This window comes from Pantherophis guttatus, chromosome 2 (genome assembly GCF_059756535.1).
Source record: "Pantherophis guttatus breed Tessera chromosome 2, ASM5975653v1, whole genome shotgun sequence".
NCBI classification, from domain to species: Eukaryota; Metazoa; Chordata; class Lepidosauria; order Squamata; family Colubridae; genus Pantherophis; species Pantherophis guttatus.
In genome coordinates, this window is record NC_142064.1 from 95,088,162 (window position 1) to 95,232,340 (window position 144,179).

General features: G+C 39.2%; 1 protein-coding gene and 1 long non-coding RNA gene across 5 annotated transcripts; one reads left to right on the forward strand and one right to left on the reverse strand.

Moving 5' to 3' along the window:
* The first annotated feature begins 6,508 nt into the window (after positions 1 to 6,508).
* Positions 6,509 to 68,785, forward strand: PCGF3 (polycomb group ring finger 3). 4 transcript variants are annotated; one of them, XM_034410733.3, is made up of 11 exons: positions 6,802 to 7,127; positions 10,021 to 10,142; positions 42,516 to 42,558; positions 51,178 to 51,295; positions 55,362 to 55,458; positions 55,741 to 55,796; positions 57,070 to 57,180; positions 59,118 to 59,206; positions 62,520 to 62,657; positions 65,447 to 65,527; positions 65,984 to 68,785. In XM_034410733.3, exons 4-11 carry the CDS (start codon positions 51,187 to 51,189, stop codon positions 66,029 to 66,031), a joined length of 729 nt encoding a protein of 242 aa, XP_034266624.1. In that variant the 5' UTR covers positions 6,802 to 7,127; positions 10,021 to 10,142; positions 42,516 to 42,558; positions 51,178 to 51,186; the 3' UTR covers positions 66,032 to 68,785. The 4 variants fall into 4 exon arrangements, with proteins under 4 accessions (XP_060546351.1, XP_034266624.1, XP_087742550.1 ...); XM_087886424.1 differs by lacking the exon at positions 10,021 to 10,142 and adding an exon at positions 7,739 to 7,946 and having other exon boundaries at positions 6,858 to 7,127; XM_060690368.2 differs by lacking the exon at positions 10,021 to 10,142 and having other exon boundaries at positions 6,509 to 7,127.
* LOC117661669 (uncharacterized) lies at positions 40,103 to 47,358 on the reverse strand. Its single transcript, XR_004590090.3, has 3 exons — positions 47,272 to 47,358; positions 43,300 to 43,427; positions 40,103 to 40,267 (listed from the first exon to the last, which is right to left on the reverse strand). It is a non-coding gene; the product is annotated as an uncharacterized LOC117661669 (long non-coding RNA).
* Positions 68,786 to 144,179: the final 75,394 nt, after the last annotated feature.

Genomic DNA, 144,179 nt, shown 5'->3' on the forward strand with positions numbered 1-144,179 from the left:
TTAAACTGATAACTGAGTGATTGGCCCAAAATCAATCAGCGAGCTTCAGTGGCTAAAAGTCTTTATTTTTGGTAGGAAGGGTGGGGAAACTTGGCCTGAAACTGGGATGATTACTCTTAACCAGCTAATAAGTAATGACACTTTAAAACATTAGAAGTTTTTAAAAAGACTATAATTTACTTAATAAGGCTATGTGGGAATACATATAACTAAAACACTTGCTATTTTAATTATTTGGCCCCAATGTCCACCTAACCTCTGAAATTTGTAAGTTATTGACTGTATGGGAAAAGGTTTTCATCAAAAGTAAATGGGCAATTTATTATAAGCTTAAATTAAAATATTTCCCAAGATAAATTTGGAAAATATACTGGAAACGGGGGAATGGAGAATTGGAAGAGTCACATTAATTGATGGTTTCAGACTTTGAAGAAATATAGAAGTGTTTTATATAATTTAAAAGCTTGGTTAGCTCAGCTAAACATTATTTGGGGGAATTTATTGGATCCCACAAAGAATGTTTTCAAAAAGATTGGCAGTCATCCATTCTATGCTGCAGATGTACTCAATCTGAAAAAAATCTTAATGCATATTTTATGGACATGTCCACTGATAATTCCTTGTTGGTTAGTTCTTGGAAAGAATTAAGATTCCAAGATGTTAATGCATTGTTAAACAATATCCCCAAATCTGGAATCCCTTTATTATGAATATCAGGCCTGGAATGGGGAGAAAAATAATTGATTACACACTCCTAGAATTATACTTGGGTTCCTGATTCAAAAAGTTGGCTTCAGGAAATTTGTCAGCTCTTAGTTTTGAATTAAACTTTACTTTGAAGAAGTGCCAGGACCAGCCAATATTCATTGTTTAAAATATGAATGGTCACTATCTTTCCAGTAAGATAAAACTAAAAACTTGAAACTATAGAATGTTACATTGAAAATTGAATAATGGTATTTTAATTATTTTTCCCCTTTCCATTTTATTTATTTTTATAATTTGTTTTTCTCTATGTTTTGTTTTACTGTTTCTCAGCTTTTTAAGTTTAGAATATCTTGCTGGGTGGGAATTAGTCCACAAGTCTTAAAGATGCTAAGGTTGGCTTGCATCACATTGAGTGAATCATCACATCACATTGAGTGAAGAGGAATTGTCTTGGGCTGCATATAAAATATATAACCTAATTAATGTACATGAATCACATAATAGTGTTACAGATTTACAATCATGTGGGGCTGCATTAGTAGCTACCCAGGGCTGTATGAGGCCCATGGGCCATGGCTTGGACACGCTTGGTCTACATCTACATTTCTTAAAAAAAAAAAGGACAACCAACAGGAAGTGGATGGACTGAATTAGAGCAGCATTCGGTGCCTCAATGGAAGTGCTGAAAGGCCAGGTTGAGGACAGAACATCATGTCTACATGGTTGCTAAGAATTAACACCTACTTGATGGCAAATAACCAATATTTGTTGTTAATTAATACATAATATCTTTTAAGAAAATGTAACTATAATGCTTTTTAATTTTTTTTAAAAAAATGTTCTAGGTGATACTCTCTAGTTCATATTTGGACCCATAAGCCATTGTGTTCCTTACTGGAGATGGCAAAAGGGTTCCCAACCTTTTGGGCCAGAGAACATGCTTAGAATTTTGAGAGCATGATATGGAGAGTGTTATAAAATTGTTCTAGAATGTGTGTGTCCAGTCACAAAACAATAATTCAATAGAAAATATATGTGAGTTTAATTCCCAGCATTCCTTCCATCTTCCTTAGACGTTTTCTAGTAAATTGGCTTACTTTTGTGTTCTTTTTTTCCTGGAGGAAATAAGAGTTTATCTTAATGTTCTGTTTGATAAGTTACTTTTCTACTCTTTTTCTTTTTAATTAAAAGGATTTAAAAAGAAAAATTGGATGGCTTAGGAAACATAGGAGGCATCAAGGAAAGTATTCATTCCTAGATGTGTTAACACCTTGATTATATTATCATTATTATTACTACTGATTGGTAAAATTTCACCATAACATGTTGCAGTCATGAACTTCATTTATGTGCTACGTGAAAGAGGAGCCCAGTTTTAACTTGACTCTCTAAACATTCAGCTTTGCTAGATAACTGGGCTAAAGTAAAATGAAAAAATTACTGTCTACATCCCACATTGATTTGCCATCAAGACCATGTTGAAGCGACCACATATTCTCCATGACAACATCCCACATCTAGTTTTCTATGCCTGTGTCTTGTTTCCCCTTAGAAAAAACATGGCAATTTTGTTAAAATGAAACCTCCCCAGAATCAGGGAGATGGATTAGAAGGAAGAAGATTGGAAAGAATCTCACTTAGGTCAGCTTTGGGAAAGGAAAACATTACTTCATGTAAACTTTTATTAAACATTCAAAGCACTTTTCAGCCAGGTGTTGCAACAACTCACAATTGTATCATTCTGGGTTGTTTTTTTACTACTGACCAGACAACTGATACTCTCTCCTGTGCTTATTTAATAGGTTGGACAATTTGCTAAAACTAATTCGAGTCTGCCATTTTTCAGAAAAAAACCCCCATAATGTGGTTTTCATTATGTGGTTTTCATTCTGTGGTTCTTAACTTCTAAAATGAGTTTAATATAGCTTACAAAAGCAAAGGCCAAATCTCAGTTCAGTCAATGAAATCATCACTTGGTACTCTTAGGCCTTGGGCTCCTCCTGAATGTTAAATGTGGCCCTCAGCCTCTGAAAGCTTGCTTAGTACTTGATATAAAGTAGTAGCCTGTAGAGTGCAACACATTTGTTTTGTCTCGCATTGCTGTTTCCACCCATATAATCAAATCATTGTCTCTGCCCTTTTGCCAAATAGGCCCATCAGGTGGTAGCCCATAAGTCTCATTGTTCCTGTTCAAAATTCTTTATATTTGATTTCATGATACTAACACTCCAGAGGCGGTATTCAGCAGGTTCTGACCAGTTCTGGAGAACCGATAGCGGAAATTTTGAGTAGTTTGGAGAACCAGTAGTTTGGAGAACTTCTGACTGGCTCTGCCCCCTTCTATTCTCTGCCTCCCGAGTCCCAGCTGATCAGGAGGAAATGGGGATTTTGCAGTAACCTTCCTGTGGAGTGGGGCAGGAATGGAGATTTTACAGTATCCTTCCCCTGCTACGCCCACCAAGCCACACCCACAGAACCAATAGTAAAAAATTTTGAATCCCACCTCTCCCTTTTGAAGTGTGAAAGATCTACTCTTTAACAGCCCAGGTATAGAGAGTAGACATTGTCCTGGACCCAGCAGAACCAGAGGTTCCTACAAAGGGGAGGAAAAGAGAGGCCCATCAACTTCGTATTGACTCAAGTTGCAAAATCACTTATTTATCAAGACAATAGACTGTGAAGCTCCTAAAAAAGATACACGCAAAGCTGATTTTCAGTTATTTCAGTATGCCTTAGTCCAAAATGTGGGATGGATCCTCTATGATGTTTGTAAGGGTATGAAAGAAAAAGTGAAGAAGTCACATAGAAATGCTCATGTCTCAAAAACCTTTCCCTATGTAGTGATGTGTGTGCATGCTTCATGCCAGATGTTGTGCAAATATGGGTATGGACAGTGATGGGATTCAGCTAGTTCGCACCAGTTTGGGAGAACCGGTTGTTAACTTTCTGAACAGTTTGGTGAACTGGTTGTTGGAAGAAATCATCAGGGCAGAGAACCGGTTGTTAAATTATTTGAATCCCACCACTGGGTATGGATAACTATTTGCTTTGCTCCATGTATCCAGGCTAATCCTGCAAGATAAAAATGATCATGAGCATTTGATGAGTAGGAAGGAGGAGGATGTACCAGCTGTACAACAAAGTTCATTTTTTTGGAGGGTGGGAGGAAATAGTATGCTCTACCACACCCAGTTGAACATGAAGGGTTGCTTTGGGGTGTTTGCAGGGGTGAAATCCAGCAAGTTCTGGAGAACCGGTAACGGAAATTTTGAGCAGTTTGGAGAACCGGTAAATACCACCTCTGGCTGGCCCCAGAGTGGGGTGGGAATGGAGATTTTGCAATATCCTTCTTCCAGGAGTGGGGAGGGAATGGGGGATTTTGCAGTATCCTTCCCCTGGAGTGGGGTGGGAATGGAGATTTTGCAGTATCCTTCCCCTGCCACGACTACCAAGCCACACCACGCCCAAGCCACGCCCACAGAACCGGTAGTTAAAAAAAATGGATTTCGCCACTGGGTGTTTGTTACAGCTGTTCAGTGTTTTAAATATGCTGCCAAATAGCTGCATCCAAGTGAGCAGGATTGTGAACATAGCACCTATGTACAACTCTCTAAAGCAGCTCTACTTCTTCCTAGGATCACACGTCAGCTACATATGGCTTAAAAGAGTTGAGAAAGGTATTATTTTTGTACCCATATTCTGAAGCATCTTGCTGAAATCAGTTCCAAGGACTGCACAGGTCTAGTTTATGTGTAATATTCCATTATGATGTTCCTATGAGGTATTTAAACAAAGTTCTTTCATATGGCTATTGCTTTCATTTCCCAAAAATACCATACCTATATTTGCCCTCACGATAGCTGACCTAGAATTGTTGAGAATCCCCCATGAGCCAAATGGTTGGTCCTTCTAACCTACCCAATTAGATAAAAATAGTACCCAACTGGTAGTGCCTGTCCTTCTCTGCACTGTGATTTGTGTTTGGGAATTTCTAAAAATTACAGTTGTTACTCTGTGGGAAGGTGAAAAAGCAAAATGGAACCATCCTTCTGCTCAGTTCCAGAGACGGATGAGATACAAGCTCTCAAGCAGCTGTAGTATTTTGAATGAAAATCAGATTTGCAGTGTTTTCTGATACATCAAGGATGAACTTGAAATAAATCAGTTCAGCTGACCAGCAGAGATGAACATAGGGACACAGCCACTCTAACAATGCTACCAGTGTTTCAAGAGAAGTATTCGCAGAAGTTGTCAGCGGTGGGTTTTAGTTCTTGGAAGTGTTCTGAAATAAACTATTTTCTGCAGTGTGCTTTTCTCTGCATTATGAATTTTATTCCTAATTTACCATATCTGTTGTCCTTTGTAAATTCCAACATGAACCAGAGATATAGTCCCATGCTGTAGTGTAGACTTTTAATAGTTGAGTTGTAATTTGTACGATTCCCATACAGATGTTGGTGTCCCAAGACCCAATGATGGTTACATTATAATCCATAGACCACCACCACTTTGGAACCATTGGACTTTTGAGGAAACGTTGCAGATGCTCTCACCAAAGATTATTGTGAAGTTACAAAGCATTCATTTATTAAGAAGCAAGCTGATGAAAATACTCGCTGCATCTCTCCTCTCAGAGGTTTATTACTTACCTGCCCATCCACAAATGCCTCTAGAGACAATGCAGGTCTTAGAGGCTTTAAAAATCAAGATAACACCAGAATTAGTGTTTTTGCTTTAAAAGCTTACCAATTTCCTTTTTTCCCCTTTAAAAAAAAAAGTAAATTAAAAAAGTTCTTAAAAGAGTCAGACTTTTAAAGAGTCAGAGTTGCAGTGACCCCGACAGGCAGAAAAGGAGATATCTATTAGGATACTATTAGAAATTCAAGCCATATTCTAGGTTCTCCATGATAATGATAGGAGGGTTACCCAAGCGGCCAAGAATAATTTTAATTTCTCTACCTTGTGAAATTGTGATAGGGGAATTTCTTGAACCGGAGCCCTGACTGTTACTAAACCATTAGCAGGACCACGCTGATCATCATTTTAACTATTCTGTTCTGTATCTTTATCCCTTGGGGTGTTTCTCTGGGCTAGTCCAGGTTTCTCTGTCAGCACACCAGATTTTATTTAGTGTTACAATTAGCTTTGCATTAGCTGCTGCGTGAACCATCCACGCGAGTCTTACCCAAGAATACCTAGTACTTTTGGGACAGTGCCCCTATCTACAGCGTGGCACAAACTTATATGAACTCGGACTGCCACCTTATTTAGCACTCGGAGGGGGTGATAACCAATTGCACTTACCCTACATGGTGTGCAGTATCTCCCTCCCCCCGCATTTGTAAAAACCCACCAAAACTTCAAACTTTCAATTTATCAAATCTTTTAATTGTGATTACACGAGCCTGAGCTGGATAGATAGCTTGGTCACGCATTTCTTAAAAGATTATTGATTCCGCCGCACCCACCCCCTCTCCTCCTCGAGGCTATAAGGTGTTTCATTCAACAAGGCGGTGCTGCAAGTTTGGATTCACACGCTGCTGCAAGGCGACCTGTTTTGTTTTTTTGGGGTTGCCGCCGCCGTTTTAATAAGCGCAAAGCCAAGTGCGGCGGTAGCAGCAGCAGCAGGAGCGGTCAAGGGCGAGGAAGTACTCAGGGCGCCCGCCACACACCGAGCCACCTGTAGGATTGCACCCGACCGCCATCCCACATACCCCGAGTGAGGGGCGAGGAGAAAGCCACGACCCGGGCCAGAAGTAGCAACCCGTTGTCATGGGAACGGAAGGTGTGGAACGCGCACGAGGTGAGAGGGGCAGGGGTGTGTGGGGGGGTGTTTCTTCCTCCCCGTTTCCTTCGGCGGACGCTGCTGGGGGCCGCCGTTGCTCTTCCCACTTCTGGCGAGCCCCCCCTCCCCGCCGTCAGTCCTCCCGCTCGCGCTCTGCCGTTCCACCTCCCGCCAACCCCCCCTCCCCTCCGTTCTGCTTTGGGGCCGCCGCCGAGGTCTGAAGGACTTGGCCGCTGCTGAGCAGACCCAGCCGCGTTGGTAATAGTGGTGGTGGTGGTGGTGGAGTGGGGGGGGGCGGCGCGCTCGGATTGGCCCAAGCGCGCATGCTCTGGGCGCCCCCGCTCGGGCGCGTTCGGCTCGGTTCGGCTATTTCCGCCTCTTTGTTGTACTAACTCCCGACCGGAATAATTTTTTTCCCCTTCTAACCTTCTCCTGGTTCTCGTTTTCGTTTGGTTTTTTTTTTTTTAAATCCCCCCCACCCCCGGTCTCTTCGAGAGTCTTAAAGGGGAGCGGGCTCCCTCCCTCGTCATCCACCCGCGTGGCCGGCGCCGTCCTCGTTGCTGCTGCTGCTGCTGCCGCCGCCGCTGCTGCTTCTTCCTCCTCCTCCTCCTCTTCCTCCTCCTCCCCCAGCCAGGTCAGTGTCTTTCTCCTTTGGGCTGCCTCCTTGCTTCTCTGCCCCCCCCTTCCCTGCCTTCCTCCTCCTCCTCCTCTTCTCCCCCAGATCTACCACGGAGGCCCCACAGGGGCGGGTTCCCTCCCGCGGTTGGGCCAAAGGAGTTGGTGGGTGGTGGAGGTCTTTGCGAGAGGAGCCCCCCACCTCCTGGGTGGCGGCAGTGGGCGCCTGCCCCCCCCTCCTTGATCGAGAGGAGGGGCTGGTGTGTGTGTGTGGGGGGGGGAAGTCTTGGGCCAGACCCCCTTCCCTCTTCCTCCTCCTCTGCCTTTGAGCCTGGGGCGGGGTGGGGTGGGGGGAAATCCTAATTTGGGGAGGTGGATTTCAAGGGCACCTCTCTTAACTTTCTGGGACTGCAGCAAATACTTCCAGGGGGCGGGGTGGTCATTTCTCTGATTCAGAGTTGGAGACTTTTTGCTTTCTCCTTTTGGGTAACTACACTGCTCTCCCTCCCCCAGTCAACCATAGCTATCCTAATGTATTTTTAAAATCCTGTCCCGGGACTCCTCTTCCTCTCTCTTCCCTCCTCCTCCCCCCCCTCTTTCAACATTGAAGTATTGGCTTCTTCCTTGCAGGAGATGTGTGTGTCCCCCTGAAAAAGAAACTCGTCCTGATTTGGGAAAAAAAACCCCCCACTACACTTAATTTTGTCTTCTTTCTCACCCCACCTTTCCGCCCCCAAATTATGGCGAGAAATAGTCTTGCTTGCTTTTGCATAGTGACTAAGGGCTTGTTCACCATCAGTGCCGTACTTGTGTAGCAGTGCCCATTGCCGCTCAACTGGTAAGCTTGCCCTACAAGTTTAGCTGTGTTTAAGAAAAAAAAAAGAAAAAAAGTGTGATTGGTTGTGTTTTATCAGGCAGGACAAAAGCTCTGCTGTGGCACAGTTTAAGGTTGTGGCACAGTTGTTGGAAGTCTTGAGTTAATTTGCAGAACTCTTGACTCAATAGCAGCAGTAACTATCTTTGTAGTTCGCCTCTATGTGCCAGTGTGTGGACTTTAAAAATGTTCATGGCCTCAAATGTTTGTCTACGTGAATGCACTTGGTTTTGCTTCTGGGGAATGGCTGTACTGGAAATGGTAGATATATGTATTGGGTAATTCAGTAGTAATATGATTTTCTTTTAAATAATATGTTCTGAGTTTTAGAGGTGTGCTTCTTGTCATAAGGTATGATTGCTGAAGAAAGACACTTTTGTGGCTTCAAACTGAGTTCCTCCTGATTATGTTAAAATCAGTTGGTTGGCATTTAAGTTTTGTGTTGCTATGGTAATGTAATGGTTAGAATGGGGTAGTAAATACATAATCTTCCTAACCAATTTATGAGTTGCTGTAAATTTCAAGCACTCTGGAAAAAAAACCCTTAAGACTGTCTATACTGTAATAATCTAGTTTCAAAAATTTTACTATGTTTAACAAATATAATCCTGCATGGAAAAGTATAATGTGAAACTAGTAAGAATTGGGTTTATTCATTTATAGGTGTGCTTAATTTCATACAGCATTGCAACTTATTCTTGAAGACATTTTATACAATACATATGTACACACACACTGCATCCTCCTCCTCCCCCTTTTCTGAATTTGCATAATCTGATTATAATTGTAGTATTTATTAAAATGCTAACATTCTCATCCAGGTTTTCTACTATCCTTATTTAGAAACTTTGCTCCAAACTCTGGTGTCCTGTTTGACTAAGATGTTTGTAGTGTTGAAGGTCTTACTAATAAACAAGACATTTTTTTTACAAAAAGCCTGTTTATATAGTGGCTAAGGCATCAGGCTAGAAACTGGGAGACCACGAGTTTTAGTCCTGCCATAGATACAAAGCCAGCTGGGTGACCTTGGGACAATCACTTTTTCTCAGCCTTGGGAAGAAGACAGTGGCAAATTACTTCTGTAAAACCTTGCCAAGAAAACTGCAGGGACTTGTCCCAGGCAGTCTTCAAAAATTGGACACAATTGAACAGAAGGAAAGTGGGGAAGGGAATCTTGCTGTTCAAAAAAAGGCCAATTTAAATGTCCCAGCTGCTTTGTTTAATTGAAGCTTCTATATTAGATTTTTTTAAAAATGTATTTTATACCCCATAATGCATGGACCTGTTGCATGTGTGTGATTTGTGCACTGCATATATACTTTAGAAACCTAGACCTGAAAAGTATAGTTTGCTGGAATTTGTCAGATACATTGTTTAAATGAAGTTAATGAATATTGTGGTGATGGTGGAAATGACTTAATTTTAAACTTCTTTTCCATTTCTTTATCAACTTTACTGTTAAGGAAGTTCCAAGGATTCCTGGGCATGTTTTAGGGTGCATGGAAAGTTAATGGGGCACAAAAGGCTGTTGGTCCCCATAGCCCTGTGCAAACCTAAGACTACTTCTTTGAATATTCAAATAACAATTGTGCTTTCCAGTCGGAGGTAGGGAGTAATGTGATCCATTTGTACTGGTGCTCTGATTGAACAATTTCTAGTAAGCATGTGGAAACCTATGGTCTAATCTGTATGGTGTATTATCTAGCTGTGTATACTTTTTAATATAAAAGTTTTCTGTTCAGATTAAAAATAGCCTAATTTTATTATTTAAGTCTTCTAGGGAAATATTTCTATCCAACCACATTCCTGTCTTTGCAGTTCTAGGCTAACCCTTTCCCATTATCTTAGGCATTTTAAGTATTTCAGTATTCTCAAGACTTTTATGAGTATTTTTTTTTTCATTTCTTGGCATGTGGAATTAACTTTTGTACCCTGCTAGTGGCTTAGGTTTTGTCTTTGCATTTTAGATAGGCTGTGTTTGATTTTGTTATTTTGCTATTATAATCATGGATTATTGATATTGTATCTCAAATTGCAGAGTCTAGAGAATTCTGTATTACAGGGCATGTAATACATCTGATAGAGAACTACATACAATGTGAAAAACCTTCAGTATAATAGTATTATAACGCATGGGTTAACTTCATCAGATACGTGAAGGTAAGCAAAGTGAGCTGCTATGGAAGCTTCAAGTTCTTGTTTGTATAAAGTTTTTATCTTCCAAGTAAATTAAATTATGAGTTTTGGTGCCTTTATTACTCATCCTTGAACATTGGGTTGTCATCTCCAACGTTATGACAATGTGAAACATTCTGCAGTGTTTCTCCAAAAACACGACCCACCTTAAAAAGAAGCCCTATCATGTTTTTGAGCACATGCAATCAAATTAAGCCACACCCACAAAATTAGCCCTAATTAAGATCCCGCCCACCCCAGAGTGCAGGGGGTAGGGTGAGGCACACAGGTAAAAAATAAGCTGGGGGGGATGGGGGGTGGAGCTGCCCTACTTACCAGGCGTCGCATATTCCGACACCTACCTTGCCTTCTGCGGCCGCTTCTGTGGCCACTTGCCGTCACTCGCATGCATCGCCCCAGCCTCCGTTTTGTGTTCAGATGCCTGCCGGAAGGCATCTGCAGCTGATAACAGAGCTCTGTTATCACCTGCAGATGCCTTCCGGCAGGCATCTGAAGGGAAAACGGAGGCTGGGGTGATGCGTGCGAGGGGTGGCAAGCAGCCACAGAAGAAGTGGGCCAGGAGCGGACTCCTGCTGGGTGGGGCTGTCAGTGCCATTGCCGCGAGGTGAGTCAATAATTAGAACCCTCCAAAAAGAAGGCCTAGTCATTTTTTCCGGGGTCAAAAGAAAATAAGACCTGGCCTCCTTTTTCGAGAAATACGCTACATACTGTTTTGGTTCTGGTGTTCAGAACTGATACTGATGCAGCCATAGTGAAATACATGGTAGGTGAGGAAAGAAGGGAAGATCAGTCTTGTCATACTTCTTCTCAGTTGAACTCCTGGTACAGCCACTAATGGTTATATTTCAGAAACCAGCACTTATTCTGCTCTGTTTGATTCTGTGGTAGTCAAAAGGAAGGCAGTATGTAGAATAAATTCTTACTTCCCATTTAGTTTTGCCATAGTTCAATTTTCCTTGTATTTCATTTCTGAAAGGCATGTGCATGAAACTGCTCTATACAGGTAGTTATTAACCTTATGACTACAATGGAGCCCAAAATTTCCATTGCTAAGGAAAGCAGTTGTTAAGTGAGTTTTGTCCCATTTTATGACATTTTTGCCACAGCTGTTTAGTGAATCACTGCAGTTGTTAGGTAAATCATGCAGTCAGTAATCTGGCTTCCCCCCATGGACTTTGCTGTCAGTAGCCATCTGGAAAGGTTGCAAGTGGTGATCACGTGACCCCAGGTCTGTGCATCTGTTATAAATACATGCCAGTTGCCAAGTGCCTAAATTTTGATCACGTGACCAAGGGAATGCTGCAATGTTGTAAGTGTGTAAACTGGTCATAAGCCACTTTTTCAGTGCCATTGTAATTTGAAATGGTCACTGAACGAATGATAGTTAAGTGGAGAGTACCTATTCTATGATATCTTAAGGAAAAGTATATTAATGTAATCTTGATCATTTTGTCACATCCTCACACCTTGCTCCATAACTAACTTCTTTGCATAAACTAGCATGTGCTGGCTTAGTCAAGAAAATTTATTTAAATAACTAGTTGTTCTTCACTATGAAATTACTATTCCTATTGCCTGAAAAACATTTGGTTAAAGAATGCCCTAGCCTCCTTTTTTCTACTGTCAAGGAAAAAAAAGCCATATTTATTCCCTGTTTAAACCTTAAACTTTAAAACAAGGAGCACAGGTTCTCCAGTAGTTATGCAGTTAAGAAAAATGAGTCACTGTTTTCTCAGATGCTGCGAGTACAAACAGGTGTGTGTGTATGTGTGTGTGTGAGAGAGAGTAGCTTTAAAGTACAGTTGGAATTTAGGGCAAAACCTTTACTATCATCTTTTTCACAATGTTATTTTCCCTGCAAAATTATCTCCCTTTTATTCCCTCTTATCTAACACATGATCATCCTGTTCTGATGAACAATTTGTACAGTTGGTTAAAAAAAAAAAAGTGGTTAAACTTTTACTATATGATCTTGAGCTGCAAATAACAGTAGAGGCAACATATGAATGCGCACACATGAATAAGAGTCGGTTACACATTTTACAGAAGAAAATTGTGGAATGAGACGGGAAACCTGTGAAATTTGAAATTTCAAACTATAGCCAAATGACTTTATTTTTTTAAATGTTCCAGCAAAGGTTTTTAAGTGATTCTACGTGTCCGACATAAACTGCACACGGTAGGAACAGATTTACCGAGGATGTTGCTCCTACTCTATAATGATGGTCTTCTTTTTTTATGGAAAATTTGCAGAGGTAGAGAGACATAGGTTAGGAACAGCATTTACGTTTTGATGCAGGATTCTTCTTTATGGGTCTATATCAGAAGTGAAATGCTCCTGGTTTGGACCAGATCGCCCGATCTGGTAGCGATGGAGGCGGGTGGTCCGGAGAATCGGTAGCAAAAATCCCTGCCTCCCCCATTGTCCAGCTAAGCCGCGCAATCATCAGAGGCTTTTTTTTATTTTTAAAAGCATTTTTTCTATAACCTCTTCGGCTGAAGAGGTTATAGAAAAAATGCTTTTAAAAGTAAAAACAAAGCCTCTGCTGATCAGGCAAGTCAGCTGCGATCGTCAGAGGCTTAAAAAAAAAAGAAAAAGCCTCTGCCGATCTGCCAAGTCAGCTGGGATCGTCAGAGGCTTTAAAAGCATTTTTTAAACAACCTCTTCAGCCGAAGAGATTGTAGAAAAATGGTTTAAAAAAAAAAAAAAAGTTGGCCATGCCCACTCAGTCATATTAACCTCCCCTCCACCAAACCATGCCCACAGAACCGGTAGTAAAACAATTTACATTTCACCACTGGTCTATATGGGTGATGGCATTCAGACACGTCTTCCCAAATAGCCTTCTGAAGCACAACAGCTGGAAATTCTACAGAACTGCTTTTGAAATGTAGTCATCGTTCTAAAATTCCCTGTCTAGAGAAAGCTAGTTGAAGAAAGAAGCTATGCTGAACGTTTGATTCCTGACAACTAATTTTCTATGTGCTGGAGTTTTTCCTGGGAGCATTCAGACATATATTGGTGTCACCTCTAGCTTCAGTCCAGAAAAAGCAAATAAGTAGTCTTGAAAAATTTATGATGCTCTAGTTTGTAATAATTTCTTTCCCATTTTTTTTCCGACCAGTTGGGTCTGCTTTGGGAGTAAATTGTTATACTTTCTCTTACCCTCATTCTCTTCAAATAAGCTTAGGTGAAAAAAACCAGCATTATTTTCCCTTGCATTCAGAACCATTCCTCAGTCTATTGCAACTTTTTTTGTTTGTTCTTAACCCTGTCACAATATTATTTTATCTGTCACCACTTTGACAAGGAATTAGGCTGTTCTCACAAATATGCTGCGAACAAATAACTTTATTATCTCCTTAAATTTGACCTTCTGAATAAAAGTTGCTTTTAGTACTTAAGGTTAAGATCAACAGCCGCTTAAAATTGAATGGACTGCCCTCCCTCTCAAAACCCCCTCCACCCTAATAATTTTCTTGGAATTTCTCTACTTTTAAAAAACTTTAGAAGTGAAGGATCTCATTATGCAGCGTCAGTATACTGAATGCGTATCAGTACAGGTAGTCTTCGACTTACGACCACAATTGAGCCCCAAAATTTCTTTTTCTAAGTGAGACAGCTACTAAGTGAAATTTGCCCCATTTTACGACCTTTCTTGCCACAGTTGTTAAGTGAATCACTGCAGCTGTTAAATTATAACACAGTTGTTAAGTAAATCAGGCTTCCCCATTGACTTCGCTTGTCAGAAGTCACAAATGGAAGTCATGTGACTATGGGACACTGCAGCCATCATAAATATGAGTCAGGTGACCATGGGGATGCTACAACTGGCATAAGTATGAAAAAATGGTCATGTCTCTTTTTTCAGTGCTGTTGTAACTTTGAACTGTCAGTAAATGAACTGTTGCAATTCGAGGACTACCGGTACACTGCCCAGACCATCTAATTGGTGAGATGGGCAACTGGTTGTTGTCTTGTTAATGTGGCCTGTACAGTGGAGATTGAGAAACATTAGCCTGTATGGGATAGAATTGAACTTTGGTTGTGTTTGTTGGATGCCAGCCCAAATGTGCCAGGGCTGACCAATACTGTCCAAACACTTAACAGGAAATGCAGCATCTGGCATAAGTTTGATTAAATCTGATAATTTAGTCTATATTTCTCTAGCCTATTAAAATAGACCTTAAAAGCCTCAATTGGGCAAATGTATGAAGGTTAGTGGGTGGTGATGACTGCAGTCTGCAGTCAAGAGTTGAATCAAAGATTGTGATTCAACGTGTAAGAAGAGTAGATAGTAAAGACCACAAATCAACAAATGAAACGTAATGAAATGCCTTGTTGAGTAAACTTGATAACTTCCTGCAAGTAAATAAAAGTGTAGATTTAAATGTGAACAAATGGTCTAAAGAGTATGTCAGAAAGTATCATTTAGATTGTTACAGGTACATATGAAAGTTCAGAAGTTGGAGATGTTATACTTCAGTCACTGTTGATGATAGAAGAACTAGAGACGAGTTGTAGGAAAAATTAGGAAACATTCTGAATGATGGGGTGTAGGGAGGGAGAAAATCTGTTATATGGCACGAATGGATACTTGGAAACAAAATGTGAGAGTACAATAAAAGGTACTTGGTCATTCAGAGACCCAAGCTATGACTGATAAGTAATGACTTATATCTGTTTGTTTCAAATATGTGGCTTAAGCATGTGTCTGTATGTACACATGACAGAGGAATGACTATGCATATGAAAGCATGATTAATTGTTTATGATGAAAGACCTTTAAAATTGTTGAAGGGTACGAACATCGTGTGGCTTTGAATGTGGGTTAGTGGTAGCACTGAGAATGAATCTTGGAAAACAGCATATGACAGAAAATGAAAGGAGGGAAAGAAAGAAGCGTGAAAGTGAACATTTTCAGGAAGATAAATTATTAGTCCTTTAGGAAAAAACCACTCGAAGATTAATCTCCAAACAAAGTGGATGTAAGGAAAAGGACTGAAATCTTGGAGCAAAATGAAAAGAATCTGATTCAAGTGGGTCAAAATCAGATGGAGAAGGTACTCTGGTACCAAGACTTGAAGAACTTTAGGAACAAAAGCAGCCCTTGGAAGCTCATAGAGGGCAAGTGCAAGGTCTGAAGCTGTAGGGTAATGGGCCACGGCATGCTGGACCAGTTGAAGATTCTTAGTCATCTTCAAGGGTGCAACTCATGTTGTATACATGGTAACAGTTCAGATGGAGTATAAATTAGGGTTGCAAGGGCCTTTTTTTCCAGATTGGTCCACAACTAGTACACGAGGCAGAGTTGGGCAAAGATCTCCGTGGCCATGACTTTCACCTATCGACTGGTGTAGTAATGAATTCAAGAGGACCTCCAAGTTACTGTTCTGCTCTTGAGATATTTAGGAATCCAGGTGAACAAATAGCAGCTTTGTTTTTTTTGGCTTTTACTTCAACTTGTTTTGTCCCATCCAGATATTATATATAGAAAGAAAGGTAGTTTTAAGTAATGTAATCAATAGAGAGCAAGAAAGAGTTACGAATAAAAGAGGCAGAAAAAAAATGCAGAACAATTTAGATGTAAGCTTAAAGTTGTTTTGGAAGTTAATGAACAAGTAAGTATATTTGTGTAGAATGCCAGGTTAACTATGATAGGATATACAAATGCTGTTAGAAAGGTTATGGTAATTTAAGGTCTGTTGCAAGGGATGAATGAATGTCATAAAAGCAAAAACGATAGTTCACAAGTGCACTTTTTCCGCTGTTATATTTTTATTTATATGGCTGCCCAACTCACTGTAACTCTAGGTGGCTTACAACACTAAAATTTCATAAATTAAGAAACCATAACCCACCCACCCCCTTCCCCACCCCAGCAGCAGCAGATACACAGTCAGATTGGCCACTTAATCAGTCTATATCCCCCTGTGGTCCCTAGGCTTGCTGACCGAATAATCTCCTCAGGGCCTTCCAAATCAAATATCAATGTGGGGGCCAATCTTATCTCCAAGGGGATTGAATTTCAAATGGAGGGAGCCACCACAGAGAAGGCTCTTTTCCTTGGTCCCACTAGACCCGTGATGGTGAACCTATGGCACATGTGCCAGAGGTGGCACGCAGTGCCCTTTCTGATGGCACGTGAGCCGTCACCCCAGTTCAGCTCTGCTGCGCATGTGTGCATACCTCCCGGCAGCCAGCTGGTCTTCGGGTCTCTGCCACACATGCTCAAGGAGCAGGGCATGTGCTCAGGGGCCAGGGCTGGGGCACATGTTGTGGGTGTGTGTGCATCCACGGGGGGGGGGCAGGGAGCATGCAGGGATGCACATGAGTGTGTGTGTGTGCGCGGGGAGCGCTCGCACATTGCATTTTGGGAGTTTGGATGCGCATGCGCATTTGAGCACACTGATGTGCTTTGGGCATTCAGTCCGGAAAAGGTTAGCCATCACTGCGCTACACATACTTCCTTAATAGATGGGAACATACCTTGTCTTTCAGTTCTAATGGGCTGGGTAGATGTAACTAGAAAGAGGCAGTCCTTCAAATAGCCAGCAGGTGAGGTTATGTATATAAGTGCAATTATATGCAAGTAAGTGACCAGTGTGGAAGAAATAGTATTACCGATAGTTTGGTCACATAGAAAATGATTAAGAATTAAATTACACAACAAATATATGAAGAAACAGTGAATGATTTAATAGGAATGGGAAGAACAAGGAAGTCATAGTTGAATAATATTGATGAGATCCTCAAAAAGTCAGAAAAAAAAGTTTAAAGAAAAATGAAGCAGTGTATGTCCATGATAGAAGCAAAAATGATTTGGAAGAATAAAAAGATACGAAGAGTTATAGTGAATGGTGTAAAAAATTTAGCTGGTTTCTTTTTATTATTTTTTTAAGATTGTTAGTTCTTACTTTTTCAAGGTTGCTTAGAAGGCATAAGTATGTGTGATATATACACAGAAAGCTCTTCAGTTCTTACTGAATATTAAGGTTTGTTAAGTGTTTTGTTTAAATTAAGCTCTGATATTAAGTAGGTGATATCTGTAGATGCAAATTATCATCTGACATCCAGCAAAGTAAACCTGTTTTTGTGTCCCCAATATATTCTGAAATTATGAATCCCTTAGATGTGATTAGTTATGTGGGAAGTATTTTCAAAGAAAATACAATTTGTAACTATTGAGAATACTGTATTGCAGATCCTGAATTGTAGTGGGTGTTGGATTAACTGCTCTTCAAACTCCATTACAGTTTTTTAAAATTTAAATTTATGTTGGGAATGTGCAAAAATGGAAAATATGTTTAGTTCCAAACCTGAAAGAAACGCATTGTGTTTTGAGATTATACTGAATTGTTTTAAATTGGCTGTAGTTTGGCAGAAGTGAAACTATTTCAGCTAGAAAAAAATAGAGAACTTATCAAATGGGTAGGAGAAGCCTAATAATGCATATTGTCAGTCTCTCCCATCCTTCACCACATGGTCTGTGAGTCCTTTCTTTCCTACCTTTCCTTAGCCAATGCTTTTCACTGCCACAATTAATTAGGTTTTTCCTGCTTTCGTTTCCTAAAACACTTCACTTCATACATGTACATTTCTGTCTCCCTGAAACTAGCTTTTTAATGCACAGAACACTTAGCATGTCCCTAAATTTTGCGTGGAGTGTACAATAGGATCTGTAAGAAAAGATACTACAAAGTTAACTTAGATGCCCAAGAGTGGGTGTCGCCTTGTACCTTGTACCGGTTTGCACACCTAGAGCCAAAAATGAAGTGGAAATTGCTGCCAAGACTGTAAAATAAGCAGACATAATTTACATCATGTGATTCCTTGTATTGTCCAAAGACAGAAAGGATTCATAAGAAGCTAGCCTAAAGGCTTAACTGCAAATTTGTTTTGTAATATATTGTTGTAGAATGCTTACTATACTTAATATAGTCTTCATAGTAGTTTTTCTGCTCTTCTTCCTAAAAAACAGCAAAGCATTGTCACCTTGAAGATAAAATCTGGTCTGTCCCCTGTTTTGTTATGTTTTCATTGCTTTTTAAAGAAGCAGTAGCAGAAAGTGCCTCTTGACAGAGTCTTATTTGGCAATTCTGTTAAATCCAATTTCTATTCTAAAATTGAGTACTAAAGAAAAGCATTGGGTACTCTCTTTGTGTGTGTGTGTATGTGTGTGTGTTTGTGTGTTTTAAGCTTGGCCTTACAAATAGCCACACCTGGGATCAGGAACATTCTTTCTGAGTGAGTAAATTGTTAAATCTGCATGTACGTGCCATCCTGTAAATTGGGAAAAACCAGGTAATTAATAGCAGCGATATGTAAATCAGAACTAAAGCAAATAGCTTTCCTTCCTTGGAAAAGCTCACACAATTAAATATATAAGTTGCAAGATAAGATTTGGTACTGTTGAGATGAGTGTATTTAAAGAATGCTGCTTAGTTTGATCCATTATTCAAGTATGAATGGTACTTCTTGAATAACTTGCTGCTGATTGTTTTGGGGGTTATCAGAACAGTCTAGAACAGTAGTATAATACCCCACATGCATTATCATCCATATAATAATACTTGCTTATGTGCAGTGGTGGGTTTCAAATTTTTTTACTACCGATTCTCTGGGTGTGGCTTGGTGGGCATAGCATGGCTTGGTGGGCATGGCAGGGGAAGGATACTGTAAAATCTCCATTCCCACCCCACCCTAGGGGAAGGTTAATGCAAAATCCCCATTTCCTTCCGATCAGCTGGGACTCAGGAGGCAGAGAATAGATGGGGGCGGGGCCAGTCAGAGGTGGTATTTACCGGTTCTCCGAACTACTCAAAATTTCCGCTACCGGTTCTCCAGAACTGGTCAGAACCTGCTGAAACCCACCTCTGCTTATGTGCATACGTTCTAAAGCAGCTTTCAGTTGTCATGAACTTTTCTGACCAAAAAGGTGCTGTGTGTGCAAACAAACTGCTATCTGTTTCTGTGATAAAGCAGGATGCAAGTTAAACGATTACTTGGTAACAGTTTGACCTTAGTATCTCTTCCTAGCAAGTAACTGCATCCGAACTCTCTAATAATATGAATGTTTATTGCTCTTTGACCTGATGGGAGTGTGCCCCGTATTTTCTTAGTTATACATGGCTTGTTTAAATTTAATCCTAAAGAATATTCTGACCATTGTTTTTTTGGTGAGAGCGTCCGATTTAATTTTTTTTCTAAAAGGTAACAGCTAGAAAGGAGGAGTGATTTTTTATATATACAAGTAGTCCTCAATATACGACCATAATTGAGGCCAAAATTTCTGGTGAGGAGTAAGACAGTTGTTAAGAGAGTTTTGCTCCATTTTACGACTTTTCCACAGTTGCTAAGTGAATCACTGCAGTTACTAAGCTAGTAACATGGTTGTTAAGTGAATCTGGCTTCCACATTGACTTTGCTTGACAGAAGGTTGCAAAAAGTGATCACATGGCCCTGGGACATTGCAACTGTATAGATATTATATATGTCAGTATCAGTTCTGGTGTTTATTGCCTGTTATAGAAGCAGTATGATCAACCAATCGTTACAACTTTGTACACTTTACAACAATACAGATAGTCCTCAACTTACAACAGTTTGTTTAGTGACTGAAATTACAACAGCATTGAAAAAAGTGACCTGTGAACGTTTTTCACACTTATGGCTGTTAAAGCATTCCCATGGTCATGTGTTCATTCAGATGCTTGACAAATGACACATATTTATGAGGGTTGTAGTGTCCTGGGGTCATGTGATCACCTTTCGCAAGGAAAGTCAATGGGGAAGTCAGATTCACTTAACAACTGTGCAAGAAAGGCCATAAAACGGGGCAAAACTCACTTAACAAATGTCTTGCTTAGCAACAGAATTTTGGGCTCAATTGTACATCAAGGATTACCTGTATATGGTACTTGAGAGAAGAAATGATACAGGTTATATCTGACTCTTTATACATAGAACACAATAGGTGTGTCTGTAGAGGTTGACCTTTGGGTCAACCATGACCCAAAGGTGCTTTTTCAGGAGGCAACTGGACTTTCTGGTTTTTTCTTTTGGAGACATTTCACTTCTTATCGAAGAAGTTTCTTCAGCTCTGACAGGATAGTGGGGAATGGAAGGATTTATATTCCTTGCAGACAGCTGGTCATTGCATCCTTTTAGAGGGTCATTGAAGCACTTGGAAGTTTATCCGTGTCTTCGGGGTCACCTGAGTAGTGCTCCTGGTTCCTGTAGTCTACAATCTTTCCTCTGGAAATCCAGAGGAAATCCTCTGGAAATGTGGGAGTAGGAATGGATTTCCAGAGGAAAAATTGCAGACTACAGGAACCAGGAGCACTACTCAGGTGACCCTGAGGACACAAATAAACCTCCAAATGCTTCAATGACATTCTAAAAGGATGCAAATAGAAACTTTCACTAGTGGTTCTGAAATGGTGATAGCTCAAAGAATAGTCACGAGTCCTCCTATTGTAAATTGCACAGCTAGGAGGTACTTTGGAGGAACATATAATCTGTGTACTGAATTACACTCCAGATGGACATAGCAGAAAGAACTATTTTTTCTTTTGAAGTTTCACTTTTCATCAAGAAATTTCTTCAGCTCTGACAGGATAGTGGGGAATGGAAGGATTTATATTCCTTGCAGACAGCTGGTCATTTTGGTTAATTTTATGCCCGTATTTCATTTTGTATTATTTTTTATTGAACCATTTTCATTCAATTTGATAGAATAGAAAATGGTTTTTTTTTTCTTAAAGGAGGAAAGAAGTCTGATCAAAATTTTCACTGAATAGGTTATAGGAATTTCTCATTTATTTGTCTCTATATAACTACAAGGTTTGTAAGCCACCTCAATCAAAGCTGTCTAAGCAGCGTGCATTTCTCATGTTTGTAAATCATATTAAAACAGTTATAATCAACAATATAAATAAAATTCTCTGTTTCATTATACAATCATCTTTCTAATATCTGGAGTAGTCTAGCTTTTTTTGTTTCAATTGACCCTAGGGGAAGATATTGGGAAGAAAATCATCCCATGTGGTTTTTCAGATGAGGATGGAAGAAAAAAGCAGAGAAGGTGCAGAATAATGGAGAGAAATATAACAGAATTGAAGGAATGAAAAAAAAATCAGAAATCTCTTTTGCAGGTGCAATAAGCATTCAGGAAGCTCAACCAGCATTTCTGGCTCAGTATTAATTGAAATGTTCCTGAACTCCTTAACAGATTAGTATATTTTAAAATCAATTACCCATCATTAAATAAGCAACTCAAGTGTATATCATTCTAAGATTACTTTGAATGGAATTCATTCTTTTTGAGAGATTTAGGTTTTGGATAAACTTTTGATGTTTGCTTCACATTATTTTGGAGTGATTATTATCAAGGGGAAATGAGTTTTTAGAAATCAAGCTGCCTGGAGCAACTTCACTGAATGAGGGTAAAGTTAAATTGGGCTACTTTTTGTTTTACGAAAATATATTGCACTCTTGAGAATTCCAGATGTTCATTGATTCTCTCATAGTATCTTTCTAATAGAAAACCAGCATGCATTTTACTGGATGAAACCTAATTACCAAATGCTTTCAAGTTTTGTATTTCTTGTTTGAAAGAATGCACCAGAGGGTCCTTCAGTAATTATTCTCTTACCTATCTATTCTCTTCAAGTGGGGCTGTACACCCCATGGAGATCAGGCCCTAGCCTAGAAGTATCTCAAACAGCTGAAACATATTTCGGAATTATATGATTGAAGATGAAGAAGTGTCAAGGGGTGAAGATTTCTCTCAAACTGCATGTTGTTTTTCCCTATTGTGCAAACATTCACACTCCAGTGATAAGAGCGTGAGACTGTTGCATCAGTGGTTCAAGGATTCTAATACCTGTGTGGCTTGGCTTTTTATGGGGGAACTTTAGCTTTATTCATGAAAAAAAGTCATAATGTCTTTTCATTGAACTAAAATGCAGTCTGATTTTCGTATATTTCAGATTTTCATATATAACATTTAGATTCATTTTTAGTAAGTGGTGGATAACGTCGACTATTTTCAGGGGTCTTTTTCATTTGGAATTTTCTTGACCACTTTAAAGTGATTTCTGGACCCATATTTCCAGAGAGAGAGATTTATAAACATCTTGCTTTCCATTGTTATTTACTCTCAGATTTTCAAAGATTTTTCGCATGTACTCCGAATTTTCATTATGTTGACTGTGTGGGAGTAGCTTAAACATTTGGCATACAATTTGTATCCTCTATTTCTTTGGATAAAGATGCAAAAGCATTCAGTTAGATTGTTCTGGCAATCAAACTGAGCTATTTTGCACATCGCCATGTTTAACCAATATTTTGGAATCTGGGTAAATCAGAATGTGAACAGCTAAACTACATGAATCACACAGGGAGATTCCCCCCCCCCCCATCCTGATGGTGACACTTATCTACATTTTCTGGGTTTTGTATTGTTTCTGACAAATTTCATTATTTAAATTGTACTGCTTGATGTATTTCAGCGGAATATTTGTATGATGGTGTATCCTGCTTTGAGTTCTTTGGGACTGGAGCAGAATATAAGTTGGAGAAAATACATAAGTTTGCAAGCAAGCAAACAAATAAATCAATGACTTGGCAGTAATGTGGCATGCTAACAGTCATTCTGAACAATAGCACTTTGACTCCAAGTGTTTTTAGCACGTTGCTAATTAGGTGTGAAGTGATCAAAGGTTCTTAGCATCCCAGTAAGTGAATCACATTCTGCTTTTCTACTAATGTAGTTTATTTACCTTGATTGGTAGTCAGCTAACAGTACAGATTAATTTGGACTCATTAGTGGTGAAAAAAAGATTCATAGGAAGGAAAAAAAAAAGGCTACAAATTCACATTTGGAAGGTACTTTTTTCTTGTGCTATAGCAAAAATTAGCAAGCCTTTCTTCCCCATAGAAGAGGCACACACACATTCAGTATGTAATTGATTTAGAACAAAAATATCACAACACAGATAGGATTGTTGGAAATACAAACGGTGTGTCAAATTTCCTGCCCTGTCAATAATACATAGTTAGAGAAACACTGTGTTGGATAATTTTCTCTGTCATCCCATTATTATTGAATGATTTCAGAGAAACAAACAGCATGGTGTTATTGTGCATGAAAATACAGTATGATTCTGCCACCAGGGTGTAGATTTTCCCATAAATCTAATAATGGGAGAAATAACACACCCATTCCTTTTTTGCATCTTATATTAGAATTAGAGTGGACCAGTGTATGCTTATTCCTTATATACTTAGTTTCAGGTTCCAATCTCGGTATCTGGTTGTCTTATTGAGCAGGAAGAAGCCTGAACTGCTACTTTCCCATCTTGCTTACTTTTATTTAAGAAAAGGTAAAGAGTAAAACACTTGGAGTCAGAATTTAAATCTTAAGGACTAACACCAATAGCTTTTTAGAGATATAGAAAGATTACATAGGGATAAATTAATTCATGTTTAGTCAATTAACAATATGGATAGCCACCACAGTGCTCAGATTTTTGCTGACTTTTATGGAATTTCATTTCCCAACTCATTAATTAAATTAATTTACATATAATGGAGAAATTTTAGTTAGTTGCCTGGAGGTGATCCTTAGTTGTCATGAGATGAAAAATGTAGGCGTCGTTGAATCATATTTGACTCCAAATGTCTGTATAGAGAAATCCTTAGCAATAATACATAAGATATTTTCAATTTCCTAGTCTGGCATACAGCTTTGAGATTTCCTGATGGTCTCCTATCTATGTCCTAACCAAGTCGGCTCCAGTTCAGCTCATTTTTCAGTATGGTTAAGGTCAGCTTCCAACCCATTGTGATATAGAAGAGTCCATGTAATCACTAGGAATCAATCTTGAGCTTGAGTTGAAAAATGGAGGGATTGTCAAAATCAAATGCTTTCTGTTAAGAATAATGTATTTTAACTTGGTTCTATTTTTTAAAAACTGCATTCATCTTTGTGGGAATATTTGAGCTGCCATATTTCAGTGTCATAGAGGATTGAAGGTTTTAGTTTTCACCTCTGGAGATTGGGGTGTGGAGAATGGTTAAAGAATGAGAGCGGAGTGCTGAAGATTTGGTAGAGGTAACTATATTTAAAAAGTAACCTAGAACAGTATCCTCCTATTCTACAATTCCAAATACGTATGTCCCAAATTGTACAGAGTGGTATTTATGGGAATTGTAGCACAGCATATCAGGATGGTGCTACAAGAAAAGGAAGTAAATTTACACTTGATGTGTATCTCCTTACATCGAAATGTCAGTAGAGAATAAGGTGTTATGAATAGCCAGCTAGTATTCACCTCTCTGTAGCCTCCCTTGCTAGTTTAAATGTCAAATTGTGTCTGCTTTTATAGTTTCTCTCTGGCATGGACAGAGACATAATTAGGAGATTCCATCCACCTTTGCCTTTCTATATAGAGAAAAAGTTTGTTCTTTTAAAAGATCCAGGTGAAACTCCAGGGACTCAAAGCAAACCCTGAGCTGGGAAAGCAAACTGATGTAACATCTCTTTAGCAGCTCTGATAAATGGAATTACTCCAAGAAGCCAGGAGAGAAAGAAGCAGGACTTTACTTCAAGGTTTAAGATCTCTCTAAGAAATATGAAGAGAGCCAGTTTGGTGTATTTTTTTTTTTTAATTTTGATTTATATGCCGCCCTTCTCCGGAGACTCAGGGCAGCTTACAATGCGCTAAGCAATAGCCTTCATTCTTTTGTATATTTATACAAAGTCCGCTTATTGCCCCCACAACTGGGTCCTCAATTTACTTACCTTAGAAAGGATGGAAGGCTGAGTCAACCCTGAGCCTGGCGAGATTCGAACCTGCAGTAATTGCAGGCAGCTGTTCTTAATTTGTTAAAGCACCAGGCTAGAAACCAGGTGAATTCCAGTCCCACCTTAGGCAGAAAGCCAGCTGAATGACCTTGGGTCTGTAATACCTTGGGGGAGGCAATGGCAAGCCATTTCTGAAAAACCTTGCCAAGAAAACTGCAGCTACCAAGAGTCAAAAACTGATCAGAAAAGCAAAGAAAAAAAGAAGGAAAGAAGGAAAAAAGTAAGAAAGAAAAAGAGAAGAAGGAATAAGTAACTGCTTTAGCGAGACACTGTATTAAGTTTATTATTTCTTTTATCTCTGTGTTCTCTCCTACTCCTATTTCTTTGCACATTCTGCATAATTTCAGACTGTATTCAAGACATTACTTTTCTCTTTATTCATTTGCTGGAAGCTGATAGATAACTTGGAAGCCATCTCTCTCAAGATTGCTAATACTGGGCCAGCACTCTATATGCATGAATCTTTATAAACTGAGTTGCATCTATCTATCTATCTATCTATCTATCTATCTATCTATCTATCTATCTATCTTTGAGTTATTTTTTAAAAGTGTGATTTTTGTTTTGCAAGATTGATTTATCTCTTTTAACAAGGAGAAAGGCTGAAACTACTAATAATATGCTGTTAGACTATATGGCCAAGTGTCTATACAAGTTGTGGCAACCCCATCTGTCTAGACCAGGGCTAGTGGGAGGAGACTAAGTGAGGCATCCCCTTGAAAGATGGCAGAGTAACTATGAAGCAGTTATACCAGGGCTGTAAGTAGAGCCAGGGTAGAGCCAGGACAAGAGATAAATATGTTTAAAATACTGCCACTGAGTCTTGCCTGCTACAAGTATAACCAAGGCTGCCAATCAGGAATTGGTGTCTGTCTGTCTGTCTGTCTGTCTGTCTGTTAAACCTATATGTCGTTCATTTCACCAAAGGCAACTAGGCAGCTTAAAATCAAGATGTTGGGGTTGGAGCCCATTCCTGCTTGTCTGTACCGAATTTGCTGTTGTCTTTCCAGCTCTCACCTTGTTGCAGCTTCCTGTTGCTCTGGTTCATGGGTGCTGTATAGGTAGTCCTCGACTTACAACAATTCATTTAGTGACCATTCGAAGTTATTGAATAAAGTGAGTTATGTCCATTTTTCACACAACCGTTGCAGCATCCCCATAGTCATGTGATTACATTTCAGACACTTGGCAACTGACTCATATTGATGACGGTAGCAGTGGCCCGAGGTCATGGGATCACCTTTTGCAACCTTCTGACAAGCAAAGTCAATGGGGACGCCAGATTCACTTAACAACTGTATTACTAATTTAACAGCTGCAGTGATTCGCTTAACAACCGTGGCAAGAAAAGTCGTAAAATGAGGCAAGACTCAACTGTTTCACTTAGCAACACAAATTGTTGTGTTGGTTCAATTGAGCCAACAATTTGGCTCAATTGTGGTCGTAAGTCAAGGACTACCTGTAGTGCATCCTCACTGAAATTCCTTCCGTATCATCAATGGCACTTCTGAATGAGAACCACACTAGTAATAAACTCTGCTCCTTGTATTTTATCTACTGTATAAGTTCACCTGAAAAGGTAATGTCTTGATATTGTTTGTGCTGTGTAGCCATCCTGCGAAGAGTAGAACGGTGTGCTAGTTTGGCAGTCCTTTAGAAATCCAACAGTCCATTCAGAAGACCTTTGCTCTTTGTTAATGTCAGGAATGAGCCTGTGAGTGACAGAAAGCGGCAGAGCTTAATGGAAGTAAGGGGAAAATATGGGTATTATTGAGAACCTAGTGGAATTTGACATAGCTCCTGTTATAGAATCAAGCAAGTTTTACCCACAATATCCAGGAACTTAAGATTTACTCTATGTATTCCAGTCATAACTTTATCATCTGTAGAAATAGTTTTGTGGACTGCTTGTATTCCACAACCAAATTTCATGTGTTTTCCTCTACTACCTTTAGAATTTCAAATATAATTTAGAACCTCTTCAATTAAATGCACAAGTAAAATATATATTCCATATTACTTTTTCAATATGAGTATGATGCTGCTGGGGGATATTACCTGGAGTCTTGCCTCAACATGCTTGCACTGCTCATTTCAGCCTTCCTTCTCCATCTGGCCCAAGTCTGTCAGTCTTGGCTCTTTGAATGATGTGCTAAGCAATGGTTTGCTTAGTCATGGCTGAGTTTACAAAACATGCTAATATGTAAAGTATTATTTATATAACTCAGTAGCCAAGTTCATGTATCCCATAGCATGCCAGAATCAAAGAAATCAGTTTATGGCTTAATGAGCTGTGTGAATTCAGTCAGTGATAGGCATACAGTGATGACAACATATTAATGTGAGTAATAAAATAAAAAATATTTTGTAGCTGTAGCTCTTTATCAGTTTTCCATCTCTTGTTTGGGACAAATACAACTCTAGAGTTATGTCGTTCATTAACATCCCAGAAAAGTTTGGAGTTGTGAGTACTCCCTGGCTTTGGAATTTTGTGAGGTCAAGGCCTTTGTCACACTGAAAAAGTTTAACCCTCCTTGGTTACTACTGTCACACATTTGGAGTCTCTGGAATTCACTGCCTGGAATATACAGGTAGTCCTCTGGTTATGACTGCTTGTTCAGTGACCTTTCAAAGTTATGGCACTGAATAAGAGGGACAGAGTTCCAGGTATTGCAGTGCCTCCGTGGTCAAGAGACCATAATCCAGGCTGTTGGTGCTGGGGTCATGCTTACAATAGTTTAGTAAGATGTGGTCACATGAGGGTGATTTCTGATGTTTCCTGCCAGGATTTTACAAGCAAAATTAGTGGGAAGCTGGCAGAGGTGGTAGCGGAAATTTTGAGTAGTTTGGAGAACCGGTAAATACTATCTCTGACTGGCCCCGCCCCCATCTATTCTCTGCCTCCCGAGTCCCAGCTGATCAGGAGGAAATGGGGATTTTGCAGTAACCTTCCCCTGGAGTGGGGTGGGAATGGAGATTTTACAGTATCCTTCCCCTGCCATGCCCACCAAGCCACGCCCACCAAGCCATGCCACGCCCAAGCACATCCACAGAACTGGTAGTAAAATTTTTTGAAACCCACCACTGGAAGCTGGTAAGAAATCACTTCCACTTGCACTACATTTTTGCCTGCTCTGTTGTGCCTGCCGGTGGTCCCTTCTGCCCCTGCAGCACCCACACACCTGCCTGCACTAGAGTATCTCTGTCCACGCCCACTCTACTATGGCACCTGGACACTCACCAATCTGCTTGCCTGGGACTCCCACCTCCCATTCAACTGCCTGCACAGTCCTGAAATTACAGCAGCATCCAGGATTGTGGGATCGCCTTTGCTAGGCAACGTGGTCATATGGCATTGTGCTTCATGACCGCACTTCTCAGCAACAAAAATTCCAGTCTCGATTGCTGTCATAACCTGAGGATTTACCTGCATTTCTATCTTATCCTTTAGGGTCTTTTCTCAGTGTCGTTTGTCACTCGGTAACTTCCACCTGGAGCTCCTGTAGTGACACAAAACACAGCTTTATGTGAAAGAAGTGAGTTGTTCACATGTTTTCTCTTAGTATCTTCTTCTTATTGAAAATTTTGAGTTTGAGTGAACTTATGTAGTTGCTTTTTGAAAGTTTTCATACATGGTTTTCAATCTGTTTGTATTTTTACTGTAAGCTGGCCAGAGCCATTTTGTAGTAAGTAGAATATAAATTTGTGAAGTAAAGGAAATAACATCTTTTTTCCTCCTTTTCTGAAATGAGTATAACCATTTCAGTAATTGGACCATGATCCAGCTGGTGGGATCCTTTACTGGCCCTACCATTTCTACATAGAAGAAATGATTTGAGAACCAAATCATTTGGTTCCAGTTTGGTCTAGTGATGAAGGTACTGGAGTAGGAAAATTGGGTTCTATTTTTGCTTTAGGCAGGGAAACCAACTTTGGGTGGCTTTGGGCCGGTCATTTTCTCATAGCCCTAGGAAGAAGGCAGTGTTCTGCCCCAGCTACGGACCCCAAAAAACGCAGCACACACAAAGTCCGTACAAACCTTAATTTACTAATTAAAGACTACTAATGAGCTTTCTTAGTAGTTGTTTGAACACAAGTACAATAAATCAGTCTTTTCTGAACAAGGGCTGTTAATTTAACTTCATTAACAGCCAGCAAGAATTCAAAGAATAATAACTCAGTTCTGAGGCACAGTATTTCAGATAACCATAATCTTACTGTGGTTGACAGAATGCCCAGAAGCAATTTGCAGGGAAACTGATAAGAAAGAAACAAGAGCCAAATCAAACATTTTCTGTAATCAAGACGTGAAGAAATTTGAACGAAATTGTTTCCTGCGAATTGCATCAGTCGTTGTCCTTCCTTAAATAAGCTAGGGGAGTGGACAATTAGCCCCAAGCCTTACTCTCGAGGAGACCTCCTCCTGAGGAGCCACTCCTGCCTTTTCCTAGCTCTGCACGCTCGTGCATCGAGAAGAGGCTCCTCCTCTTTTTCCTCTTCACTTATGGGAGCTTCTGGAGGTTTTGAAGGCCCTGGCTGAATCCCCGCCTCTGGCACCACATCTTCTCCAGCCTCCTCATTGTCCGACTTGAGTGGCAACTACACAGGCTGCTGGCGCAGCACCACACCAGCCTCCTCGCTGTCGGAATCAGCTACTAACTGCACAGGCCGCTGACAGGCCACAACAAGCAGTAGTAAACCACTTCTGATAATCTTGTCTAGAAAAGCATATAGACTTGTTCAGGTTGTCACTAGGAATAAAGTCTGACTCAAATGCAAAAAAAAGAAGTTTGCTAATTATTAGTTGTTCAACTCTGTTCAGTTTTATGGAGAAAGTACTCAAATGGTTGCTTTGTGGTATGAAAACCTCTGATAAACCTTCCCCACTTTTTTCATTATTCCAGTTGATTTTGCATGATTCATTATAAAATTTTCAGACATCAGCCTTTGTCCTTATGGGTTTCTCTGAGCCTTTTTTAATTCAAGGATTTTATCCAGTGAAGTCAAAATCCTGTCTTAGTGGCATTGTTTCTATAGAAAGCATGATGACACGTATTCAGTATTGTACGAAATCTTGGTGAAAATTTGAAGTGGTAAAGCAGAGGGGGAAAGGTTTTGAGCATTTACCATTATAATTTTAACTAAATTTTAAATGGATTAAATGTGATTTCCAATGTCCTAGAAACTCTTTGGTGAGTTTTGATGATTCTTTTTTTTAAATGATCCAGTTAAATTCACTTTAGGAAAAAAAGGAATATTTTTTTAAAAACTACTCATTTGCATAGAAGTGCTGAATGAAAGAATGCTGTTGCACTGAAGATTTTTTTAAAACCCTCTTCACCTGTGATACTGAATAGTTTGGCTTTCACAAAAAGTCCTCAAAGAAGAAATATTGCCTGAAGGCCTACAGTATTTAGATTACAAAGACCTGGCATATATCTTCCCTCACCCCTTTTAAATCCAGAAACATATTTGTGGGAGCAATGACCTATTGGGAAGCTGTTGCTTTTTCTGATAAACGCTATTCCCTTGTCTCATTCTCCACTTCCTCTTTCTTATCTTGTTTTCATCATTGGCCACTTCATTTCTTTCTATAGGGCCTGAACTGTCATTTTTTCCCCCCCTCTTCATTTTTAAAAAAGTTTTCTACTATTCTGTAAATATATATGTTGAGTATTTATTTACTTCCTCAATTTATGTAGCTGTTCATTGTAGATACTTTTACGTGATTAGATGACTTAGAATAAAACAGATCAAAATACATAACATAAAACAAAAATAAAAGCACACAGCAGCTGCTACATGAGTCCTCTGCAGCGGAGTTATGATCTGACCTATCATCCATATATTTATATCTAACCCACATCCAGGCTCCCAGGCTTGAGCGCAATGGCAAGTTTTCAGGGTCTTATGAAAGACTAATGGGGACAAGACCAATCTAATCTCCGAAGAAATGATGTTCCAAAGGGGCACACTTTTAAAGCTTAAAATAAGGTGGATGGTTTCTTTATACTAATTTTTCGGTGCAAGTAGGTTCAGGAGTTAGTTTTCTGATAGCTGATGGGTTTACTGAGAAATACATAAAATAATATTAAAATGTTGATTCTGTTAGAATTCCTATAATATTCAAGTCTCTTCCTCCACAAGGGAGCTAAATGTTTATCTGTTTCACATTATTTTTGTAATCCACATTTTAGAGCAACTTTTTTAGACTTGCTCACTTCTATTCAGTGATTATGAGTTAGAGGAAAAGTGATAGAATTGTTCTAAGTTTTTGCAGTTCTTTGAAAATATCTCTTTAACTCTGCATTTTGAAGTGTTGAATTGTACAAATGTTATGTTAATTATTTCCTAACTGGTTTGGAGCTTTCGAGCATTCAGTGCAATCTTTTCCTTTTCCTTCTTTATTGTTAATGATGGCAAATAAACTTAATCTCTTAGAGAATTGTAAATCGCTTATACTCATTATTCAGTAGTGATATCAACCTGTGGTTTCTTATTAAAGTCAGATCTTGCCCCTCTTTAAATATTAGTGTTATATTGGCCTCTTTCCAGCTGTCCGGCACTTTCCCCCTTGATAAAATTCATAGTGTTTTGTTCATCCTAAAAACATTTATAATAAGAACCTGATGATCCATATGGTCCAAGCACCTTTCCAGGTTTATTTTTTTTTATAGCTTTAAACATTTTCCTTAGATAGATCTATTCACAATTGTTTCTGTTCCTCTGTAATCTTCGATAGATTGTGTTTATTTAGAATTTCATCTATTTTCTTCAGAGAGATGTCCCTTCCTTTCGTAATCTATGTGGAAACAAACTCTTTAGTGATTTCTGTACAAAGGTGCTTTTTCAAGACTTCGCTGCTTCTTCTAAGAAGCTTCTTCGGTTTAAGAAGCTTCTTTGATGAGAAGTGAAACATCTTCAAGGAAAAACAAAGTCTAGTTACCTTTTGAAAAAGAACCTTTGGGATAACCATGACGTAGATGAATGAGAATCTCCATAGACATTTATTTCTGTACAGTTTTCTTTGTGCTTGTAAGGAGAAAGTATCCAGTGTAACTATTCTTCTTTAACCCATTGCCATTCCCTCCCCCTCTTTTGCTGTTTTTTTCTTTTTTACTGGAAGAAGGAATGAGAGTGTTATGTGTAGCTTTGTGATTTTCTGAGTAGTTCATGTGTGTCATGGGATGGCTGTTGAATCTGTTTGTTTTCTAAATGGCTACCTTACTTTTTAAGATAAAAATTAAGATCTTATATGTTGGAAAAATATTAGTTTTAGTTGGAAGGTGGGAATGGCAGAGGATTTTTATTTCTGTGTTTGTACTTCTGTTTTTGGAATGGTCAACTTAAAATCAGGGTCATTTGTTTTCGGGTAAAGACAGAAACTTATCTAACTGTGGAAGAACAAATATCATGTGAGATAAGCTGGATGCAGCTGATTATTTTGCTCTTCTGCTCTTGTTTCTTCTGTCTTTTTTTCCCCTCTTGCCAGGCGGTTTTATATTGTTGCCTATATTTGCAAAAATACATACATTAAAAAAAAAAGGTCTCCGTGTTTAGAAGACCAAAGAGCAAAACAAGCCAAAAAAAAAAAGTGTGTGTGTGTGGGGGGGAAGGCCGGAGTAAGAAGCTATGGATTGAAAGCTGCCAGCAGTTACCCCAACTGAAACAAAAGTAAAAAAGAGATAATAAAATTAGCTTGCTTGTATATATATCAAAAATTTGCTTATATATATGTACACAATCAATGTTAAATAATCTAATTTACAGAGTAGCTCTAAAATACCGAACCCATGTCTCCTGTGGAATGGGAATTTGGCAAATTATATAAAACATTTTATGACAGATAAATTATCATAAAGCGTTTTATGAAGTAATAAAAATGTCATGAAACATTTCTGGTGGTCGACTACTGATGTTTGACTGCGCTATACAGTTCAATATGGGCTATTTTCAAGGCAGATCTTTTTCTGAATATTTTCCTGAATTTTTTTAATGAACTTTTCCAGTGAATGCAACATATTAGAAGCTCGGATATTGTTGAAAGCACTGAGGAATCTGGTAGGAAAATATCTCTAAAATGATGATACAAAGGATCCACAATGGGCATACTTAAAAAAAAGGCATTTTGTAACTCCTCTCCACCAACTGCTCTCTTTGCCCTGCATCTTAGCTGCTTCTTTTTTCTTACAGCATCTGATAATTAAACACATTTTAAAATAAATTTGTTAATGTTTTAAGGCTTCACAAAATTCTTTATTTTGACTACGAATGCTAGCATGACCATCTCTGAAGTGGAAAATGCAGTTGAAGTCTGGTTGGGCATCAGATTGCCTGTAGGTCTGAAAAATAGAACAATAATAGGTTATTTATAATGGAGCCATTTGTTAAAAGATTATGTAATGTGAAAAAACAATCAGATTAGTCCTTTTTTTCAGGTAATTTACATAGAGGTTTGCAGACAGAATAGATAAAGCAGCATGTGTTTCCAAATTATATCAAATTTCTCCTATGATTTTATGTAAAAATGCCCTACACCTCATTTTTCAGGACACCCAGTTCTGTAGCAGTACTACCCAAATGCTAAAAGGTATCTGGAAGTGGGTCTGAAAATGTTTTAAAAAAAATCACTTTGTGTGCGCTGACCAGGTGGGAGAGAAATATTGCACAGCAGAATTTTGTATTCTGATCTTGGGGGTGGAACTTGGAGCTGCAAAATGCTGGCGGGAGTTTGCATGCAGCTTTCTGACTACATACGAGCATAAATATGAATATGTAAATACACTCCTTGTGGCCTACAGTGAAACTCGAAAAATTAGAATATCGTGCAAAAGTTCATTTATTTCAGTAATGCAACTTAAAAGGTGAAACTAATATATAAGATAGACTCATTACATGCAAAGCGAGATAGTTCAAGCCTTGATTTGTCATACTTTTGATGATTATGGCTTATAGCTCATGAAAATCCCAAATTCACAATCTCAGAAAATTAGAATATTACATGAAATCAATAAAACAAGGATTGTACATAGAACAATAATGGACCTCTGAAAAGTATAAGCATGCATATGTACTCAGTACTTGGTTTGGGCCCCTTTTGCATCAATTACTGCCTCAATGCGGTGTGGCATGGATGCTATCAGCCTGTGGCACTGCTGAGGTGTTATGGAAGACCAGGATGCTTCAATAGCGGCCTTCAGCTCTTCTGCATTGTTCGGTCTCATGTCTCTCATCTTTCTCTTGGCAATGCCCCATAGGTCCCCTATGGGGTTTAGGTCAGGCGAGTTTGCTGGCCAATCAAGCACAGTAATCCCATGGTCATTGAATCAGGTTTTGGTACTTTTGGCAGTGTGGGCAGTCCTCCTGGAAAATGAAGTCAGCATCCCCATAAAGCTCGTCTGCGGAAGGAAGCATGAAGTGCTCCAAAATCTCCTGGTAGACGGCTGCATTGACCCTGGACTTAATGAAGCACAGTGGACCAACACCAGCAGATGACATGGCTCCCCAAATCAACACAGACTGTGGAAACTTCACACTGGACTTCAAGTATCTTGCAGTGTGTGCCTCTCCATTCTTCCTCCAGACTCTGGGTCCTTGGTTTCCAAATGAGATGCAAAAGTTGCTCTCATCAGAAAAGTGGACTTTGGACCACTGAGCAACAGACCAGTTCTTTTTGTCTTTAGCCCAGGTAAGATGCTTCTGACATTGTTTGTTGTTCAGGAGCGGCTTGACGAGGAATACGGCATTTGAAGCCCATGTCCAGGATCCGTCTGTGTGTGGTGGCTCTTGATGCACTGACTCCAGCCTCTTTCCACTCCTTGTGAAAGTCCCCAACACTTTTGAATGGCCTTTTCCTGACAATCCTCTCCAGGCTGCTGCTTGTGCACCTTTTTCTTCCACACTTTTCCCTTCCACATAACTTTCTATTAATGTGTTTTGATACAGCACTTTGGGAACATCCAACTTCTTTTGCAATTACCTTTTGAGGCTTTCCCTCCTTATGGAGGGTGTCAATGATGGTTTTCTGCACAACTGTCAGGTCAGCAATCTTTCCCATGATTGTGATTCCTACTGAACCAGACTGAGAGACCATTTAAAGGCTCAGGAACCCTTTGCAAGTGTTATGGCTTAATTAGCTGATTAGAGTGGGACACTTTGAGCCTAGAATATTGAACCTTTTCACAATAATCTAATTTTCTGAGATTGTGAATTTGGGGTTTTCATGAGCTGTAAGCCATAATCATCAAAAGTATGACAAATCAAGGCTTGAACTATCTCGCTTTGCATGTAATGAGTCTATCTCATATATTAGTTTCACCTTTTAAGTTGCATTACTGAAATAAATGAACTTTTGCACGAAATTCTAATTTTTCGAGTTTCACCTGTATGTTTTTCTAAAATATTAGAGTTCAAGTGTTGCTGCTTAGGCCAGTTATCTCTCTGAGGCAGTTGTCTAGAGAGTAGATCATCTAACCTATGTTAATAATTATTTTACAACCTGCTACTTAAATATGACACAGAAGCAGAAAGGAAAATAGTGATCATTAATCGACCGCCCCATTTCTTGATCATTTCTTGGGCTGCCCAGGATGGAATAATAGATTTCTAGTTGAAGCGGAGGGGGGGGGGGAAAGCCAGGTTCCCTAAATGCTATCAACCATTTTTACCTATTACAGGTAATCCTTGATTTATGACCACAATGGAGCTCAAAATTTCTGTTGCTAAGCAAGGCAGTTGTGATGTGAATTGTGCCGCTTTTTATGACTTTTTTTTGCCACAGTTGTTAAATGAATCACTGCAGCTGTTAAGTGAACCATGCAGTTAAGTGAATCTGGCTTCCCCCATTGATTTTGCTTGTTGGAAGCCAATGGATTACAAATAGGGATCACATGACCCTGGGACTGTACAGCTGTCATAAATACATGCCAGTTGACAGGCACCAAAATTTTGATCATGTGACCATGGGGATGCTGCAACAGTCGTAAATGTGGAAACCATAAGTTACTTTTTTCAGTGCTGTTGTAACTTCAAACGGTCACTAAACAAATGGCTGTAAATTGAGGATTTACTTATAGTAGTCTGGAGTAACAGTGTAATGATATTTTCAGGATAATTTGCAATAGGGCCAAAATTCCTTTGGGTAAAAGCTTGTTTTGCTGACTTTTTCCAAAACTGGTTTTACAGCATACAAAAAACTTCTCCAAATTCTTGTAGTAGAGCTGGTTACAAACAAATAAATTAAGCAATGAAATTTCAAAGATGAAGTTTACCGTACAATATAATGATTATACATTTTGAGTTTGCAATAATTTGCATACTTATCTGGGAATAAATATTAACTGAATGTAAATTGACACGCATACAATGTTTTGTGAATACAGCGATCCAATTTCTTTTAGATGCTAATTCTTGTGCTATAGTGAGATTAACTGCTGCAACTATTTTTAAGCTGATTTGTGTAAGGGTTCAAATGTCAATTCTCTCCCGAAAGCCCTGTTTGTGAAATGCCAGAATTGCTCTGAGTCCGCCCAGTATATAAAAATTTTAAAATAAAATGAAATGAAACTCTAAATAAAAAGGATCTTGACGATTAAAAGTCCAATATGCAGTAACCAAAGTTGATTACATTAAATTAGACAAATCAAGGTATGAGTTAAAATAAAATTTTGTATGATTAATGTTCAATAGATAAAAACCATCTTGGATGAAATTTTTTAAGAAGGAAACAAGTCTTTCTATGGTATTTTTAGTTAACTGATAATTTTTTAAGGAATTTTGAAATATTTTGGTGCACCTTAAGTCATTCTGTTATGTCACAAACTCTGCAACAAATATTAACAAACCGGAATATTCTGCCATATTATCCTTCAGTATTTCAGAACTTCAGAATTTCCATCCCAAGTTTGGGACTGAATCTTCTCAAGCACTTACGAAGGTGGCCCTTGAGGACTAGCAAGATGGCAAGTCTCATTAGTTTAATATAGACTTTTTAAATTGTAAAGGTGATTAGATGGGAAGAACAGTACCATGACTTTGCCCTCTAGCTTCAGAAATTTAATTCACTGCTTTTATCTCATGAATGTGAAACGTATTATTACATTTTGTGGTTCCAGTTCTCGTGAATAAATATTTGATTCAAAGCAGGATAGGATGCTTGAGAGGGTGAGCTCCAGAAGAGTATACTTTGCACTTCATAAAGGTAAAGATTCCCCTCGCACATATGTGCTAGTCGTTCCCGACTCTAGGGGGTGGTGCTCATCTCCATTTCAAAGCCGAAGAGCCAGCGCTGTCTGAACATGTCTCCATGGTCATGTGGCCAGCATGACTAAACGCCAAAGGCACATGGAACACTGTTACCTTCCCACCAAAGATGGTCCCTATTTTTCTACTTGCATTTTTTATGTGTTTTCAAACTACTAGGTTGGCAGAAGCTGGGAGAAGTAACGGGAGCTCACCCTATTACGTGGCACTAGGGATTCGAACCGCTGAACTGCCAACCTTTCGATCAACAAGCTCAGCATCTCTTAGCCACTGAACCACTGCGTCCCTTGCACTTCATAGCAGTTGTCAATGATGTTCAGATTCATTTCAGTTTTTGCAAAGGCTTTTAAAGCTCTTCAAACTTTTAGCTTTGGGTATCACAGAAGCTGCTTTTGTTTGCCTTGTATAAATCCATTGTTAAGATCTTGGGGATTGATTTAATTCTGTTTTGGCTCATAGGCATACTTTTCTCCCATAACTAGGTCCTCTGGAACTCAGAAATATGTCAAGGCCATCTATCACAGTGCTGTTTCCTCTTATTAAAATCCATCTTGCATTTTCACCACTGTTTCCTTTTTTGTTGTTGTTGCTTGCTGGCTTAGTATATTTCATATTTTGTACTCATTACTCTTTGGGGATCTGGCGAGGATGGTAGAGGACAGGAAGGCCTGGAGGAACATTGTCCATGGGGTCGCGATGGATCAGACACGACTTTGCAACTAATAACAACAACAACTCCTCTTTGGGGAGGACTTTCATACTGTAGCAGAGTAGTGGAATAATTTTGTATTTTAAAAATACTTTGGTAATTTTAGAAAACCAAATTCAGTTGAAATCTTTTGTGATTCGATGCAAAACCAGTTTCTGCTTATTTAATTATGTAAGATTTATATCACTCCTTTCTTCGTGAATTCAAGGCAGTATATCTAGCTTTTCTTTAGCCACAAAACCAGAATAAATTAAGCTTTCTGTTCTGCTTCTCCAGACTATGTGGTACCCTCCATTTTTATTGCACTTCAAGTTTTATAATCCACAGTTAAAATGACCAATAATTACAGACTCTATGAAGTGTAATCTAAAACACTTGGAGAATGTAAAGTGGTTTGCTCCTGTTGTACTTCTTTGGTGTTGAGACCTCTTGAAGAACAGTAATTCAAATTAAGTATCTGTGTAAAGGAAGTACAAGAGGCAAACTACTTGTTGTATCTCTGATTAATGAGGCCCTGTTCCAGTGTCAGCTCCTCCTATTAAAACAATTGAACAAGTAGTTGAACTAGGTTTTTAGGCTAAGGGTTATTCTCAATTTTTTGTTGCCTTACCAGGAGCTGCATTGCCAAAGAAGTAGGACCAGAGAAAAGAAGTAGTGAGTGTGACCAGAATAAAATACTAAATTTAAATTTAATTAAACTTTAATCAAGATCATCTAACATGGTTATTTAATTATTTTCTTGCTGTGCCATTTTTAAAAGAGATTTTAGTTGCAACTCTGGGAGAAATTCTGTGTATTGTACCAAAAACTGTGGACTCCATATGTTATCCGAACATGTATGTGACAGTGCTTAACCAACTTTAGCTGATCTCAAAAAGTTAAGCAGGTTCAAACTTGGATATTACTAGAACGGAAGACCACCAGGCCATGGTATGCATTCCAGGTGTAAAAGAAAGCTAACTCTGGTCCTGAATTTATGATACTTTACTTTTCATCTTAACCTGTCATTTTTTAATTTTTATTACTGGCACAGAAAGGCGTGCTTTCGCAAAAGAGCTTAGATTTGCAAGAGCCACTGCTGTCTTCATAAAGCTGCTTGTATTATTGAGTGAATTGAACAAGTTGCTGATGAAAAAGTTCTCGTAGATTTGCAGAAAGCTTAAATGGATGGAGCAATGTCTCTGAGTTATTCAGAAACTGCAATATTTCAAGGAGGAAGTTGATATTGGCACATGAAACACTTTGTTTACATTCCACAACTTCTCCTTTGAAGGATTTTATGAGCATCGATCACATCTTAGTAAACTGTAGGAGAGATTGTAGTTGTGGTGGCATGCAGGTGTCCATCCATCTACCCATCTAGCCGTCTACCCATCTACCTACCTACCTACATTACTGACCAACCGACGTACCTACCTACCTATCTACCGTGTTTCACTGAAAATAAGATCCTGTCTTATATTTTTTTGAACCTTGAAATAAGCACTTGGCCTTATTTTCGGGGAGGTTTTATTAATCTGGGGTGCATGATGGGGTTCCTCTTGCTTTCTTACCTGATTTCCAGCTCTGTCTCCCTAACCTAACCAGAGAAAATGGCAGGGACCGGCTCTGCATTCATTTAAATATTTTCAGGGAGGGCTTATTTTCAGGGGATGTCTTATTTTTGGGGAAACGGTATCTACCTACCTACCTAGTACCCACCTACCTGCATTCAGAATCTTTGAAAAAAATACGCTGAGCCATCTGCTTGAATGTTTCCCCCTTACCAATATTTCATTGAAATTTGTTTCTAGCTTTATGTTAGTTATACTACTAGAATCAAAATTCTAGTAGTATGTAGTATAATGCTACAGTATGTGCATCTTTGAGTTTAGCTTTTTACTCATTTGTCCCCAAAGTTACTAGCCCTGTTTTTGGAGTATCAAAAGATTCTAGTGTTTTTGTTATCTGGAATTATCTTCCAGTTAGCTTTTGGATGACTTGATGAGTTGAACTCTGCCCATTATTTCCATTTTGTATAAGGGCTTGTTTCTTCTTTCCATCCAAAAAGTAAGAACTGCAGGGTGTGCTCACCAGCTTACTTAGTTTGAGTGATAATATGACGAGGGAAAATTGATATCAGTCTTCTTCCCTCCCCACTGTGGTTATCCTCTTTGCAGGCAAATGATGCTAGACTTCCTTACATCGCTTAATTAACCAGGCAGTTCTGATCCATTCCTTTGGCACCATCTGTTCGCTAAAGAATGCTGAGAAGAAGGTGAAGGAAATGGTACATGATTATATAATAATGGTTGTCATTGAACAAATGATGCTTAATTGGTCATTTGTGATTGTTTAGTCAAAACATTTCTTAAAAACACACACACAGACAATAATTGTGATTTAAAATTTGCGAACCTTTTTGAAATTTCAATATTTCTGCATAAATATGACCTAAAATGTGATTTGTTCTCTACACAAATCCTAAAGCAAGATAAAGAGAATTTAAAAAAAAAGAGTCCAAAACATTACATCTGTCAATTTTTTATTAAGAAAAATGTGTGGCAAAAGTACATGAATTTTAACCACCACTGTCTTGTAGGTGGGTTTGTGTGTGTGTGTCTCTCTGTGCATGTATGTAACACCCATCAGTAATGTGAACGAAACCAAATGTTCATCAGAGAATCAGCTTACTATCGGAGTGACTAGGACTCATTTGTTATTAGCTTTTACAAATAATCTTATTAAGGATTTAGTCAAGTGTAAAATCTTTCTATGCACTTGAAAAGTGCATTGATGTATACATACAGATGTATTGTAACAAAGATACAATCTATAGGTGGTTCTCAAGTTACAATAGTTCATTTAGTGACCATTCAAAGTTACAACAGCACTGAAAAAAGTGACATGACCATTTTTCGCAGTTGTGACCTTTGAAGCATCCTCATGATCATGTGATCAAAATTCAGATTCTTGACAACTGGTTCATATTTACGTATTTCATTGTTGTGTCCCAAGATCATGTGATCCTCTTTTGCAACTTAGGTTACTAACTCAGCAACTGCAGTGATTCACTTAACAACTGTGACAAGAAATATCGTAAAATGGGACAAGGCTCACTTAACAACAAAAATGTTGGGCTCAATTGTGGTCATAAGTCGAGGACTACCTGTATAAGGAACTGCAGCAGCTGATTTCTTCACAGTAAAATACCTTAATCCTTGATCATTTCAGCAAGGGGACATAGCCAGTCCTAACTCTATTATCCTTTTTTGATAGAGGATTTTTGAAAATTATATGGTCCCATATTTTTAGGTGTTTACTTACAGTACATAATGAAAAATGTAAGTCCATGAGTGGTACCTTTTTTTGGATAAATAGATATCCAACTAAAAATATTAATTATGTCATTAATATTAATCATCTTTTATATATCTGTATATCCAGTGACTTTGCTGAAATGCAGAACTGGAAGATCTATGAAATCTTGTAGACAAATAGTTACTTTCATTTAAAAAGGATAATAATTCTGAAGGCTATTTGAGTATACTTTGGCTACTGCTTGGTTGCAGTTCATTCTGTAGATTTGGGCTTTATTTTGACAGAATTAAGGAAACATTGAAAAGTCCTCTCAAGATACTTCTTTACTTCCTTGGCCTTGGATCTTGATTGTGAAATTTTGGTCAAAAGGCTTACTACGCACACAGGAGCTGGAGAGGTGATAGAATGCACACAATATTTGCAAGAAAACCCCTCCCTGCCTTTCAAAACTGGGATTGACAAACTGGAGCTAAGCTGTAAGTTAAAGCTAGTTCCTAAACTTGTTCAGAAACAGTCTTCATATAGAGGAAAAAGTGAGCAGCCCTTTCTAGGGGCCTCCCATTTATTACTGACTCTCATTATTAGTTAATAGTTTTATTAGCCCTTGAGCATCTCTTTTAAACCATTTCAAGCAATTACGGTCAAGTGCTATGCTGTTGTTTGCTCATTTTGGTTTTAAAGATCGTTTTGCATAGAGCTGAACTGGTGTTTGTCTTTTTCTTGGGAAAACATATGGAATATAAATGTGAGAGCATATTTTGGCAGCATAAATAAATTATTTAACTTGGTACAAGAAACATATTTAGACCTTTAAATACTGGGAAGAACTAGCATTGTATAGATCTTGGGAGATGTTTTACTGAATGTGCTATTTTAAATAACAAAATAACTGGCTTTTTGATATCAAAGTTAGGTCAAAATCTACTTGATTTTAAGCTGACGAAAGTTTAATAGAAAAACATTAGTCTTCTCATTTCTGTCACCCTGTGGTGGTAAGAAGAATGGCATCAGTTTTACTTAGCAATATTTAATTCAGACTAAATTGTAGCCACTGATTTCTAGCTAAAATTAACTATTTTCATGTTAAAAACGAATAGCTCATCTAATATTTGTCTATTAATAAATACTGTTGAATTTCCTTCAATGTATTCTAAGTAGCTGTTGATTTTCAGACTTGTTTTTCTATTTTTTCAGGTCTCTGGATGGCAGACACTGAAAAGAAATGCTGTTTTAAGAGGTATGCTTAGAGAAAAATAATACTTTTCCCTCAGTATGTGAAGAGATTTTTTTCTGATTGAATTCTACAACCTCCTTCAATATATATAAAAGTATCTAGAAGGTGATTTTTTTTTAAAAAAACTAAGTGTTCTGAAAACTGAAAACCTTTTTGAGGTTTAGTTATAGCTTAAAGAGTGTTTTCTTTAGGGAATGTCTATTTTTGATATATACAGGAAATATTGCTATGGTTTCACCTAATATGGCTACAATATTTCTAATGTGAACATCCTGTTTTTTCCCCAGGCCAGGTATAAGCTGTTTTTATATTGGCTTCCAAGTGCTACAGTGTGATAGCTGTGTTGAAACTAAAAAGGAATAATTTCATTGTTTTAATCATAATATTTGATGTGTGAAAATGTTTCAGTTGGAACTCCTAAAACCTATTTAAATGTAAATCACAGAAAAATATTTGAATTTTCCCATATCACTTATCCTGCTAATAGGAATTAGGGAATTCCTGTTAGTGGCAAGTGCTCTTTCATGCTACTAATTTTGACATGTCGCACAAAGTTTAACAAGCAAGCAAGCTTTTTAGTAGTTACATTAGTCATCGGAGGAACAATATTCAAAATAATATAATTGTTAACAAGAAATACTTGATAAATCTATGGAGAAAGTGAAACACCTAATGTATGGGAAAACTGCTTCACTTCCCATACAGATCAAGTGAAAAGTTCAGCTGCATTCAATGTAGACATACCTCTGAAAGGAGCCTTCTGCAGAAACTGTTGAAAAGGAAGTTCATCCAAGCTACTAGTCACACAAAGTGACTCATAAAGCAATGGGGTATACAGTCAACTCTGTGGGTGGGCATTCAGCTTGCAGAACCTTTCAAAATAAAATGCATGTTCTTTCCTATAGCTATAATTTGGGAATTAATGAACCAACAATTGGTCACTAATATTTTAGAAATAGTACTTTGATAACTGCATTTACACAAATATGCAAACCACACAGACTTGTAAAATAATTGCTGCTGTCTCATGTTCATGCTAGCATCGTGTAAAATATCCATCTTTACACAGTTGGTGAAACATGGAAAAGAAGTGGAGTCTTCCCCATGATTTAGAAATAAAAGAGGGAAGTTACTAGAGTTTTATCCAAAACTATGCAAATCAATACAATGTTGTAGGTACAATATATATATATATATATATATATAACACTTCTTTGCTTCAGTTGTGAAATTAGGTCAAATGCAAGGTTTTAAATATGTATTTATTGTGTAACAAGGCAAAAATAAGGAAATGAACAAAATGGTTCTGTTGACTGACTTTCTCTGAAAGCAAGCACTGCAATTTTACGCTATTTTGGGGGGGGGGGATAACAACAACTATTGCTGATAAATTGAAAAATAACTTTAAAAAATTGCCATTGTAAGGAACAAAGAGTATCTCGGGACTAAGCCAGGTACAACTTGGGAGAACTACAATTCAGCTTCCCTCTCCTCTTTTCCATGCATGTTCTTGAATGCTGTATCTTCAGTTTGATCAGGATGGGATGTGACTGCTATTGGAAATGGGTATATATAGGACTTCCGGTTTGCTGTTCGTCGCTGCCAGACATTCCTTTGGGATCGTCAGCTTCCACTGCCTGTCAGAGCCGCCTTCACAACGGAATGGCGGCTCGAAAAAACTCCGTTTCCATGAGGAAACGGAGATAGAGCCGGCAGGGGTGGGTAGAACTCTCTGCGGAGTCCCAAAAGTTTTTTTTTTACTTTTGGGACGGAGCGGATGAGATGCCCCGTATCCCCAGCCGCTGCTCCGGGCTTTGGGAGACCTCTGCTAATGCAGAGCCAGGCGTCAAAAGCAAGCCTGCAAATTTAACAGACTACTCAAAGAAAATGTGAGCTGGACCTGTAATACTGAACCGCAAGTATTTTACTGATTTTTTTAAAAATTACTTAAGAGAGAGGAGGAAAAGAAAGAGGAAAAAAAGCCTTTTAAAATGGCGTCGGCTGGAGGAGAGGCTGAAAGGGAAAGTCCTTCCGTTTTCTATTACTACAATGTAGCGGAATAAATACCACTGGCTACATTTGTAGACAAAACTTCGCTCCTGTGTCTTTTTCTCTTTTTTTCCCTTGGAGACTTGATATTGTTGTTGATTGGAAAGAAGTCTTTTTTTTTTTCTTGCTTTTTTTTTAATAAAGCCTGCCTGGGCGGAAACATGGCACTGAGATTCACAAAGTCAGATAAACAAGAAGGGGGGGGGATTCCCCCACCAACAATTTAAAGGAACAAGTCTTAACTCTTCAGTCTCAGAAACCTGATTTTAATATAATAGAATTTTTCTTAGAGGAGATTGAAAGAAGGGAGGAGATTGTGAATCAGCAACTTGAAAAATTTAAGCAGGAAATTAAAGAATTGGTGAAATCTAAGTTTGATTTTTTGGAGAAAAAACTCTCAAAAGTGGCTAATGGTTTTTCAGAATTTATGATACAGTTGGACACAAATACTAATTTACTAGAGTCTAAAATAGAAGAAATTCAAGATAAATTGGACAATAGAACTCAAAAAATTGAAAATGATTTGACAAACACTCAGGATAATAGCTTAGAAGAAAAACCTAAAATGGATGCTGATCAAAAGTCTGGTAATGCAGAAAATCTGCAACAGAAGATTGAAAAAGAGATTTTAATGGTACAATATAATTTCACAGAATATGCGATAAGATTAAGAGGTTTGCAGGAAAATAATAGAGATGATTTAAGGAAAATATCTTCTGAAATTCTAGCTGGGATTCTAAAGGTTCAACCTGAGGAAGTGTTTTGTAGGATTGACAGAGTTTATCGAATAAACTCCTGGATTGCCAAGCAAAGGCAATTGCCTAGAGATGTGGTGATTTATTTTACAGATAAAGAAATTAGGAATAATATCGTGCAAAATTCCTTCAATTCTAATTTGCAATTGTATGGAAGAAAGATTTGGATTTACAAGGAACTCCCACCTAAGATATTGATTGAAAGGAAGAAATTTGGTTTTCTGGTGAATGAGTTAAAAAAGAGAAATATCTCATTTAGGTGGGACGCCCCAGTTGGTATTATATTCAGATATCAAGGAGAAAGATATCAGCTAAATACTGTTGAAAGAGCGGAAGAATTTTATCAAAATAGGTTGAAAATGAACGTAACATCTTCAGGTATAATACAGGATAAGCAGAAGGAGCCGGAAATAAAGGTAAAATATCGAATTACAGAGACTGTATCAGATGAATTGCCTTTGGATTTATTGGATACCCCAGCTGGACTATCTACAAATTTGAGAGAAGTGGCATCTAACCTTAATGTGATGACTTATCAAGGCAAGGATAAGCATGGAAACCAATTAGGGGATATACAAGGGATAAAAAAGAAACATGAGATACAAAAACAAAACCAACAAGACCAATCTACAAAGCAGAATGAAAACCGACCAGATGATACACAATTTGTAGAAAGGAAACCAGGATGGAAACCAAACCCACAAAAAGAAAAGAAAAAAAGAAAAAGGTTGCATAAAAATAGAAATTTCTAAATCAGGCAACAGTGAAGCCAGTGACTTTAAAATATGAATGGTTATGTGTAAACATAGAAGAGGCGATGTATTGGTTAATATCATCCTGAGGATTGTGGCAGATCTCTGCATGGCCGTAATCTGGGGACGTGAAAAGAGCCTTAAACTGATGGATTTGAATTATCCACTTTGGAATTTCTTTTTATGTTGATAAACATATTATAATTATCTTGAATCACAAGGCAAGAGAATTATGCTGGGGCATGCAGAAGATCGGGTTGTTACCCACTACGATGATGGGAATTAATAATCCTGATGAAACCCACAATTATTACTATATGGAATATAATTATAATGTCACTCGGGTGGTTGTTTTTACCTTTATACATATAAGAAGATATTTACTACTGATGGGGGCAGATATGATTGAAGATCCTGAATAAACTGTTGCACCAGCAAGCTATGTTACCTGATTATGGATGTTGGTTCTACCAATCTAGTGGAAAGACCTCAAAGAAGATATTATATGGATTATAAATTTAAAGTCATTGTCTTTTCTTTTTTTTTTATTTAGATATAATGGAAAATATAGACATATATTTTTAAGTAGTGTGGGCAGTGAATCAAAGATATTAAGAAATGTTGTGTATGGTAATTTTGCATGATAGTGGGTGAATAAGCTAGTTAGTAGATTGATTAGTCTAAGAAAAGGGATTTTTAAGTGATATATTTAGGGGAGTGGAGGAAATGGATAGAGTGGAATAAATGTTAAACTAGATTTTATGGGGAAGGCCGCTTTGAAATGTTATAGTAATATATATAGAAGATTAAATGTTAAAGTAGGACTTATCGTATAGTTTTAAAGTGGAGAAGTTATTCTATAATGTTATAGTATAATGTTTTTTTTTTCTTTCTTTTCTCTTTTCTGAAATGTATGGATAAAGGGGGATGTTATAATATTAATAATATTTTTAGTAAGTAATGGTCAATATTTAGAGGAGGGAGTAAGTAATCTGTTATGAATTAGGTTTTTTTTTGTTATGAAGAAGTCACAGGGGGGGATGGGTGGGGAGGGGGGGTTAGGGAGGGGGAGGGAGAGGGGGAAAAAAAGGGGGAAAAATTTGTATTTGAAAACTTTTTCAATAAAAAAAAAAAAGGAAATGGGTATATATATATATCACCTGTAATATCAGTCAAGTAGAATTCTTTCAGTGTCATAGGGAACATGAACAATGTTGTGCTCATATTCTGCTGGTCAGTTTCCTGTTGGCATTTGATTGGCCACCATGGAAACAGAATGCTGGACTCAATAGCTCTTTGGTATGAGCCAGCATAATCTTCTTTGTGCATCTGTGTTGGTATCATTAATAATTTGATATATAATATGTCCATACACATGCATACTTGTTTCATAGTTGCATTTTCAGATGTTAATGAACTTTCAAATATAATATTTTCCTGGTGCTATTTCTCAGTGAAAATTGTTTTCCCACTTGCTCAATAGAAGATGCAGTTTTTCACAGACACAGTATTCGAGAGGGTTTAGTTTTTAAGATACCAAAGAAGTCAGCAACAGACTAGGATAAGGATTGGAAATTGTAAATTCTCTGACAGTTGAATTAGTAAATACTGTATTCCTGATTGCAGATTGATCTCATTACAATTGCTAGTCCAAACTCAATTCATGCCTTGCTTTTCCTGAAGCAACTGAATTTTCTATTTTCATAGATTAGGTAGGATTAAGTTATGTTTTTTGAGGATTAGATTAACTTGTTCAGTTTTTACCTCTGGGCATTGGATATCTCAGATTCATGGTACACTGTTTACTTATTGTGGACTTTGGAAAATATCTTTCATTGTCTTTTGGATTAAGTAGATGGCTTGCATCTTTGTTTACTTGCTTGCACAATGGGTAATTAATTGGTAACATTAGCTGGTGAGGGAATGATAATGGTTAAATCTTGTTATATAAACATTTAGCTGATCCTAGAGAAAAGAAGATAAGCAAATAAAAGAGGCTTTTTTGTTAGCTATTATATTTATATTCTATCAGATATATGAAAAGCACCTATGATTACCACATCACAATTTTGTGTGAATTCCTCAGGTCTTGAGATATGCAGAATGCCTTGAGAATTTTAATATAAAAATATTTTGCTTGATGGGTGTACATTTTATTTAAAACAAATTAGCATTTTGAAGAAATCCTCTGAAGGGAGAATGGAAAAGGAATGTGAATCACTTGAAGATTTTGCATTTTTTCTACTCAAACTTGGTTCTTGGTTCTCGCTACTTCTAAATCATTTCATATATATTTGATAAAAAAGACGGTATGATGTAAATATATGCAGTGCTTTCCCCAAAGGGGACGCTAGCAATTGGGCCCTTCTATCCCTTTTCCCAGGTGACCAGCCCACCTGGCCCAGGCACACCAACACATCTTGGAGAGAATTATGGGCGTTAATTAAAATAATGGCTGTTAAGAGAAAAACAAATTAAACAGCAACTACAGGTAACAACAAGCTCCAGTGCAATAAACAAACAATAACCCAGCAAGCAGATTAAAATAGTGGTCCTTAAAATAAAATAAAATTAAGCAACAACTACAGATAATGGCAACAAGCATCAATGCAATAGACACACAACAACACAACTAATACATTAAAACGGTGGCTCTCAAGATAAAATAAGATTAAACAGCACAGTAGTATAAAATGTTAAACCTTATGGTGAGCAACAATTGTCCCAGTGCCTCCGATGTGGCTCAGCAATGGCCAGCATAAAGGCTCAAGCTTCCATTAGAGGATTTAGTTAAAACACGCAGATAGTTCCCAAAGACTGTCCTTTGGACAAATGGTTCCTCGCCGATCTTGTTGTCTTGCAGACTTGTCCTCTATAAGCCAGGGAGAGGCTTATGGGGTCCACTTCTTCCAGCAAGGGACAATGGCTCAGGAGCTCCATTGAACCAAAAATGCAGCTATTCTGGAACCATGCTTTGGATAAGAATACCACCCAGGGGTGAAATCCAGCAGATTCTGACAGATTCTAGAGAACCGGTAGCAGAAATTTTGACTAGTTCCCAGAACCGGTAAATACCACCTCTAGCTGGTCCAGAGTGGGATGGGAATGGAGATTTTGCAATATACTTCCCCCAGGAGTGGGGAGGGAATGGGGATTTTGCAGTATCCTTCCCCTGGAGTGGGGTAGGAATAGAGATTTTGCAGTATCTTTCCCCTGCCATGCCCACCAAGCCACGACCATAGAACCGGTAGTAAAAAAAATTGAATTTTACCACTGATGCCACCCCTCTCATGGCAGCTAGGATACAGTCTCCAAGATATAACAGTCGCTCTTCCTTGGGGTGGCAATTCTCTCTCATTCCAAAGAAGTTCAGTCTCCTTCCCCATAGTAGTATTCCTTTTTTTTGTTCCCTCTCAGTCCTTTTAAAACTGCCACCCCTCCTTTTCTCTCTCTGAGCTGCTGGAATCTGTAGTCCCCTCTCCAGCACTCTAATTTAATTCCCTCTGCTGGGGACTACTTTTCCCATATATCTCCCCCAGGGTCCCTCCCTGTCCTAATTCCAGGGGTAAGGCTCCAACCAGCCAGCCAACTAGGGAAAGCTGGCTGGCTGCACATCTTCAGCTCAGAGAAAGATAAGGATGGGAGGGTGGGAAAGCTGCAAGTTTGTTTTAGTGACACAAAATGAAAGAAGGGAAAAAAAGCTGCTAATCGAGCCGACTACATATCATGTGAAAAAACCCTGGTTTTTAGGGATGCTGATTTTAAGGTCATAAACATTGACTGTCTTAATTACAATCATCTTATAAGGCTAAATTGCAAAAATTTACAATTTTTCAGCCAAAATGTCTCAGCAATTTTTATTGAAAACATCTTAGTTTGGTGATACCTGCTGTGTAAAAACTCATTGCAGCATATGGTAAAAATACTTTCCTCCTGTCTTTATTATTTAGTACTCTTATTTCGTTTCCTCTGGTGCACTGGTTTCCCCATTGGGAAAATAAAAGCAGATGTTTTTATGTTATTTCTGATAAATGTGAAGGTCTTTATAAACATTTATTTAGGAATTTCTAAATTACCTTTTTATCCAAAAGAGTCCCAGGGTAACTAATGATTTCAAATTTTAAAGCTATTTATAGATTTTTAAATAACAAACAGTAAAATCACAGGTAGGAAAGGAGATAGTTAAAATCATACAGATCAATATATTTAAAACTAAAGAAGTAGAGGGTTCCATAGTTAGGGTGCAGCATCTGATTTTTTAGGGTGCAGCATTTATTTTTTAATTGTCTACCTGGTGAAGACTTTCCCAAATAATGTTGGAAAACCAAAAAAAACCAAATCCAAAAACTTTTCCAATACTTTCCTGGAAATTTTTAATGCTACATAAAGACATACAGTAATTTCTTTTTCAGAAACCAAATTCTATTAAAATGTTTTCTGGAAGGAAAAATGAAAAAAGCTATGATTTATAAAGTTCAAACATAATGCGCTTATTTTTCAATTTATGAAAACTACTTTAAGTTATTTCTCTATAGTTTAAAAGTGGGGAGTTAACTCCTAAACATATTTAAGCAAGAAACTTTGTTTTCCCCAAATGCTGTACAATTTATCTTATATGTACATTCTTCTAAAAATTAATCATCTGAAAAAATATGTTGACTAGAGTTGGCTTTTTCTTACACTACTGATACGATTCAGAAAAGTATAGATTTTTTTAAGGAGCTAAGTATTTTCTGGAAGACTTTCCAGAATATGGATTACAGATAAAACTGGTGCATTCACTTATGTTTCTGAAAATTAGGCTGATTTAAAATTTGTGGTGTGGAATGCTGTAAATCTTGCAGTGTAAAGGCCAGAACAACAGTTGCTGCGTTATCTTTAGCTTTATGGTTGTACATTATTCTTAAACAACTCTTATTTTTTTCCAAATAAGGTGTTTTGGAGAAGAAAACTGTTTCGATCATTTTCATTTTTTCCTGCATTCAAGGCTTATTATGAAGGTCAGATATTTTAAAAGAAGTAGACATTTATATCTCAAATACCTGCCTATCCTGGTTTTCTTACAGACACCAAAGATGCTGACAAGAAAAATTAAACTTTGGGACATCAATGCCCATATAACCTGCCGCCTTTGCAATGGTTATCTTATCGATGCTACCACTGTAACGGAATGCTTGCATACCTGTGAGTATGATTATTACCGTGTATTGTGAATTAAGATTTACTTTCATGTAAAGATAATCATTTGGGATTTAGTTTTGATTTTTATTTGAAAGGCTAATGCTTAAAAGACCTTAATTTCAAAAGATTTATTCATATGTGAATCTCTCTTTAAATGCATGCCTCGGCTCTTACCAAGAAATTCAGAGAACTTTGAATTACAGTAGTTGGCACAATTAGATATATCTACTTACTTGCTTGCTTGCTTACTTACTGAGATGGGTAGAGTATGTATCTTATTCATTTACCACTTCTATTCTACCTGTTTCTGTATGGAATAGAAATTGTCCGAATCTTCATTATTTTTAAAATTCCCACACTTGGTTTGCCTAAAAGGTGTCCACTCTCAGCTCTGTTTTGATTCACCTTGCAATAAAGTTAGTGAACCAACAAATGGGGCAACCAATGTGAGCCAGTTGTGCAATTCTATTAATACCTGAAAAGGTTTTCCCTTAATTAATCCCATAATATTGGGATGTTGTGTAATTCTCTGAGAAGCAAATAAATGAAGGCTGATTATATAAGGAATGGGGAAGAACAGTTCTGCTCTTGCAGAAGAAACTGAGGCACCTTATTATCTTTCCAGAGACCAGAACATAGCAGTAAAAATCCTCTGCTCTGAACTGAGGTGTTAAGACCTCTTACTTATTCATTTAGGAGAGGATGTAAATATGTGACATCATATAATGTTCTGAACTTTTTTTTATACTTAAAACAGAAGTTAATGGCTCCTTCAGGTACATACCTAGGAATGCTGAAAAGGGAGCTTTTACTAAAGAGCATGATGTAAAGGTTATGATGCTCTTTTGCTGAAAGTCATAATATATTTCTAATTGTTGCTGCAAAGGCATCATGTTTCCCCCCCTCTTTTTCCCCTTTGAACTGAATGAGCAGATCTGTAGCTAATACAATGAAGAGAATTTTGCTGACAGTACATTAAAGGATATTAGAAATAACAAATAAATTGATTTAGTTAAAACAATGTTTGCCATATTGTTATATAGCAGTGATGGCTAACCTTTTTGCAGTTGCGTTCCAAAAGTGAGGGGAGCGCGGGGGGGCGCATGTGCACATGCTCACACCCATAATTCAATGCCCCCATGCCCCGCCCCCCCATGCATTCGCACGCGACCCCCACGTGATCCCCACTTTTGGCAAGCGATGGCAAAAAGATTACCGGTGGGCCCGGTAGGCCCATTTTTTGCCCTTCACAGGCTTCTTGCAGCCTGGGGAGGGTGAAAACAGCCCCCCCATCCCCCTGGAGGTCCTCTGGAGGCTGAAAATGCCCTCCCAGAGCCTCCGCGCAAGCCCTGTATTTACCTGGCATCCAAAATGAGCCATGTGGAGACTCCTGGAAGGGGAGAGGCAGCGTGGGCGGGCCAGCTGAAAATCACGCATGCAGCTGAGCTAGGGCAATGGCTCATGTGCCCACAGATATGGCTCCGCGTGCCACAGGTTCGCCATTCCGGTTATATAGGAGTTGGTAGACCCAGTTACGGCTTTGTTTAACAAGATGACGGGATCTAATTTGAATGCTAGAGTGTCTTACAAAACTGACAGCTTGCAGGGTAGCTAATGAGAATTATGTAATGTGTAATTATGGTCAAAAAGCTGAGAGGCTTGTGATAAACTTCTTTAGCTCAGGTATAGCTGCACTGCATTTAATCACCTACCATTCCTAAGTTCAAATCTTTCTTTGCTTTTTTTAGTTTTTACTTTTTGTATTGGGGATTTTATGAATATGATGGCATATTAAAGACCCTCCTTTTTTGTGAACAGAAAGAATGGATCAAATAAAATGAATCTTCATAGAACTTGCCATTATTCGGTGCTTCCAAAACCAAGAACTTCCTTCCAGTGACTTCTCTTTTGCCTCCTCGAGTGCACACCTAATTATTTAGAAAATGTGTATGTCAGCCCAACTCATTTGTGGTGTCTCCAGGTGGCTTATAGAAATAAAACCCCAGTACAAAAACCAATAAATCTCCCACCCCCCAGGCAACAACAATAAAATCAACTACTTGATGGGCTCCATATCACACTGGGGATTCCTAAACCTGCTGGCAAAACCATGTCTTTAGGGCCTTGAGAAGGAGTGTTAACATGGGGGCCCAATCTTATTTTTGCAGGGATGATGTTCCACAGAGGAGGGAGCTACCATGGAGAAGGGCCTTCTTCTTGGTCCCAGTAGATAGACTTCCTTAGGAGAGGGAGCCCTTAGCATTCCCTGCCTCCCCTCTCTGGTGGGTTGGGTAGATGGAACTACAAAAGATGGTCCTTCAAAATAACCTGGCCCCTTGTAGGGCTTTAAAAGTGATAATCAGCCTCTTGAATTGGACCTGGAAGCAAATCACCAGAAAGTCAAGCTCCCGAAGGATGGGTGACACATGTGCAACTCTATAATAAATAATGTGGGCCATTGCATTTTGAGCCAGTTGAAGCTTCTTCTTTTTTAAAAAAATTTTTTTTTAATTATAAACTGAAGACAAAAAAAAGAACAAAAAGAAGACGATAACAAAACAAAATCACTTACATACAGCTAGGGTTGATTCAGCCCCCATATACATATAGTTCCTAAGTAACATTACATACCATCATACTACATCTTCAATTAAATTTTCCACATTGCACCTTACACTTGTTAATCTTCTTACATCTAATATTACCTTATATATATTTAGCTTAGTATCAACAAATCTATGCTATATGCTTTCCTAACATCTACCTCATGGCATTTTTACTTCTATCCATTTGTACCGTTTATCCCAGCTTTGATTAAAAGTTTATTCTTGTCTATCTTTAAGAGTATATGTTAATCTATCACATTCTTCACACCTCAAAATTTTTTTAATAATCATCTGGTCCAATGGTACTTCTTTCCCTTTCCAAAATTGCGCATATGCAATTCTAGCCGCAGTGGTAATATGTATAAAAAGGTACCAGTCTAGTTTCCTTATACCCCCAGGATTTATTCCTAATAAGTAGACCTCTGGTCTCAGTTGAAAGCTAACTCCTGTGATCTCCATGAGCCAATCCTTTATCTTACTTGCCCAAATGTGTTAACAACACACATTCTTCGGGGAGGCTTCGAAGGAGTAGGAATAGGAAGGAGCAGGAATAGGAATAGGTTCCGTCACATGATTGTGGCCCCAGGCTTGGGCACAAAACCAGATTTTCAAGGTCTTCTGGAAGGCCAGTATATAAGTGTGTGGATTTACCCTCTTCCTTTCTGAGTTTCCCTCTGAAGGGAATCTCTTCTCTGTTCTGTAAACATTATCCCAAGTTTGCTCATGTATCTGCTAGGATGTGTATCGTCATGTATGAAAAGTAGATGGCACTGTTTAACCGCAGCTTTTAGTCTTTGGTGTTGTCACTTTTCAAGAGTTGAAGATACAGCGAAATGTTAATCGAATCATTACTGAGGAAGTTTCACTTTTCCAACAGCAATCATTAGCTTCAGAATAAGCTTGGTTGCAAGTATACCGACAGCCAACAACCAATTATGCCATGCTGTTGCTTATATTTCAGTATATTACTTTTAAGTAAGGCTAGTGATCTATCACTATAAATATTAAATAATACTCCTTTTTCTTTAAAAAAAAGTCTGCTTATAGGACAGTAGCTGTCTATTTTGTGTTTGAAATGACCCCACAATGTTTATAAATTTATTTCAGTCTTACATATCTCAAATAACAACAAAGACACTGATTTTATTTCTGAAGTCTTTATATTGGCATTTTTCTGATGCAAATTTGGGATATGCTAAGTTTATTCAGGAAAAGAAAGTTCTCCTTATAAAATGTTCATTAGACTACAAGCACCCTTTGGGGCAGTTTCTGTGTTTGTTAAAACTGGGCTTTGAAAGCAACCATTTGGTTCTGCATCCACAACTATGAAACAGTGACATTGTTTAACTTTGTTTCCTTGAGCAATACAGGTTCAATTATGTGCAGAATTTAAATGTTATTAGCAGATGAAAATGTTTCCTTACAATCATTTTAACTGATATATATATTTTTTGTAAAAACAGTTTGCAGGAGTTGCTTGGTAAAGTATTTGGAGGAAAATAATACCTGCCCCACATGCAGGATAGTAATACACCAGAGTCACCCTCTCCAGTATATTGGGTAAGTATTGTGTTAAAAGAAATACGTGCAGAAATTTCCTGGATGTGCCTTTTCTAAAACATGAATTGGACAAAACAGTGTGCCTATGATTGGATTTTTCCATTGTGTTTCAGCAAAATGGAAATAGATAAAGCAACCACTTATTTTCTTCCTTTATTTTCCCTTTCATTTGTGCCCAAAGGAAGAGGATATTTTTCAGTTATCCTAATGGTTTAAATATATAAAAGTTTATTACAGGTCTTTGCAGTAACTATTTTAATTTCTCATTTTTTGTCTTGTCAGTCATGACAGAACAATGCAAGATATTGTTTACAAGCTTGTTCCAGGTCTTCAAGAAGGTAAGATAACAGTAAACTGTTCAAAAGGCATTTATATGTGAATAAATCGCCTCTGTGTGATGTTTGGAAGACACTATTTAAACTGTCGGATGTTTGCAGGAAATGATACAATTTACTGTTGCTTCGCTTTATTTGCTTGCTTTGTGAAAGCAAGGGCAACCACACATCACATTGGAGCCCACGGCAAAAGTTTTATTTTTTAAATGTGTCCTCAGAATTGAAAAGAAAAATCAAAGAAGCCTTTCCCAACGTGGATAGCCTTCAGATAGATAGACTTCAGTTCCCAGAATTCCCCAACCAGTATAGCTGGTATTGCTTTAAATTTCTCCATTCTTTGTCCGCATAATAATTATAAATTATATAAGATGGTTTACAAGATCTGAAGAGGAATAAAGAGGCAGGTATCCTCAACATTAATAAGTAAAAAGTTAAAATATCTTCAGTAAATGGTTGGTTGTATCCTCATTTTAGTCATATACCTCAAAAAAGTCTTTTTCTAAAAAACAGTGGAAGAAATTGACAGAAACAGGTTTTACAATTTAAACATTCCTGGCACTTCCCAGGGCATTTTCTAAATCTGAAGGAATATTGGCATCTCCCAAAGTTCTTCATACTTATAAACATAAAGTGAATATAGAAGTAATTTTGATAGTATAGAAGGAATTAAAGTGTCCAATTTTACATTTACTTATTTCACTCACATAAATATTTTGAATCTTATGATAGATGGACTATAAATACCATGATTAGGATTTTGAAAACTATGTTATAAAATAATAGTTGGTGGATCATATTTTTGATCAATCCGGTGTTAGTTTGGCAGAAGACTAATATAAAAAGTTAACTCCCAGTTGCTAGGCTGTATTCCCAAAAGTGTGGTTGGAGAACATACATCTCTTGATGTATGGCAATAGGAGGGGGAAGTGATTTCCAAAATTCAAAAAAATGAATGCATAAGTATAATATTATAAAACAAAAATTCGTTTGTTCCCTGGATTCTAATTTTTGCCAAATGTTACTGAACAAGTAGACAAGTGAGAGGAACAGTATTGAGTCATCTTAATGTGGGATGCCACACTTGAAAAGTAGTATTGCATTGTATGGGATATTCTTAAAATCCAGTTTTGTTACGAGTTAGCCACAAAAAAAGCATTTGAACATTAGAGGGGGCTCTTGTTATATGTTCTAAAAAAAGAGAGTGGAATACAATGTTTGCTTGAGTTGATGAAGTCCACATTCTTAGTTAAAGACACTATTTTAAAATGTTAAACAGCGGAAATGAAAAAGCAGAGGGAATTCTACCACAAATTGGGCATGGAAGTACCAGGTGACATCAAAGGGGAGACGTGCTCAGCCAAGCAGCATTTAGATACTCACCGTAATGGTAAATAGAAATGCATGTGCTTGTTCTTTTCAGAATAATTACTGTGCTTACCAAAGGAAATTGTTTGCTCTTTGTTTAACTAGATTAGTTTAATTTAGTACATTTATCACAACCTTGCTAAAGAAATACAAACTGTCAATTTCTTGCGTAAATTAAGGCTTTGCTGTGAGTACTTGACTAGAAAGCTGAACATTCACTAATTTTCTGATCCATGTGTTTGCAACAAGAACTTCACAGTTGGATTTCTCTCTAAGCTTTGTAATGGCCCATTTAGCCCCAGAATTGTTATACTGGCCCCATTATTTGCGCATATGTAGTCTTTCTGTTTAGACTTATGGTATCCATAAATTGTGGATATCTTGTAAAAATGGGTATAAGCTTGACCAAAGCATAGCACTCTTCCAAAATTCCATGTGACTCCCACTAGAACAAAAAAAGATTGAGAACTTCTGTGGTAGGACAGGGTTTGGCAACTTTTTCACTGTCAGAAACCATTTTGTGATTTCACACATAGTTATGGGCACCAAGAAATAGATAAACAATTGTATAAATGTAAACATTAAGATCCAAAATCTCATTCCAGGAAGACGGCTCTTGCACGATTTGTTAGTTTATAAAGTTCTGGGTGTGTCACTATGGGGCACAGTAGTTTTGCTAAGAAATCACTAGTGTAAAAATCACTAGGATAGATTATTTATTTTAGCAATTTAAGGAGCATTTTACTCCTTTAACCTTGCACAAAGCCTTATAAATCAGTGATTTTGTGTAAGATTCTGTGTAAGGTTAAAAGTTTTGTGTAAGGTTAAAGGAGTAAAATACTCCTTAAATTGCTAAAATAAATAATAAAATTAAATAGAAATCATAACAAAATAAAAGAGATCTTACATTTTCAACCCCATTGACTCTGGGATTGGGAAAGGGCTACAAATGAAGCATTGAGACTTCCTGGTCATAGGTTGCCCTCTGCTGATCTAGGACAATAATCCTAGTCTTCACAGACTACTGCACACTGGATGTTCTTGTAAATTAAACTGTTCCAAGGCAGCAAGCTTGATGATCAATAATCAAGTCCTGTGAGCTTGCTGCATTTAATAACATTCCAAAAATGTTTGCCTTTTTATGTGCCTTAAGTCTGTTAGGTAAGTCTTGTGGCAACCGTTTCTTTTGAGAGCAATTCCTAGGAGAGTTCATGCTGCTAATTCTGAGGCAGATAACATTGGTAAATGCTAGACTTGGCTCCGCTGGGAAAGTGTATATTGCTGCACCAGAGTCAGTGACAGAACCGCATTCAGTAATAGAGCATAGCATCATTGCAGAAGATTGTGCCACTTTACAAGGATAAAGCGCCCAGTTTCATTGGATACAAGATGGGCGGCAAATAAATTTCATAAATACATAAATAAAAATAAATAAATCCAGAGGGCCACTTTCTCTCAAATCACAGTGTGGTCATTTTGTAGTGCTTTGTCTGTACAAGCATTATTTTAATATGTAGTAGAGATGACTTGCTGGCTGTAGAATTCTCCTTTATTTTTACTTTGTTATGAATTGGTTGAGCTTCTTAGGTTACAGTTGAGCAACAGGGTTGGACTTTAAAATAAAAGTGTTGGGGTTTTTTGTGTTTTAACGTTGAACTACACAACGTCACGTATGTGAGATAGTCAGCTATATAAATTGAGCACTGTAAATTTCTCAGTGCTAAAGTAGGTTGCAGATATATTTTAGATAGAATTTGCTAAGTGCTATTGCAACACAGTTTATCAAAATATAATGCTGATCCTACAGAGATTTGAGATGTGAAGAGATTTGACTTCTCTGTGATTAATGGGCTTCATTCTGAAAAAGCTGTTGATCTTGATTTCATTTTGTTTCATGCAAATATTTCTGTCTTTGGAGTCTTCCCGTTCCTAACAGATCCTTTATGCTTTTGTCATAAGGGGAAACTAAAGCAGATGAGAACACAAACAAAGAAACATCAGAAGAGAAACAGGAAGAAGATAATGATTATCACAGAAGTGATGAACAGGTATTGTTGAAATATAACCTTTGAACTAGCAATTGTTTCCCTTTTTGGTGGTTTAAGACAGTATTTCTCAGTGAGGGAATTTCCAGATGTGTAGAGTTGACTCCCAGAATTCTCAATATGCTGTCTGGATAATTCTAAGAGCTGAAGTTCACACCTTTGGCAGTTGCCCAAGTACAGAAATACATGTTTAAAGTTATAGGATTTTTTCTTTAATTTTTTCCCTTAAAATACCTTCTAAATCACAACGATCCTTTCAGTGAATTCATTTCCATCAATAACTAGGGAGGTTCATTTTTAGAAGAAATGTTTGAAATTGTCACAAATGAAAGTAAGAATGTCCTAGATACCATAATTTTCAAAAATCCTAAGAATGGCTGGTTGTGACTTCCCAAACTTGACTGAAATCTCTGGCACCAGTCCTTGAATTTTTTTCTGGGCAAAAATAAATGAGGGGAGACATTAGTGATCCCCTCACAGTTGGCTGACTCCCTTTTCACTATTAACTTTGTTCTCATTTACTAACTCAATCTATTCCTTACAAATTATTCAAAATTCTTTGAAAGAAAAAAAAAATGTTTTTCATTCGCAATAGCTTGCAGTTGTAGGTTGACTTTGGTGGTCAGCCGGCCTATATGGCTGTTCCCAGTTACTTCAGCAGTTCTAAAAATTACCAACTTCATTAGAACTAAAAATCTAACTACTGAAGGGCTAGAACAGTGATGGCGAACCTTTTCACGGAAACTTAGTGCATGCTCGCTCATCAGAACTACGCTCCGGAAAAGCCAATCTTCCGGGTTCTAGTGCGCATGCGCGCCCGACAATCAGCTGGTCGGTGTGCATGCGCAGGCTGGTTTTCAGCACTGCGGTGCAGACAAAGGAATTACGCTTCGGAAAAGCCAAACTTCTGGGTTCTGGCACTCAGGCGCACACCAGTTTTCAGCACTGCCGTGCGCGCGAAGGACAGCTGATTGTTGTGCACGCATACACAGCAGAAACTCAGAAGGCAAACAGGCAAGGCCGCGCGTGCAGGGCAACATGGCTTCGCGTGTCACTTTGGGCACACGTGCCATAGGTTCGCCTATGTTCACGGGGCTAGAACATTTTGCTTGAATAAATGTTACAGGTAGTCCTAGTTCAAATGAAATGTTACAATGGCACTAACAAAGTGTCTTATGACCATTTTTCACACTTACAACCATTTCAGCATCCCCATGGTCATGTGATCAAAATTCAGATGCTTGGCAACTGACTCATATTTATGATAGTTGCAGCATCCCAGGGTCATGTGATCACCTTTTTTTGCGACCTTCAGATAAGCAACATCAATGGAGAAGCCAGATTTACTTAACAACCGTGTTACTAACTTCACAACTGCAGTGATTCATTTAACTGTTTTGCTTAGCCACAGATATTTTGGGCTCATTTGTGGTTGTAAATTGAGGACTACATGTCTACACAACATTTTTCCTTGCTGCATAATTTATGTTGTTTTGAACTGAAGAATGTAAAGTGACCAACTGTATCTGTGCTTAACATTTGAGAATAACTGGAAGCAGAAGACCTGGAACTTATTTCTCAGTGTTCTAGTTGAAAAGACCTTAGGCAGAGAGGAATTTACGTTGTTTAGTAAAGGTTGTGCATATACCATTTTATTAATCCCATGGATATTTGGATTTATGCTCATCCTAGAATCTCCAGGTTCCGTAAAGTTTTATTTGTGTGTGTGTGTGTATTTGTTGTTGTTTGTTGCAAAATCGTGTCTGACCCATTGCGACCCCATGGACAACATTCCTCCAGGCCTTCCTGTCCTACTATCCTCCGGAGTCCATTTAAGCTCCCGCCTACTGCTTCAGTGGTTCCATCCAGCCACCTCATTCTCTTTCGTCCCCTTCTTCTTTTGCCCTCAATCGTTCCCAGCATTAGGCTCTTCTCCAGTGAGTCCTTCCTTCCCACTAGGTGGCCAAAGTATTTGAGTTTCATCTTCAGGATCTGGCCTTCTAAACAGCAGTCAGGGTTGATCTCCTTTAGGACTGACCAGTTTAATTGCCTTGCAGTCCAAGGGACTCGCTGGAGTCTTCTCCATAGTTCAAAGGCCTGAATTCTTTGGCGCTCAGCCTTTCTTATGGTCCAACTTTCACAGCCATATATTGCAACTGGGAAAACCATAGCCTTGACTATATGCATTTTTGTTGGCAGGGTGATGTCTCTGCTTTTTAGTATGTTGTCTAGATTTGCCATAGCTTTCCTCCCCAGGAGCAAGCCTCTTTTAATTTCTTGACTGCAGTCCCCATCTGCAGTGATCTTGGAGCCCCGGAAAATAATATACATACACATAAAAAAATAAAAGTTTATGGAACCTGGAGATTCTAGGATGAGCATAGATCCAAATGTCCATGGGATTAGTAAAACGGTGTATGCACAACCTTTAGTAAACCAGCAACTGCACACAATAAGAAACTGTCATCACAGTGAAGGAATTTCTCCATCCCACACACACACATACTTGCAAACAAATGATTTAATTCAGTTTGATAGGCAATTGCCCCTACCTTAGTGAAAATTACTCCAAGTATCATAGAGAACATTCCTTAGAGCTGTGACGGTGAACCTATGGCACGCTTGCCACAGGTGGCATGTGGAGCCATTTCTGTGAGCATGTGAGCCGTTGCCCTAGGTCAGCTCCACTGCGCATGCACGTCTCCCGCCAGCCAGCTGATTTTCGGGTCTCTGCCATGCATGTGGGAGATGTGCGCATGTGTGGGGGGGTTCCAGGAGGCTTCAGGGAGGCCTGTTAGGCCCAAAATGGGGCATGGGGAAGGTGTGGTGCACCCCCCCACCCCCCCGTGGCCCATTTTTGGTCCCAGGAGGCTTCAGCGAGGCCTGCTAGGCCCAAAATGGGTGTGGAGGGGTCACGCGCAGGGAATTGCATTATGGGTGTGGGCACGTGGTCGTGCACACACACATGCTTTTGGCACCCAAGGGAAAAATATTTAGCCATCACTGCCTTAGAGCATATTAGAACACCCCTTTCTAGTGCACTCTTTTACTTTCTTATCCTTAAGCTCTTCCAGATTTCCTGGAAGAGTTTAAGGATAAGAGCTTTCTGTGGTGGGAGGACTTTCCCACCACAGAAAACCATTCTTTGTAGCTAGGATTGCCAGATAGGCTCCCTTCTGAATTTAAGCAGACCCACCACTGATCTGTTGTTTCCCCTTGTTACGTAACGTGGGCATCATGCAGTTTAGAATGCTCTGCTTCTGCTGCTACGAAATGAGAACTTAAATTGTAACCTGTACTGGCTCTTTCCTTACAGGTAAGCATCTGCTTGGAATGCAACAGTAGCAAATTGCGTGGATTGAAGAGAAAATGGATTCGTTGTTCAGCACAAGCTACAGTCTTGCATCTAAAGAAGTTCATTGCCAAAAAACTTAATCTTTCTTCATTTAATGAGGTAACCAGTGGTTATAGAGTAAAACAAAGAGAAACAAAAAAGTGTGGCTGGTTTTTTTTTTAAAAAAATAACTGTGTAACTTTTTTTTTCTTAAAAAGTCATGTTAAATCCTTAGAGATGGTTGATTTTTCCTGAAACAGAATTGCTGTTTCAGTCACTTAACTAATGTATAATAAATGAAGCAGTGCCTTAACAGATATTAAGCTTTCAAAATGTGATTCTGAAGCTTCCCAATATTCCTTAGTTTGCACTTGAAGCATTAATGTAAATATATCTAGTGAGAAAAATTCACAGGGAGACCTTTAGTGGAGACAAGTTTAAAAACTGCAGAACAAGCAAGCACCTTCAGATGTTTATATGAATTCTGAAGGTCACAATAATTTCCTTAAAAATAAAAAAGTTTAAACTTTAAGATTTTAAATTACACATGTATTGTGGATGGATTGTGAAAGAGATGATGTAAAATTTCAGTGCATATTATTGAAAAATAATCTGTTACAACTAATGTCTGCTAAAGTGCCATGCATTTATTTAAATAATATCTTGAAAGCCAGTTGTCTAGGTTATCTGCTGTATTTATTGCAAGGAAATTGAGTTTGACTCATTTTTCATTAGCTTGCAGACACATTGGCTTACATTTGAGGAAAAGTCTAGTCTGATATTTACTTGGCAGTATACTAGGGCTTTTGAGTAAGATACAGCCAGTTTGGTGTAGTGATTAAAGAACCAGGCATTAGAAGCCCATGTTTTCGAGTGCCATGTTAGGCACAAAGCCAGCTGGGTGATCTTGGGCCTATCACTCTTTCCAAGCTCTAGGAAGAAGGCAATGACAAACTTTGCCAAGAAAACTCCGGGGACTTGTCCATCCAATTGCCAGCAGTCAATACTGTCTTAAAAACAGCAAAATGTTCTAATATATGTTAATGAAGATCTGTTAATTAAAATGCAGAGACTCTCTATTTCTTTGGAAAATCAACTTGAAGTCAAGAAAATAGCCCTCAGCACATTGATTTTGGAAAATCATGGATTTTATGAAAGGCAGAAAGATTTTTGCTGTTTCATGGCACAATTCAACCTGCATTTGATTCGCAGGTTTGACTAAGAACACCCACCCATCCACGCACATGCACATACACACACACACGTGCCCGCGCGTGCACACACACACACACACACACACACACACAGTTTAGTATGATCTGTTGATAAATGTAAATCATCTTACTGCTTGTTTCCATTGAAAATTTTGTTCACTCAGGTATATTTCAGTTTCCTCTTTTCCTCACTTAGACTATAGTGGAGCAAACTCATTTTGATCTGTATCAGTATTTTTTGGTTTTAGTGATTTTGAGATGTATGGACTTAAACTCCTAGAATTAACCAACCAGCCAACTGCAAGCTGAAGTCCACACATCTTAACATTGCCAAAGTTGAGAAACGCTCATGCTTGCATGTCTTCAAACATTCCAGTTCATTAGAAATTTCCCCTTTGGTTTCTCTAGTCCATTTCTTAGAACTTGTTAATGTGTGGTGAGAATATTCACAAATATGAGGAGGATTTGGGGTGGTTTCATTACAGAGGGAAGCAGTACTACTTTAGTAGTTTGGAAGAGATAGGCAGTAAAAATGGTTCAAAAGGATTTCTAGGATTTAATATCTAAATTCGTCTCTTATAGACCATCTATTTGATTCAGGAGCAGTGTTTATTTCAGAGAAAATAACTGACTATTCAACCTGGACCACAGTTCTTTTTTTCTTTCTTTTTAACTTTGTGAACTTAAGACACTGAGAGTCAAGGCTGGTTTGGTAGCTCTTTGGAGGTGGGAATGAAGTTCTAGTCCCTGTTGAAACAATCCGGAGAGAAAAGATTTTCCAATTATTAGACAATATATGCTCTCTTTTTTGGAGGTATCTGGCAAATTGTGAGAAGAACTTCTGGAGTGTGAGAATTTTAAGTGTAAAATTTAGTATCAGCAACTGATGGAACAGAAGGAGAAAATAAATGTACAATCGTTTACGTGTCAAGTAGGACATCCGCTATGTTTTGAGGGCATACATAGGTTATAGCTGAAATAGTTACGTGAGGTTTTTGATCTTCATAATATCAGACACTGGCTTTCAAATTAAAAACAGGCAAGAAATTTCACATCCAATTTCTACCATTTTCTGTTTGCTATTGCTTGTAACTTGCCTATTTGGAAATAATCATTCCCTGGACAGCTAATTAAGTTAGCCTCCACATATCCTATATAGAATCCAATCAGGAACTCACTTTTTTAAACTACCAGTTTTAGAACTCATTTTCTCAGGCCTTTGCTTCCAGGTTTTTCAGACGATGAAGCTCAGAACTTGCACATGTTCACTTTGTTAATTTTCTCACTCTGGATTTAGTTAATTTCTGTAAGGCCAGAATATCTGGTCTTTTGTAGATTATGGAGCAGATGGTGATCCAGCAGAGTGAAGAGTGAAGTATATGCCCTGAAATAATTCTGCATCTCCTGTAAGTGCTGAAATTTTTATCTCCTACCCACCAGGCAAATTAAATGATAGAATATACATATTATTCAACTTGTAGCTTGTTGGTTAGAACTAAATCTCTAGCTGAGTTTTACAGTATTGGAAAAGTCCAGACACCTGAAGAGATTTTGGGAGGCAATATTTGACTGGTAGTATCATACCATTTCATGCCATTAAAAAGCAAAACAAAACTTTGTTTTAATTGCATCATTATTTGCATCTTGTAAATCGATCTCTTTAGTAAAAATATAAATCTTTTGTTCCTTTATCAGCTGGATATATTATGCAATGAAGAAATTCTGGGCAAGGACCATACTCTCAAATTTGTAGTTGTCACAAGATGGAGATTTAAGGTATGCAGCATTGGTAATCGATTGATGCATTTAATATTCTCCCTTTGAAACTCTAAACCTTTACTTTATCATTCATAAAGATATAACTGATGTCCTGATTCCTTGTGGTCCTTCTCTTTCCATGTTCTCAGGTCAGAAATTATCTTACTGTTTTGTTTTAGCTTGGGCAGGAAAATAAGGGGGGGGGGATGCTTGGCTTTGGGACATCTTCGCTTTGGGCAAAGATAGAGATAATGTCTGCCAAAGTCTTCGGACCAGAAATGTCTAATTTCCCCACCACTTAGGGGTAGCCCTGCAGAACCTGCTGAGATATTGAGCCTGAGGGTTGCTGTGTCTCCTGGGCCATCAATCATGGGCATCAGAGTCCTAAACAAAGGTTAAGCTTAAAAACATGTTTGTTTGTTTATTAATGGTCTGCATCAGAGAGTTCCTCAAGCAATTATGTTTATTTTTCAGAAAGCACCTCTACTGCTACATTACAGACCGAAAATGGACTTGCTGTAAGAACTGTTTTGTCTTGTGGACGGTTTTTTTGCAGAGACTATCATCAGGCACCTTCTTAGTGCATCGTTACTCAATTCACTCGTGACATAGACCAGCAAAATCCATTCCTGAAAAACAGTAGTACTTTCCCACCCCATCATTCTGAATATTTCTCTGAGAGATGCATTAAACTCAACGTTCAGGACAGTAAAAATATTTATACTATTTTCTACAAAAAAAAAAAAAGGAAAGTGCAGTTTGAACGGACACTACCAGCATGATGTTTACAGACATTGAAAGCACTTCACAGTTCCCTCTGTGTAGCTCAGTTCTTGGTCATCATCTTGAAAGATGCAAAATAGGTTAAAATGTAAGGGAAGGAGGTAATTTTCAATTTCTTGTCACCAAGCAGCTCTTGGATTCTTTTGCAACTTAGCTTAAACATAGCCCTTCCTTCCTTCCTTCCTTCCTTCCTTCCTTCCTTCCTTCCTTCCTTCCTTCCCTCCCTCCCTCCCTCCCTCCCTCCCTCCCTCCCTCCCTCTCTCTCTCTCTCCAAGTGTCTCTTAAACCTCGCGGGCAATTGTTGATCAGTAAGCCCTTCATAGTATTTAACATTGGAAAAAAAAATGTAATGGTTGGCAGTGACTTGAGATCATGATACAGTTCTGGATTCTGCTCCTTTGTTCCTCTGCTGATTCATTTGAGGAAGGTATTGGAATGAGTGATTTCCATTTTATTTCAGTTTTCTCAGATCACACAAACTGTTGAGCATTTAGGGGTGGCGGGGGGGGGACATCCTTTTTCTGTAATATGTGTGACTTACATAGCTGGGGCGGAAACTGGGATTTCCTGTTCTGAAAAATGAAATAAGCCTTTAGCAGCCTTAACTACTTGAACTCCAGTATTGTTCTCTTGAACAACACATAATACTAATGCTGGAGCATGCATTCTATGACAAGCATGAGTTCACTGACCTTCCTGCTGGGTTCTAGCTTCTATAAGAAGACCATTGTGTTTGCCTAATTCTCTACTTGAACTATCTTTATGTGTTCGGATTTAGTTGGCACTATGGTACTTTTGGGCCTTAACCTATAAATCTATTTATTTTTAAATCCAGCCCCCCAAGGGATTTGATTTCTCCCTCTAGACTATGTAAGTGCACTTTCTCTTTAAGTAGAGGTGGGAACGGTGTGTGAAGGGCAATGTTGCTTTCCCTTTAATATCTTTAAGGTTGGGTTGTTTTTTGTTTTTTGTTTTTTTAAAAAAAGGTTGCATTCAGTGGTGGTACCGCAAATATGGACCATGCGAAATATATGTTATTCTTCATCTGGACGGGATATGTAAGACACTTTCATCTGGGAGAACCACGTCATTGATTTTAAATACTCCAGTGTGTTCAAGAATGCATGCGCATACTCCTTGTTGCATGTATATAGGCATGTTTTCTGTCTGTCTCTCTCTCTCTCTCTCTTCCATATGCACATACATATATGCAGAGGCACAAGTATTCTTTGCATGAACACAAGTCTGCCTTTCCTCCATTGGGACACCAGTTTGGATGGGATATGACCAGAACAGGGAAGAAGGTGCTGCCGAGAAGGATTACTGAGAGGGTATATTTTTTTAATTTCTCAAGATTTTTCTCTTTGATGCAGAATTTGCCTTTACTCTGTCTTACTAGCTCTATTGCTTATAATCCCGCTGCTGATTGAACAGGTCCTTAGGCAGAAGCAGAGGATAGCCCAATGAGGATGGGCTATATTTTGGCTGAGTTTGAGAGAGAGATCACTAGGAAGACAAAAGTCTTGAGTTTCGCCATCCTTTACGGAAGTCACTTCCGTTTGGAGGTGTATGTTCTGGTGGTGAATATTCAGGACTGGTAGCAATTTGCAGATACACGACAGGGGTGTGGGTGAGTGGACAAACCTGAATAAGTACAGGGATGGGGCAGGAAACAAAATGCAAATGAGTAAATGCAAATGTGAGGCAAGGAAGGGCTCTTTTCATACTGTTCAGGATTTTTTAGACATCGGTAATGCATCAGATAACATATATTCAATTAAGCTATTAGATCTCATTTTCTGAAATGAATTGTTCTCACACCGTGGAAACCCTTTATAATTTCTGTTAGAAGGAGACAAAACGCATTCCTTTCATAATGCCAATTATTTCCTATATATCTGCTGAAGTTAAAAGGGTCACGGTTTGTTTTTTTTTGTAAAGTACCAGTTTCTCCTCCTGTGGCTTCTCCTGTCGGCAGCACATATTAGCTATGTTAGGAGCCTATCCCTCCCGAGTTGTTTTCCTTCTCTAATTTCATAATGATAAATTAGATGGAAATCAAAAGAAAGGAACAAAGAAGAAACAGGAGGAGATGGAGAAAGGTACAAGAGTCGGCTTGCACATGAGCAGTGGAAGTGGGAATGGAGGACAAATGGAAAAAACATTGGGCAACCTTCTGGTAGAGAGCGTTCTGCGCATGTCTTGTTGCAATGAGCTAGAGTTGAAAAAAAAAAGTACATCACACACCTTAAAAGCAATTTTCCACTCACCATACGAGATGAACATGAGTGCACTGGCACCCCTTGTAACATTTGCACTCATTTAAATTGGGGCGTGTTGCAGGAGATTTTCTACTAGTAAGTGCGCTTAAAAAGGTAATAGTTCTTAATTATATAAAATTTGTATAATAAGTAAGTGCTTACTAATGATAGATGATTGCTCGCCATTATTCTGGAAAAATAGCTGAGATATAAATAAAATGGTTAGAGAACGGAAGAAGACACTTTTATTGAAATGGGGGGGGGAGAGGGGGGGGCTGTGGGAAAATGTGCCAGGCTGCCATAAATAGGACAGCCTTTAAAATTCCCCATCTTCTCCTTTTATAGGTGACCAGGTGCTATCTGAAAACATCCTGGCTAACAGTGCTTAGTGAGCCTTAAATTTAGCCAGCCTGTTGAATTGATTCAGGCTTTCCCAAACTTTTGCTCTCTAGACATGGCCAGTGGGCTTGATGAGAGTTTTATTTCAATACATTTATTTCGAGAACACCAGGTTGGGGAAAAGTGTGTGTTAAACCTTTAAAGGGTATAATGACCTTGTGCAACTATTAACTCTACCTCAGAACAGATACACAGCTGAATTGTTCCACCAATGCCATCTTAAAATGCAGAATACACCCCCCCATACGCACATTGCGCAATTTAAACTGAGGGATTAAATAGTATTAAGGTGCAAACTGTAACCCCGTTACTCTCTTCGACTGCAGCCGTTTACAGAACCCGCACTGCTATGTTTCTAGCAAGTTTTTGAATCACTTGAATTTGATACGGTGCTATATTACTACATTATGTAATCAGGTGCATGGAACAAAAGCCAGCTGTTGACACCCAAGCTGGTTTTTTCACTCATAGATGATTATTTTCTAACAGCCTGACAACAAAGACAGTGGCAGAAAATACTTTTTTAAAAAAAGAATTTTTGTTTTCCTTCTAAACAGTTTCTCAGAATATTTCTTCTCCTATGGAAACGGCATCCTTTGGGGATTATTTGTTTCAAAGGCCTGTCTTGTTTTATCAGAAAAACGATGGTTAATACCAGTAGAACAGATTCTTGTTATATCAGCTGTCTCTCTTCTGTGAAGCTTTTAAGGGGCAGGTTGCACAATGATTTGGGTGGGAAAACATTCTGTTGATTTTTCTGGCTTTAGGTCTTCACTTCTAGTGTAAGTGGCTTGGAGTTGCTCCGGCCACATTAAGTTTGTCTAGATTGATTAAGTGATACATGATTAACTGTGAAGTAATTTCTGTTCTTTGTTTTAATTAACTGCTTACCACTGGTAAACGAAAGCAGTCAAATGGTCTTGTTGCATTATCTTTAGCAACAAAAAGACAGGACGAGGCAGGCTGATGGTCTCGCTTGGTATAATTTTCTTTTTAAGATAGAGAAATCAGAATATATAATATTGAATTTTAAATAAGATGGGGGGTTGAAAAGTTAACTTTATAAAATTATTTATTCTATTTTAAGCTTTCTCTCTTACTTTTTACCATCTAAGTATTTTTTTTTAATTATTATTATTACTTTCTTTTGGTTTCGATGGTCCAGCTTTATTTATGGGCATATAAAATGAAATTGTGAGATGTTTTTTACAAGCTTCTTCCTTCCTTTTGTGAGGGGCCAAATTAGATTTTGCACTAAATGAGGTCTCTTACCAAAAATGGCAACTGTCTGCCTGCTTTCCACCTGTTGTAAGGTCTGATGTAAAGAGCATGGTATCTTTACATTCTGTATTTCTTTCTCATCACTTGGGGGGAGGAAATCTCAGAGAACAACTTTGTAACTTATATCCTGGGTAAATTTAATGAAATGTCCTAAAGTAGCAAACAAACATAGAGCAGCGATTGGCTACCATAGTTGCCACATTTAGTGTAATTTTAGTTTGGCCCCATTTATTATTATTATTTTTTTAAAAAAATAAATGGTATGTTTTTGTATGGATAAAGAGAGCATTACTTTATGCTTTTTGTGCAATAGGTTGGAAACATGCTTCTGTTAGGCATACTTTTTAAATGGTAAATGTAGCATTGACTAACTGCAGTTTGGAGAAAGATGATGTAGGTAGTTTTAAGTTTACATTCGAACGGGATCTCCTTCCTTCTCCCTTTTCTTGGGATTCTTAAGAGTGACAAATGGGGAGTTGTTTCTGTGTGCAAGAACTACCTGTCGGCAATATTTGAACAGCAATCTGGCAAGACCTCTTCAATGTGAACCGTGGAAACTTGCAGCCTATCAGAAATGTTTCTTGTGTGCCATTGGTATGTCTGGTATTTCTCAATATGATACCATTGAACTTGGAAATATTTATTTCTTTGCGGTTGTGCAATGTTCTAGACACAATCTCTTATGTTCTGGGAGTAATACAATAATTTTAAATATCAGATTACAAACTATGATGGTGCTATTTTTTTTCTCTTCAATTGGATTCGAGATTTTGGAAAGTTTATCTGGCTCCTGTTGTTTTCACAACAATTTAATTAATCTTTGGGAAATTTACTGTCTTCTTTTCCAGTGGATGGCAGATTTATTAACATTAAGTTAATGTTAACCTATTTGCAATTATTTGAAACTGAGCTGCAAATGCAATAGGAGAAAGCCAACCAGTTTGTACATCTACACTATGACTCTTTGATAACTTTATATTTTAAATCAGTACATAAGAAATGCATTTACTGCAGACCAAACTGTATTTTACAGAAAAAAATCCTCTTTCTGTATTTCCTCAGGTAATTGCTCTGGTGTTAAACACGTCATGTGATACCTTAACTTAGCATATATTTGTGTGTGTGCTTTGGGATTTAAAATATAAAATGACAAGGCACACAGGCAGACCATTGCATGTCAAAATTGCAAGTGGATATCTTCACCTTGTAGTCAAAATGTGCACAGAAAACACAGCATTTTTCTTCAGAGGTGTATTCTTGGCTTGGAAACACGCTTTCCTTTCTAAGTGGAACTTACATGATATAAACTTGCTCCAAGAATTTCTTTCTAACCCTAAATTCTCCAAGAACCTAGATAGCTAACCCTAAAAATGCCAAGAGGGTGATGTACAGTGGAGGAGTAGGAGTGCATGTGCTTAACAGCTTTTCCTATCCACCACTTGTCCTGCAACCCAGCAAACAGACATTTTTATCCATGACTGAAGAATACAAGGAAGTTTAACAAGGAAAAGCGGTAAAGGAAGCACCATGTGCTTTCTTTCTTGCCTGTCCGCCATCTGTTTATTACAAAACACACACTCAACATACTGCACTGTAGTTCTTTGGTAGATATCTGGAATCCCATATCTAGATCTGTTGCTGAATGAATAGCTTTTGCCAAGGGCAGGTGTCTTAACATCAAACTTAAGGTCCATGAACATTCAATTAAAGAAAATGTTGATGTCACCCTGTCCCCTTTACATTGTGTGATTGGGCACATGTTCTTGCATGAGGAGTCAACTAAGATGTGCTGTGCATACCCGTTGTATAACAGGGTCCTCCAAAAAATGCCCTAATTTTTTTTTAAAATGCAATTTTTTAAAAATAGCAACCAGGCAATTTAGGGTTATAGGACAATAAGCCAGTGCAACCATTTAATCCTTTATCCTTACTATGTGGCATCATAAAGTGACTGAAAATTCTTGCCGTATTGGGGGAAAAAAAAATCATAGTTTTGGCTTGGTTTCAATTGGACGTTTACATTTTTTTTATGCTTTGTGTTGCTGTGTAACTTTTGTACTATTGGTGGCTAGTTTTTGTCTGAATAAGCCTTTCTGGGAATTATTGCTTGTTTTGATTTTTATTATAGTGAAGCTTGTATTCAGTGTTCTGCCAATTAATATTATATGCTTGTAATAAAAGCAAAAAAAAAAAAAAGTTGTCTGATCTCTATTTTTCAAGGGTGTGAAAGTAACAGGTGAATCTCTCTTTGTATTTGCAAATAACCGTGGAATCCAGTACAATGAACATGCTCTAATGCAGTGGTTCTCACCCTGTGGGTCGGGACCCCTTTGGGGGTCAAACGACCCTTTCACAAGGGTCGCCTAAGACCATCCGAAAACACATATTTTCAGTGGTTTTAGGAATAATTTTATGGTTGGGGGTCACCACAACATGAGGAACTGTATTAAAGGGTCGCGGCATTAGGAAGGTTGAGACCCACTGCTCTAATGGAAGACCTGAAAGACTAGTTTAGGAATACACTGTCATGTAATTGCCAAGAGTTGACACTGACTTGTTGGGACATGATCAATCAATCAATGAAAAAGCTGCCTGCTAGGCTATCTGCCTGTGAATCCATCCCATGGCAGATAGCAGATTTATGTCTCAGTGATTTCTGTGGGTTTTTTGGTCTCTGAAACATATAATCTCTTATCTACATGCATTTGGTTGACTAATGCATTTGGTTTATGAAGATTCAAAATTTAGCACAGCCATAAAGGTAAAGGTTCCCCTCGCACATATGTACTAGTCGTTCCCGACTCTAGGGGGCGGTGCTCATCTCTGTTTCAAAGCCGAAGAGCCAACGCCGTCTGAAGACATCTCCGTGGTCATGTGGCTGGCATGACTCAATGCCAACGGTGCACGGAACGCTGTTACCTTCCCACCAAAGGTGGTCCCTATTTTTCTACTTGCATTTTTAACGTGCTTTCGAACTGCTAGGTTGGCAGAAGCTGGGACAAGTAACGGGAGCTCACCCTGTTACGTAGCCATAAGGCTTGTAAATTCAAACCAGCCTATTGGCAGACTTCATAGCTGCAATGATGGATTGAGATCCGTCCATCCGTCCTTTCAACCAACCGACCAGCCAACCAACCAATTAATTTATTGCTCCTGTACTGTAGTATTCACTATTGATAAGTTTTGGAGAATTCATGCACACGCACGTCTTTTGATTCTAATAAAACAGTTGTCCATCTATGGATTTTGAATTGTTAGATCATGGATTAACTAACTTAATTTAGATATGGATAAAAACTAATTATTTTGGTATATGTATACCTTGATTTTGTGATATATTTTTTTTACATGAAATCACCCCTCCCCCCCCCAAAAAAACCAAAAAACCCCTAAAGAGTGCATTGGTTTCAGAAGATCGCATTGTAAAATTCAAGCCACTGGTGATTTTTGATGTCACAGAAATGCATACATGAGACATTTTAGAGATATTCTAGTAATAATTTTAGCAATTTTTAAAAAAACCATGTATATTTACTGATCTCTGCATCAGTTTGTCACCTTTACACTAGAAGTCTATAGGTAACTTATTTTACAAAAAATTACTACAAATGATTGGCTATGTTCCTGTGGCAGTCCTTTTGTTGAGCTTCTTACTTGCAACACTATTTAAAAGCTTAGAGACTCCCACAATAAGACATAGCATGTTTGTTTTCTCCTACATGGTGACTTAAATTTCTTGCTAGATATACCCAGAGCAAAAAAAAAAGTTAAAAATTTTGCATTAGTTTTACAAAATGCAATCCTGTAATCTGCATAAATTACAAAATCTTCACAGAAGCATTTTGATTAAATCAATCTCTTTATTGCTTATGATTGTTAAGAGCCTCCAGTGCCTTTCCTGAGTCATTGGTACTGACAAATGGAGCGGCTGCATTATAGTTTCATATACAACATATACAACTTCACCCGTTCATTTTTACTACTCTTCCACCATTTGAAACCGGGTGGAGAAAATAAGGCTTTTGGCATTAAAAATAATTCCTGAGCCCAGTGTGTACAGTTGTGCTCCTAGGTTTTATACAACACTTGCAAAATTTGTAAGATGTGGACCATTTAGTAAATGCAGGAAGTTACTATGGAATGGAATGGGAACCTGCCCATTCCATTCGTAACCTGAGGATTTGTGGGAGTGAATCTCGTACCTTGAACGCGATCATTCCCTCCGTTTGCCCACACATTCGCTAATAGAACGTGCAGTTTGCTAAGTGCACAAGAGGTATTTCAGGGTGGGGAAGGCCATGGGGGGGGGGCTAGTGATGGAACAGGCCACCTGGTTAAGACCACCCAAGGCCTCCCCAACTCACTGAAATACCTCATGCTCCCCACAATTGCTTCCTACCCACCCAACCTGCTGTGGCATGTCACTTACCATGTGAAGATCTAGCAAGCTGTCTCCTCTCCAGCCTCTCAGCAGTGCGCCCCCTTCTGCAGCTCTGTTTTGGTGTGCTCAGGCCTCACCTGGCACTTTGCCGGCCTAAAGCAGAGCGTTGGAGGGGCTCCGTTTTGGCCAGCAAAGTGCAGGATGAATGTTGCAGAGCCTCTGCTGTTGGTAAGGGCAAAAACAGCCGTGGTGGTGCAAGATTTGTAGTTTTGGGACTTGTTTGTAAACACTATGGAGCACTTATCGCATAACTTGGAGCATTCGCTAAGGGAAGGCTCATAACTCAGGGATTACCTGTAAACACGAGTGATCAGGCATAACACTTTCTTACTACAAATCATGTTATTGGGTATCACAGAACAGTGCAATCATTGAACAAACCATACAATAAAGGAGATAATAAAAAGCGACAGAATTCCGCCAGAGATTGATCAGGAGATGCTAGTTCTTGACCTGTGCAACTCCTGTGTAATTCATATAAAACAGTCTCAACATCTCTGGAGGTATCCTTAGCAGGAGGGATGCTCAATGTTTCTTTCCTTCCTTCCTTCCTTCCTTCCTTCCTTCCTTCCTTCCTTCCTTCCTTCCTTCCTTCCTCCCTCCCTCCCTCCCTCCCTCCCTCCCTCCCTCCCTCCCTCCTTGATAACTTCCCCTCTCAAGTGAATTGTGTTTTGCACTTTTTCATGGAGCCTTTCCCCCTTCTTCCCATCCACAAATACAAAACTCTCAGTTTAATTTTCTAAAGTATGTTTTCAATTCCTTTAAAAAGAAATATATTAAAAGGGAATTTGACACAAGATTATAAAAACTACAGAAACACAAAAGGAAAAGTGAAAAAAGACAGAAAATGTAAAAGAAAAAGATAAAGAAATAGGGAAAAAAAGATCTAAAGAGTAACGTCCAATCTTTCAAACATAAATAATTGCCACTTCCAGCCTCACAAACCAAATATGTTCCCTTCTTTCAATAAACTACTTTTTAAAATCAATGTATTCCGAAAAACCCCAATTCAGCTTAATCCATTTTCAGCAAAAATTCATATAGGGTTTCCTGTCTTTTATAAAAATATTTACTGCTCCCTCCCTTAATCAGACAAATCAATAGAGCCATTTCTACTATCTCTGCCATCCTCACGATTCTTTCTTCCATATAGTCTTTCACCTGAGGTACATTTTTGATTCCTGTCACACAGTATGTACTTTGGAAACTAAATTTATTTCAGTAGCAAGCAAAATGCTGAAGCTGGCATTCTAAACCTCAAGGCAGAAAATTTCCTGTTTCCTGTGGTTGTCTAGTGCGATACCCAATTTTTCCCAGTGGTGGCGCTAAAGGTTTATATTGAAATTCCCACATGTGCTACTGCTTCTGTGGCATTTGCTAGATGGACACGTGGATTAAGAAGACTTGCTCTGAAAAGACAGGTGTATAATGCATTTTATTTGAGATATTTTATTTATTCTGTTTTTTTAAAAATTAGATTTTTAAAATGTACTGGAACATTAGATTTTGGACAGGGAGGATGAAGGACTTGCGTTGTTGTTCTGTGTGTACTTTCATCTACAAATCAAGCTATTTCCATAAATCTGAATCACAATTAAATTGCTTGAATAATACAGGGATATAATTTAATAATGTTTTGATGTTGTTTTAGTCTAACAATTCTGCATATTTCCTAAATTGCTTACCAGCTGGTAATTGGCATGGGGGAAAAATCCATCACTCTCACAGTTTCTGTTGTTTAATTTATTATAATGCTGTGACACTAAATGAAATTAGTATTTAATGGGGGAATTTCAGATTAAAAGGAGGGACAGGTGAGCATTGTTGACTGACCAAAAAAGATTCAAACCTTCAAATCCTGGAGAAATACAGTAATTGGACAAACTTAAACTAAATGCAGCGTTTTTCCTTATTAAATCAGGGCATGCATATTTTTGTGGTCCAGGATTTAGAATAAATACACAATCACAGAGTAGGAAGGGATTTTAGTTCAACTCACTGTTTAAACAGGAAACTCTATTACATTCCGGACAAATGGCTGTCCAATTTCTTCTTTAAAAACTTCCAATGATGAAGCACTCACAACTTCTGGAGAAAAGCCATTCCACTGATTAATTGTTCTCACAGTCAGGAAATTTATCCTTAATTCTATGTTGGATTTCTCTTTGATAATCTTTCACCCATTACTTCTTGTCCTGCTTTGGAGAAATTTAGAGAATCTCTGCTCTAACACAGCCAATTTCATATGGCTTCTCCCCCATTTTACCTGGAGATATCAAGTACTGAACCTGAGACCTTCTACATGCAAAACAGCTGCTTTACCGCTAATTATTAGTCCACCTTGTCCAAGAACTCACAGAATTCAGCATCTTCAGTAAAAGAATAAGAGGCCCAAAGAAGACCTTCACCCAAGGCCTTGAAAATGAGTCCTCTTTTAGAAAACTAGTATCAATTTTAGTGGATCAATTATTTATATAAGCATGCACTCATTTCTCAGGTCTTCAATTCCAAGCTGTCAATCTTTCAACTTCAAAAAGTTAGAAGAGTCATTGGGCAAATATATTTTTAGTCTTGCCAACCTTTCTATAAAACAAGATGTCTCTCTGCACTGTGTTTTCCTAGTTGTCTTTCTTATTCACTAAAATATTTGGTTTTCTTTTTATTTTGTTATTGCTAATCTTCCTGCAGTTGTAAGGAACATAGAACCTTGACATCAGATAGTCATCATGAGGACCTGTCACTCGGTTGTTCCATCTTTAATCTGTTGATATTCATTCCAGTGCATACCTGGGCTTTTTATAGTCCCTGGGCCAAATCTGGCCCTTTGGCTGTCTCTGTCTGGCCACATGGATTGCTTTTATTTTGAAGGTTACTGCTATTTTTTTCCCCAATGTATGGTATATATTTGCATGCGTGCATGCCTACGCACTTTCACAGCCCTATTGGTTTGGCCCTCTACAGCAGTCCTAGATTCTCATGTGACCTCCTTGGGAAAATTAACTACCCACCCCAGTTTTAGTGGGTGGAACACTTTCCATCCATTATTCCTTTTCTGGCCTTCGGGTCAAGCTATTTTCCAAGGCACTTGAAGGCCAGACAAGGAATAATGGATGGAAACTGATCAAGGAGAGATTCAACCTAGAAATAAGGAGAAATTTTCTGACAGTGAGAACAATCAACCAATGGAACAGCTTGCCTCCGGAAGTTGTGGGAGCTTCATCTCTGGAGGCTTTCAAGAAGAGACTGGACTGCCATTTGTCAGAAATGGTGTAGGGTCTCCTGCTTGGACTAGAAGACCTACAAGGTCCCTTCCAACTCTGTTAATCTGTTAAAACACCATATCTTTTTCTCCACTTTGATTGCAGCTGTTTTGTATTCAGTGCGTTTAACTAGCCATCCAAAAAGGGGTGTGGAGTGAAGGATGAGACTGGTTCTGAAATGTGTCCTCAGTGCTTCCCTGAAATGTGCCTTAAACTCTCAGATGTTTTAGAGGAACGATGGTGAACCTTTTGGGCTCGGCATGTCAAAAATTCAAAAAATGCCTAATTGGACTCTGCTGGCATGTCCCACCCCAACAAAAGACAAACTATTCTTGACATATTTATTGTTTTTGAAAAAAAATACAATCCAATCATGTGCAGTGATATGTATTATATAAAGAAATGTCAAATAATTACAAATATGAAATATGAATAAAACACTCGTTTTTGGAATCATGCCTTTGAGAATAGTTGTTGGGTTTTGGTGAATGCTGGCATGTCACCCAAAATGTTGTGGTGTGACATCTTTGACATACACATGTCATAAATTTGCCATCACTGCTTTAGAGCTTTCTAAATATTTGTTGCACTTTATTTCTACTCTATGGAATTTACAAGTCTGTCCATGAAATTATTATTTTTTAATCTGAACAGTACACAGACAACAAGAAAGATGGGTATAAATCACAGAGACATTGTGTGTACAATTGGCACCATGGGTTGAATGCCTTGATAATTGAATTTGTTAAACCAGAATTCATTATTCTTTCTAATATGATTTTTTTCCCCTCAAGAAAATTCCCTTGGGACAGAAAGCATGTGTTTTGTATGAAGAAGTTTTTTATTTTAATCTGAAATCTAGTGGGACAGGGAAATATTTTGTTAAAACATCTCAGAGAATTGCTTGGCTATAGAATAACAGAATAACAGAATTGGAAGGGGCCTTGGAGGTCTTCTAGACCAACCCCCTGCTCAAGCAGGAAACCATATACCATTTCAGACAAATGATTGTCCAATCTCTTCTTAAAAACCTCCAGTGATGGAGCACCTACAACTTCTGAAGGCTAGCCATTCCACTGATTAATTGTTCTAACTGACAGAATTTTTTCCCTTATTTCTAGATTGGTTCTCTCTTTGAATATTTCCATCCATTGATTCTTGTTTTGCCTTCAGGTGCTTTGGAGAATAGGTTGACCCCCCTCTTCTTTGTGGCAGCCCCTTAGCTATTGGAATACTTTATCATGTAACCCCTAGTCCTTCTTTTTATTAAACTAGACATACCCAGTTCCTGCAACTGTTCTTCATGTGTTTTAGCCTCCAGTCCCCTAATCATCTTTGTTGCTTTTCTCTGCACTCTTTCTAGAGTCTCAACATCTTTCTTATATCGTGGCATCCAAAACTAGATGCAATATTCCAAGTGTGGTCTTACCAAGGCATTATAAAGTGGTATTAACACTTCACGTGATTTTGATTCTCTCCCTTTGTTAATACAGTTTAGGACTGCGTTGTTCTGCCCCAGCTACGGACCCCAAAGAACGCAGCACACACAAAGTCCGTTCAAATCTTAGTTTACTAAATAAACCAGTTTTTTACAACAATGGCTGTTAATTAACTGCATTAACAGCCGCCAAGAATTCAAAGAATAATACTGAAAACTTACTGTGGTTGGCAGAATGCCCAGAAGCAATTTGCAGGAAGCTGATAAGATAAGCAAGACAAGACATGAAGGTATGTGAATGAAGTTGTTCCCTGCAAATTGCTTCAGTCGGCGTTCCTCCTTAAATAGGCTAAGGGAGTGGCCAATTAGCTCCAAGCCTTACTCTTGAGGAGACCTCCTCCTGAGGAGCCACTCCTGCCTTTTGGCAGCTCTGCACACCCGTGCACCGAGAAGAGACTCATCCTTTTCACTTAAGGGAGGTTCTGGAGGTTCTGAAGGCCCTGGCTGAATCCCTGCTTCTGGCACCACATCTTCTCCAGTCTCCTCATGGTCTGACTCGAATGCCAGCTGCACAGGCTGCTGGTGCAGCACCACACCACAGGGGTGAAATGCTCCCGGTTTGGACCGGCTTGGGCGAGTACGTAGTGATGGTGGCGGGCAGTTCGGAGAACCAGTAGCAAAAATCCCTGCCCCGCCCCCCATGCCCAGCTGAGCTGAAATTTTGCAATATCCTTCCCCAGGAGTGGGGAGGGAATGGGGATTTTGCAATATCCTTCCCCTGGAGTGGGGTGGGAATGGAGATTTTGCAGTATCCTTCCCCTGCCATGCCCACCAAGCCACGCCCACAGAACCAGTAGTAAAAAATTTGGATTTCATCACTGGATGGGTGGCCATATAAATGGTTTAAATAAGTAAGTAATAAAACATATCATGAATGGATTTGATCAACAAATCGGCCAGCTCTTTCTAATTGAAGGATGGATTCTCAAGGACATGGATATTGTCTGGGAATGGAAATGGGTGTGTTTAATTAGATTTGGCTGCTTTGTTGAGAGAGAGGCTCTTTATAGAGCACTGCACACCAGAACAACTAGACACAAGCACATTTTCCCCCCGAAAGCCATCACCCTGCTAAACAAATAATTCCCTCAACACTGTCAAACTATTCACTAAGTCTGCATTACTATTAATCTCATCGTTCCTATCACCCATCTCCTCCCACTAATGACTGTATGACTGTAACTTTGTTGCTTGTATCCTTTCAATTTATATTGACTGTTTCCTAATATGATTTGATTGCTTATTTGTATCCTATGACTATCCTTAAGTGTTGTACCTTATGATTCTTTACGAATGTATCTTTTCTTTTTATGTACACTGAGAGCATATGCACCAAAGACAAATTCCTTGTGTGTCCAATCACACTTGGCCAATAAAGAATTCTATTCTGTTCTGTTCTGTTCTGTTCTGTTCTATTCTATTCTATTCTATTCTATTCTATTCTATTCTATTCTATTCTATTCTATTCTATTCTATTCTATTCTATTCTATTCTTAGAAAGGCTCTTGTAGATTCCAGGAAAGGATTCTTAACCTCCACCATCTTCTTCTGAGGCAAGTGACCATCAGGATTCTATGCTGCCATTCTGAAAGATGAAACAACAACAGAACATCTTAAATTTATATGCTACCTGACTCCAACAACCCTAGTGACTCATAACAATCAGACATTAGAGTAGAATTACTACAAAATAAAGGCATATGTTGCAAGGGCAATGAAGTAAGGTGTCTCACTCTCCCTCACTAAAGGCTTGCCCAAAAAGACAGGTTTTCATGGCTCTTTTGAATAACAGCAGAAGGGGAGGGCATCTGATCTTGGGAGGGGGGCCCCACCTCATTCCCGAAGGTAGGCATTTCTTCAGGGAAGTTGTGCTTCCTGTAATGACATGTGGAAATGATCTTAGGAGACAGGAGTGAGAGCCATAGATTGGACAACAGGCACATAAAGGATATCTCAGCCCAGGGAAGGAGGGGAGGTGTGGGAATTGCAACAGCAATAGCATCTAGGCTTATATACTGCCCCACAGCACTTTACAGCTCTCTCTGGGCTGTTTACAGTGTTAGAAGCATTATTTGCATATTGTCCCCAACAATATGAGTCCTCGTTTTACTGACCTCGGAAGGATGGAAGGCTGAGTCAACCTTGAGTCCAGCCAAGGTTGGGAAACATTTCAAAATGGACCCTTCCTTGTTTTCTGAAGAGTAAAAGGAAAGAGGAGGAGAAATACTTTTAGTTTTGCAAAGTTCTGTTAATATAGCTTTATAATAAAAATGGAGGTGGTACTCCTGTTTATATTTCTTGTCTGGATTATCTTCTAGGATCCTGATAGGTGACGTTGTTTAATTGAAGGAACATGTCAAGTATCAGGGAGATCAAGAGATCCAGGCAGTTCAAATGGGTATAAAGATTTTATTGCAAGCTTAAGCTTTCTACAAGAATCGGAACTACTAACAGCCAAAGGAAATTGGGGGTAGATAAGGGTAGAAGGAATTCAAGATGACTTAGATCTCTTGTGGGTGGGAAGGGACTCATGACTTTGACATGCTTGATCCCTCCCTCCGGTTCAGCCTGGTCATCTACAGAATTGTGTACAAGCCAACCATGCAAGACTGAAGTGGTCAGGTAGGTTACCTTTCATCAAGGTAAGAGCCTTGGTAGCACAGCAGACTAAAGTGCTATTAAGTAGCACCAGCTGCCTGCAATTACTGCAAGTTAAAATCTCACCAGGCTCAAGGTTGGCTAAGTCTTCCATCCTTTCAAGGTAGGTAAAATGAGGACCTGGATTGTGGGGGCAATAAACTGACTTTGTATAAAAAGGAACACTGCTTGTGGGGAGGGTGAAAGCCCTACTAAGCAGGTATATACAAAAGTATGAAGGCTATTGCTTAACGCATTGTAAGCCGCCCTGAGTCTCCGGAGAAGGGCGGCATATAAATCGAACCAATAAATAAATAAATAAATAAATAAATAAATAAATAAATAAATAAATAAAATAAAATAAAATAAAATAAAATAAAATAAAATAAAATAAAATAAAATAAAATAAAATAAAATAAAATAAAATAAAAAGGTAGTATGGGATACCCCAAAGCAGACAAGAGTTGGAAATACTGGTTTCTTCTGTCTTGGAAAGGTCTGCTCCATTTATTCAGAACTTCAGATGTATGAGTTGGGTATAATGTGCCTCGTATCCAGTGGTGGGTTTCAATTTTTTTTACTACCAGTTCTGTGGGTGTGGCTTGATGGGCATGGCTTGGTGAGTGTGGCAGGGGAAGGATACTGTAAAATCTCCATTCCTTTCCCAATCCAGGGGAAAGTTACTGCAAAATCCCATTTCCTCCCAATCAGCTGGGACTTGGGAGGCAGAGAATAGATGGGGGCGGGGCCAGTCAGAATTTTTACTACCGGTTCTCCAAACTACTCAAAATTTCCGCTACTGGTTCTCCAGAACTGGTCAGAACTTGCTGAAACCCACCTCTGCTCATATCCTATCGGAATAAACTGGTCATCCTTATTGCAGATAAAGAAAGTTGTTTGCTAACACAGGTTAGGCTGGTAGTCTTCCACATACAGAAGATGAATAAGTTGAGCTGCCATTGTGATGCATCAGAGAAAAAATTATTTCAGTAGAGGTGATATAAAAACAAAGGAGCAAAACAGATTAAATCTCTAACTAAGGTTTATAGACTACGGCAAACCAAATCAATAGTGAGATGAGTCAGAGTTGTGAAAAGCTTCTATTCATGGCTTTTTTCAATAGTTGTAAATTGTTTTTGGAGCCGATGAAATGAATGCGACCTAATGCGCATCAGTGTCAGGGATGAGAGAGAGAGCTGTGACTTTGTCTCAGGTCCTAATCATTTTGCTCTGGGTAAGACTGCCTTTGGGGAAACTCCTTCCCATTTCAGCACATCTGCTTCCTCTGGATTCTCTGGGAAGGGGCAGCAAGGAGCAAGGAGGCAAGGCTTAACCAGGAGACCTGGGTCTGCCCCACTGTCTCAGGAAGGAAGGAAGGAAGGAAGGAAGGAAGGAAGGAAGGAAGGAAGGAAGGAAGGAAGGAAGGAAAGGGGCTGGATCTGGTAGGTTGGCACAAGAGTGTCTCTCTTCTGGGCATGGAATGGGGAAGATGGAAGACAAGAAAAGATGGGAGGGAAAGTCAAGGGGAAAGCCAATGAGAAGACCAAAGGAAAGAAAGTGTTGTCTGTTCAGCCAGGAGAGAAAAGAAACAGCTCTTAATGGGATGAGATTCCCTTGTTATATCATTCCTAGATAGGAACTTGGAAAGTGCATGGTTTAATGAAGAATAAGTGGCCAAAGTGAAATAGCTGGGTTGCTGCCTTTGTTTGGCATGGTGTGACTCTTAGACAGTGGTGAAATCCAATTTTTTTTTATTACCGGTTCGGTGGACATGGCTTGGTGGGCATAGTGTGGCTTGGTGGGCGTGGCAGGGGAAGGATATTGCAAAATCCCCATTCCCTCCCCACTTCTGGGGGAAGGATATTGCAAAATCTCCATTCCCTCCCCACTTGGGCCGGCCAGAGGTGGTATTTGCCGGTTTTCTGAACTACTCAAAATTTCTGCTACCAGTTCTCTGAACTGCTCACAATTTCCACTACCGGTTCTTCAGAATCTGTCAGAATCTGTTGGATTTCACCCCTGCTCTTAGACCTTCTGCCCTTTTCCATTTTTGGCACAGCAGTTTGGTGTAATGCTTAAGACACTAGGCTAATAACCAGGAGACTCTGAGTTCTAGTCCAACTTAGGGCACAAGGCAGCATGAGTAACTTTGGGACAGTCCCTCTCTCTCAGATAGGAAAGGGCAATGCCAAGCCACTTCTGAAAAACCTTGCGAAGAAAATTGCAGGGACTAATCCTAATAGTTGCCAGGAGACAAAAAATTGACTCAAAGCCACACGTAGGCTTTTGTATCAATAGATGACATGGGTCCAGAGTTACAACCTTTTGGATGAAAATCTAGTCTCGTGTGTTGCTTGTGACAATTTGAGTTTAAGGCGTCTGAGGCTAGGATTTAGGATTTTAGGCACTTGGGTCTGCAGTATCTAAACTAATATTTATAGCTTCTGTTTCTGTTGTTCTTACTAGCATCCATTGTGGGGCTATAAAAATGACATGGACTTAGCTTGGAACCTTTTATAATATTTATCTTGTAATATGGATTTTTATGTTTTTGTATCTGGTTTTTTTAATTCTTGTATGCCACCCAGAGTTTCTTTTTGTGAGATAGGAGCTATACAAATCTGACCAATAAAAAAATAATAAATAATAAATGCCTTCTCATCAACACTGAGAGGGACATCACTGGTTGAACCTGTCCAAAATCAGTGAGCGAGTTGTGTTGAGTAGCCAGGAGTGAATGGGGAGTCCTTTGATTCACAAATTAACCAGCTGATTTTTCTTTGATTTTTCCTTTGAGGAATCCCAGATCCCCCGTGCTTCTAGTTATCTAGCTATAAATTCCATTCAAAAATCTCATCTTCTGCCTCTCTGACACTAGGTTTTTGGTTTTTTTAACCTTTCCATCTTGCTCTAGGTTGGCTGTTGATGGGCTTCCAGATGAGCTGAAGGTACATCAAATTATGCTTTAACCCACATCCTCCTGATCTCGCCTCTTTTCCCCTCCCCCTTATGTCTTTGACTGCATTGTGCATGTATAAAGAGGAATTGGCCCCAAATGAGATGAACCTCTCACTGCATTTGCCTTCTGCTTTTTTTATATCATGGAATGAAGGCTGACTCATTTCTTCAGGAAACACTTCTCTATCAATCAACACCGTGACTTCCCTGGCTCTTTTGCCATTTTTCGAAATGAAGAAGCACAATGGCTGCAGTTCCAAAGGTCACTCTGCCATGTGATCCTCTATTCCATAACATATAAATGTAATAAGTTTTATACCAGGACGGTTTGGCAACTTGACACTTTCCTGATGCTGGATATTGCAGTCTCAGTACATCTGAGGGTACCAAATGGATCTCTTGGTGATTGAAATGATGGAGCAGAATCATCACTCAAGAGCAGGAAAGCAGACAGCTTATTCTGCTGGACAATATTTAAGGAACTGGAAATCACACAGTCTCTGTCTCTCTGTCTCTCTCTCTCTTTTTGTGGTATGCCAAAGCCACAAAGGATGAGCAATGACCCCCAAATTGCTAGTGATAGGTCATGCAGATAGACAGGGCTGGAGCTTTAAACTCCCATCCAGTTTGGCATCTTTGTATATTACAGTTCTTGGTGGCACAGCTGAAGGTTAGGAAAATACATAGTTTTGAGCTACAGGTTGTCCATCCTTACAAGGTTAGTTATTATAAACCTGTATCACTTTGTAATTTGTTTTGTATACAACATTTGCATGGCTGAATTGCAAGGAAATGAGAAGTCAATGTCTTTTTCTGGAATGTACAGTGTTTTGGCCGTTCTTCCCTGCCTCCATTCCTTAAAGTGCCATTTCTAAGTTGGTTGTCGGTGTTCCTTCTTTATTGCTTGGGGCTTAAGTTGTCTATAGAAGGATTACGGATGTGTCCTGCATCTTGATGAACCAAAGGAAAAGGTTTTCTTAAGAAAAGACATCACATCTCATTCGTTGTGTTCTTTGGGATACTATAATTCCTTGCGTTCTGCCCATGATTTTACTCCCACTATCTTGAGAAGGACAATGAAGTTGTCCTTCCCATAGCCATCCAGGCTTCATCGTGGCCAACAGGTGTAACTCAAAGTTGGCCCATGTTACCCTCATAATTCTACTGTGAAGGGAGTAGGTGGCTCATAGGCCAGGTGGTGTCTCCAGTATTTAGGTAAAGGTAAAGGTTCCCCTCGCACATATGTGCTAGTCGTTCTCAACTCTAGGGGGTGGTGCTCATCTCCGTTTCAAAGCCAAAGAGCCAGCGCTGTCCGAAGACGTCTCCGTGGTCATGTGGTCAGCATGACTAAATGCCAAAGGTGCACGGAACACTGTTACCTTCCCACCAAAGGCGGTCCCTATTTTTCTACTTGCATTTTGTATGTGCTTTCGAACTGCTAGGTTAGCAGAAGCTGGGACAAGTAACGGGAGCTCACCCCATTACGCGGCACTAGGGATTCGAACCGCTGAACTGCTGACCTTTCGATCGACAAGCTCAGCGTCTTAGCCACTGAGCCACCACATCCCTCCAGCATTTATATCCCTAGAAACCTCCATGCCTTCCTGGAGTGGATAGACCAAGATTTAAACTGGTTTTTTTTTTTGACTAGGCTTATGGTCTCTGAGCATGAACTGTTAAGCTTGCATCCCACTCTGATGACTCTGTGATATATGAAAGGTACTTCTGCAACTACCAGGAGCTCTTGACCACAAGGAGTTGCTTACTACTGTTTGATCAGGAAGGATTTTGTGTGAGTAGTTTTCACCCAAGAAATGCTTTGTGTCCTTCAGTTTCAAGTTGCCAGAGGCAGTGTTCCAGTTACTCTTTTTTTTTTAAAAAAAAGTCATATTCTTCTGATTTAGGTTCTAGATTCTGTGGAAAGTAGGAAACTCTTATTTCTCTCCATCTATTTCCACATAAGGCTGTTGTACAACTGTTCTTTTCCATAATGTGGAGTGACGTTCTGAGCAGAAATTGCCTTTGAACTGATGATATGAATGAAAAAAAATAAGCTTGTTAATTGAAAAACCAAAGCTAAGTAACTGGAAAGGAAGGGACCACGTTTGAGAAATTAATTAACAGCTTTACGCAAGATTACGCATAAATGCAGGAAGGCTGTAAATATAGATAATATGAATTAGAAATTAAGCCTAACTAAAGGACTATGAGTGTGAACTATTTAAAAACATGTTTAATGTCATATTTTCTGGAGGGAGGGGTCAGTAATTTATTACTTTAAACAGTGATTCACCTGTGCCCTTTAGCTGAAATTGTTGTTGTTGTTAGTTGCGAAGTCATGTCCGACTCACCGCGACCCCATGGACAACGTTCCTTCAGGCCTTCCTGTCCTCTACCATCCTCTGTAGTCCATTTAAACTCACGCCTACTGCTTCAGTGACTCCATCCAGCCACCTCATTCTCTGTCGTCCCGTTCTTCTTTTGTTCTCAATCGTTCCCAGCATTAGACTTTTCTCCAGTGAGTCTGAAATTGTACATGGCATTAAAAGATCTCTGGTTATTCCACAGCATTCTGATAGACCACTATGGTGGTCTTCCTGTGACCATATATTATTACAGGTTGGATATGAATTGAAATTACTGGAACAGTTTAACTGGAGCTTAGCTGACCTCCTTGGTCATGTTTACTTTTACCAAGGTTAGTTAAACAAGTCATAATGGCTTGGCTTGTGTATAATGCCAGGCTATCAACCATGATTTATAAAGCCAAATAGCTGAACTCACACATCATAGTATTTTAATTATTTGTTTGCTTGATTTATATCACTGCCCACTCAGCAAATGAAACAGGGTGGCTTATTTCGCTAATAAAAAATAATGGCTCAATTAAAAACACACACACAATAAAACAAAGCATAATGAATATAATCGAAAACAGGAATACAGAAAAACATAAAGTGTTGGGGAAAAAAATCATCCAATTAGGTCAGATCTAATGCTGGAGGTGGGGGGAGAGGAAAAATGGTGAAGGTCTTCTGGAAGGAAGGAGGAGCAGGGCAAGATGAATCTCAAGGAGGAACCTTTTCCAAAGGTTGGAGCAGCAACAGAGAAGACACCTCTCCTTGGTCCCACCAGAAGATGTTGGCTCAACAGCAGGACCCAGAGCACTTTGAGCCTGTCTGATCTTATTGAATGGGCAGAAATAATGATTTGCAGATGATCTTACAAGTAGCCTGGCATGAAGGGCTTTATAGGTAAGAACCAAATCCTTGCTTTGCACCCAGAAGTTCACTGGTAGCCAGTGCAGCTTGGGAAACAGATATACTACATGAATATAATAAAGCTTGCCCATAACTACCAATGATACTGCATTTTTGATTAGCTGAATTTTCCAACTGGTCACCAAGGGCAGCCCCATGTGGAATACATTGCAGCAATCTCCTCAACAAGGCGGTTGAGATGTGAGTGACTGTTGTTAGGATATGGTTTGAGCCTAACAAGTTGTCCAGGCAATATATGTGTTCTGTGACTTTAATGTGAATATGTATTGTGTGACTTTAAAGTTTTCCTGCTGATTCATTGTAATGCTGAGTCATGCTGTAATTAGATAATCACTGGTTATGAACGTATTTAAGAAAGGTACTGTAACGTATTCAGTTGATGATAAGCTACCATCGTGTGAGGAGTTGCTATCATTGTGCTATCATCGGTTGGATGGATCTGCTACCATCGTAGTTTGTGAACCAGAGTGAACTTGTTATTCTAACCAACTACTGTTTGTGTGGTAAGAAGATTTTTGTATCACTGGACTGATTTAACTGGCAAAGACTTGGATTGATTTAAAGACTATGAGATTGTTTTTTCACTATAAAGTAAACTTTTGATAAACCAGTTTGCACATCTCTTATTCATTGCTCTCAGCAACGTTTCTCTGTGCTCTACACTCTGCTGGTTGGTAACACAACAACAATATCCTTAACAACTGTAATCCAGGAGCAGCCCCAATTGATGTGGAAGATGGAGCTGTGCAAGGCCCTTTGAGCTGTAAAATGAGGAAGATCTCAAATTATACATGCAGTGCAACTCCATCCAGACCAAAGAAGGAATATATCTAGACCCAAGTTACCACAAATCACAGTCACTCAGTCTTATAAAACTGAATGCATCCATTGAGACTCCTACAGCCTTCAGACACCAAGAGTGAATGTCTGATGGAGGCCCTAAAGTTGAGATGTATAGTGGAACATCATTAACATAAGGATGACATCTAATCCCATACTGAAAGATGACTAGCAATCTCATACAGATGTTGAACAGGAACAGAGAGAGAACAATACCATGAGGCACCCTGCAAAGCAAGAGTCTTGAGACAGATCTTTCCCTCCTATCAACAGTGACATAATTCCTCATACTTAATTTCTTCTCCTGCTAACATTTATCTGCTGGTCACCAATCAGTTTTCTTAACACGCGGTGGGTGGAGGTGGATGAAAGCTGCTTGAATGAAAGCTAGTGCTTTGAATGATGGTTTTGGCCACTGTGAAGTTGTCTAATAGGTCACAAGTAGTATCTTGCCTATGTGACCTGTTAGGCTATTTTGAAAGTGCCCTAAATCTGAAGAACAATTGAAAGTATGTATGATAAAATGGGCTAAAAATGTTGGTTATAATATACAAAGGGGAACATACAATGTGATTGGAAGGATAGAAATTCACTTCATGTTGTAGCCTTAAAGAGAATTTTTATAAAATGCTGTAACGCTAGTATTTGTCACCAGAGAAATTGTCTAGAATATATAAAGGAACTTCAAATCTTTGCTGGAATCATGAACAACTTGAAGGGACATTTTACAATGTTTGCTGGGCATGGAAAAAAGCAAAAATGTTTGGAATCAAATTAATACATTAATCCAGAAGATGTTGAAGGTTAAAGTGCAGTTGAAACCAGGGAATTTTTTTTTTTGAGACTAATGGGTAGACAATAAGAAAAAAATAATAATGGGACTTTGTTTTTATATATAACAACAGCAAATATGTTCAAAATGAAAATGTTCAACATTACCCACAACAGAGGAAAGGCTGGCGAAGATGATGGAACTTGCAGAGGTGGCTAAATAAACCTCTTTGATTAGATAAAAAACAATATTATGGCTGAGTGGAAACCTCTAATGGACTTTTTATATGAAGCAGAAAAAAATGAACTAATGATTTGTGATTTTTGATGATTTAGAAAAAATGATTTTGTAATCATAGACTGAGAACCAATATTGTAATCTGAAATTGCTGCAGAATTTTTCTACATTTTTTTGCTTCAATTTTTCTGCACTTCTTCTCTTCTCTTCTCTTCTCTTCTCTTCTCTTCTCTTCTCTTCTCTTCTCTTCTCTTCTCTTCTCTTCTCTTCTCTCCCTCCCTCCCCTCTTCTCCTTTCTTTTTCTCCTTTCCTCTCTTTCTTTTGTTGCTTTTTTGTCCTTTACCAACTTAATATTTTTTATGTTCTTTGTAAAACTTTTAATAAAATTTATTTTATTAAAAAAGAAGGAACACATTATCCAAAACCAGCCAATGAATAAGATGTTTGGAAGAGGCAAATGGGATGAATTTGGAGATGCTTGCTGCAGTCGAAGCCAAAATGGCTCAGAGACAGAAAAGAAAAAAGATATGCAGGTTACATGTAAAACAGATCGTAATGTTAACAATTAACATTTGTAACATATGAAACCTCAGTTGTGTTTATTGAGATATTTAGATTATTTGAAACTTGAATGTAGATGAGTTCAGTAGTTCTTCCACCACATTCTGATTAAATCCTATATAAGTTTAGTCATTCTGTGATTATGATGAAGTGAGCTATAGCTTATGAAAATTTACATCTTTTAATAAAAGATGCACTTGCAAGCCACATCTCCATAACTGTACTGTCATTCCCAGTCTCAGTAGTAACATGCAATAATTAATCATTAAAGCAAACAGGTTTTTATTTAGAATATGTTTAGATAAATGAGCATTGATAGATGAATTTCCAAAGGAAGATTCCTCATCTTAGTAATTGTATCTTAGCCTGAGTAGAATGTTCATATTACAATATCTTTCGCACAACAAATGCATACATCATCATATGTCATTGAAAACACATAACCTCACAGCCCCCTAATTTCAATAGGAAAATGTCTTGTTATCTTCTATAATAACAATGTCTTCTATAATGACATATTTGCATGATGTAACCTTCCTCTCATCTCAACCCATAGCCACGGACAATTAACCATTTTGTCCCTGATATTAGATTGATGTGTTCTTTCTTCTCCAAATACCAACCTTACTCCTATGCAAGATTTCTGTCATTCTACCACGAATGTGGTGATGAAATGGTAAGGACTGCAATTTCCCCAACCTTTATGGCCTGCTTTGAGCTGCTGTGGGAAGATCTCCTTTTCTCTGGTTGCAACCAGCTCCCTCCCTGGGTAGGGTTTGTTCTGGTACACTGATGTGACACTGGTGGAGAAACGCCATCAAGATTGTAATGGAACTTATTTTCACCAATGGTGGACCTGCCCGCAGGCGGTTAAATATTGATAAAAAATACGGCAATGGATTTTGGAAATTACACAGATTAATTTGGAATTAAGGCCCGAGATTTTCCTGTTGGGGGCAAAACCTTTGAATGTTAAATCAGATATATGATTCTTGTTGATTCACATTATTACTGCAGCAAGATTAGCGTATGCGCAGGAGTGGAAAAATCAATACTTACCGATGGATTTTAAAATAATATATAAAATTAATGAGTGTGCGGAATCAGATAGATTAACTAGATTGATCAATGGTAAAAAAGATTCAGAATTTTATAACAGTTGGAAATTATGGTACGATTGGGTCAAGAAAAGATGGAATGGAATAGATATATGATGCAAGTATGTATGTATAAAGGAATGATTTTATATTTATGGACAATGTAATCACATTATACCATGGTGGCAGGATTGTATATTTCATTTGTGTATTGGTGCATAGAATTTATTAATAAAAATTAAAAAAAAAAAAGATTGCTAGAAGAAGTAGTTGACGGGTGTCCTTCTAACTGATCAGCCTGGCAGCTCCATTTAATAATAAATGCCCCATCAGGCAGGTTGATTTACCGTACTACTAAGTTCCGTTTTGCCTGCTATAGCTAAAATAATGCCATGATCATTGCATGTGGTGATCAGTTCCTTTCTAAATCATCTTGCCTATCATCTGGGCTTCACGGTTCCTATTTGGGTCTGACAGCTAGATTGGACAAAGATTGCTAGAACACAGAGGTTTTAACAGATGGCCGAACCCACTGGGGTAACTATCTGCCAAAACTCACCACCTCCCCTAACCCATTTTAGGAGAACTGGTTGGGGAATATATTTTTTTTCAGCCTGCAGAAAAATCCACCATTTATTGCAACTTAATTTGCCTTGCATTAAAACAGTACCATTTGCTGGCCAAAACAAAGTGAAGATTGACTATGTAGCAAGAGCAAATTTTTGTAAGATATTTTTCTGTTAGAGTTGGGTTTTTTTGCCTGCCTTGGTGGTGCAGTGGACTAAAGTGCTGTTAAGTAGCACTTAGCTGCCAGCTGCCTGCAGTTACTGCGAGTTCAAATCTCACCAGGCTCAAGGTTGACTCAGCCTTCCATCCTTCCGAGGTAGGTAAAATAAGGACCCAGATTGTGGGGGCAATAAGCTGACTTTGTATAAAAAGAACACTGCTTGGGGGGCCCTGAAAGCCCTACTAAGCAGGTATATACAAAAATATAAAGGCTATTGCTTAACGCATTGTAAGCCGCCCTGAGTCTCTGGAGAAGGGTGGCATATAAATCGAACCAATAAATAAATAAATATTTTCTACAGTATTCATGAAATTCTTAATCACATAACCCATAGATGGGAAATTTGGGTTTATCCAGTTATTGCTCAACTATCCTTCAGCATATCCCTTGAATGGCCTTACCAGTGGTAAGAATGAGAACCGTAAGCCGCCCTGAGTGCTTTTACAAATAGAAAAGCTAAAGATTTAATAGCTTGCTAACTAAACGAATAACATTTGGTGAACTACATATTGCTCATCTCCAATCTAGCACAATCTGATTTAGAAAAGTATTGCTGTGACATCCGGAAAACTGAATACCATCATTTATGACTGTGGGAAAACAGAATTTGACAGTCTCTAAGATTTTTTGATAAAATGATCTTGAATGAATCCATAGCTGTTAGTGAGACACTGGGAATTAAATTCCTGCTATAAAGGCAGATGCAAAAAATTAAAAAACGGTTGGTATTTACCTCGCTATTAGATCAGTATATTCCATAAATTTGAATCTGAACGCCTACCTTTATTCGTTGGAAAAGCCTCAGGTGGATAAGCTGGAGCCACTGAAGAATACAACACCTTGTCCTCCTTCATCTTGATTAGAAACAACAGAGTACTTGTCCTTGACACAGAAGGTATGAAGCAATGCTAAGACCACAGTTGCAATCGAGCTCATTTGGCGCTTGCAATTTTAACAATGAACAGTTGTACCATCCTTATTTGTTTCCTTTTCTGTAAATTATGGTATCTTTCAAAATAATTAGTGTGGGAAACCACTAATTGCTAGTTTCCCAATTTTTAGATGCGTATCGGGTTTTTCAGTAATTGTAATTTTCTCGTCCAACTTTGTATTATGAAATTAAACAAAGTCATGTACCATATCTGAAGATAGCAGGTGTGTCTAGACATTAACCCTCCCCTTCTTCTTAGTTCAAATTGTGCAAACTCTGTCTTTTCCAAGTGGGTCAGAGATAATGAAAATACAGTTCTTTCTGCCCTCACTTTATTATCTATGCCATGTCCTCCTCCTCCTCCTCCTCCTCCTCCTCCTCCCCCCCTCCTCCTCCTCCTCCTCCTCCTCCTCCTCCTCCTCCTCCTCTTCCTTTCTCTTCCTCCTTCTTCCTCCTTCTTCCTCCTTCTCCTTCTCCTCCATTTCAATTTCTATTTACACACACATACAAAAACAAACATATTGCTTATTTTTCTAGAATGAAGACCTAGATGAATTCTAAACAAAAAAGGAACAAGGAGGTAATAGGAGCAAAAAAGATCCCAATACTTGATTATTCTGTTTCCACTAAAATGTGGAAGGCAAAGCAGAAGAGCATACCTATCATTCCCTTGTACCAAATAAGCAAATTGCTATAACATTTGAATTCTGTCCTTTTGACATCCCACCCTTATTAGTACAAGGATACAGTCATTATTTACATCCTTCCTAACTTTTCACTTTTCTCCACCTCCAGAAGTGCCCTCCAGAAATTTGGCATTATAATGTCCTCACTTATAAGATTTTTAGAGATGTATTGCTAGAGATTCAAAAGAATGCCAGGTTGGGGTTGTCTGATATTTACTCTTAAGAGCAACCATATAGAGAAGACATTCAAGCACACAGCGTCTGGAATTATTTACCAACCGAATCCATGGAAGATCTCTGCATTTTCTTCCATATCAGGCTGGGTGTGTATGTGTGATTCTACTCTCCCCTTGTTGCATTGCTGTGTGTATGTGTGTTCTGAGAAGCACAGGGTGGATTGCATATATGCCACTTTGGGAAAGAAGAGAGAGGACTCTTAAGAAAGGAGAAGATAGAAGTATTCCAAGCCATTGTTCAATTTTCTTCCCCATAGAAAGGAATTTGGGGGAAAACAGTTTTTTTTGTAGTCCCCAGTGGGATCCTGCCCATTTTTGAATTCATCTTTCTTTTTCTGGATTCTCCTGTACGCCAAAGTTGAATCTGCTGTGGTTTGCTTGCAGAGGGAGATCCCTCTGATGAACAGACCGACCGATAGAATCCCTTTAATTTTTTTCATGGGTTTTGTACCTCAGAAAAGTACACAGAACAAACTGCTGGTTCTTCAAGGAGGCTTCTAATATTCAGGCATGTGGTCATTTTGTTGCTTAATCAAAAAATCAGGGGTCCAAACCTCCAGTCTGGGGACTGATACTTGTCCGTGGCATACCAAAAACCATTCTGTGCAAACTAGCGAAGCCCTATTCATGGGGTGCAGGCAGCACATGAAACCCCTTCACTCCATGGAAAAAAACTCTCTCCATGGAAGTGGTTCCCGGTGCCCAAAATATTGGGTGGCTGCTGACATAAACAACTGTTGGAATAAAATGCATCATCATCCAATCTGAAAACCTGTGTTTGGAATTCTGTTTCTTATTGTGCAATTGCTTGCTTTTTATCTGGATTGGCTGATAAACCACCTGAGACAGAATCTCTTGAAATGATGATTCCCTTTGTGTTAAATCAGTGAATGGCATTTTGCGTTAAATTTATGTAACCAAACTGGCTTTGGAAAGATTAACTTTAATATACTTCATCTCTGATTTATCCTATGAGCTTCATGAATTTATTTCTAATCTAATGTTACTATGCTTTTTTTTTTTTTAATGTAGTGTACAATCCCCTCTGGCAAAGAATGCTTGAAATATAGGTTTAAAATATAGACCTGTCAAATGTTTTCATCATTTTAATATAAAACATTAAGTATAGTTCAATTTTTCCTTGCAAAACAAAACAAAACAGAGTGGTATGCTCAATAAAGTTGCTGGACCTAAAAGAATAAAATAAATGGCTTTTATTTTAGATTGGAAAAGATCTGTAGGGAGCCCCCCCCCCAGAATGAAATATTTTGGGGAACATTAAAAGAGGCAGAATTATATATTTTCCCAAAGGAGAAATGGAGCTTCATGCATAGTAAAACAGCCTCCAGCAGATGCCTGAAGCATTTAGAAATGGATATTTTGTGCCCGTTAAGAAATCCAGGCCAACCTATTCAGAAACAAAACACCTTCACTTCCAGCTGACGGGATTAAGAATTTACATTCCCCCACCCAAATTCTAAGAACAGGCCATGACCTTTAGGATATAATAGGATTAACCCACCACCATTAGAATAGCAAAAGACAGAAAGCTCACACTTTGTGCAACCTCTTACAATATCTCAATCACAAAATCCCAGAACCCTATAAAAATCCATGTACTCATCAAACCACACTGTCAGCTGTCCCAGAACTACATGCTGGTAGTTGGTTTGGCTCACCTTCTTTTCTTGCACCCAGTCAACCTCCATTTTATTTCTAGCGCCTTTCTCTTGGCTTGGAACCGGACTGGATTTTTCTTCCAATAGATCATTCTGGAATTCTAAGGATTATAGGTAATGTAAGCCTACTTTAGTTGAAGCCCAGAACCAGAACTGGCCCTGACAGTGTTAATATCTAATGTGGATATCAGGATTCTCTAGACTGATGAGGCAACATTGGGACATTAGGAAATGGAAGAGTTTTTTTTTTTATTGAGGTGATTGTAAAAGTGGCATTCTTGGTGACAGCTCCAACTTCTATTTCAGAAATGTGACACCAATTCCCAAAATATCCAAACAAAATATCCAAAATTCAAGGGTTGAATTACTAAATTAGTATTTGCTCTTTTCCTGCCCCAGCTGAAAAAAAAGCAATGGACAATTTAGGCCTCTCCATATCAATGTGTCCTCTATGTTAGCTATCCCACTGGGTGTCTCAACGCTTCATTCCAAGATGCTTTTCTGGGTTCATTTGAAAGAGAAAAAAAAAAAGAGATAAGAAAACCTACGCTTATAGAGTGACAGGCAGCATTTGTTAATTTTCCATTGTCTGTCTCTGTGTTTTTTTTTTTTTTTAAAGTATAGTCTCATTTACGGCCTATTTTGAAATGGTTACATCTGTTTCCTTTTTTGTTGGTATCAGCAATTTCTTGTGCCTATAAATCATATCAAATTGTCTGTTTTTTTCCCCCTGACCTATTTTTGTGATAGCTGTGTATATTTTGGAAGGCTGCTCTAAACACTGATTGATTCTTCCCAGGATAATGCATTCCATTTTTAAAATGGAAACATATTAGTACAATCTTTCTGCCAGATGAAAATTACTTAAACATTCACTTATTACCAAAGATTCAGACTTATCAGCAGTAAATGCAATCAGTGTTCCTTGCTGTCTTAGGAACGTATCTACCATCCCAACCATTTTTGGCTCTTGCTCAGTAGCATGTTGACCTGAGGAGCCCAACACTGTCTTCAATCAGCTTATATCCATATGGGTTTCTTGCCAAACATACAGGAGTGATTTAACTTTACCTTTTCCTATGCAGTATGAATTCATGCTTCTGCCTTTGTCACTCAAGCGATCATCTGCCTTCCTATATAACTGCTGCTCGACACACTGCCTGCTCGTTTTAGTTGGGTAGCTAGGATGACCTTCACACTTTGAGTGACCCTATTGCATATTCCTGGCACAGATCTCTGTGGTTGTTCCCTCATCCTTTGCAGGAACATCTGCCCCCTACTACCCTGAACCTGGGAGGTCTTCAGGGGAACGAAATGTCTATGGAGGTTCTCAGTCATCCAGGTCATGGTTGTCTCAAAGATGCTTTTTCAAAAGGTAACTGGACTTTCTTTCCTTTTGAAAAAGCACCTTTTGGACTTCAGCAGAACCTCGTTTTACTCTTACCACTATTTCTTAAGCGTGCGTGAAAGACTGACACTCTTATAATTTTGAAAGATAGTTATCAGCCCATGACTAATGCAAAGCACTTCCAACGAACACAGCATGAAATATTTATTATAGGTAAACAGGTTGGAAAGGTAAAAGCACCCAGAGCCCAAAGAAGCATAGAATGCTTCCCCCCGACTTTGAATATCTCAGCTAAACTGGTGAGCAGCTGCTTTACAGAGAAACACTGGCATATTTGTTTATTGGTGTAAAAATACTTTAATGACTTATTCATGGGCGCTATCAATCTAATCCTTTGATTTTGATTCTAATATGATGCAATTGATTCTTTAATAGACTTGGTCTTCATAAAAAGAAAGGTACTCTTTGGCGCAGGGAATGATTTTACAGATAGCTTACTGTGCCGCTAAGATTCCAGGATGCATACATGGCAAGATTTGATGATATATTTCAAAATGATCAAGGTTTCCCATACACTACAGCAGGGCTGTCAAACTCGCAGCCTGCAGGCCAGGTGTGTCATGCGTTGGCGGCGCCCACGCCCCGTTTAGTGAAGGGGGTAAAAGTCGCAATAAGTTACGTGATGACACCATGACGACCCGAGTTTCAGGGGTTCTATTCAGCAGGTTCTGACAGGTTCTGGAGAATCGGAAGTGGAAATTTTGAGTAGTTCGGAGAACCAGCAAATACCACCTCTGGCTGGCCCCAGTGAGGTGGGAATGGAGATTTTGCAATATCCTTCCCCTGCCACGCCCACCAAGCCACGCCCGCAGAACTGGTAGTAAAAAAAATTGAATTCCACCACTGGCGAGTTTGACATCCCTGCACTACAATCAGCTCAAGGTTTAACTAAAAAAAGAAATAATACAAAGACATCTTTCGAAAATGGAGCAATAGTTCACAGAAGTGAAATAAAGTAAAAATAAATAAAATAAAATAGTAATAGGGCAATGAGAAGAGTTGCTTCTGATCTGTGGAGGACAGTCACTTATTATTGCACTGCTGTTGTGGCTATAATAAGCATTCTTCAGATTCCAATCTGGGTCGGTCACCAGAACCAGAGGTTTAGTCTTCCGAATTTTTGGACTCTTGCTGGAGTTCATCCTCAGGGAACTTCTCTTTCACCAGAATGTGTGATATTCTATGCATAGTACTTAGGTGGTACTGGATTGGGTGTGGCTTTTTAGTTGTTGATTGGGTGTTGATGGCCGGTTATTAAGTTGATGGCTGTTGTTTCCTTGTGTTGCCAAGTCCTCTGCTCCTGTTCTGACCTAGGCTTCCCAAGAGCATGAAGCAGGCTCCTTGTTCCGACAAAAACCCCTTTTTATTAAGTTATTGTGAATTCCTCTCATTCACATCCAGCAAAGTCTTTCAAGGAAGAATTTACAGTCACAGACCTTATCTGGCTTGGAGAGCTGCCAGGCCAATATCTTCAAAATTTGGCAAGAAGTCTCTGAGACAATTAAGTGAACTAATTGTCTCCTGCAAACTCCACTCCCCTTTTGCTCCTCTTTATTCCCTATGGGAGGGGCCATTCACCATCACCCTGTGGCTTTACTCCTGAATTGACCCTTGTTCCTTAGCTGTTCCTTTCTTCTGGCAGTTCTGTGCATGCACACACTGGGAACAGGCTCCAGCTGTTCTTCTGTCCCACTGATGTCCGACTCCGAAGGCAGCTGACAACTGCCAGACAGCCCTGGCCCCATCTCTACCTCTGACACAGAGCACTCATCAGAGCCCCAGACTCCAGGACTGGCCCATGTTCCTTCCCAATCTTCTCACTGTCTGAGTCTGCCATCAGTTCCGCTGGCTGCTGGCAGGCCACAAAAGCTCCTAAGTATCTGATAAGCTGGTGGTAAATCAGCACTCCTGTTGACTGACAAGGGGCCCGTTTCCCAGGCTTCAAATCATTTTCCTGGCTATTTTTGTACCTGCTCAGCCATCAATTTTAGCAAGAGAAATGATTGAAGCTTAGGAAACAGGGCCCATATCAGTCATTCCAGTAGAGAGAAGTTCGCTGAGGATGGGCCCCCACACAAATCTGAAAGCTCGGAAGACTAAACTTCTGATCCCATTGACTGACCCAGATTGGATCCTGCAACATTATCATGGAACACGGATATTTGTCCAGATTCATCCAGTGCAACCGACAAACATATGAACCAGAATTTTGATCACATGACCATGGGGATATGGCAACAATAGAAAAACAGTCGCAAATCACTTGTTTTCAGTGCCATTGTAACTTCAAATGGTTATTAAATGAATGGTTGTTAAGTCAAGGACTACCTGTATTGTAGCATCTCCAACATAGTATTCTTCTGGGGGCATAGTAGGAAATGAAATTTTTCATGATGCCTCAAGTCTACAACAACATTGCGGACATTGTAAGAATCCAAAAACAATGGAAAAAGGCTAGGCAGAGCCTAACAACTAATTACCTTGATGATATTAAGCCAAATGTAAAGCTTGCCTTACTAAATATTTTATTCTGATTCTACAGTATTCAGCATTTAAGCATGTCAGGAATGAAATTGAGTGTAGGCTTCCTTTCTATGGGAATAAATCTGAACAAAAGAATATGAGTAGGATTGGATTGTACATCTGATTTCAACATATCCCAAACATATTTGCAGTTCATCTGCGTGGGTTGAAGGATTCACGTAAAGCACAATAATATCCCAAAGGCTGTTTAGTCTAGGCTATTCCAAGAATTTTGTCAGTTGTAGCATCTTGAAGCCAGCGCAGAACACAATTAAACTGAAAAAAAAAGTAACATTTATGTATTCATTTCCATATAGCAGCCCACTGCCCTGTTTATTTATTTATTATTTATTTATTTTGTCGCATTTCTATGCTGCCCAACTCCCAAGGGACTCTGTTCACGTCAACACTCTGGTCTGAAGATACTTTGCATCACAAAGGCACAAAAACCAAGCCTCTTTGGCAGTTTCAGAACGTTTGAATAGACTGTGAAGCAGCCGCCGCAATTTCTTCGGTAGCATTTATTTTCAAATGACTTATAAATAATTCTCTATATTTATCACCAATGCCTGAAAGGTTTTCGCCAAAGAAAGAGAGAAAATGAGAGAAACGGCACAATGTAGATATGCAAATTCTCTGTCTTTCAGAGGCTGAAGCTCTCTGTTCAGCTAAGTCCCAAAGAAACCAATTCCTAAACAGCAGCAATAATTGTGAGGTTCACACTTTGATAAGGGCCAAAGGAAATGCTGCGAAGAAGGGAAAGGGCTTTCAAATGGCTTTTAAGCTCTTACTCCCTCCCAGATCTTATTAAACAAATCCTTAACTCTGGCTCTTTCCCCAGGCCTTGGATTAGCGTGAAAAGTGTTACCCCTTCTGTATTTCTGAGGTCTTCCTCTTAAAAGTGTTTGGTCTTCATTTTTAGATTAGGTACGTCCTGATATTTATAGTCTTATTTGATAAGCTTGGGTGGCCTATTCATTTCAATGCATTCAGAAAGGATGGGAAGTGATGGTCAGGAAATCACTGAACAGCTGGATTTGCTCCATATTCACAAAGTTCCCCACTCTTGATGGTATGCCTGACTTCAAAATTTGGTGAGTTAAATTCTGGGGCCAAGCTTTTTCTGCTGGGTGGGATCTGAGGAGGACTAAAACGAGGGTTGAAATCCAGCAGGTTCTGACAGGTTCTGGAGAACCAGTAGCGGAAATTTTGAGCAGTTTGGAGAACCGGCAAATACCACCTCTGGCTGGCCCCAGAGTGGGGTGGGAATGGAGATTTTGCAATATCCTTCCCCTGGAGTGTGGTGGGAATGGAGATTTTGCAGTATGCTTCCCCTGCCATGCCCACCAAGCCACCCCCACCAAGCCACCCCCACAGAACCGGTAGTAAAAAAATATGGATTTCACCACTGACTAAACCCATTGGTTTAAGTAGTGACTGGCTAACAGATCCAGCTTTGTGAGGGAGTACTGCAGCAAGCTAAGAGAGCTTAAGAAATTTCCCAACCTCTCTGATGCTGTTGCTTTTGATAATTGTGGTATAGCTCCCTTCACAGAGAATGTAACATAGAATAACAGGATTGGAAGAGACCTTGGAGTTCTTCTAGTGATTCACTTAACAGCTGCAGCAAGAAAGGTAGTAAAAATGGAACAAAACTCACTTAACAACTGTCTTGCTTAGCACCAGAATTTTTGGGCTCAACTGTGGTCGTAAGTCGAGGACTCCCTATATGGAGGTCCACCTTCCATCCTGAAAGGTATCCTGGTCTTAGAAGGGTGGAGGGCATTTCAAAGAACATACAAGTATTCCTGCCACACCCACATGTCATAGCATTTTGTTCTTTGATATTTTGCTCCTTGATTTTAGGATGCCTCTGAAACAAAGAGTAATTTGGCTGCCAGGTGCTGCCCTCTTAGCTGAATTGAATTTATCAATTGCTATTGTTGCTGTGCATCCCAATATACTGCTGAGGCCCATGACAGCAAGGTGACCAAATCTTCCCGCCTCATGAGTGAAAATGTACATGCTTGAGATGATATTTCCCTCTGTCCCTGGATGCACTGTATATACAACCAAGAGAACTTAGGATAAACGTACACAAGAACACAATATAACAGTTCCAAAAAGGCTTGGTTTGTTCTCCCCTATGGACATTGTACACATTCCGGTGCCTTTATATGCTTTGTTGGAATTCTGCATCTGCAATCATATCAAGCTGCTGAAACCTTATTTTTTTATTTTTTATTTTTGCTTTGCTGGGGTGCAGTGTTTGCCTCAGTATGAAGTGGCTTACGAACTTCTGGAAAAATGGTGTGAAGAAAGAACAGTAAAAGTGGTAAGTATCTTTCTGGGATTGAAGGTAAATTTTCCTTTAAATCAGGGGTGTCAAACTCAATTTCATTGAGGGCCGCATCAGTAGGTATGGCTGGGATGGGCATGGCCAGCTCGACATCACTCATGTTGAGGGCATCTGTGGTGGCCCGGATAGGGCTGGAGGAATCCATTGTCTCCAGCAGAGGAAGGCAAGACCAGGGAAAGGGCAAACTCTTGCCCTCCTGAGCTCTGTTTTTGGCTACGACGACCTGCTCCAATACTCTACCAGTGAAAATGGAGCTCTGGAGGGCCACGCTCGCCTCCCAAGCTCCATTTTTGGCTGCAACAGCCTCCTACAGCATTCTGCCAGCAAAAATGGCTGCCACCAGGTTGTAGATCGCCCAGTTGGGCTGGGCCGGGCTGAGGAACCACGGGCTGGTCCTTTGCTGTTTCCAGGGTGCCCCCCCCGGGCAAGATCTAAGCACCCCGTGGGCCCCATCTGCTATAATGGTTCTTGGCTCTTTTATTCATGAATGTCAGTGCACCAGCATTTTCATCTGGGTGGCCATAAGGAGATTGTGCCCAGCTAAGCCATTTTCAATCGTTTCCAGACAAAGGACTATGGTTTACCCTATTATTTTTCCCCAGAGAATGCAAGAGGAACAGCATTCTTTTCAGAGAGCCAAGCTCTTGAGCATATGGGCTTCCTACCTGGGAATCCAGTCAAAGGGCCATATTTAGAAATCGTGTCTTGTAGCAAGCAAGCAGAAAAATCTGCAGCAGCCTGTCATTGAACAGCAAGGATTATCGCTTATGGAAAAGCAAGGATGATTGTGCCCTCCTTAGAAACTGGATCCTTTAAACTTAGGTCTGCTTAGGTCTGCTTCCTGTGTGAGGCTCGTTTAAGGTCACCTTCATGAATGGGCAGAAACTGCAGGCGGCAAGGTCCATGTGCCAAGGCAGATGACAAATGCAATGCCTGGACAAGAATCAGAAGCCAAGTTGGAGACTTTATCCGTAGGATTGAATCAGAGCCAGAGAGAATGGCTTAGTGCTCTCTGTCCAAATGGCTGCTTCTCAGTTTTAGCCCCACTAACTCCCAAATAGGGTTTAAGAGCAATTTTCTAGCTAAAGAGATCCTCTCAGTCAGATCCAAGCCTGCTTTAAAGAAAAAGAGCCACTGCCAAGGAGAAGAAGGATTTCAGTGGCCTCAGCCTTTCCACAATGATGGAACGAGTCTCTATTTCATTGGGAGTTTTTGTTTTTTAGATGCCTTGCAACCAAAGCTGAGCACCACATTTCTGTGCCTACGCGACACTGTTGTTGAGTTTTGCCTCATTTTATCAGCTTTCTTACCACAGTTCTTAAGCGAATCATTGCAGTTGTGAAGTTAGTAACACAGTTGATAAGTGAATTTGGCTTCTCCACTGACTTCACTTGTCAGAAAATCACAAAAGGGGATCACATGATCTCCTGCAACTATCATAAATGTGAGCCGGGTGCCAAGGGATGATAAGTTCCTTTTTTCAGTGCTGTTCTAATTTAGAACAGTCACTAAACAAACTGTTGTAAGTCAAGGACTTGTAATTTATAGGCATGAATCCATATACTCACTGAAAAATAAATTCAAATCACATGTACATTGGTTTGTTCATTTTACAAGTTTATAACCCTGGATCTAAAACATTTGTAGTACAAAAGTTGGAAATAGCAACAAGAAAAACAATATCACACTTCTAATATAAACCCTGAAAAAAAAATTCCTTTCCGTTGCACTTTTGTTCTGCCCCAGCTACGGGTCCCAAGAAGTGTAGCGCACACACAGCTCCAAAAACTCCGTTTAATACAAACAGACCCGTTTCAAAATGCAGGCTTTAACCACAAATGTCCTTATCAGCCTGCTATGAATTACAGGGATTAAACAAAGTCCGACAAGGGTTGGCAATCAGCCCAGAAACCAAGTTGTAACAAAAAACTCACTCTCAAAATGCTCTGCGTAGGACCAAGCGTTGTTTCCAGCAACATTTGCCAGCTGTGTGTGAACTTAAATAGGCTAAGGGAGTGGCCAATGAGCCGCAAGCCTTACTCTTGAGGAGACCTCCTCCTGAGTAGCCACTCCTGCCTTTTGGCAGCCCTGCTTGCTCGAGCATTGAGAAGAGGCTCCTCCACTTCACTCTCTTCACTTGAAGGAGCCTCTGGAGGTTCTGAAGGCCCTGGCTGAGTCTCTGCCTCTGGCACCACATCCTCTTCAGCCTCCTTGTTGTCCGACTCGAGCACCGGCTGCACAGGCTGCTGGCGCGACCCCACACCAGCTCCTCATCGTCGGGATCAGCCACAATCCGCACAGGCCGCTGGCGGGCCACAACAACTTTATCTTTCTACCTCTTAGTTTGTATCAGTTTTTACTACTGCCATTATAATTTTTAATAAAATTAGTTTTTAAAAGTATGCAAGTATATAACCCAAAATTAATGGTCATGGACAAATAGGTACGTTATGTATTTGCATTTCACATAGATCAGACTAGATTGTATCTGTTGTGAGGGTCTGTGTGTGTACGTGTGTGTGTGTATCCTCACAACAGATACAATCTAACCTGATCTATGTGAAATGCAGATACACAATGTACCTATTTGTCCATTAATTTTATATATATGGTTAGTTTCATTGCTTCTGCAGCTTCTGGAGAAAATGATGCTATTATACTAGCACTGACATCAGTTGGTACTTGGATAAATTGTATGCCCAACTGGCATCAAAAGTGTTGCAAAGAACCAGAATTACAGGCCAATGAGCATTTGGAAACTTTGGTCGCTCTTGAATCAATATTTGTAATTTATTGTCCCCTTGTAGCAGTATGGATGGGTTTCATTAGCAGAAGGACTGGTCTAGAATGTACCACTGGAGGCCTCACTCATATATAAGACGAAGCATTTCAGACAAAATGATCAGTGGGAGTAATTCAAAAAGTGAAACCTTATTACGTTCTTATACTGTGGGTTTTGTTGGATTCGACAGAGTGAATTGGAAAGTACTAAAAGTATTTTACTGATACGTCAGTGAGTTTGGTTTCTAAATATACCATCATGTATGTGTACCTTAGCTGTCACTTTATAACGCATACAGTATTGTGAGCAAAAAGGAAAAATATCTTTATCATTATTAGCATGGTAAAATTATCTGCCTTGATTTGTCTTACTGGACATAGTGTTACCATCTTGCTTGAAAATTCCTTCCTTCCTTCCTTCCTTCCTTCCTTCCTTCCTTCCTTCCTTCCTTCCTTCCTTCCTTCCTTCCTTCCTTCTTTCCTCTGTGTTCTTTAGTATTAAGAGGTGGAGAAATATCAAGCCAATGATTCTGGCCAAGTCATGTGAAACACATTTTGGTTTTACTGCTTGATTCCATTAATCTAAGATATTCATTGGTTTGTTTGGGATTAGATTATCAGTTGGAGTTGAGGGTTGGCAGGGAAAGGATTAATGGAGATAGATTGTTTCTTTAAAGTATTTCTTAACAGCCAAAAATGAGACAAAAAAAATATATATCAATTTTTCTTTCCTTATGCTTGGTGTTTTTCCCTTGACTAGAGGTATTTTGTGTCTCAACACAGGAAACAATTGGAGAACAAAATTGTTTTCTTTTCTTAGTGGTGAACCTTTTTCTGCAATATAGATAGTCATTGTAGAATTTGTTCTGTTCCAAAATTATTCCAGTCAGAAAATTTGGGCTGTAGACCTCTAGATCAGGGGTGTCAAACAGGCAGCCCGCGGGCCGGATGTGTGACGCGCAGGCCAGTGGTGGGTTTCAAAAATTTTTACTACCGGTTCTGTGAGTGTGGCTTGGTGGGTGTGGCAGGGGAAGGATACTGTAAAATCTCCATTCCCTCCCCAATTCAGGGGAAGGATACTGCAAAATCCCCATTTCCTCCCGATCATCTGGGACTTGGGAGGCAGAGAATAGATGGGGGCCAGTCAGAATTTTTACTACTGGTTCTCCGAACTACTCAAAATTTCCGCTACCGGTTCTCCAGAACTGGTCAGAACCTGCTGAAAGCCACCTCTGGCGCAGATCACATCCACCACAACTCCACAAAGGGAAAAAACATTGCAAAATATCACGTGACGGCAATGTGATGCCGTGAGTTTGATACCCGTGCTCTGGATGATCAGGGGAAGATAATCAACATTATAAATATTTGCTGCCATCTAATGATCATCTGGATTTCTACAACACAGAATAGTATCCCTAGCTGTGTGATAAATTCACATGCAATTTTATTTCATATCCCTTTAATAGGTATCCAATTTTTTGGTTTTGCCATGAACAACTTTTGCTTATTTGTTTAGTAAATCAAAACATTGTTAGACATCGTGCAAGAACAGCCTGTAGAAAGTGGGAATGAAAAACGAATTACCAAACCATGAAATCCCCTAATGTGCCTAAATCAGGATTATGCTTTTCTCCTGGTAGCCAAAATTAATAGATAGATAGATAGATAGATAGATAGATAGATAGATAGATGGATAGATGGATAGATAGATGGATGGATAGATGGATAGATGGATAGATAGATAGATAAGGACCTGGTGGCTCAGCAGACTAAAAGCATTGTGATTAACACCAGCTGTCTGCAATTACTGTAAGTTCGAATCTCACCAGGCTCAAGGTTGACTCAGCCTTCCATCCTTTCTAAGGTAGGTAAAATGAGGACCCAGTTTGTGGGGGCAATAAACTGACTTTGTATAAATATACAAAAGTATGAAGCTATTGCTTAATGCATTGTAAGCCGCCCTGAGTCTCTGGAGAAGGGCGGCATATAAATCAATTTTTTAAAAAAAAGATAGATAGATAGATTCATTCATTCATTCATTCATTCATTCATTCATTCATTCATTCATTCAGATGACAACCACAATGAACGAGCTAATAATCCAAAGAGGAAATAACAGAACATAAACACATAACATTCAGAGACAGAATTTCTGCTGTTTGTTGAAAAAGGAAAATGGAGGATTTAAATAAGACCAATTAACAGAGAATGCACCAGGGGTCGGTTCTACTTACCTTTACTACCGGTTTGCAATGGGGCCACATGTGCATGCTCACTTCACATGCGCAGAAGCATTTTGATGATGTCAGGGTCAGTGGGTGGAGCCTCCCACCGGTTTTACTACTGGTTCTATAGAACTGGTGCGAACCGGGGGCAACTCACCACTGGAATGCACCCACTTTCCACATAGCTGATTGAAATATGTGCCAATGCATTTCTCCAATAACCTTTCTGTTCATAACAATGTAACAACCAGCTGGAAAAGAGGGTTGCAGGTTTGACAGTTGAAACTACTGGGCAATTTGCTCTCCTTTACTAATTCACAAGGCACATGTAGTATCTCTCTTACTCTCTGAGTATCAAAATCAGGGGTGGTATTCACTTACCTTCGCTAACGGTTCACAAATGTGAATACGCACACCTCCTTCTGTGCATGTGCAGAGGGTCAAAAACAGGACATGATGACGTCCAGGTGGGTGGGTGGAGCCTCCTGCCACCAGTGCTACCGGATTGCGCGATCCAGATAGAGCCAGCTGAATTTCACCACTGATCAAAATCCAGGAACTACTATCCAGTTCATTTTTAAAAAGGCAGTAGATAAGATAAACTTCCTTTAAACCAAGTTGAAATATTCCAAATATAAACACTACCTATTCACAGTAACTCCATCATATCTGAATTCAACTTTACTTAGTTGGCCCTCTTTCAATCCATCCCTGCTTCTGGAAACTATTAAGAAACTTCACAATTCCCTGTCCCTGGTTCATATGGAAAAGAAGACACCTTTTCTAATCCTCAGATGACTTCCCCAAGGTACTTCATATAGATACAGATGTTGAACAGTCAGGGAGAAAGAATGGAACCCTATGAGACCCCAAAAATGCCATGGAGCCAGACAGTAAATTTCTACTGATATTATCCTGATGTAAGAACAGAACACGGCAATACCAATTTCAACCCAACAAGTTCATATATGAATATTGCATAGTTAATAGTTGATTTATCTAGAAGAATCAACATAGAAGCTCTCTGCCATCATTGTCCCAATGGAAGGTAAACAAAGCTATTTCTAGGGGATATCCAAATCTGAAGCCATGTATCTAGATTTTCTTCCAAGCACCACAGTTACATGCAGAGGTGGGATTCTACCGGTTTGGACCAGTTCGGGCAAACTGGTAGCTCCGACGATCAGCTGGGAGCGAACTGGTTTGTCCTGACGATCAGATGGGCCCATCCACCCACCCGCGTTATTTTCCTACCTTTATCTTCTCAGCTGATTCGCGCAGTAGAGCAGATTGCCATGCCTCAGCTGTGTTTCTCCTTCGAAGAAACGCGGAAGTGAAGATTTCTTCAAACTGTGCATGCATGCACAGCGTGCGTCAGGTGTGCACGCGTGATCACTGAACCGGTTATTAAACCGGGAGGATCCCACGACTGGTTACATGCCCATTGTATATTTTTTGTCAACTGGACTGAAACTTTCCCAAACTCAAATGGAATTAGAAGGCAAAATATAGTGATTTAAAGTTGACCAAAATCATAATTAAATTTGTATGCATCTTAAGAATTATCCAAAGACATAAAATAGCAATATTTACTTTCTCCCCTCCAGGGAGCCCAAGAAAGCTTTTTGGAATGGGGAGAAGAAAACATCAGTTTCCACAAATCTTGTCCTGTTAAGCTTTCAAGCAATTGATGTCTGCCTTAAGAGTCTATTTATCTGGTTCAAGCAAATGTGAAATGCAGAGTTTGTTTTTCAAGAAAAGAAACCAAACCTCTATAAAACACCGCAAGGCCCATATTGAAAAGAAGCCATCCATAAATAAAGAGGATTGACTGTTTAACCTGAAAATGATTAGATAATACTTTCAAGTCCTATCTTCCACTTGGTTGGTTGAAGGAAGGAGCCCACATGTGGGGACTAAAAATACCGCAGTCAAAAGTCATACAGTACTGGAAGTCCTTGACTTATGACCGTAACTGAGCCCCAAATTTCTGCTGTTAAGCGAGACATTTGTTAAGTGAATTTTGCCCCATTTTATGGCCTATCTTGCCACAGTTGTTAAGTGAACCACTGTACGTGTTAAGTTAGTTACATGTTGTTAAGTGAATCTGGCTTACCCTTTGACATGGCTCGTCAAAAGGTCGCCATCACGTGACCCTGAAACATGGCAACTGTCATAAATACGAGGCAGTTGCCAAGCATCACTATTTTGATCACTATGGGAATGCTGCAATGGTCATAAGTGTGAAAAAATGGTCATAAGTCACTTGTTTCAGTGCTGTTGTAATTTTGAACGATCTCTAAATGCACTGTTGTAAGTTGAGGACTACATATATGTCTGAGACTACTCAGTAGGCCAGTCTGAGGCAGTAATAAACATATCATTGGACTTTCCCAGTGAGAAGAGAGCATGCAAAGGTCTGAAGAAATGAAAAAGATACAATGGAAGGGAAGAGGAGGGTGTATGCTAAACAAATAATTCCCTCAACACTGTCAAACTATTCACTATGTTTGCATTACTATTACTATTAATCTTTTAATCGTTCCTATCACCCACCTCCTCTCACAATTATATGACTGTAACCTGTTGCTGTATCCTTATGATTTATATTAATTGTTTCCTAGCATGATTCAATTGCTTATTTGTACCTCTGACTATCATTAAGTGTTGTATGTTATGATTCTTGACGAATGTATCTTCTTTTTTTAATGTATACTGAGAGCTTATGCACCAAAGACAAATTCCCTATGTGTCCAATCACACTTGGCCATAAAGAATTCTATTATTATAAGGGAGAGGAAAAAAAGTTGTATACATCTGGTTTTCTGCTTAAATTATGGCTTTTCCAGTATCTCTAATAATATATTATGTAATAATATATTATTACACTGGTTTGTCTATAGAATTGGTGCAAACCAGGCGCAACCACTGGGCCAGAATCATCTTCCATATTTTTTGATAATTCAGTTTTGCCAGTCTTCGGTATTCCGAGTAACATATTGATTAAAATCCAAAACTACATTTAATAGAGAAAAGAAAGCAACACACTCTGAAGCAGAACAATCTAATCACCTGTACAAAATTGTAAAACTTCGTAAAATGTAAAATTTTCAAAAAGTTTTTTTTAATAGTCGGTCAGATAAGCCAAGGGTGCTGAGAAGTGCCAGGCTCATTATATGGATGGAAAAAGAAAACAACCTTTGGTATAATTTAATGGAGGTTAAGTGCCACATCCATGTATTTGTTTAAAATGTTGTTCCAAACTGTATGGAAACTGTTTTCTAGTGAATGATTCCTCAACCCTTTCCATTGAGAATCAGATAATGACATGTTCTCACAAGAATTTTAGGCATGAATGAGTGCAAAATCAAGCATCCATACACTTCTTAAATTAAATGTCTATGGAGATTCTCAGACATCCAGGTTATAGTTGTCCCAAAGGTGCTTTTTCAAAAGGCAACTGGACTTTCTTTGTTTTGCCTTAAAGACGTTTCACTTCTCAATCAACAAGCTTCTTCGGTTCTGACTAAATAGTGCAGAATGGAAGTAATTTATGTTCCTTGCAGTCATCTAGTCATTAGTACTCTCTCTGCAAATAGTTGAGGCCAATTGGAAGTTCATCTGTGCCCTCAGAGTCACCTGAATAGTGCAAATGGGTGTGGAACCTTCTTGGAACAGCTGAAAGGACTATGTTGTAAACAGGAGATAGGTGGTGTCATATCCCTTTCCTTAAACCTTTAGACAACCCTTCTGGAGCTATACAAGATTATTCTATTGTTATGTAGGGCTCATGCAAGCTCCCATTTTGTTTTTAAGCTTAAAATAAATGAATGAAGCTCAGTGGTTGATCTTCAAGTTTGCTTTAAATAAGATCCACTGACCAAAGCAGCTGATTTAAAATTAAATTGGGTGCCCAGAACATGCCTCTTTCTTCCTATTTATCATTTATTTATATTTGGTTGGCATTGCAAGTGCTTTGTCCTCCAAAAATGAGAGAAGATATGTGGATTAATGTAAAATAGTGAAGTTCACTCATGGTTTTGAATGTAAAGAGATGGATGTTAATATAGACGGCAGGAAATTATGAGCATAACTGTATTTTTCTATGGGAGGCAATTTCATCATGCTTTTGGGGCCTTGATGCATATTTCTCGATCAGGTATGTTATATTGTGCATGTGACATGCTGCAAATATGTTGAGCTGTAGATCAAGTCTTGGAATACGTCATTCACCACTGCCACCCCCTGCCTCACCTCAATATTTAACTACATTAGAAATTGGAAACATTTTGCCCTGGCTGATAAATGTTTCCATAAGAGATTAACAGGGTTTGAGTTTCTCATTGGAGAGCATAATGGGAATACATTGAAATGGGGGTGGGGAGCAAGGAAGGATTGTAATTTGTATTATAGCTTTATCTAGGAGTGATAGATTTAATAGTTTTCTGCCTGTCAAAGTCTCATTTGATTCCCCCCCCCACGAGCGAATTAGAATTTCTCAACACTAATTGTTCCAGCTTTTTTGCTATTAACATTTCAATATATTTAAAAGAGAAAAAAAATGAATTGCAATCCTGAAAGCCCATGAATTTTCTGCTGTAAACTTGCTGGTAAGAATAATAAGCAAGGGGAAAAAAACCATTTTGTTACTCTTTATCATCAGGACTGATATTTCAGGAAATTATAAAAACCTATGCAACTTCAGGAGTTGTTCTTACTGGATTAGAATTGAAAATCAAATTATATGTGTAAAGAGTAATCTTATGTTGAGTAAGATTAATTCAAATGCTAATATAATATTGGTTCTTGTACTGTGAATCTCTACACTAGAAGTTCAATGATAATTGCAGAAGAGAAAGAGGGACATTCATACCTCTATTGTTGTTCTCTTTTGGCCACCAGCCCATATTTTAATGTTCACTTTTTCTCTTAACATTATCTGGAAGTCTTGTAATAAGAGGTCAGATCTCTCCAGATGCGAATTTTCTACTTTCTTTGTTCAGTGACCTTTTATGAGCTTTGAATTCCCTGTTCTTTATCCTCCCTTCTTCTCTTTCCCAGTTCCTTTCCTAGAACATCTGGAAATTGGACAACTAACAACTGTACATACAGTGGTACATTGGAATGCTGTTTGTTTGTTTTTTAAAAGAGAAAACCACATTGATGTCCTCACTTTTACAATCAAAAGTTTACTTTCTTTCATGTGTTCAGAATAATCTATTTGTAAATTAGTATTCTGTATTTTTAAAGAGAAAGATAAGTTTGTATGAAAACACCAATTCTAAAAAGATTTTAGAATCTTTTTCTAAAGCACATGGGTGCATAAGGCTATTGGCAAATGTCAGGGTTCCAAGGAACACCCCCAACGAAATAAAGCTCTGAGGCCTGAGGTTCCTCAAAGTTCCAATTTATTAGAGATGTCATGTTGGCACATCTGGGAAAACCCGAATCTGAAAGCTTCCAGGTTTTCCAGCTAGCAGTTCACAGCCCTGCCCCACACCCACAAATTCATCACATTTTCCAATCAACTCTTCACATTCCACCAGATACAATCTTCAGGCAGTCTCCATCAGACGCAGGCAAAAGTCCTTGAATATGGAATGTTGTTATGACTAACTTTCTACCGCTCCAACAACAACCCCCTCCCAACTTCCCCAGCTAAATTATGTGGCAGTTAAGAAGCAAAAAAGAAAATTGTCTTCCAAAGCTGACACCAAGTTTTTAGCAAATAAAATTTCATAGGACAATTTTTTTATGCATTAAAGAGCTCTGTTGAATTGAGCAAGCCTGTTGTTAAAGATCGCTTTGCAAATAATATAATTTTTTCATTATTAGAAAATAAAAAAAGATAAACTATTATTGTGGAAGGGTGCAGTAAAGGAGAGATGGCTTAGAGATAACTGGTGGTTGTGAAATTCCAGTTAGAAAACATAGTGCTTGTGGATAATGTGTGAACCATTTGCGTACACGCTCAGAATTTCTGCTGTGCGGTATGGAGGCGTTAACTAGGCGTGGGAAGAAAGGTTGAAGCTAATGACTCAAATCTACAGACGTTGAAGTACATCCTGCCAAGATGTGAAATACGTCAAGATTTCATGACAATAAATCACTTGACAGAAATGTGGGTTCCGCAGCATATTGCAGTTCCACAAACCACTACAAGGAAAAGAAAGGAAAGAAATAGAAAAACAACTACAAAACCTGAAAGAAAGTTCATGGGTAAACATAGCCAGATTTTTGCTCTCCCCTTTATCTTCTTCACTCATTTCATAAATAATTCAGAGCTGTGTGGGAGCAGTTAGCAGCACCTTGCTGTCCTTGGCTGATGGCAAAAACATCTGAATAGGGTTGGACTTTTCATGTCCAACAGCAAACTTCAACTGTAGACCAGACTGCAGAGTTGATAAAATGTCTCAGAAGAAAGCAATTTCCAATCATTTCCATACAATGATATGTCTGCATAGTGAGGAGCTCTGGTAGCGCAGCAGACTAAAGCACTGTTATTAACATCAGCTGCCTGCAATTACTGCAAGTTCAAATCTCACCAGGCTCAAGGTTGACTCAGCCTTCCATCCTTTCTAAGGTAGGTAAAATGAGGACCCAGATTGTGGGGGAAATAAGATGACTTTGTATAAATATACAAAAGTATGAAGGCTTAACACATTGTAAGCCGCCCTGAGTCTCCGGAGAAGGGCGGCATATAAATCAAATAAAAAAAAAAAATAGTCACCAGCAGCTGAGCTCAACTCAAGGGAGTATTTACCTTCAGAACCGCACAGAATTAACCAATTCTTCTTAACAAAGCAAAGTTGCCATGCCCTGAAATTGAAAAGAATTACAAAAAAGGGAGATATATTAGAAAAAAAATTAAACACTCAAGATAGAAGGTCTCAAATTCATTCTGATCATTAGTATACAAATCACAAGTTCGAGAGATTCAACAGATGCCCAACTCCAGAGTCTGGGACAAGTTTTCAAGGACTTCTGGAACACCAGTATGATGGGGGGATTTCTGGACAATCATTATTCCAAAGAGTAGCTGCCATGACAGGGAAAGCATGCTTCCTTTGTTCCAGTAGGGGACCTTCAAATAGCTAGATTCTATGCCATGAATAGCTTTATAGGTAATAAGCATTACCTTGAATAGGAACTGAAAGTTTATTGGTTCCCAGTACACCTTGCAGAAAAGTGAAGCATGGGCATACCAAGACACACTGATCCTTTCCTACACCATTGCATTTGGTATCAATTGTATCTTCTGAATGGTTTTGAGAGTAGCCCCTTGTAGAACACATTGTAACAGTTCAACTTTGTGCCAACAAGGATGTAAATGATGGGCCTCCAGATCCAGGAATGGGCACAACTGGTGCATAAGATGTAATTGAACAAAGCCTTCTTGGCCACAGCAGCCACCTACTCTTGAACTGGAGCTGTGGATTTCACACAATACTCATGGACCATGTGAATGGAGAACAGCAAACCTATCAGAGGCTAAAGATGGGGCATCATCAGATCCAGAGGCCCCTAATAGCTGCAGTATTCAGTCTTGATGGATTGAGCCAGATTCTGTTTCTCTCCATCTAAATCTGCAGTGCCTCCAGATACTGAGACAGGACATTGACATCATAGTTGGCTGGCTCAGAATTAAGATATCTAATGGGTATGATCAAATGAATCCAGAAAATTTGCTTCCTCCAGGATTCTTGTTCGAAAGGAAAAGTTGGAAACAGGGCAGTAATTACCCAAATTTGAGGAGGGAGTGCACCACAGCTTCCTTCAAGTCTGAAGCTTTACTACCTCTCTCAAAGAAGTTGACTCCACTGCATCTACTCTTGTAGCTTTACCCACCCAGGATGGACCTGGGTAACACATTTTGGAGGATCCTGTCCACTTCTTCAAGAGTTATTAATTCAAATTCATCTCGGAATCCCACAAGACTGAGCTTCAATCACCCCAATGGAGTTGCCCTATCAGAGTCCAACTCCTAACTACCCAGATAGTTAGAATATTTTCCACAGCAGGAATGTATATTTATCATCTCCCAATAAAATCAGTTATTTGAAGGAGATATAATTCATTTCCTATTTGTCAAGTAAAAATTCTACTAGCACCAATAGATACGCTAAATTTTCATCTGCTGCAATTTCTGTAAGAAAGTATAAAATATCCCCATATTAGAATGAGGACTTAGGTTTTATATGATTGTTTCATTTTTTCTGTTTCATTTGTTTATTGTTTTTGACAAAATGTTGCTCAGAGTTTGCAATTATATATATTTGTTTATTTTAAATATTCATATTTAATGTGGAAAACCTGAATTTGTATAAGGATTTAAGGTAATATTAACCTGAACATTTCTTCCTGTCACACTTGGGACCAATTATTATATGAAAGTATTCTTATGATGATTAAATTTAAATTATCGTTATTAAGTGCTCACTTATTAGGCCCAAAATATTTTGATGGTTGAAATGTAAGTCAAATGACATATCACCATTAATGCCAGTAACTCACAAAGTCTTGCTGAATCCATCAGTCACAAATTTAGGTTTTTGTTACTTTTTCCTACCCCCTAAATGTCTCCTGATGGCCCTACTTACAGTTGCTAATATTAATCAGGTATATGCCTGTGAAGCTTCATCATCTTCAGGGGCTCTACTTGAACCCCTGATTATGCCCTTAATCCAGTGGTGAAATCCAATTTTTTTTACTACCGGTTCTGTGGATGTGGCTTGGTGGGCGTGGTGTGGCTTGGTGGGCAGGGATTGGTGGGCGGGGATTGGTGGGCATGGCAGGGGAAGGATACTGCAAAATCCCCATTCCCTCCCACTCTTGGGGAAAGTATATTGCAAAATCTTCATTCCCACCCCCTCGGGGGCCAGCCAGAGATAGTATTTGCCGGTTCTCCGAACTACTCAAAATTTCTGCTACCGGTTCTCCGAACTGCTCAAAATGTTTGCTACTGGTTCTCCAGAATCTGTCAGAACCTGCTGGATTTCACCCTTGCCTTAACCCCTGTAAACATTTTTTTTTAACTTTTCTAATTATTACTTTAAAAGTAATTAAATCATTATTTTCAATGTGATGTAAATGAGGAAACATTGAAGACATAACTGAATTACTGGTGATGTTATCTATTTTTACTTTCAGTGATATTTAAAAATGAACAAAAGTGAATCAGAAGTAGTTTTTGTCCTGGCTGGCCCCGCCATGTACTTGTCAAGAGCCAGGGAAATCAGGAGATCCAGGCAGTTCAAATGGATATAAAGATTAATTGCAAGCTTAAGCTCTCTATAAGAATCTGAACTACTAATAGAGCAATTTGATAGCAGATAAGGAATTCAAGATCTCTTGTGGGCATGAAGAGACTCATGACTGATGATGCATTTGACCCCTCCTTCGAGCCTGGTCATCTCCTACATCACTTGGCTTCAAGGCCAAATGTATGTGAAAGAATTTGGGACTGCTATGTTAATGGGCAGTCAATGTGTCAATCTCTGAGCAGTTCCCACCCTTCATTAGCATAGTCCTGTCATCTTTCTAAGATTTGGTCAAACAAAATTGTTGTTAGTTGCAAAGTCATGTCCGATCCATCGCGAACCCATGGACAATGTTTCTCCAGGCTTTCCTGTCCTCTGTCATCCTCTGGAGTCCATTTAAGCTCACGCCTACTGCTTCAGTGATTCCATCCAGCCAACTCGTTCTCTGTCGTCCCCTTCTTCTTTTGCCCTCAATCTTTTCCCGCATTAGGCTGTTCTCCAGTGAGCTCTTCCTTCTCATTAGATGGGCAAAGTATTTGAGTTTCATCTTCAGGACCTGGCCTTCTAAAGAGCAGTCAGGGTTGATCTCCTTTAGGACTGACCAGTTTGATCGCCTTGCAGTCCAAGGGACTCGCAGGAGTCTCCTCCAGCACCATAGTTCAAAGGCCTCAATTCTTTGGCACTCAGCCTTTCTTATGGTCCAACTTTCCAAACAAAATTAGCATGTGTCAAAGAGCATATTGCTTAACAGTTCCATAGAGCTTCATGGTATTCAAAAGATTTCACGTCTTCTAATTTAACTGAAATTTTACAGCAATACCAAAAATAAAGCATACACTCATTACAAACGCTGAACAAGGTTGATGCTTTCTCTTTACTGAGAAAGGTTTCCCCCTTGTTCTTTTGTGTTTCTGACATCAATGTAACTTAAGAGACACACCACAAAAATGAATTGGCTCCTTACCTGTGGTCTAGATGGGAGTTTGATTTGTACAGCTTTTGTCATAGTAGGTTTTTCAAAGTTCATCAAGCAGTTTTCCTCCATAGTTTTGTAATACAACAGATGGGATGCAGAAGTTAAAGAAGGTCATAAACCATCTGATGGGATGAGACAGGATGCAAATGTAATCCACCTAGATGAAGACTAGATTCAACTTTATGGAAATCTGTAAATGAATCTCACAGGAGCAATTTATGAGACCTTCAGTGCAGAAGCATTTTAGCTGGGAAATTGCCAAATCCCGGCGTCATCTTGAGCTGAGAGCAAATACTCAGGAGAGTAATACAAAAATAGTGTCACTGCTCCTTTTAAAGGCAATTGCCATAATTGCTTACGTTATTTTTCACTATCTGACTATTTCATTTACAGCCGTTCATGGGATTGAAAAACATGATGTAGAACTGCTTGTGTATGGAACATCAACCAAGGCTGTGTCTGTAAATTAAGCATAGTTTTTGAGTCTTTCTTTGAACAGGTCCTCTGTCATTCCTTCACAGCCTCACAGTGAAGTTGGATGAGTTGTTTAAAAAGAAAACAATTATCACCCAGCTAAGTGTTTTAAAAAGAGAGGGAAAAAACCATCTTAAAACTATCATAATAATTCAGGAGCAATACTGAAGTGTATCCACATACTTCAGTGCTTAGTATCGCATACTATACTAAATTTAGAAATATACACTGAATGGGAACAAAACTTCAGAATTGGGAATTTAACAGAAGGGTGTTATATTAAAATTTCACTCAAGAAGAATCATCAATTAGATGGGTGGGGTATGAAAGCAAAAGAGACAGACAGACAGATGGATGGATTATTTAAAGGTAAAAGTTTATCAAAATGGTGCCTGCAATTGTGCAACTGAAGTATGCATTGCACACAGGGCACATGTAAAAGGGATGGAGCTTCAATTGCATGGATGTGTCCAACATCTTCGCTTGTTTAAATGCTCCCTCCCACTTATGCAGGGTTTCCCAACCTTGGCCATTTTAAGATATGTGAACTTCAGCTCCCAGAATTCCCTAGCCAGCCATGCTGTCCTTTACAGAGCATGCTCTGTGCTGGCTGGAGAATTCTGGGAATTGAAGTTCATGTATCTTAAAGCCGCTAAGGTTGGGAAACCCTGCACCCCAGTTCAACAGTCCTGTAGACAGTATGATTTATTTATTTAAATTTATCTCCCACTTCAATGGACTCTGGGTGACATACAAAACTAGGAATAATATAAAAACAGCTAAAAACATTGAATCAAGCAGACCACCCAGTCTAAAATAATCTAATACTCTAGGGCAAAACCAACAAACTAACAAAATATTTATCCAATTTTGCTGCCAGCCAATTTTGGAGGGCTCACAAAATACAGAACAATATAAAAAGAGTAAATAGAAATATCACGAAGAATAATCCAAACAAAGAAGATGAGACAGTTAAAAGATGACAATCTATTCAACATCTCAAGCATTCCAGCCCAAGGTCCGGGAGAAGAGCCCAGTTTTCAAAGACTTCTAGAATGCCATCAAGGTGAGAATTTAGCCAAATCTCAGACGGAACCTCATTTGAGAGGGAGACACTGCACAAGAGAAGGTGTGATTCTTGGTCCCAAAATAGGACATTGTTTATTTGAGGGAATCCAGAGTGTGCCCTCTGTTAGGTCATACTGGAAAGACAGAAACCATGAATGATAAATGGTTCCTCAAATAAGTGGTCCCACATAGAGCTTTATAGGTGATAATCATCACCTTGTATTGCACCTATCTTAAATCATTTTAACACACGGGCTACATTTGACATTGGGCCCTCAGATTTTTTTAGCACATATTTATGTATCCCAGGGGAAAAAAAGTATGAGTACATTATATATATGATGTTTTTATCCCCTGCAGATTTATTGTATTTTGTCCTGTTCACAAGCAAGCTGCAAGCAGGAAAAAGCAGGTAATTGGGTCAGAGAGCTAAAAACATTTTCTCCTGAAAATTCCTATGTTGTTTTGAAAGGCACAAAATCATCTTTTATAATAGCAGGACTTCTCTGAAAACTTCTGCTGTTTATCCAGATGCCCTCCCTGCTCCATGTAGCCAGACAAACTGAAGGAGTGGGCAGAAAATCAGGTAAAAGTTGTAATGCCTGCACTGTACGTTTCTAAGATCAAAACAAAATAATATTTTTAAAAAATATTTTAAGTACTCCAAATCTAATGAGTTTTCTAACATTCTCGCAAAAGATTTCAAATGAGAACACATGGTCCAGATTAAAAAGAAATAATAATAATAATAACTGTGTTGGGAACAGGGGTGAAATCTAAATTTTTTTGCTACCGGTTCTGTGGGGGTGGCTTAATTAGTGGGTGGGGCTTGGTGGTAAGGTGACCGGGTGGTCATGGCCAAGTCAATATTACTTCTTTGCCCTTTTTTAACCTACACAACACAACACAACACAACACAACACAACACAACTGGCTCACCCACAATGTAAAAGCAGCTGTGCTAGACCCAAAATGGCCCCTGCAACAAGCAGGAACCTCACACAGCCACAAAAAGCCCCAAAAACCAATTTTCACACTTTACACACACAAAATTCCACATACAGCTTTGTGAGATTTTGTGTGTTTGTGTAGTTAGAGTGAAACACTACAGAAACACACTAAATCTCAGAAAGCTGCACAAATATTATTTTATTTTATTTTATTTTTATTTTTATATAAAAGCAGCTAAATTTAAAACTTCCTAAACTTTAAATGGCTAGGTCTAAAAAAAGAACAACTAAAAAAAAAATCCAATTAACTATTTTTTTAAAGCTCCCAAAGGGGAAAAAAACTTACCCAATAGAACAGGGGTCTCCAACCTTGGCAACTTTAAGACTTGTGGACTTCAACTCCCAGAATTTCTCAGCCAGCTTTGCTGGGAGTTGAAGTCCACAAGTCTTAAAGTTGCCAAGGTTGGAGACCCCTGCAATGAGAAGGTACAAGGCAGGCAGGAAGGCAGGCAGGCAGATAGAGCTGCTCACCGATGAGCTTGATTGCGGGCAGGGAGATTCAGTTGCTTGCTGATGCAATGGATTGCAGGTATTACAGCAAGCAAAGCAAGGCAGGCGTTGTGACCAGCAGCTAAGGTAAGCAAGCTGGAGGCTGGGGGGCGGGGGGGGGGAGGGATTTTTGCTAATTAGCATGTAACTCAGTTGGGATCGTCAGAGCTGGGATCGTCAGAGCCATTTAAAAGAAAAAACTTTTTTTCTTTCAAATGGGTCTGACGATCCAAGCTGAGTTGCCTGATTAGCAGGCAACTCAGCTGGGATCGTCAGAGCTTGGCTCGTCAGAGCCTTTTAAAGGAAAAAAAAGGCTCTGATGATTGTGCGGCTCAGCTGGGCATAGGGGGCGGGGCAGGGATTTTTGCTACCAGTTCTCCAAACTGCCCGCCACCATCGCTACCTACTCGCCCAAGCCGATCCGAACTGGGAGCATTTCACCCCTGGTTGGGAAGGTCTGCATCACTGGGCAAAATCAGAAACTTTCCATGGATCGTTTGTTTGTGGCAGGCAATATATAGTTCCACTCACTGTCATATTATTCATCCATTTGTTAGATACAAATAGATCTTTACTTAAAGGTAAAGGTTCCCATTGCACATATGTGCTAGTCGTTCCTGACTCTAGGGGGCGGTGCTCATCTCTGTTTCAAAGTTGAAGAGCCAGCGCTGTCCAAAGACGTCTTTGTGGTCATTTGGCCGGCATGACTAAACACCAAAGGCGCACAAAACGCTGTTACCTTCCCACCAAAGATAATCTTGCATTTTTTACATGCTTTTGAACTGCTAGGTTGGCAGAAGTTGAAACAAGTAACAGGAGTGCACCAGAGGTGGGTTTCAGCAGGTTCTGACCAGTTCTGGAGAACCGGTAGCGGAAATTTTGAGTAGTTCGGAGAACTGGTAAATACCACTTCTGACTGGCCCCGCCCCCATCTATTCTCTGCCTCCCGAGTCCCAGCTGATCAGGAAGGAATGGGGATTTTGCAGTAACCTTCCCCTGGAGTGGGGAGGGAATGGAGATTTTACAGTATCCTTCCCCTGCCACACCCACCAAGCCACGCCACACCCACCAAGCCACACCCACAGAACCGGTAGTAAAAAAATTTGAATCCCACCACTTAGGGATTCTTTGATTGAGCTGTTTGCTAATGGCTCTTTGGCAGTTTCTTGATTGGGGTATTATTTACTTGATTGGTCTGAAGTTAACCTTGAGTTAGTCAATGCTAATCTGGGTGCTGATTACTGGTGGAGAGGTGCTGGAGTCTTTTGTTTTCTTTTGGGCTGGTCTCTTTTGCATAGACTATAGATGTTGTTAATGTCTATCTGTCCATGGATGCCTAATTTGCCAGAGTGCCAGGCTTCTAGAAATTCCCTGGCATTGTTGGACGTGGCCTGGTGTAGGAGTGACACATTTTCCCAATTGAAAGTATGGTTACATCTGTCTATACGTTATGAAATTAAAGAATTTTCATCATGTCTTCTGACTGCCATATGATGTCTTTCTTGACAGCAAAAAAGGCTGTAAAATCAGGTACAGTCACATGATGCTTCATTTAACAACCATACTGCTTAGACAAATTTTCTGGTCCCAATTGTAGTTTTAAACCAAGGACTACTCATATTCACCTTTCTTTTAGAGTTCCAAGGAGAACACACTCTCACCTTCAGTTTTGGATCATAACAACCTGGTAAGCTAGTTTAGGTTGCAAGTAAAAAAATTGGCCCAAATCTAGTGAGCCTGAAAGTGAACATTAACCTGGATTTTTCCAGTCCTAATTCCTTCACCACCACACCACGCCAGTTGCTATCTCAATGCCTGATGGTGGATGCTGCCTATCAAATATTGTCTGGCATTTGCGCTCCCTGACAAAACAACTGAAAATGAAATTTCAGTTGTTAAACATTATCATGTCTAGTGATTTATTAATTTGTCCAATAACATATGTTGAGACTGTTATGTATTGAATATGATTAAATCCTGACAAAGTTGTTAACATCCTATATTGTCAGATGAGTTTTTCCCCTGTTGTAAAAATTGGGGATATGAATGTCAATGTTAATTATTGCCTAACCACAGAATATCTATATTTCTAACCACTACCTATATAATATTCACTATCAAAATTGAAGGTCTTTAAGGGAAAAATATGGCATGAATTAATTTCAGCTTTCACACTGACAAGTATTTAGCATTTGACAGTGGGAGATTTTGTATTTGACATGTAGCTACTCAGGCTTTCCAGAAACATAACTGAGATAAACTTGCAGTTCACTTTCGTAATGTGGAGGAAAATTAGAAATACTGATTTTTATCTTGCTCTCAAAAGTGTTTCATCTTCAAGTAAATATAGGTAATAAGTAAGATGCTAAACTAGTTTTCCCTTTTTTGTTTTAAACCTACAATAAATGTTCCAATATTCAGTCAAGTAATATTATTCAGACAAGGCAATATAATATAGCAATGAGGACATGCTTGAATACAGCAGTGATTTTACTAGTAATGATATTATCTTTCTATCATACCTTCTGTTCAAAGGTATGGACACTGCTGAAAAAATACAAGTTACTGCATTATGGGAACAAGCTAATTCAAACACCTGGGCAAGAATCAACTGTTGCTGAAATCAGAAACAACAAAGCAGAAACATCACTGAGATGTCATAAGTGTGGGAAGACAGGCCTTTATGACTGATTTATTTTTAGCACAAGTGGATAGAAAAGCACAGAGGAAAGCATATAAGCTATAAATATCAAGTCTATTACAATACCAGCTACCAATGAGTGATGAGTACTTTAGGAAATTTTGCTGCCTTGGTGATGATGTTAATTAATGCACGTTTCTTCAGTACTGGGAATTAGCAAAGAATAACAAAACTTTAGAAACTGATATTTTAAACTTTTGGCTTAGAATATTGATAGGCATTGTTGGATAGTGTTTTTCAAAGTAGGGGATGTTTTGCTTCCCTACCCACCAATCTGATGTCATTGCTTTAGAACAAATGTTTATGTTATTCATATTTAAGGATGAATAAATCTATGAGGCTATTTTTTTTCTTAGTATCCACAGAGGGTTCTGGGATTTATTTTATTTATTTATTTATTTATTTTGTGACCCAGTTTGAGAGTTATAAGATGCTCTATCTTAGGAGTGTCAAATTCAATTTTGTTGAGGGCCACAAAGCCTCCTGCTTTTCCCCTCCTCGTTCTCCTCTGCGGGCTCTTTGGGACAACAGGGTCTCTCATTTCTCCCTTGGCATGGCGATCTCTGGCGGGCTGGATTTGGGTGTGGGGGGCTGGCCTCATGGTGCCTCCTTGTTCAGTTGAAGGCTCCATTCCTGCACTCAAACAATAAGGCCTGCCCATGCGAGCGAGCAGCTCCTACCTCCTTTCTGGCCTGGATGGCCACCACTGGGTTGTAGATCAGTGCCCAGGCAGCCTGGGCTGGGCCGAGGCACCACAGTCATTTCCTTTACGGTTTCCAGGGTGGCTCTGTGGGCTAGATCTAACCACATCATGGGCCGGATCAGACCCACGGCCTTGAGTTTGGCAATCTTGATTTAAAGATTTCTAACTGAGGACATTTGTATTGACAAAATTTTTTTAAAAAAATCTTACCAATGAAGCATTAAAAAAATCAAGGGCAACTTATTGAAATTCTAAACGGCTATATTTAGGGCAATAATGTTATGATGACTATTTGAGGGCATCAATGTTATGATGCCTACCAGATAATCTACAGGTGTTCATGCAGTGGTAGGCTGCTGCCAGTTGTAACAACCAGTTTGCTGAGCACCAAAAAATGTGAGTGCGCCTGCAGCCTTCTGCACATATGCATAGCTTCAAAAACCCGGCAATATATAGGACGGGATAGCGCCAGGTTGGGCAGGCGGCCCCCCCGCGGATCGCAACGACTGGTTCGCCCAAACCAGTCCAAACCATTTGCGTTCATGTCTTCTTGATCAGCAAGATGGTAAACAAAGCAAAGCAAAAGGAGTGGAAGAAGAAAACCAAGTCCAATGCTCTAGCTATGAGTTTGCCTTTGATTTGCCTTTGGTTAGGCTTTGAAAGAACGTGAGAACAAGCTGTAGAGACTGGGAGATACCAAGTGCTGGGATGGTATCAGGATGTATGCAGAACTGCTGGGATGAAAGTGTAGGAAGTGCCAGCTGAATCCTAATGAGTTGAGCAGTCCTGGCAAGTATGTACAGAACTGTATCCTTTGAATTACAGTTAATATTAATCATATTGATCCATGTAAGATCCGTTTTGTAATCTTATATAGACACTTATTTCTGATGACAGATGCATAGGATTGAGTGATTAGTTTGGCTCCAGACCATTCAGTAATGTTGATTGTATTTATTTATTTGTATCCCGCCTTTATTTATTATTATTTTTTTACAAACAACTCAAGGTAGCGAACATATCCAACACATCTTTCTTCTATTATTTTCCCTACAACAACAACCTCTGAAATGAGTTGGTCAGAGAGAGAGAGAGTGACTGGCCCAAGGTCACCCACCCAGCTTTCATGGCTAAGGCTAGGACTAGAATTCACAGTCTCCTGTTTTCTAACCTGGTGCTTTGACCACTAGACCAAACTGATTTTCACCTAGTTAGATCATGCGGACCCTGTCTCATGCAGGGTCAGACCTGATTGATGCTTGGATGAAGAGTCAGAGGCACCTCATGGTTTTAGGGTAGTCATGGAAGCTGAAAAAGTACCTTGAGAGGAGCCAATAGCAAAACCTTCGCATCTTGTTGCCAAGTTCACAACCTGGGCATGTCTATGAGTCACCAGATGAACATCATGAAAAAACAAACAAACCCTGGAAGGGGAAGACTCCACAATCATTCTGTGCCTTAATTGGGCTTTTGGCTGTAATAATCATTGTTTACTTAATGTCTGCTAAAAGGGAGAGAGGCATCTACCCCATGCTCGTCTACCTTTTTTCCAAGATTTACTGTACAGGCGTTGAGATCTTTACTTAAACCCAGTGTCCAATGCAGAAATTAATTTCGCTAAATGTGTTATTTCTCTTTAACTGTTCTGTTGTTGTTTCAGGTTAAAACAACACCAACAACACACACATACACACTTCCCATTTTTTGACATTTAACATTTTGAAGGGAATCTTTTATTATGGGAAGAAAGTCCTTATTGCGCAGCTTTGAAAAGATCCTTTTAATTTTTTTTCAGACCCATCTGTGTGCTGGAAGATGGCAATATTTACATATTTATCAATACATAAGAATAGTCACATATTCCTTCCTTTTCTTCTCTTTTTTAGTAGGGCCGGGGATTTTGAAAAGACCAACAGCCCTCTTTCCAAATCGATTAAGATCTTTTCCTGATTGCCCTATTCTTCACGTCCTGGAATAAAACGATTCAGCATCTTTTGGGAAAATGATGGCAGCTTTTTGTTTTGTTTTGTTTTTTGTAAGAGTCAGAAGCCAAAAAATGGGGCTTCATCTCAGCAGAGCTTTTTAATTTGTTTGCAGGATATCAGGAATTTGGATCAGTTTCTGCTCCCCATGCATGTGAGTGTGCGCGGGTGTGAGAGAAAAGGATTGCCTCTTACTGTGCTTGTGCTGTAATAAGGTAGCTGAACACACACTTAAATTTATAATGAAGTGTACACTGTCAATACAAATCATCATTAGCAGGATTCCTTTTGCTTTTCCAAGTTTGAAACTTCTGCCTGATAGGCATTTCGTATTTTAAAATGCACGTTTCCTCTTGAAACAAACTGTGGTTCCAACCGAACCAGCCGGTGAAGGCTTTTCATTAACTAGTTGCACGGGAGGCTTAGCGTAGCATAATGGGCCTGTATGCGGGTGTCACTGGGAGGGCTATCATAATGTTTCCTTTCCCAATTAAAACATGATTTGGAGCGTCTGCAAAATCTCCATAGAAATCCGCACATTTATTTTTATGATGTTCTTACTGCCTAATTAAGCAATAAATCACCCCTTAACTCCTGGAAAAAAAAAAGATTTAGAACAGGTTGGGCAGGCTAAAAACCTTTCCAGAGAGCCCAACCTGTCAAGGTGAGTCAAGAGCACTGACCGCAGGTTTTACCGGCATCAACCTGTCTCTGACTTAATGTTTTTCCACCCCCCATAGGATTAACCTGATTACATAGATCTCAGTTCAGTTCCTACATTGCCAGGGTAATTAGCTTCTGTGCATCCCAGCAGGCATACTATTTGTGTCTTCTACACACCTTAACACTTTGGAACAAAGATGATTAAGGAAAGAATTGCTTTCCACAGCTGCTGTTTTTCCCAATCTTCTCCCTTCCCTGACTGAGATTCCATCTTTGCTCAGTAACTCTGTTACTGTTATAACTAGGGATTTGAACTGCCGAACTGCCGACCTTTCTGATCAGCAAGCTCAACATCTTAGCCACTGAGCCACATAGCCAGCTGAATACACTCTACTAAAAACTGCACAAGTTTATGTTTTTATGCCTTCTCTGTGTGTGCTCTCTCTCTAGGTCTAGGTAGTGATAGAGAGCTTCTACACACATAAGTCGGGCACAAATTGATTTTGGGATACTATGCACAAATTGGGTTCTTGGTACTCTCTGAGCTCAGTTGTTTTCTTGCAGATCTTTCATTACCCAGCTAGGTAACATCATCGGTGCCATATGTATATCAGTGCCCTATGTAGGGCACTATACAAGGTGGAGCAACCTAAAACACCAACATGAGAAAGAACAATAGGCTGGCTATAATTTAAAGGGTGGGGCAGCATCCCAACAAACCTTATGTGAGAGGCACTGGTCACAACCAGCATCTTGGTCAGGCAGTCACTAGGGCAAAGGAGCAATTGTTGAATGTTCTTTAGCTATGGTTTTTTAAAATAAGCCATAGTAAATTGATGTAAAGCCAGTGTGATGTAGAAGTTGGTTTATTGGATTAGGATGATAGAACTGAAGATTCAAATCCACTTGCTGAAGGATTTTGGGCCAGTCACCTGCTTTCAGCCTAGTCTTCTTTACAAGATTGCTGTTATGGAAGAAATCAGGAAAAGGGTGTGTTGTTGTTGTTGTTGTTGTTGTTGTTGTTGTTGTTGTTATTATTATTATTATTATTATTATTATTATTATTATTATTATTATTTTAAATTTGATTTATATGCCGCCCTTCTCCGGAGACTCAGGGCGGCTTACAATGCGTTAAGCAATAGCCTTCATACTTTTGTATATTTATACAAAGTCAGCTTATTGCCCCCACTATCTGGGTCCTCATTTCACCTGCCTTTGAAAGGATGGAAGGCTGAGTCAACCTTGAGCCTGATGAGATTCAAACTTACAGTAATTGCAGACAGCTGGTGTTAATCACAATGCTATCAGTCTGCTGAGCCAAAATAACATGTTCATGTCCTGATAAGAAGACCAGTGCTAACAAAAGAAGAAAGGATGGTAGCAATAAGCAGTAGCACTTAGACTTATATACCGCTTTACAGTGCTTTATAGTCCTCTCTAAGCAGTTTACAGAATCAGCATATTACCCCCAACAATTTGGGTCCTCATTTTACCCACCTCGGAAGGATGGAAGGCTGAGTCAACCTTGAGCCTGGTGAGATTCAAACTGCCAAATTGCAGGCAGCCGGCAGTCAGCAGAAGTAGCCTGCAGTACTGCATTCTAACCACTGGGCCACCACAGCTCAAGGTAGGTATGTAGATGAACTATAAATCATGTTGATAAACCACAATGATTAGATCATATTAAGAAACATAGAAAACTGAGATCAGAAAAAGACCTAGTGGTCCATCGAGTCTGCCCTTAGAGTTTTTTGTGGTTGTTTTATTTTTAATTAATTAATTAATTAATTAATTCATTAGTTCCTTATTATTATTATTATTATTATTATTATTATTATTATTATTATTATTTAAAAAAATTGGACGATGGATACGTGTTTATTCCAGGCATGTTTAAACTCATATACTAACGATTTGACCCACTACCTCCGCTGGAAGTTGGTGCCAAGCTTCTGCTACCCTTTCTGTGAAATAATTCTTTCTGACTTTTGAACTTTATTACATCTTGGCCTAGCATGATGTTATAAACCTGGACCCAACCTGCCATCTTGGTATTCATTTTGTTGTGTCTCCATTACCTGAGCCTGTGTCATCGGCAGGAGAGGACTCCGAGAGTGAAGGAGAGGAGTTGGCAAGGCCTCCCTCTCCAGGACCCTCCTCTCTGGCAATGCCTTCAGTGTCTGCCGAAGGGCAAGAGATAGGGCCGGGGCCAAGCACGTCCATGCAGCCACAGATGGACAGTGATGAGGGTAATGAATCTTGGCTGGATCCACGCCAGCGTCACAGAGATAAGTGCGCACAACAGAAGAAAAGGCGTGCCCGAGATTAGGCTGAGTCACTAGACCACACCCCACAGGATATAAAAGGGAGCGTGGTGGCCAGTCAAACCTTGTGACAAACAAAGCTGAAAGCTTCCACGCCATTCTGCATTGCTGGACTTTTTGCTATAGACTTTGCTAGATTATCTCTGGACTTGATTGACTCTGTAATTATTGAGCTGTTTCTTTTGATGTACCAGGAGTGGGGAGAAGTTATCTCTCCTCTTCGTAAATAATAAACTCTTGGCAGGCAGCCACTAGGTTCTTGCCAAGTTCCGTTATCATAAGGAAAAGGATTTTGCCGGCTGGTTTGGTCTTTAACTCTTGAACATCTGTTGGTGTGTGTGCGTGTGGTTGGGGACAGAACACATTTGTTGAAAACCTTGCATATTAGTTTTGCATTGCATTGTAATCTGCCCAGAGTCTCTCCCAATAGCAAGATTGGGACATATAAACAAACATTAAAAAGGTAAAGGTTCCCCTCACACATAAGTGCTAGTTGTTCCTAACTCTAGGGGGCGGTGCTCATCTCTGTTTCAAAACCGAAGAGCCAGTGCTGTCCAAAAATGTCTCTGTGGTTATGTGGCCAGCATGACTAAACGCTAAAGGCACACGGAATGCTGTTTCCTTCACACCAAAGGTGATCCCTATTTTTCTACTTGCATTTTTTACGTGCTTTCGAACTGCTAGGTTGGCAGAAGTTGGGACAAGTTACGGGAGCTCATCCTGTTTCGTGGCACTAGGGATTCGAACCGTTGAACTGCCAACCTTTCAATTGACAAGCTCAGTGTCTTAGTACACAGGGTTTAAGAAATACACTGATCGTAATATCTCCACTAGTGACCCTGGAGTAGTTATTTAGCTTGCATTTCTTGTACACTTCATGTTTTAATTTCATGTCCATTCTCAATTTAGGAGTAGACTAAATATTCCCATTATTGAGTTACAAACTAAATTACAGAGAGATTGAAACTGGACCTCTATGACTTCATGTACTGTATGTATTCCTGGAAACAATGCAGACATGGTTTGCTATTCCATTATCCTGGATTTTTTTCCAACCTCCCAATCTAGCCTACAGCTTTAATATTACTTGGAGGTTTCTCAGCTGAAAACCAACCAGACCTGAAATGCCTTAGTTTTCCAAGCTCATCCAAATTAGTTAGTAATTAGTACTTATTATTCTCTTACAATTAAGAACAAGAACAAGCATAGAATAAAATAACCGTTGGTACAATAGCATAATAGCCAGGATGATAACACCACAAGGTGCGATCTTCTGAGAAAATAATCAAGTATGGTAGATTGCACCAATAACTTAAAGTTTAATTTTAAAGGCAGGAGTGGGCACTCTTCAACCCATGGATCCAATTTGTAATCCTAGATAATACTCAAATCATCTTGACCAGAGCTTGCCTAGCCTTAAATATGTAGGGTATACCAAAATTCAGATCCTGTGGGCCACTCATAATATGTTTAATTTTTTTTCCCAAGAGAAAATGTTCCTGTATATAAGAATGTTCAAAGGTCATGCATGAAATGAGTAAGGAAGTGTTTTGAAGAAAAGGGCAACCAATTTGCACATTTAATGTAATTTACATAATAAATTGTTTATGCAGACTGATTTATGGTACACCCTGTACTCTGTATCAGCAATTAATGATGATTACACAAGAATGGTTAAGGTGTAAGGATAGTTTTTGGCAGAAGTTCAGTTCAAAACTTTGCGAACCTTAGTTCAAAATGGTTACATAACAAAGTCAAACTTGTTGAAGCCTAAACTTGAAGGTTTGCATTTGCACATTGGAAGCTGCTTTGTATTTTAATTTTTCTGATGCTTGTAATTGTTCTTTTTATTTTATTTTAATTCTGTTCACCAGTCAGAGCCACTTACTGAGATGGCCAGCTATTTAAATTGGATGAATAAATAAATACACCATAATAAACTTCTTGTGCAAAATAAAGCCCCATATAATTCCAAGATTATATTGCTGTAATTTAGCAGCAACGTAATTAAGAGTGGCATGGTTTGGGCCACTATTCAATTTTTAGAAATTCCCTCCCAATGGCATAAACGGGCCGAAAAATTTCAGCTACACTCTTTGTTGGTGATATTAATAGATGATTTCATATCATCCTCTAAAAGATCTAGGACATGAGAAAATGATTACTATTATTATTTTACCATTCAGAGTTTCCAGCTCTTATGGATATAGATCCTTTTGCCCCCAAGCTCATGGTTTTTGGCCAGAAAGTTAACTTTGCTTAGCAAAACCATTAGGATATAAGTTGTATTAACTTACTTCTGATTACAGTAGTGGCCAAAATTGTGGAAACCTTTTGGGAAAAATGTATTTTTGAGATTTGATGGCTGATAACACCACTTTTTTTTGGTGTTTCAAGATCATCATATTCCACTGCTGGAATGGCCTGGGAATAGCCCAGACTTTAACCCAATTGAAAATCTATGGAGCCGGCTAAAGAAATTTGTTAGTCAGAAGCGACCCAGCAATAAAACCTAGTTAATAGAAGCAATCATTCAATCTTGGTTTCACATTATAACAGCTGCAGTACTAAAGGACTTGGTTCACTCCATGGGAAGACATTATAAGGCCATAATTCATGCTATAGTTGGATAACCATAAAGGTTACCCAACTATTAACTGACATGGTGATAATTTTTGTATATCTCGTTTTTTCTACGTGTTTCACTTTTCTTCTTTATACTGTAATTGCTATTCTAATAACAAATCCTTCATAAAAGTTATTGCATTACATTCTTGATTAAATTATCTTTCCATTGATATATAATTTTATGGTACTACTCCAAAAAAAGTGGTGTTATTAGCTAGTTTTAGAAAATACTCTTTTCCCAAAAGGTTTCCACAATTTTGGCCACTATTGTATGTTGTCAGACATCTCTTCAGTGCAGGCCCTATGCTGTCTTTCATGGTGGCCAATGTGCCTTGTGCCAGAAGCTAAGCATGTAGTAGTTAGCTCTGTGGATAGGTTGCAAACTGATCATTAACAAACTAAGGAAGAAGGCTTTCATATAGCCTCGTGAAGGAATTTACTTGATGTGCCTACTGCCTGAAAGAGCTTTCTGAGAAAGATTAAACAAAGATAAAATAAAAACTATGATATAACATGATCCCTAAATAGAAATTCCACGTAGCATACAAACAAGTTCTCAGTCTTGGATATAGGGAAATAAGCTTCCCTACTGGTTCGGAAATACACGTGCTCACGGACCCTCTGTGTATGCGCAAATCCTTCTGGTTAAGTATCCTTAACCAGGTTACTTCCTGGTTAAAACCAGGAAGTAATGATGACCGGGAGGGTAGGCGGAGCCTCGCGCTGCCATTGCTACTGGTTCTTCGAACTAATCACTCTTGGCAAAAGAATGTTGTTGTGAGCTAGAAAAACATTTTTATATTCTTAATTGAGGGAAGCATTGGCTTTATCAAACAAGAATGGGACAAAGTTGTTTCTGTGTACCATGAATAGCAACCCAATGGAAAATGAAAAGTTTATATTGCATTGGTTTCTTTGAAATGGAAGTTGACAAAATGCATCACTGGGTTGAAGAACATGTTAGTTCTAAGTCTCTGTTGAAATTGCCCATACAGCAGAACTTCTCATCATGACCATAATTCGTTCCATAACTTTGGTCACAACCAGATTTGGTCATGACCCAACCCTAATTGTGGAAATTTAGTGCTTACAAAAAAAATAATAAAAAGATGGTGCAGAAGAAGAAATTGGCCACGGAAAAAAAAATTGGGGGGGTGAATTTTTTGGTCGGAACCCGATTTGGTTGTGATCAGAAGCGTTTGTGATCAGAGGTTCTACTGTACTGGTTTGCAGCTTGGGTTCTGAGGGTAAAAGCAAGATATGGAAAGGTGGTAAAATAATGATACAAAGAATAGCTTCATTGGAAGTAGAAGAGCCATAGTTAGCGCAGTGGTTAGAATGCAGTTGTCAGCACTTCAACCTGAATTTACTCTAATGCTGACATAAGAAGGAGAAGTGAAGGCATCTGGAAAGGGACGGCTGACTTTTCACCTACTTATTTTCCCTGGAGATAATGTTTCCGAGGCGATGAGATGGGAGGGGGGAATTCCTTTGAGTTGGAGTAGATTAGGGGTAGAATGACTTGGAAGATGGCCAATGAGTGCAGGGGAGTGGGTAACAGAAAGGGAGGGTTTGGGGGCTGGAAGTCAGTGTTGGCTTCGTTTGGAGTCAGGTTAGGATGTCGTGCTCAATAAATAGGAGTTTTTTCTTCAAAGATTTTGTTTGAAATGCATTTTATTCGAGACGACCACGAAACTTGACAGCAGTATTACAGACTAATTCTGCCGATTGCCAGCACTTTGATTCTCATCGACTCAAGGTTGACTCAGCCTTCCATCCTTCTGAGGTCAGTAAGATGAGAATCCAGATTGTTAGGGACAATATGCCAACTCTCTAAACTGCTTAGACAGGGCTGTATGGAGTGGTATATAACTCTAAGTGCTAGTGCTAGTGCTATAACTTGTGGAATTAAAATGAATTACCATTATTAGCCTTCATGAATGATCTTACGTATCTGTTTATATTGTGTTGAGAATGCTGGATTGTCACTTCCCGGGATGCTTTGAGGTGGGAGATGGTAACATTGACATTTCATATTATAAACTCAACAAGAACTTGAGAAGAGCCTGCTTGTTGAAGCAAAGGCATGCAATCCATATACCCAGAAATTCCAGGAAGTTCCTAAAGAAAGCATCTTAAGGTGATGATATCATATCTTGTGTGGGACAGGCAGTAGAATATGATCCATGAAATCATTACATATTGGAAGCCTGCAATAGTGGTGAATATCTGTAGAACATCTGTAGTATACAGATATTATGAGACCATTCTTTATGTCTAAACCTGCTAGCCTGAGATGGCTTGCAAAGTATTTGATTTCCCAATATAAAAATGAATGCTTATTGCTTCAGTTCCTCTTCCTGCTCCCCCTCCCCAACCGTGTCTGTCTCATGGTAGGGCCTGAGGCGGGAAAGGTCAACACTTCTCATGGGAAAGGAAAGATACTCTTCAGCAGGTCAGCCGAAGAGGAAGGCATGTTCCCACCCCGTATAGTAAGATGACTCTAGGTGGCTTAGTTAAAATATTATAATGAACCAACATTAATATCTTATTAAAAAAGGTGGTAAAAACCACACCTACAAGAGTTGACAGATGGATGGGACAGGGATGAGGTCTTCTTACCCTCTCAGCTAACTCCAGCAGTGAGTGCCCTCATTTGGGCTCCAGGCCAACCAGCAAAGCCAGGTTTTGAAACCCTTCCAGAAGGCCAAGAGGGAAGCTTGACAGATTCTCTATGAAATCTTCCTCTTCTCTCCCCAGACAAGTTTCAAAGAGGGCAAGGTTGACTACATTCACTGCATCAGTTCTTCCTAGCAACATTTTTCACTCGGTTGTGTTCAAACTTTGCTAAGCTCATTAGTGGAACCAGCCTGCAGCTGAAATCATGCCTGCTGCTACTAAGTGCCAGTTTGGGCAAACTTTTACCGCTGGGATCAACAACTGACAGTTTGGGGTCGAATCTAAGCTCTGGGGCTTCCTTTTTATTTCTCAAATATAATTCCTAAACTAAATGGACTTCAGCCACTTTTATGTAAACGTTTTAGCTGTTTCCTCCTGCAGAAACCAAGAAACAAAATAAACCATTTAAACTGCCCTCTCAGTATGAGGAGCCAGTGTGAGGAGCCTCTGCCTTATTTACCTGCCAGGTTTCAATGAGAAAAGTGTGAGATGTGCACGGAGGGAACTGAAAGGACAAAAACTCAAAAAACCAACTTGGTAAAAGAAAGACACTGGATATTGGTCATGTTACTGGCTCTTCATCAGCACTTGGTGGCAGGACACCCTATTGGCAAGCTTGATGTCTACTCATGTAATTTAAGAGTTATAGAAAGTGTGGGGGACAACTTCAGTTTAAAGCATCTCACTTTTCCCTAAAAAAATATTTTTCAACCATAAAACCTGGAGCTTAGGGGAATTTAACAGCTGAGTGCCCTCCTGCAGTCTTTTGTGTGTGTGTATGTGTGTGTTTTGCTTTAAATAATTTACCAGCTGTTGTATCTTGTTAATTAGGGAGCTCTGTAATACTCTGTCAAACTGCATAATTGCAAGGCTACATTTTAAAGTTAAAAAGTGTTCTATCTGTTTGCCCATGAAGGAGATGGCAGGGCAGTGCCCTCTCTCAGGACATTGGCATCTTCCCATCCCACAAAAGCCATTGGTAACAAACTGGACTCAGTTCAACTGGACTATTTATTCTGTTTACTGTCCAGAGTCACTTGTCTGAGATCGGTGGCTATAGAAATGAAATGAAATAAATAAATAAATAAATTTCTGTTGGCCACATGCAAATCAAATGGGACAGGACCCAGCCTCTGGGTGACAGACCTCATCTCATTAAGGACTCAGTCCACTTCCTGACTATTAAGAGGTTCAAACTCTTCCAAGATAACATTGCAAGGTGGATTTTTTTTGGAGTATCTCCTTGGACTAACTTCTGACTTCAAGTTAATGTAAATGAATGTATCTGCAAGTAGCTCCACTAATGCATCACAGCAGGCCATTGATAATTCTTCCCAATTTTGGGGGTTACTTTAAAAATAACTGCTAGATTGTACTCTGCAGATACAATAGAGGAGTAATTTTCCTTCACCATACTTACTCTCAGTGGTGAGTTTCAAATTTTTTTACTACTGGTTCTGTGGGTGTGGTTTGGCTTGGCTTGGTGGGCATGGCTTGGTGGGCGTGACAGGGGAAGGATACTGTACTGCAAAATCCCATTTCCTCTTGATCAGCTGGGACTTGGGAGGAAGAGAATAGATGGGCGGGGCCAGTCAGAGGTGGTATTTACCGGTTCTCTGAACTACTCAAAATTTCCCCTACCGCTTCTCCAGAAGTGGTCAGAACCTGCTGAAACCCACCTCTGCTTATTCTTCTGCCAGCTGAGTTTGTACTCATGTCTGGTCAGGTTAACTTCACAACTTCTGTCTACTCTGCTCTAATTATTTCTTCTGGCACTTCATCTCTAGATGGTCTTCAAAAAACTTTAAATACTGATTGGAATACAGAATAATAGAGTTGGAAGGGACCTTGGAGGTCTTCTAGTTCAATCCTCTGCTCAAGCAGGAGACCTTATATCATTTCAGACAAGTGGCTTTCCAGTTTCTTTCTTAAATGCATGTCTAGTGATGGAGCACCACAACTTCTGAAGACAAGCCGTTCCACTGGTTCATTGTTCTCACTGTTAGGAAATTTCTCCTTAATTCTAGGTTGCTCCACTCCTTGATTTGATTTGAACTCAGTCTACTTCCTGAGTTCTCACGTACTCCAAATATGTAGCCCTACAAGTCCTCCATTCAAATTCATGAACATGTTTATTGCAGTAAAGTATGAAGAGGAACTAGATGTGTTGATAGAGTTAAACTCGGCGAGAAGTGTTCAGTAATGATGGAAAAATTAGTCTTGAGAAGAGAGATAAGTCATAAGCTGTTTTGACAAATCAGAATTGGATATTTGTTTCCACTGATGAATGCTTGCATTTTAATGTGCATCTCGTGACTGTAATTTGCTTGGGCACCTTTTGACATCATTAGATTTGCATCCGACACTGATGTAGCACACTTGAAACATAATCAACAAACAGCGTATTTAGAAACCCCAGGTAGCTCATCATTTCTTTAAACCATGAATAGCAAAAATAATTAACATCTTTCTTCCATTTTTTTAAAAAAGATTCTGAATTAGTAAAGGATTCTGCCTATTCCTAAGGGCATCTGCTAAAATTTAATCCTCGATGTACGACCACAATTGAGCCCAAAACTTCTGTTGGAAAGTGAGACATTTGTTAAATGAGTTTTGACCCATTTTGTGACCTCTCTTGCTACAGTTGTTAAGTGAATCACTGCAGTTGTTAAGATAGTAACCTGGTTGTTAAGTGAATCTGGCTTCCCCATTGACTTTGCTTGTCAGAAGGTTGCAAAAGGTGATCACATGACCCTGGAACACTGCAACCGTCATAAATATGAGTCAGTTGCCAAATGTCTGAATTTTGATCACATAACCATGGGGATATTGCAACGATCATAAGTTACTTTTTTTCAGTGCCATTGTAACTTGGATTGGTCACTAAATGAACTGTTGTAAATTAAGGACTACCTGTAAATGTGACAACTTGAGTTTAAAGGATACTGGAATGTGGAAGACTGTGTTTTTAAAAACATAAAAAATGTTTAATAGCAATTATTTTTATTAGATGTCCAAATAAGAGTTACTTTGAAGTTATTTCCATAGTTTGTTGGGAGAAAGAATAATGGCTGAACTGAAGGACAGTGAGAGATAAATGTGGAAATACATTTATTTAAAAACTTCACTCTTGGATTTTCAATCATTAGAAAGAAAATGTATCTCTTCTAAATACAAATTTGGGGCTAAGAAAGGTGTGTTTTGCCCCCAGGGAATGATGACTTCTATATATTGGAGAATCCCCTGAATATGGATGGTTTGACATTTGCAAGTTTTCACATATTGCAAGTTCAATTTTGAATGGCTGAGTCCATATAGCATGCTAAGCCAGCATTTTTAAAACTATGAGATTTTTTTTTATTTGGACAAAGCTGTAATGGCCTGGTTTGCACATAAAATTAAGATATCACATGGTGGAAAAAGGAGAAGAAGCTGAAATTAAATTCATGCAGGATGGAGGTGATGCTGTTAAAAAGAAAAATGGGCTTGAGGATTCAGAGGAAGCTTATTCCTCAGTACTAGCTGAGGAAAAAAGCAACTTTGGCTACTGTTCTTTGATCCCCTCACTGTCTCTCAGTGTGGCAAGGAGAGTCTTAGCCCAACTTAGTTTTAACAAACTGCATCACTGTTTGGTTTGGTGGCTGCAGTGCCTCAGGTAGAAAGTCCATTCAGAGAGTGGTAAGGACAGATGAGAAGATTATAGGAAGCTGGATTCCTGTCATTGAGGATAGTGCTTATAAGCGCTATGTGCTTAGAGCTCAAAGCATTGTCAGAGACACCACACACCCACTTCACGGTCTGTTTCTGTTGCTCCCCCCTGGGAAGAGATTTCGAAGTATCTCTGGCAGGACTTCCAGTTTCTGTAACAGCTTTGTCCCCTATGCCATCTGTCTGGTAAACTCGCAAGATTCGTTTCTCACGCCATGTACATGTATCAGTGATGGGATTCAATTTTTTTTACTACCGGTTTTGTGGCCGTGGCTTTGTGGGCGTGGCTTGGTGGGTGAGGCAGAGGAAGGATACTGTAAAATCTCCATTCCTACCCCACTCCAGGGCAAGGTTACTGCAAAATCCCCATTTCCTCCCGATCAGCTGGGACTCGGGAGGCAGAGAATAGATGGGGGTGGGGCCAGTCAGAGGTGGTATTTACCGGTTCTCCGAACTACTCAAAATTTCTGCTACCGGTTCTCCAGAACTGGTCAGAACCTACTGAAACCCACCTCTGACATGTATACATCCGAACTAGACTGGGTTGTTTCTCTGTGTCATATAATATATGTGGGTATATGCATAATTTTGTATATATGTATGTATATATGTATGTATGTATGTATTTATTCATTCATTTATTTATTCAGTCATGTTTATGTAGTGTATATTAGAGGTGGAGATCCTTTGAGAGCTGTATGCGATGAAATTTCATTTTAATGTATGCCGATTAATGTACATTCAAAGTGACAGTAAAGTTATTCTAAGTCTAAGTCTAACTGAATAGCATGCCACCTTCTTGAGATGATTAGAATTATCTATGACTTGTCTGGACAATTTATCTAATTTATGCCAAACAATATACAGGTAGTCCTCTACTTATAACCATTCATTTAGTGACCGTTCAAAGTTACGACAGCACTGAAAAAAGTGACTTACGATGGGTCCTCACACTTATGACAGTGGCAGCATTGCCATGGTCAAGTGATCAAAATTTGGGCGCTCAGCAACTGACATGTTTTTTTGACAGTTTCAGCGTCCTGGGTCATTTGATTGCCATTTGTGACCCTCCCAACCAGCTTCTGGCAAGAGTTCAATGGGGAGAGCTGGATTTACTTAACAATTATATGTTTCACTTAGCAATGGCAGTGATTCGCTTAGCAATCATGGCCAAAAAAAAATCAAGCATGGCTCACTTAACAGCCAACTTACTTAGTCACATAAATTCTGGTGCAAATTTTGGTTGTATGTTGAGGACTACCTGTACTGTTCTGCCCCAGCTACAGAACCCAAAGAATGTAGCACACACAAAATTCCAAACAAAACTCAGTTTACTTCAAAACAGTCTTTTGCAAATGCAGGCTGTTAATTAAAACGTCCTTAACAACCTGCCAGAAAGTCCACAGATAAGATTAAGTCTTATGAGAGTTGGCAGAAACAGGTTTGCAAAGACAATCCACATTCAATGACCAGCGAGCGAACATGCGTTGTTTCCTGCAATGTTTACAAGCGGTGTGCAAACTTAAATAGGCTAAGGGAGTGGCCAATTAGCCCCAAGCCTTACTCTCGAGGACACCTCCTCCTGAGGAGCCACTCCTGCCTTTGGCAGTTCTGCGTGCTCGTGCATTGAGAAGAGGCTCCTCCACTTCATCCTCTTCACTTGAAGGAGACTCTGGAGGTTCTGAAGGCCCTGGCTGAATCTCTGCCTCTGGCACCACATCTTCTTCTGCCTCCTCACTGTCCAATCGAGCGCCGGCAGCACAGGCTGCTGGCGCGACACCACACCAGCCTCCTCGTTGTCGGGATCAGCAACAATCTGCGCAGGCTGCTGGCGGACCACAACTCTGTACTTTAGAGAAACTATTTTTGAGAAGTATCTAGAATTCTCAACTGGTTCAGCAACTACAGAAGGTAGAGATAGGATGGTCTAATAACCTGCTCAGATCAGCAGGGGAAGTCCTTTAGAATTGTGGTCTCAACCTTTCTGGCTTGGCAGACTGGCGGCAGTGAGAGGGTGGAAGGGATGAGAGGGGAAAGAGGCACTTCCACACATGCACCTTTGTACATGCACACATGCACTTGCCCACCACTTCTGTGGCCCAGTTCCGAACTGGCTGTGGCCCAGCATTGGGCTGTGGACTGGGGCTTGGGAACTCCCGCTTTAGAAGATGCCCCAAGTGCCAGAAACTTCATTATTAGCATGTAGGAAAGGGCCTTTACCTGAGTAGCCCTTGGTTATAGAATACCCTTCCCAATAAAATCTGTTTTATCCCCATGGGCCAAGGAAACTGCCAAAGATACATCTGGCAAAGACCTGTGGTGGCGCAGTGGTTAGAATGCAGTACTGCAGCTACTTCTGCTGACTGCTGGCTGCCAGCAGTTTGGCAGTTCGAGTCTCACCGGCTCAAGGTTGACTCAGCCTTCCATCCTTCCGAGGTTGGTAAAATGAGGACCCAATATGCTGACTCTGTAAACCACTTAGAGAGAGTGAAAAGCACTGTGAAGTGGTATATAAGTCTAAGTGCTATTGCTATTGCTATTTTTTTTTTCAAGATTGGATTGGGCTGTGTTGGGTTGTGTTGTGTTGTGTTGCATTGCATGCACCATATTTAGCTGTCCCTAGGCCACTTGATTCCTTAGAGCGCCATTATAGAATATTGATCCTGATCTTACCCCTGGAAGCTAAGCAAATCTGCTTACTCTTGTTTTTCAAATCTCATATTCACATATTTGCACTCTTTTCTCAGGTCCCTCTTCCCTGCCTTGAGTTCTCTTGATTGCTGTTAAACACTGCCTTCCTATGCTCTTGACGTAGGGTGCCTGGACTGCTAGACAATTGGAGGAAGTCAACTCTGCAGCTTCTTTTGACTTTGGAGGATTAACTGCAGCCTCTCCATTGATTCGTTTTCTGAAATATACCCAGGGAAACACTGGATTCCTTTTGGTCACAGACTCATTGAGGTTTAGCTAAAGAAAAGGTGATTATTCACCCATATTAGCTAGAAGTAGGAGCTTACGCAAGAATAGTATATCCTGGCAGATGGAGAAAGTAAAGAGGAAGCAACTTCTTGCTCTCTAGCAATCAGAGGAGCAGGGACACCATAGTGATCAGAGGAGCAGGGGGACGATACAATATAATTATATTGTGCTCCTGCTCCTCTGATTGCTAGAGAGGAAGCAGCTGCTTACTCTCTACTTTCTCCATCTGCCAGGATGCAGCTTCTAGCAGTGAGTAATAAGGCTGGAGTCAGGGAGCAATAAGGGGGTGTGTTGTTGAGCAACAGTGCAGATAGATGATGATGAGGCTGTCCAGACAGACAGTGGCAGGCATGATGACGGGTCACTGCTGCGAACGTATCGATCAGCTACTGCCCTTGGCAAGCAGTGACATGACATGGCAGTGAAGGAAGAGGAAGGGTTTTTTTTTTTTAAAAAAAAACAATGCTCTGGTTTGGATTTTAGATATACTGAGTAATACCACTGGGTTTCAGAAATTGTAGGAATTTGGGACAGTGGTGAAATGTAAAATTTGTTACTACCGGTTCTGTGGGCGTGGCTTGGTGGTGGTGGGGTAATATGACTGAGTGGACATGGTCAACTTTTTTTTTTAACTTTTAAAACCATTTTTTCTACAACCTCTTCGGCTATAAAAAAAAATGCTTTTAAAGCCTCTGACGATCCCAGCTGACTTGCCTGATCGGCAGAGGCTTTCTTTTTTTTTTTTAAAGTCTCTGATGATCCCAGCTGAGCCGCGCGATTATCAGAGGCTTTTTTTTTTTACTTTTAAAAGCATTTTTTTGGCCAAAGAGGTTGTAAAAAAAATGCTTTTAAAAATAAAAAAAAAGCCTCTGATGATTGCGCGGCTCAGCTGGGCAATGAGGGGGGGCAGGGATTTTTGCTACCAGTTCTCCGAACCACCCACCTCCATTGCTACCGGATCGGGTGATCCGGTCCGAACTGAGAGCATTTCACCCCTGATTTGGGACTACAATGGGTTCCCTCTTAGCAAAACACCTTGAATGGCTAAATGGGAATTGGATGGTTCCTCCCGGTTGAGAAAGCCCACTAGAACCCTATCAGAAAGAAACTCTGAGGCCTCCATGCCGCTCAATTTCATAGCAGTGAAAATAATCAGCATCAGAATAGAGCTGGAAGGGACCTTGAGATCTTCTAGTCCAGCCCCCTGCTCAACTAGGAGATCTTATACCATTTCAGACAAGTGACTGCCCAGTCTCTTCTTAAAAATCTCCAGTGATGAAGCACCCACAATGAAGGCAAGCTGTTCCACTGATTAATTGTGCACACTGTTAGGAAGTTTTTCCTTAATTTCAGGCTGCTTCTCTCCTTGATTAGTTTCCATCCATTGTTTCTTGTCCTGCCCTCTGGTGCTTGGGAAAATAAGTTGACCCCCTCCTCTTTGTGGCAGCCTCTCAAATACTGGAATACTGCTAACATGCCCCCCGCCCTGGTCCTTCTTTTCTCTAACTAGCCAAGTCCAAATCCTGCAACCATTCTTCATATGTTTTAGTCTCCTGGCCTTTAATCATTTTAGTTGCTCTTCTTTGCACTTTTTCTAAAGTCTCAACATCTTTTTTGTAATGTGGTGACCAAAACTGGATGCAGTATTCCAGGTGTGGCCTTATTAAGGCTTTATAAAGTCATACTAATACTTCACGTGATTTTGATTCTATGCCTCTGTTTAGACAACCAAGGATTGTATTAGCTTTTTTGGCTGCTGCTGCACACTGCTGGCTCATGTTTAAGTGGTCATCCACTAGGACTCCAAGATCCCTCTCACAGTTACTGTTTTTGAGCCAGGTAAAAATAGGCAATGCGTAATCCTCCAGATTTTATTCCCAATTTGGCCAGTGGTCAGGAGTGATGACGAAGCTAATCCAGTCCCATCTGAAACAGTCTGGGTCTTAGAAGAGAATGTAGGAGATTTTTTTATCATGCCTCCTTAGGTACAGGTCTTTCAGGCAGCACTGAAGGAACCATTTTAGCTTCTTGGATGCACCTCGGATGTGTTCATGCTCAGTGCCATCCACTAGGGAAGGTCCATGCATCAACATTGGCAGGTGAGCAGAAGAAGAGACCTGATACAAGCCCCACCCATTTCAAATTGCTTAGCACATTGTAAGCTGCCCTGAGTCTCCGGAGAAGGGCGGCATATAAATAAATAAATAAAAAAAACATGGATACAATGCACCTAGAAAAAGGATGGGGCCTGTATTGTGATGCTCTGTCAGCCATCTTGTGGTTTTGGCCTCCCCCTGAGGATGCCTCTGCTTGTGCTGGCAGCATTCTAATTTCTGGATAGTTTCCTGTTTTCCCTCTGTCTCAATCGTTTGTCTCTGCTTTGCTTTCTTATTGAAAGAAGAAAACCTCCAGGCAATACCTTCAAAAATTACTTGAGTTAAAAACAAAACAAAACAAAACCCAAACAACCAACCAATCAACCTTGGGACATAACCAAGGGCAAACGGAATAGAAAAGAAAGAAAAAGAAAAGATTAAAAAAACCCTTAATTGTCAATAAGAAAGACAAAAAACTCTGGAGAGTGGATGTGGCAGTACCTGGAGATAGCAGAAGAGAAGAGAACAAACTGGAGAAAAATTACAAAATGCGACTAAAAGCAAAATGACTACGGCAAAAGAGAAAAAATATAGTAAAAGGCACCTAGAATCCAATCCCAAAACTTCTGGAGCACCACTCGAACATCATCAGCATTTGACAAAATTCTCAACTGTCAATTGCCAAAGGCGTTTTTATAGGCAGTTCTCGATTTACGACCACAATTCAGCCCAAAATTTATGTTGTTAAATGAGACATTTCTTAAGTAAGTTTTGTCCCATTTCTAGCCACCGTTGTTAACTGAATCACTGCAGTTGTTAAGTTAGCAACGTGGTCGTTGAGTGAATCTGGCTTCCCCATTGACTTTGCCTGTCAGAAAGTCGCAAAAGCAGTTCGCATGACCTTGGGATACTGCAACAGTCATAAAGTCAAGGACTATCTGTATTTGGAATAGCTTATAATATCCTGCGACGATCACTGTAACACCATCCAACAACAACATCT

Coding starts and splice junctions, on each gene's coding strand:
- PCGF3 (XM_060690368.2), top strand. CDS start 51,187: ATGCTGACAAGAAAAATTAAACTTTGGGACATCAATGCCCATATAACC. Junction 55,459..55,740: donor CACCCTCTCCAGTATATTGG/GTAAGTATTGTG, acceptor TTGTCTTGTCAG/TCATGACAGAACAATGCAAG. Junction 57,181..59,117: donor TTTAGATACTCACCGTAATG/GTAAATAGAAAT, acceptor TTTTGTCATAAG/GGGAAACTAAAGCAGATGAG.